This window comes from Ascidiella aspersa, chromosome 5 (genome assembly GCF_963924565.1).
Source record: "Ascidiella aspersa chromosome 5, kaAscAspe10.2, whole genome shotgun sequence".
Taxonomy (NCBI): Eukaryota; Metazoa; Chordata; class Ascidiacea; order Phlebobranchia; family Ascidiidae; genus Ascidiella; species Ascidiella aspersa.
In genome coordinates, this window is record NC_139451.1 from 578445 (window position 1) to 722623 (window position 144179).

Below are 144179 nucleotides of genomic sequence, written 5' to 3' on the forward strand. Positions count from 1 at the left end.
TGGTAAAATTAGTTGCTATTTGTAAGATCGGGCAAGGTGTAGCATTTTACCACACGCTTATATGCCAATTTAACTTTTTATTTAATTTTTTGTGCTAGGTTTTTACGAACATGGCACGACTATGTTCACTTTATTCATATGTTCACTGAGCGCGATTTTTTTTTGGTGTACCGATATTTCTTTTAAACTAAGTTCTTATTACCGAAAATAAAAAGTAAAAAAACGGAAAAAAATTATGTTTAATAATTTTGAATAGGTTTTCCGTTTGTCCGCGACGCACTTATCAGCCTTCCACAGCGCAACGGTAAAGAAGATCTGATATAGTTTAAAAGACAGCCTCAAAACGTACAAAGCGGGCGTAGAAAGATTATTCTAATTTTTCGCACTTACGTAGTTAAAATAGTCAAAGCTTTTGAAAAAGAAGTGTCTAGTTTGTCAAAAAGAAATTAGTTTTATTTGAGCTACGTACGAAAAAAAAGTTCCCAAATTATATGGGCCGAAAATTTATTTTCGGGACATATCTTGTTTTTGCCGTTATTACCTTACATCGTCGAAACAATTAGTGAATCAACGCGCAATATTTGGGTTAGGGTGTCGGTTAGTGTTTGGGTGAGGGTGGGTCAAGTATTATTATATTTATTATTTAATACATACATACATATTGGAGTGCGCGTTACATTTACATCACAACACAATTCACGCGTCACCATACATTGCACTAGCATGCATACAAGTCTGTAAAGTAATGAGAGATGTCTTCTCCTTCCACGGCCTCCAGCTCAGCTCGCAGACGCGCTGTTGCAGAGATTATTAACTTGATCGCGAACTTGCGCTCTCTGCTTGATCTTCGGGCTACGGTTTTCAGGTGTTCAGCCCACAAGCACCGCGCGTAAAGTGCTCAGCCGGGAGTTGAGCACCGGATCTAAGGATTGCTGGTCAGTGGCGCTAACCACTTCGCCAACGCGCCCACATTATTTAATAATATTCCTTAACCCACCCACACCCATACGCTAACCCGCACCCTAACCCAAATAATCTGCATTGTGGTAGGATTCTAGACCACCTGCAAGTTCGAACGCACATTCCGTGCACATTGCACCTTTAGTGCACATAAACCTAACTCATTTAAGTGTAGCGCCAACTAAAAAATCAACCCTTTCCAACCCCTAACCCTAGAGTTAAGTCCCTTTATTTGCAAACTTTAAATTTATAACGTTGTGAGTTTCGATGTTTTAAACTAAGTTCACAAGTTGATGAGCGAGTAGATCTGTTGTTGTTATTGTTGTTGTGTTGCTGTTGTTGTTGTTATTGTTGTTGTGTTGCTGTTGTTGTTGTTATTGTTGTTGTGTTGCTGTTGTTCATTTTATGAATTAGTTCAAATAAAAAAAGGAGGCTTAAGTATAAAATGGATACAAGTTGCCAATAAGGTATGTATATAAATAACTTAAAATGTTAGCTGTTAGCGCTTTAGTTCCGCATTAGCCATTTCGTACTTCGTTAAACAGTGGCCATAATGATGCATTACGTATTTCCGCATTAACGTGTTTATGGCTTATACAAAGGAAGGTGGGAGCCTTTAGTTCCTTTAGCGTCTCATTTAGTCATTATTAAACTATCCAAATAGAACAACAGTTGCGGTAAACAGGTCAGGCATTAGATACAGGTTCCGCTAAATGGTGGAATAACATTGAAAATATTTTAACACTGCGATTATATCTGCGGAAAAACTAGTAAAACAGCATTGTTTGCATATTAAATAAGGTGTCAGTGATGTAATGTTGATTTGTTTACCAACAGCGGGGTTTGGAAATTTTTTAAATGTACTGCGTACCGCTAGAGTTTAATAAACATATTTGTCTAAATTGTGTACACTGTGTAACGTTAATGTTGGACTAAGTCCCAGTATGCCGCAAACTATTTACCCTTAACAACGGTAATAATGTGGCGCCGTCTTCTCTTTTCAACATCTTTAACAGCGGTGTCTAGAGTTTTTTTAAATACTAAACATATTTGTCTACATTGTATACATTGTGTAACGTTAATGCGTGTTGTTTCGAATCAGTTCGTTGTTAAATTAAACTATGTCACAGTGAAACAGTTAGTATGGTTGCCGCAAACTATTTTCCCTTAACAAGGGTAATAATGTGGCACCGTCTTCTCTTTGCAACATCTTTAACAGCGGTGTCTAGAGTTTTTTTTAAATACTTAATATATTTGCCTTCATTGCCAACATTGTGTACATTGTGTATCGTTAATGCGCGATGTTTCGAATCAGCTCGTTGTTGAATTAGCTTAAGTCACAGTGAAACAGTTAGTATGGTTGCCGCAAACTATTTTCCATTATTATGGCGCCGTAAGCCAAACGGTTGTCCTAAAGCAGGGGTTCCCCACCTGTGGTACGCGTTTTCAGGTGGTACGCGAGTAGCTTCCGTTTTTTCAACAAAAACCTGGATCCACAACATTAAATTTTGTTTATTTGGTTTTGTTGGGAACGCACAATAAGATCTAAAAAGCAATGATACCCAAAGCAGAAAAATCTATAAAACCACAGTATTAAAACCAACGACAATATAAAGCCAAATACGCAGAAATTATTCGCTACAGAATAAGAACTTAATCGTCGGAATAAGACATAAATCATCAAGAATAAGACCTAAAAAGCAATGATACCCAAAGCAGAAAAATCTTTAAAACCACAACAAATATAAAAACGACAATATAAAGCCAAATACGCAGAAATTATTAGCTGCAAAATAAGAACTTAATCGTCGCAATAAGACATAAATCTTCAGGAATAAGACCTAAGTTCATCGGAATAAGGCCTAAAAGGACAAAATAACGCCCAACACTGTAGGAAGGGGTTATGGGACGATCGGGGGCCATGGGTCTGGCATCGGCCGTTATGGTTTCGACGTATGGGTGCCATAGTTTGAATGGCGACGTTAGGGCGCCGCTGTTTTGGCACCGGATTTTTTGGGATGGTTAGGGTTATTGGTGGGTAATGGGAGGGGTTATAAAATCGGTTGGTGGTGAAATTATTAGGGGAGTTAGTGGTGTACTTCGGACAAGAAATTGACAAAGAAGAAGCACAGTTACTTTGAAAAGCCGTACAACGCTGTGGGGCAGTGGGCGGTAATTATGTCAAACGATTGCTTTAGATAGATAGCATCTACTGTTTTATAGCTTAATCTACAAATAGCGTTAAATAATGCTAGTTGTGAGCTAAACCTACATAAACATATGATTCAGATTAGTTGTTCAGCAAAAAGTGGTACGCGTGGCAGTACAGATCGTCCAAGTGGTACGCGATCGTAAAAAGGTTGGAAACCCTTGTCCTAAAGGCATTTTGAAATGTGGGCACATTCTGAAATAAGTGCGCACATTCTTTGTTGATTTCCGCGTTCACATGTTTGCGCATATTGTGCAAAACAACGCCACGTCCCTTGTTGCAAAAAAGGGCCAAAGAAGGGTAGCTTGAATGGATATATTTTGTCTTTTGATACCAGATTAATATTACTTAACCAATGGGTTACTTTAGGGGTCGGCAACCATGGCAGGAGTGCCACTTTTGACACGCGAGATGATTTCTCGGGGCACGCCAAATGATTCAAGGTGCACGTTATATCACCTTAACAAAGTGAAACCATTGCATCAGCGAACCGGTTAACATTACTTATTACTGTCAATGGATTTTTGCATCTCATCCGATCACCGATTTGTGAGACTCACGTGTTTTTTTTTCAAAATGTGCACTTTCTCTTTTTTTACTGATCATGTGGTAAATGTACACCAGCTGGTTATAACATTTAAGTTCGTAGTAAAATTTGTTGCTATTTGTTAGATCGGGCAAGGTGTAGCATTTTACCACACGCTTATATGCCAATTTAATTTTTTATTTAACATTTTTGTGCTAGGTTTTTACTGGCACGACCATGTTTACTTTATTGCTATGTTCACTGAGCGCGATGTTTTTGGTGTACCGACATTTCTTTCAAACTAAGTTCTTATTACATTGCCGAAAATAAAAATAAAAAAACGGAAAAAAATTATGTTTAATAATTTTAAATACGTTTTCCGTTTGTCCGCGATGCACTTGGCAGCCTTCCACGGCGCAACGGTAAGAAGCGCTGATCTAGTTTAAAAGACAGCCTCAAAACGTACAAAGCGGGCGTAGAAAGATTATTCTAATTTTTCGCACTTGCGTAGTTAAAACAGTCAAAGCTTTTGAAAAAGAAGTGTTTAGTTTGTCAAAGAGGCGGTGGGCCGTATGAAATACATTGGCTGCCCGGATCCGGCCGTAAGTTGCCGACCCCTGTTATAGAACGGTGTGCAACGGGGTTAATCATTGTTAATCACCAAGCGCTACCTAATGTTGTTTAGTTGCAACATAATATTTTGTTCGGTCCTCAAGGGAATGAAATGAGGAAGTGTTGAGTTTTGGCAGACAAAAAGAAACGCGATAAGACAAGGACTGTATAAAAATTTATAACTTTCAGAGATATTGTCCAATAAAATCTCGGTGTGCCAAGTCCGCCCAGGTAGAACTTGCCACGCGTTAAATTGAGCTCCGTGCTTTCTGCTAACGAAGGACGTACATTTACGATTGGAAAACTTGGTTTGAATATACCGCATGTAGTTTGATTAATAGAATCACTGTTCTTCTTACTCTGGAAGTTTGTCTCTTAGTTTTATTTGAGCAAAGTACGAAAAAAATGAAATAAGCTATTGCTGCCAGGCATAATATATAACGGAGTGTTGCTCTTCCAGCAGAATATATAATAGATCGACGTTTCGACGTGCTATACAAAACGTCGATCTATTATGAAAAAAACGAAAACGTCGATCTATGCTGGTAGAGCAACACTCCGTTATACGAAAAAATGTTCTCAAAAATTTATTTTCGGGACATATCTTGTTTTTGCCGTTAAATCGTTCAGACCGATTTTTGTCCGAAGCTTTGTAGAAAAAGTTTATACCGTACAATTCTCGACATGACGCAGAATGGTATGTAGGCGTGCATAAGAAGTTTATGAGTCTGCAACCCCGCGGCATTTGATTAGGGAATAAAACACCTAAAATATTGTGACGTCATCGTTTTAGCTCTTTGTTGCTATCGACTCCCATCTAGCGGTAGAAAATTTTAATACTGAATCCGCGGTGCAACTTTCATTGTGCGCAGTGGTGCGTCTTAGTAATTCTTCGGAAAAAGTATAGTATACAATAGGCGTTAAACGGTTTAACCATATTAAGGGAATGATTATATTTGCTTTATAATCATGTTAGCTGTCCACAATTTAATAATATGGCCGTACGCAAGTCTATTTATCAAATATATGTTTAGATCATTCCCCAAATAACTTGCCGTATTTGAATTTATTACCGCGGTATTACATGAAGAGGTAAGGCCATGTACTAAAGTTTCACCCATCGTAAAGCAGGGAGGCATTGCTAGAAGCTTTATTAATATGACGTTCGTGAACTATGTCGCCAGATTGCACCATAAGTCAAAAAAGCTTGAAAGTTTCCTTAAAAGCAAAGCTTTTAGGCGTCAAGTGCCAGTTTGTCATTGTCTCTGGGAATGGAATTTTTGTTTTAAAGCGCAAAAATAAAAATAAATCAATGAATAAAATATTTTGATTGCAAAACGATTGTAAAATTAATTTTGCATAGTCTTTACCAAACTAACGTATAAGAAAATTAAACCCTGGCAACTACCCCTTTCCCATCAAAGGCATTAGTTAAGTGTGGAAATTTTCGGCCCATACCTGTTTTTGCTTGCAGAAACAAGTTAAGGAAACCATAGAACAGTGTTTCCCAACCTTTTTGACACTAGTCCCCCCTTGGGCTCAATAATATTTCATATCGCCCCCTCATCTTGCTTTACAGTAAAGTATTATATTAATCGTTGCCTAACACTTATTGTCTTCACTTTCGTTTCGATAAGCTGTCAGTCATATTTTAGGTTGTCTAACATACATTTACTATAGGAATTTAGAGATACATTAATTCACCAGGTTATGTCATTACCGGGAAAAATTCAACTTTCTGCACCAAGACACCAAGACTTAAATCAGGGGTCGGCAACTACTTCTTGACTCAGAATCAGACTCAGAAAGGTCTCTGTGTGCCGCTAAGAATTGTGTTATTGGAATGTTTTTGCCGTTATTATATGGGCCGAAAATTTATTTTCGGGACATATCTTGTTTTTGCCGTTATTCTTTTTTGGTTTCCTATGGTTTCCTATGGTTTCCTATGGTATGTTTCAGACCGAGTTTTGTCCGAAGCTTTATAGAAAAAGTAGACATCGTAGAAGCTTCAAATTTTCAGACATGGCGTAGAGTGGTATGTAGGTGCTTAGTAAACGTTTATGAGGCTGCACCCCCCAGGGGCCTTTGCTTGGTGGGTAAAAACCTGAAACATTGCGTTTTAGCATTTTGTAGCTAACGACTGCCATTTAGCAGCAGAAAAACTTTCATACAGAATTCGTTCATATTCGCTTGCTTTGTCCAGCTTGTGAAGTGACGAAGCGACTTACCGCCTGCTGCGCTTTATTGTCCCGCGCGTGAGACTTTCATTGTGCGAAGTGGCACGTCCTAAACTGGGCTCGTGCGACTTGCATTTTAAAACGAGGCTTCTCTTTAGTAAAATTACTTAATGCTGTTAAGAAACAACTTATAAATGCGAAATCTGGTGGCAACTCTAATCCAACATATCAACACCAGGCCTACACAACTTAAAATTGTGTGTTGATATGTTGGATTGGAGTAACATACTATACAGGTGCAAATACCAAATATTCTCCAAATACGATTTTTCCAATATTCTCCAAATCGTATTTCATCGTATTGTCGCGGTAATACACAAAGAGGTAAGGTCGTGAATAAAGTTTCACCCACCGTACAATTAACGGAGGGAAGCATTGCGAGTAGAGATGTTCAAAGCCGAATATCGGCGACTCATTTATAATGCTTGCTTTCAATGCGGCGTTTGTTTTTTTTCGGGCGACCAATTACTTCGCGATTATCTTCGCCTAATAATTAAGTGTCAATAGGGTGTATTTACCGCAGCAAATTTAAATGCGAAATCTTAAGGCAGTCTACGTCTCTCTGTTAGCACCTGTCGTGCATCTTGCTCCAACCAGCATACTACCAACATCAGGCCTAAACATCTAGCAAAACTTTCGATTTAATAGTTTGCGTATTGAGAACATAATAGTGTTTTTCATATTGTTTAAAACTACAGATTTAAAGCCTGTTTTAACAGTGATTGCTCGCCCCTAGCCATGGTAAAAAATTACCGAGTAAAAGTTTGCAAAAGTATAGCAAACCAAAGGCGTTAAACCATTTTTAGTCTTTAAGAGAATAATAATATTTGCTTTCAAACACGTAAGCTGGTCAAAATTTAATAAAATCACCATACGCATTATCTACGTAAATTCTATTTATCAAATATATGTTTCGATCATTCCCCAAATTCTACGCCATATTTGAACCCCTTCCGCATCAAAGGCATATTTTAAGTGGGGAAGTTTTCGGCCCATATCTGTTTTTGCTTGCAGAAACAAGTTAAGGAAAATAAAAAACAAAATATATAATATAAAGTACACAACACAAAATATTAAAAAAAAAAATAAAAAAAAAAAAAATAAAATAAAATAAAGTAAAAATTGAAAATAAACACTAAGCCCTGAAAATATACCCCCTGACAAAATATACAACAACCGCACCCCCGTCTAGTTCTTTTTTGGTTTCCTATGGTTTCCTATGGTTGCCTATGGTATGTTTCAGACCGATTTTTATCCGAAGCTTTATAGAAAAAGTAGACATCGTAGAACCATCAAATTTTCAGACATGGCGTAGAGTAGTATGTAGGTGCTTTGTTAAAGTTTATGAGGCTGCACCCCCAGGGGCCTTTGCTTGGGCGGTAAAAACCTGAAATATTTCGTTTTAGCACTTTGTAGCTAACAACTGCCATCTAGCAGCAGAAAAACTTTCATACAGAATTCGTTCATATTCGCTTGCTTTGTCCAGCTTGTGAAGTGACGAAGCGACTTACCGCCTGCTGGGCTTTATTGTCCCGCGCGTGAGACTTTCATTGTGCGAAGTGGCACGTCCTAAACAGGGTTCGTGCGACTTGCATTTTAAAACGAGGCTTCTCTTTAGTAAAATTACTTAATGCTGTTAAGAAACAACTTATTTTACCGCCGCAAATTTAAATGCGAAATCTGGTGGCAACTCTAATCCAACATATCAACACCAGGCCTACACAACTTAAAATTGCGTGTTGATATGTTGGATTGGAGTAACATACTATACAGGTGCAAATAGCAAATATTCTCCAAATACGATTTTTCCAATATTCTCCAAATCGTATTTCATCGTATTGTCGCGGTAATACACAAAGAGGTAAGGCCGTGAATAAAGTTTCACCCACCGTACAATTAACGGAGGGAAGCATTGTGAGTAGAGATGTTCAAAGCAGAATATCGGCGACTCATTTAAAATGCTTGCTTTCAATGCGGCGTTAGTTTTTTTTTCGGGCGTCCAATTACTTCGCGATAATCTTTGCCTAATAATTAAGTGTCAATAGGGTGTATTTACCGCAGCAAGTTTAAATGCGAAATCTTAAGGCAGTCAACCCTCTCTGTTAGCACCTGTCGTGTATCTTGCTCCAACCAGCATACTACCAACATCAGGCCTAAACATCTAGCAAAACTTTCGATTTAATAGTTTGCTTATTGAGAACATAATAGTGTTTTTCATATTGTTTATAACTACAGATTTAAAGCTTGTTTTAACAGTGATTGCTCGGACCAAGCCATGGTAAAAAATTACCGAGTAAAAGTTTGCAAAAGTATAGCAAACCATAGGCGTTAAACCATTTTAAGTCTTTAGAAGAATGATAATATTTGCTTTTCAAACACGTAAGCTGGCCAAAATGTAATAAAATGGCCATACACATTATCTACGTAAATTCGATTTATCAAATATATGTTTCGATCATTTGCCAAAATGTACGCCATATTTTTGAACCCCTTTCGCATCAAAGGCATAAGTTAAGTGCTGGGGAATTTTTCGGCCCATATCTGTTTTTGCTTGCAGAAACAAGTTAGGAAAATGAAAAACAAAATATATAATATAAAATACAAAAATAAACAACAACCGACAAAATAAACAACAACCGCACCCCCGTCTAGTTGAGTGTTTGTTAAGGTCTTTAAGTCCTGGCGCACCTTGCGAGCGAAGCGAGCGCAATTTTTGGGGGTATACCAACATTTCTTTTAAATTTCGTGCTAGTATTTTTTACATTGCCGAAAAAAATCATAAAGTGTTAAATAATATATGTCTAATAATTTTGAATACGTTTTTTTCCGTTTGTCCGCAACCGTAAAAAAGCGCTAATCTATTCCATCAACAGCATGAAAACGTAAACAAACCATTCGAAAAATTTTTGCCCGTACTAAGTTTAAATAGTCAAAAAGTATTCAAAATGGACTCGTGTCTATTGTTGTCAAAGAGGTGGCGGGCCGTAAGTTGTCGACCCCTGCTTTAAATATGCAAACATTTTGCCGCGTATAAAACTGTGAAACGCAACAACAACAAACAACTTTATATTTATTACGTAACAATGGTCCGAAAACTGCTACAAGTTCGCAGTACGAAAGTTGCCATTTAAGGTTAAAAGTTACCTACAGTCCTGTTTGTTACTATTTTTATGTAAACTTTTTATAAAATTTAGCCTATAAGTGGTTTTATGTAACGCCCCCTTAAGTGCATTCAGCACCCCCAAATTAGAAACGGACCCATAACGCCCCCTTGTAACTCGCCAACGCCCACAAGGGGGCAGGACCGCCCACGTTGGGAACCTCTGCTATAGAACATGCAACGTTTATACAAAACCACAAACCAAACTCAAATCAATAATATTTGAAAGCAACCCTGATGAGTAACGCTATTTATAATGATCCACTTAAATATACACTAAACCCTGAAATATACTTCCACAACAAAATATGCAACAACCGCACTACTGTCTATTAACTTGATTTTGCCATTAATTGTTTCAGACCGATTTTTGTCCGAAGCTTTATAGAAAAAGTATACATCGTATAATCCTTTGGTGTGCATAAGAGGTTTATGAGTCTATCCCCTAGGGACCTTCGAATGGGGGACAAAAAACCTAAACTTTTGTTACGTCATCGTTTTAGCTCTCTGTAGCTATCGACTGCCCTCTAGCGGTAGAAAAACGTTAGTACAGAATTCGGTTATAGTGGCTTGCTTTGTCCAGCTTGTGAAGTGACGAAGCGACGGGAACCCTGCTGCGCTTTAATGTCCCGAGGCGCGACTTTAATTGTGCGCAGTGGCTTTGTCGTAGTAATTCATTGGCAAAAAGATAGTATACTGGCAACGTTTGTAGTGAACCACAAACACAAGTCAAATTAATAGTATTTGAAAGCAACCCTAATGATTAAAGCTATTTATAATGGTCCACGACCCCCCCCCCCCCCTCCCCAAATTTCTTTGCTAGTTAATATTTAGAAAACGGTTAAGTCATAATGATGTTAGAACTTGTATATAACACACAATGCTTACTGTTTGTTTAGATAATGTAAATAATATATTGTTTATAACTTGTGTATTTGAAAATGGCTGAAGAAAACACAACCAACATCAATTGTAAAGTAAGTTGAGTTTGTAGCAAATCTTAGTTTAATTACCAATATAATTGGAAACTAATAAATCAAACTAACTACGCAAGATAATCATATTTTTTTAAACTAAATATATATCAAGGGGTGGCAACCGGTCAGACAAAAAAACTATTTTTTATTACTTGGTTAACCACAAATAGTCACATCTTTCACATGCGCAGAAAATAATACATTCTTTATTTTTCTCACGTACCTTTGCTCAGAAAAATATGGATAAAATGTTGAAATTAAATGTTTCATTACAAGGTGTTGTAAAATGTTTAAATTATTTAAGGATAAAACTTTACAGAAGTATGTATATTTTCTACAATTTTCTACCATATTCCTGTGTAAACATTTCTTTTAAAATTAAACTAATACCGAAATATTTTATGTAGAACTTTATTGCTGGCGATCAACAAATCGAACACCAAGATGCTAGAATCGAACATCAGACTGTTGCAGGAATGCACGAACAGAGAGCACAAATAAACCGTCAGAACGTAGAAGATCTACAACAACAACGAGCGGTTATCCAACGTCAAGATGTGAGTGGGCTGCAACATCAACATGCGATGATACAACATCAGGCAGTAGAAGGACTACAACAGCAGGCCAGTATCCAGCAACAGACGGTACATCAGACGGTCCATCAGCAACTAAGCATTCAACAGAATGTTACAGTTGTAGTACAACAATCTGCTATTCAAGGGGAAACACCTCTAAGTATTGGACCATCAACTTCTCAACAAGGTATTTCAGATAACATGAATATTAAGAAATTTGTTGGCACATCTCTACTAAATCTTGGGCGTACAGAGCCAAAAAATTGGGGTGACCGGGTGTACTCAAGTTTAAAAAGTGCACTTCGCTACTTTAGCATATATATATATATGGGAAAATTAGTGGCCAGCGCTGGTTTAGAAATCTACCACAATCCTTAAATCAACCCATAATATTTGTGTTGGGGTGCGAGTTAGCGTTTGAGTGTGGGTGGGTCAAGTATTATTATATTTATGTAACGCACACATTACGTCCGTATACGCACACATGGCCTCCGTATACTTACACAAATCACGTTAGTATACAAACAAATTACGCCGTATACCCACAAATCACGTCCGTATACGCACACATCACATCAGTCAGCTCCTAACTGAAAGCGTCAAAATTAAAATAATGTGATTTATAGGTGCATACGTGCTTGTTATGGCAAACTAACACAATCTATAGAAAGAATGACTTTTTAGTGTTTTTTATGATCAACATAAAAAAATTACTGATAAATATATCAATTCGCTGATAAAAATTACTATAAACTTACTACGTTTTGTAAATTAGCTTATTTTTAGAGAAACTACTTATCTTGATGCCAAGAATAAATAAGTACATTATAACCTGTTATTAAAACTTTGGGAGAACTTTTGACAATAATTTCTTTACAAGCATAACATGAAAACATGCAATAAATAATTACTAAGAGTTGGTTGTTACATTATTACAGAGCAGCATGCTTATTTTAGTGACTCAGAAAACGGTAACTCTGGCTATGGCGCTCTGATATCAGAATCGAGCTTTCAAACCTTTAGTGACCAGTCAGTAAAAGGATATTTTTATTGCTACCTGTGCCACAATGTCATAAAGATGACTGAAATCTACACTTATGACAAAACCACGATCCGACAAAAGTTTTTGGTAGTTTAAATAGTTCATTTGAAAGCGTTTATTCAATATGAAATGATTTGCTGGGTTATCACTTCGCACTGTGCTTTTGTCAAGGATCTTCAGTTTATAGAGAATATCTGTTCTACAGATTCAGATACAGTGATCGAGGTGTATTTTACCTTCACATGTTTCATCAGCAACTATCACACATCCTTACAGACACTACCTTTATTTTTCCTCTTTGCAATCTTCACTCCTATTTCAACAAACCATATTTATCTGCCCCTTTCCTTTTAAAACATTCGCAAAGTGCAGAGCTTAGCACAGTTAGAGCAATGGACACTTCACTTGAAATTTCACATTTTCCAAACCTGGTGATTTGAGTTAATTGAGAAATTTGGCCTCGGTAGACTTGAGTTCGTTCAAAGTAACATCTTTTAGCTTTAGCACCTGAACTTAGCAAATCTGGTTTTCAATATAGTGCAACCAACAAGTTTCTGTTGTGTTCAACGTTAAGAAATGATTTTAGAAAACAGCAAAAAATAATGGTTATAATTACAAAGACAGCCAACACTTTAAGAAGTTTTCAGCATAATATATGAAACTAAAATCTTTAAAAAATAAATAGTTTCGAGTAACAAACACACAAAATTAACCCAAATCTAAAACAACACATTCTATATGAAAACAAAATTTATGGAAATAAGGCATTTATAATCAAAAGGGAATCGTTAAACTTCAGCTTAAAACCATTAAATTGGGCTCATGAAAAAAAAAATTCACAATTTTTGCATCAATTTAAAGAAACAAACTAAATCTGAAACTTATCTTTGATTAAGGTCAGTTGGGAAATGAAACTGTGAAGGAAATATCAGATCTTCTGCAACAAAACTTCAAGCTAATTAACCCAATGGGCTTAAAATACAACGAAGAGACTTTTCCACAAGATATCCACCCTCAGTTAGCAAACGTTGATAACTTTTATGAGGGTCAATTGGCCAAGAATAAAGAATACAGCCCAACATCACGCCAGACAAATAGAGATTTTGCGAGGTCACGCAAAGTTAGTTTCAAACAATTAAAGGAAATTATCCATTCCGGAAAATATAGCATTTTAGTCGGGGGACCTGGTTCTGGTAAAACCACTCTTTCTAAGAAGCTTGCCCAATCTGATGTAAAGCTTGTGATGCACAGATGCCTGAAGATTCCCAATGACGAAAAATTAACCTTAAAAGAGTTGATAGTTGATAATGCTTATCCACGTCTCGGCAAAAAAGCAAGGGACAAAGTCTTTAAATGGATAAAAAGGAATCCTTCAAAATGTGTCTTTATATTTGATGGTTACGATCAAGCCACTTGGTCACTTGATAATGTAAAGGCCATAAATGCTGCAGTTCATACTCGCTTGTCAGTTGAACAAATAATTGCCAATCTTTGTGGCAAAAAATTTCTACCTGGTGCCTCAATAGCTCTTACGTCCAGGCCACATTCCATTGTTTTCCTCCAGGAAGAATTACGCCCTGAAAATCTGTTTTACCTGATAGATTTTGAGTTTGAAGATATGCGAAAAATATTTTTTGCTTTTGCCGGTGAAGAAGCCCAGAGAATATGGGACACATTTAACAGCCAAGCACCCATGTTACTTGATCTTTGTCTTATCCCAATTATGCTTCAATTGACCCTTTTAGCTGCTTTGGGTGCAGATGATGTCACTGAACTTCGCAACACCACTCAGGTTTTCACTGTTTTGCTGAAAAACTTAAGGCACTCGAAACATGCTAGGGCTGGCGATATTGAATCAATGTACAGCACCTTAGGTGAACTTGCTTACAATGCTACTAAGAACTCCACTGTAGTAATGACCCATCAGCAAATAAAGGAAAAGGGTTTGAGTGACAAGGATGTACAGGATTTAATAATATCTGTCCCTGGGTTAGAAAGGTTTAACCAGAAGCTGTTCGAAGGTGAACAGAAACTAATATTCCATCACCAAACACTTCAAGAATATCTCTGCTCTTTGTACATCAGCCAGAACATGAGTTTGGACGAGTTTAGTCAGATAGTTAAGAAACTGGTCTCTGATCCTCACTGGGCGATGGTGAGAAGATTCGAATGTGGACTTCTACTCGGCAGCACATTTACTGTTCCAGGACCTTCTATACAAGCAACACAGCAACCAACTGAACAACAGGTTCGTATGTTCTGTATTTATGTGATATAATATTTCTAGAAGGTTTTACAACATGCGTCTAATATTTATTTGCAAAAGCTGTCTTTCCTGAGTGCATAATGGCTGGCTACAAAATGGGTGCGTACACAATAAAAAATTCTGCGCTACAAATGTCTTTAAGCCCAAAACTTTATGAAATGTTTAACATACCTTCTAGTTGACTTTATATTTACGATTTAAATATGGCAAAGTGTAAATAACAAAAATATAATTTTCTGTAATATTTGTTCAAATATCTAAGCCAAAGAGTTTAATTTTTTAATTTTTTTGACAAAATTGGCCAAAATAAAAAAAATCATCTTAGGTTTTTTGGAAATCTGAATTTTTAGTGAAATAGGTTTATTTTATCTTGTAATTTTATCAGTTTTATTTTAGATTGCTACTGATCGGAACAAACCTGAAAAGTCTCAGCTTAATCAACAATCAAAAAGCCCAGCAGCCCAATGCACTTCAAACTATTGGTTTGTCACCAATAAAAAATAAATATTTATTTTTCCTGTACAGCTTAGTTGGTACAGCTACGTTTCCAGTATGACAAAGGTTTTGAATTAAAAATCTCACCACAGGCTTATTTTACTAGCCTTGTCTTGCTTACAGTCCTTAATAGAACAAACGATTTCAGTTATTCCTCTGACGACTCCCTGTGTAAATTGCTGCGATTAGTGGGTCAATATTGGGTCTCATTATTGCACCAGATACTTACAAAAATAAATTTACTAAAGTAACATTACTGCCTTGTTTAGTAGAAAATATAGAGCAAAATGTTTCGATACTGCTTGATGCAGAATATCAGCCAATCTTATCGGTAAAATATTTTACATGTCTCTAGTTGTGAATTTGTATCTCGCCACAAAAAATGTTTCTTATCTTGTTTGCATAGAATTCTTCAAAACATTTAACTAGTTTATGTTTTGGAAAGCTTACTTGAAAATGTGGTGTGGTGTATGATTTATATGTAACGTTATTTATGATAAGTGTGACTTCATATGGCGGAAACATACTATATGCACACAGTTGTATATGTGGTTTAGTTTAACTTGTACATATTTAGTTTATTGTTTACAAAACTGGTAATATTTTTCGATTTTAAATGTAACCAATAACTTTTTTAAAGCTCCAGTATTTGCTTGGAACATAACTATTTGTTAGATCTGTTAAATCAAAATGTGTTTGTAATAAATGTTGTGGTTGTTTTCCAGTCGTTCTGACCAGAGATCCGAAAGTTCCTATCAACTATCAGAGTTGGTACAATACGCCTTAGTTCGGTTAACTGCTATAAAAGGAATACAGCAATTAATTGACGAACAGGTTTGTATGTTCTGTATTTGTGCGATACAATATTTGTAGAAGGTTTTACAACATGCGTCTAATATTTATTTGCATAAGCTGTATTTACTGAGTGCATAGGGGCTGGGTACAAAATGGGTTTGATGCATAATAACAATTTCTCCGCTACAAAAAATATTTAAGCCCAAAACGTTTTGAAATGCTTAACATACCTTCTAATTCATCTTTGATTTTCATGAAATCTCAAACTTTAGTAAAATAGGCTTATTTTCACCTTGTAATTTAACAGTTTTTATTTTAGATTGCTACTGATCGGAACAAACCTGAAAAGTCTCTGCTTAATCAACAATCAAAAAGCACAGCAGCCCAATGCACTTCAACATATCGGTTTGTCACCAATAAAAAATAAATATTTATTTCTCCTGTACAGCTTAGTTGGTACAGCCACGGTTCCAGAATGACAAAGGTTTTGAATTAAAAATCTCACCACAAATTGATTTTACTAGCCTTGTCTTGCTTACAGTCCTTAATAGAACAAACGATTTCAATTAGGCGTCTGACAACCTATGCATGCTGCGATTAGTGGGTCAATATTGGGTCTCATTATTGCACCAGATACTTACAAAAATAAATTTACTAAAGTAACATTACTGCCTTGTTTAGTAGAAAATATCGAGCAAAATTTTTCGATACTGCTTGATGCAGAATATTAGCCAATCTTATCGGTGAATATTTTACATATCTCTAGTTGTGAGTTTGTATCTCGACACAAATTTTTTTTTATCTTGTTTGCATAGAATTCTTTAAAAAACAGTATATGAACACAGTTGTATATGTGGTTCAGCTTAATATGCTTACATTTAGTTTATTGTTTTCAAAACTGGTAGTGTGTTTCTATTTTAAATGTAACCAATAACTTTTTTAAAGGTCTACTATTTGCTTGGAACATACCTAGTTGTGAAATCTGTTGTTAACCAAAATGTGTTTGTAATCAGTGTTGTGGTTGTTTTCCAGTCGTTCTGACCAAGAAAGTTCCAATCCACGACCAGAGTTGGGACAAGACACCTCAGTTCGGCCAACTGCTATACAAGCAACACAGCAACCAACTGACCAACAGGTTTCTATGTTCTGTATATGTGTGATATAATATTTGTAGAAGGTTTTACAACATGCGTCTAATGTTTGTTTGCATAAGCTGCATTAACTGAGTGCATAGGGGCTAGGGACAAAATGGGTGTGATGCATAATAATAATTTCTCCAAAACAAAAAATATTTAAGCCCAAAACATTTTGAAATGCTTAACATACCTTCTAATTCATCTTTGATTTTCTTGAAATCTCAAACTTGGCGTTGGAACAATCGCTAAAACCGGTCTGGCTAGGCCAAAACTGGTCCGGCCTTTAAAATCTTTATTCTTTAAAATCTGATAAGAAGCCTGCAAACAGTTCAAATGGTTAAGGTAAACTATGCCTAAACTAAATATAGTAAATATCACCCTCTTTTTGAAACCCTTCAGTGCAAGTTAAAGTTTTATTATTATTAAAAACAAATTTTCAACCGCCCGGTGATATACTGAAAATGCATTAATTTAAACCGATAAAATGAGGAAATATGTGAGAATATATAATCTAACCTTATTTAATCAAAATATACAATGAATGAAAAGTCCTTTTTCAACCTCCCCCCACCCCCAAGAAAAAATCGCTATTACTTTATCCTACGCAGAGCATATATATTTTATCGATTTTACGGTAATATTCGCTATATTTAGTTTAAACGACAAGATGTGATGATATCTCTGAAATATACCTTTTTCACAAAGATAATATCAGTTGGTCTTATTGTTGCCAGTGGTGGTGGGCCTATTTTTTTTGGTTTGCCCCCGGCTTAATCCGTCCCTGATCATTAGCTTTCGATAATTTCTTTTCGATTTTACGGTAATATTTAGTATATTTACTCTAAGCATAGTTTACTTCAACCATGTGGACTTTTTCCAGGCTACTTATTATTTAAGGATAAATAAGCGATTTTGAAGGCCGGACCAGTTTTGGCCTAGCCGGACCTGTTTTAGCGGTTGTTCCAACGCCAAAATAGATCCGACCGGATCAATTTTGGCTCCGGACCGAATTTCGCGTTACAGTACAACATGCGCCTAATGTTTATTTGCATAAGCTGTATACTGATTGAATAGGGCTCTGATTAAAGCTGGCTTTACTGCTATACAGAGTATTGATTAATAATTTTGGTTGTTATGATGCAATGTGTATCTATATATATATATGCAGCTAACTTGCAAATTTATTTAATATTTACTATAATAAAGAATATATAATTAAAAATTTCGGAAACTGGAAAAAAGCAGGTGGTACGCAGCAACATTAAAAACCACTTGGTGGCCAGAAAAACTTGACAAGGTATTGGACCCACAATGCTGGCACAAACATTTAACTCAATATTTATTAACAGCTTTAGTGGTATTAGGTCAAATAGCTATGTTTGTATACAGGTTGCCAATCAACAACCATCAACATCTGCCACTCAACCAAGTCAATTTGATGTCGATCAAACCTTAACTGACAATTCGCAGAACCAACAAAATAAAAGTAAGTGGCAATTTTTAAACTTGGCTATACTTAAACTTGTTTTCAACAAGAATAACTCAAATGGCCAAACATTGTTGTACTAGAAAGTGCTTAGTGTGCTAATATGCTTTTAAATTAATTACTATGTTTTTAATTATGTTAGTGGTTTTCAGCAGAATTTCGGAAAATGTAGGTTATTTGTTTAAAGCTGATGTTAAAGGTGAAATGACAATTTAATCCAGTCAGTGGTTATTATTTAAACTGGCTTTTAAATCCTGACTTTTTTATATAAATTAAGTTGTCCAACCTGGTATTGTTAATTATAAGATTTAATCCACTTTATGTATTTATTGTTACTGTAAACATCTTGCACAACCAACATATATACAATTAAACGGCGATAAGCATTAGATTAGACAAGGCGACAACTAATATCAAAACATTCACTAGTCTGCTGCCATCTTGTGGTTAAATAGTCGTGTAAATAACAAGTAAATAGCGATAAAGTCAAACATTTATAGTATGACATACATAACTGTTAAAACAACAGTTAACAGTTGTGATTATTGATAATGATTTCCATGTTCACAGTCAAGGCTGAGATGTTCTACGAACACTTTCTTGAGGAATTCAAACGAAACCCTAGAAGTAAGAATATTTCATTTCTGTTACTTTGTGATAATTTTACTTACCTGATTTGTTTTAATTTTTACACCCGTTAATAAAACACCGTTGTTTTCATACTTGTGATGTCACAATGCCCTTTACTGGTTTCACCTCATTTGTTTGTTGTTTCTTTGTTTCTTTTTCCTAATATTTATTAAATATAAAGTTGTGTTTAGAAATTGGAATGATTGTTGATTTGCAAGAATGCAATGAAGAAGTCATCATATCCTTCGCAAAGCACTTCCCTGTGGAGGCTGATTTTAACGGCCAAACCATCGGAACAAGTTCATGCCACGCTTTGGGGCGGATGCTCCAGCATGTCGACAAAACAATCGAGTTGTTGGATCTGGAGAACTGCCAAGTGACAAGTCAAGGTTTGGAATACATTTGCAAAGGAATCGGGAAAATGACTCACAAGGTAAAGTGATTTATTGTTGGCATTTTGTTGTTGAATGATACGGCGACCAACTTTTATATTTTACTTGACTCATATGGTGACCTTCCAAAATAGGTTTTAAAGTAAAATATAAGAGTTGGTCATGGAAAAAATACCATACGTCAGGATGTTTCCTGAAATGTCAGGAAAGTTATTGTTCAAATCTGTGCCAGGGAGAAATGATCAGCTTATATGTCTGGGATTTAACCGTACTGTATAAAATACACAACGCCAATACGATAATTTTAACTATAATTAATTGAATTTTTTTCCTGTTTCGTAAATAAGTTAGTATTCAAAGGACTTTAACTTTTGCTATTTATTGTTAACATCTAAATCTAAAATTTACGTTATTGCTTTATGGAACAAAATGGCAAGAGATATTGAAAACTCACAAGTGAAATGCGAGCAAATGTTACTTGCTTTAAAAATAGTAAAAAATAAATGGAAAGGAAAGTGTTTAGTTTGCAACCCAGGCACAATTGTCTCAGTTTCATGCAAATGTATATCGCGCACTTAAATCACATCTTGGTTGTTATAAACATAGCAAAGCAGTAAAAGGTGTTTCAGGGTCAGCTAAGGTGACGAAATATTTTGCCACAACAGGAAGTAAGGCGGAAGATGACGTCACTGCTGACGAGGGTACTTATGCTTTTCACACAGTTAAGCACCACAATAACTTTCTATCAATGATTTTTACGTCATCTTTGCTAAAGAAACGTTTCCCGATTCTGTATATCCATAACTCCCCACGAACTAAAGATTTTGCCAATTTTACAATAGAAATGCAGTGTGTCTCATCGCACCCTCGAAAATAAAATTTTGTTCAACTATGCGAAGCCATTTTTCGCTCTACACTCGAGACGCGATTGTTTTCCGTCTTTTTGATATAAATACGTCACGTTTTGTAACTTTATGACGTAACTTGTGACGTCCCCTGATCTGGAGTTGGTCAATGCAACCGTAGTAAGTTTGTCCACGATTTCTCGTTTCAAAATATGGCAACCCTACAGTACCTTTCTAAATTTATTCCGCTCGTCATTTTGTTGTTTTAGATCAAGTTGCTGGTTCTGAGTGATAACCACATCGACGACGAAGGAGCTCTTGAGCTTTCTCGCGTCCTCCCAAACATCGAGGAGTTGGATCTGAGGAGCTGCAACCTGACAAGTCAAGGTTTGAAACACATTTGCAAAGGAATCGGGAAAATGACTCACAAGGTAAAATGCTTTATTGTCGACATTTTGTTGTTCAATGTTATCGCGACTAGGAATGTTCAAAGTAGAATCCTAAGGTATTCTAGAATAACATGTTTCGAACCAAAAATTACGTATTCAGAATTTTGATTCCTAGTGTATTATTTATTTACCTTCTATTTTTAGTTGAAATATCAATTATACATATATAGGCGTAAGCGACGAATCAGCAATTAATCATAAATTTTTTTCTAACATTTCGATATAGTAATCGAAAAATTAAATTCCAAATGATTTACATTCTAAACAACTGCCATTTAAAGCATTTGTTTAATTACAGTACATAACTACACGAAAAAAATATATATACAAAAAACGATGTCGCCTTAACTTAATATTTAGTAAATATAGGAAGTGAAAATGCAACACAATAAATTCTTTACTATTGAAAAAGTGTGCCCTAGTTTTATCCCTGATTAACTGACGTTGCGGTGATAATAAGATGCGTAAAGTATACACAGCTAACATATAACGGCGGAGACCTTTTTTAATTTGGTTTTCGCCCGCGACTGGAAAAAAGTTGCCCACCCCTGCCCTAAAGCTTGAAAGTGTGTTGAAAGCACGATTTGACATTGACCTTGTTGCTCACATTAATCGACCTTTCTAAATCCAATCCGCTCGTCAATTTGTTGTTTCAGATCAAGTTGCTGTATCTGAGTTATAACCGCATCGACGACGAAGGAGCTCTTGAGCTTTCTCGCGTCCTCCCAAACATCGAGCAGTTGGAGGTCGATAATTGTGACATCACTGAGGAAGGCAAAGAGGTGATCAGATCAAAACTGAGAGAACTTGGACTTGACGTGAGTAATAACAACAAACAAATAAATAAAAAACCTACATCACTGACTTGAGAAGCCACTGTGTTACGTCACAATATAACAAGGTTGATCTAACGGCAACAAACAAAAACACCAACCAATAGCTGAGCGGGAACTGTAAAGCATTGCTGGAGCGAAAATAAAAAAAAGTGAAGTGCTGTAAAAAGCGAAACCTTTTTTATTTATTTTTAAATAATTTACTGGCGTGAAAAAATGACCTAATGTTTGTTTTGTTTGTCATATTTGTATAATTCCTAGAATAGTATAACAAACTAGATGAAATAGGCCTACCCGGTCTTCTTCAGGTTAAATAGATTTTCTAACTGATAAGCACTAATATAGTTGAACAAGCTGTGTAAATTAATTACATCATTTTCAAAATCAACCTGAATTTTCGTAGTTAAACGAAATGAAACAATCCATTATGCTGTTGGTTCTTCATCACTATTGTATATTGCGTTATTTTATATTATTACTTTTAACCTTATTAATATTTATTTAGATTAACATGAATTCTGACGGAATTGTTCTGCTCAGCTAAAATTATGTCGAATGTATCTATATTATAATATAAATATTTTACGGCCAACCAAACTGGTTAGCAAATAATATTGCAGACAACATGTTTATACTGAAACTTCAAACATAATCGCATTTGCATGAAGCAACTATACTAAACATAATATACAGTGCGGTATTTTTTATGTAACGCACGGTATAGTTTTACAGGTTTTTGTAAAATTGGGCCCCGCCCATCGCGGAGTCGCTCGATATGTGGGAACATGGCTGGCGTAGATTCGAAGTTGTTGCCGGTTTTTGAGCCCGGCGCACGGCTCTGTCCGATTTCTTGAATAGCAAGCATTTTAGCACCAGAATGGAGCGCATTTTCACGTTTTCAATACATATTTATTTTACTATATAGTGTTCAAAGATGTAAAATATGCTCCACTCGGGTTTAGGTTTAAGAGGCGAGGACTTAAACGGTGTTCAACTTACATCGCCCTTAAAGGTATCTACATATCGATATACGGCCAGTATATTTAAATTTAACATAATTCCTGAGTAAGTTTTTAAGGCCGCGAATTATAAGCCCTTTGAAATGCCGCCATGAACGAACCAAACCGCAAATTTACTGATTACGTTTTAACATTTCGCACTGTTTCAAAAACAACGAGCATAAAAGTTTCAACTTTGCAAGGGCGATGACTTTAATCGTTAACTTCGGGCCAAAAACTAAACCAAGACCGTGAAATATGTGTGATTGATTTTGATAAAATCGTGTTTCAGCAGCGCATTTTCCCAAGTTTCTTGTACGGGACAACACTAGATTAGAAGCACGTCAATCGCCACCTGCAATAAACAAAGGTCGTTATCCCAGGTGTTATTTTGTCACAATTAGCGCAACATCTGCACCGAGCTGCTTGTTAAACCAGCTAAAATATAAGATTCGGTTGAGGGAAAATAAGTTTGTTAATTGCAAATCTCGTACTTAAAACTAGCCTGTGGTGAGTTTCGAACTCATGACCTCGGTTATACCGGGAACGTCGCTCAACAACTGAGGTACACAGGCTCAGAGAGGAGCAAGTCGAGAAACAACCATAGCACCGTTGCCTCCTGCATCCTGTTCGTAAAACGAGTCTGTGGTGAGGTTCGAACTCATGACCTCGGTTATACCGGGACCGTCGCTCTACAACTGAGCTATGCAGGCTCACAATGGATTAAGTCGAGAAACAACCAAAGCATCGTTGCTTAACACATTCTGTATTCCATAAATTTAGGAGCGCCTTGTTCGTCATACTTCTGCATTAGTTGGAAGTGGTGGAGCAAGATCGGAGGTTGGAGGTTGCGTGGTGGAAATCCCACCAGGTGCTTTGGATCGTCAAGTTGACATCAAACTTACTTCCTACTATGGAAAGAATGAACAAGAGTATGTAAGTGGATCAGGGTTTCGGACCTTTTAGTAAGTGATTATCGCTTTTTGTTTGTTTTAGTCAGGGTTTACCTCACCGTCTGAAGCTGCGTTTTTTTCAGTGTAATTGGGTAACGCGTCTCGCTAATTCGCAACCAAAATCAAACGCAAAACGACTTTTTCGTTTCCTGTTTGGTCGACCGTAAACGCAGGATATTTTTTCTTTTTCGCTTTTCGTTATTGGTTCAGGTTGGCTGACCAGCAAGTGTGTGTTCGACAATTAATAACATCCATCAAGCGGTCGCTGTAATTTATCGGGCCCGCCGACAAACTATACACGAGTCCATTTCAAATACTTATTGACTATTTTAACTACTAAAGTGCGAAAAAACGAAGGTCTTACTATATCCGGTTTGTTCATGTTTTGATGCTGTATTTTGAACTAGATGAGCGCTTTTTTACTGTTGCGCTGCGGAAGGCTTCCAAGTGCGTCGAGGACAAACGGAAAAGTATTAAACAATATTAAACATGTATTTTCTAACCCTTTTTTTCAGCCGTTAATTGGCTGTTTATAACGTTTTCTTGATTATATATGACGTCATTACACATTTGAAAATTTGGGACCCCCTTTTTGAATCCCTAGATACGCCCCTGGCTGAACATCGGCTTTGTGGCGGCCCCAATACTAATTGCGTAACTATACCAGCAAAGCTTTTGGCAAACTTTCTGAAAACAAATAGCATCAATAAATTAGTAGCAAAATAAGAGTAATGGTGACAATGTTTGACCGCAAAACTTGGACACTAAATTATAAACAGAAATTCAATTCATTGGATTTTAGTACTGTTTTTAAACCTCTTCCAAACCCAAAAACTAAGCATAGCTATAACAGCTCTGGTCTGTCGACCATAAGTGCAAAAGTTGAAAATTCGGCACCCCCCTGCGCTTTTTGATTTTCTGGATACGCCCTTGAATTATATGCAGTGACAATGTTTGGCTGCGCCCTTTTTTGTCACTACGAACACTAAATTACTTTTTTTTGTCACTACGAACACTAAATTACACAAACACTAAATTACATTTACGAACACTAAATTATTTACGAACACTAAATACGAACACTGCGAACACTAAATGCGAACTACGAACACTAAATACGAACCTATTACGAACACTAAATACGAACACTAAATTACATTTTAACTATGTTCTTTTCTTTTGTATATGTAGTGATAATGTTTGGCTGCGCCCTTTTTTGTCACTACGAACACTAAATTACTTTTTTTTGTCACTACGAACACTAAATTACACAAACACTAAATTACATTTACGAACACTAAATTATTTACGAACACTAAATACGAACACTGCGAACACTAAATGCGAACTACGAACACTAAATACGAACCTATTACGAACACTAAATACGAACACTAAATTACATTTTAACTATGTTCTTTTCTTTTGTATATGTAGTGATAATGTTTGGCTGCGCCCTTTTTTGTCACTACGAACACTAAATTACTTTTTTTTGTCACTACGAACACTAAATTACACAAACACTAAATTACATTTACGAACACTAAATTATTTACGAACACTAAATACGAACACTGCGAACACTAAATGCGAACTACGAACACTAAATACGAACCTATTACGAACACTAAATACGAACACTAAATTACATTTTAACTATGTTCTTTTCTTTTGTATATGTAGTGATAATGTTTGGCTGCAGACCTTTTTTGTCACTACGAACACTAAATTACTTTTTTTTGTCACTACGAACACTAAATTACAAGCAAAATCCATTGGATTTTAGTAACATTTTTAAACCTCTCACAACAGTGTTTCTCAACCTTTTTGCTGCAATTCAATAACTAAGTATAACAGCCCTAGTGACCTAATGCTCTTGTTCAATAAAAAAAATCACATGAAGACATTAGCATAAGTAGGTTTGAATTTTAACAATATGAGCCATGCTTTTGTATTTGCTTGAGACAAGCTGCGTAAATGAATTACATCATTTTCAAAATCAACCTTCATTTTTCGTAGTTAAACAAAATGAAACAATCCATTATGCTGTTGGTTCTTCATCACTGTTGTGTATTGCGTTATTTTATATTATTACTTTTAACCTTATTAATATTTATTTAGATTAACACGAATTCTGACGGAAAAATAATATTGCAGACAACATATTTATACTGAAACTTCAAACATAATCGCATTTGCACGAAGCAACTATACTAAACATAATATACAGTGCGGTATTTTTTATGTAACGCACGGTTTAGTACAATTTACAGGTTTTTGTAAAATTGGGCCACGCCCATCGCGGAGTCGCTCAATACGTGGGAACATGGCTGGCGTAGATTCGAAGTTGTTAACGGTTTTTGAGCCCGGCGCACGGCTCTGTCCGATTTCTTGAATAGCAAACATTTTAGCACCAGAATGGAGCGCATTTTCACGTTTTTAATACATATTTATTTTACTATATAGTGTTCAAAGATGTAAAATATGCTCCACTCGGGTTTAGGTTTAAGAGGCGAGGACTTAAACGGTGTTCAACTTACATCGCCCTTAAAGGTATCTACATATAGATATACGGCCAGTATATTTAAATTTAACATAATTCCTGAGTAAGTTTTTAAGGCCGCGAATTATAAGCCATTTGAAATGCTGCCATTAACGAACTAAACCGCAAATTTACTGATTACGTTTTAACATTTCGCACTGTTTCAAAAACAACGAGCATAAAAGTTTCAACTTTGCAAAGGCGATGATTTTAATTTGACTTTTACGGTTACGCAAAACTGCGTCTAACGTTAGACAAACCCGTAGCCCATTTGATATAAACTTTGCTATCTGTCAAATCACTGCAACAAATGCGACATTTTTCTAATTCTTCCTAAATTTTTCGCGTTTAACACGTTTAAGAAGTTTTCCACTTAAAAGTCTTTACTTGGAACCAGGGGCGTTCCAAGAAATCCAGAAGGGGAGGTTCCGAATTTTCAACTTAGGGAAGTCTAACGTTAATAAATAATGACGTCATAAAATAGCTACAATATGACGTCTTAAGGTAGTGATTGTAATGACGTCTAAATCGGATAGGATTCACAAACAGCCAATCAACGTCCAGCGAAAGCGAATCTTTATATGCAAAGCTAACTCGTCGAAACCGCTTAGTGTGCGATCGTTAACTTCGGGCCAAAAACTAAACCAAGACCGTAAAATATGTGTGAATGATTTTGATAGAATCGTGTTTCAGCAGCGCATTTTCCCAAGTTCCTTGTACGGGACCACACTAATTTACAAGCACGTCAATCGCCACCTGCATATAAAGATCGTTATCCCAGGTGTTATTATGTCACAATTAGTGCAATATCTGCGCCGAGCTGCGTGCCAAACCAGCTAAAATATTAGATTCGATTGAGGAAAATGAGTTCGTTAATTGCAAATCTCGTACGTAAAACAAGTCTGTCGGTAAGTTCGAACTCACAACCTCGGTCATACTGAGACCGTCGCCCTACCAACTGAGCTACACAGACTCAGAGAGAAGCGAGTCTAGAAACAACCATAGCACCGTTGCTTGCTGCATCCTGTTCGTAAAACTAGTCTGCTGTGAGGTTCGAACTCACGACCTTGGTCATACTGGGACCGTCGCTCTACCAACTGAGCTACAAAGGCTCAGAGAGGAGCGAGTCGAAACACAACCATAGCACCGTTGCTTGATACATCCTGTATTCATTAAATTTAGGAGCGCCTTGTCCGTCATACTTCTTCATCTGTTGGAAGTGGAGGAGCAAGATTGGAGGTTGGAGGATGCGTGGTGGAAATCCCACCAGGTGCTTTGGATCGTCAAGTTCACATCAAACTTACTTCCTACTATGGAAAGAATAAAGAAGGGTCTGTAAGTGGATCAACTAATATGCAGTTGATATAAGAGTCTATAAGTCTATGAACAAATATTTAATTACTACCTTGTGTGATCTTGTGAATAGGAATCCATAACTCCAATGCTGAAATGTGAACCGCACCAACTAAAGTTCCTGAAACCTGTTCGAATCACTCTACCTACTTGTTACGTTACCGAAGATAATCAAAGTGCTCAAGTCGTGGTGAATTACTTGGTCTTTTACTTTAACCAACAGATTTAAAAAGCATAACACACTAAACTTTTTTTTAGCTAATTACAAAAATTAAACCTTTTTTACTTTTTTATTTCTTTGGAAAGCTTACTTTTTGGAAACTGTTTAATGTCTTTAGTGATGGAGAAAACAGTGTTAAATTGAATGAAGTGAACTTTGTAAAAGAAAGCTGTAATGTTTGTATTGATTAACACAAAATCAACGTATTTTAAAGCTTTTAATCCTAAAATTGTCGCTATATCTTGGGTAGTTTGTGGCTCACATTACTTCGTAGTTGCTGAAACTTTGAGAGTTAATATCGACAAAGATGTTCTTGTGTTGTTTGTATCAGATTCGAACAAGCATGAACAGATGGGATTGGAACGAATTTGCCACGATCATGTATCGAAACGATCTGAGGATTTCATTTGACACAAGACACTTCTCATTGTAAGTTTCCACCAAAAAGTGGATATTAGTTTTTATTAAAATGTTTTTTCGTGGTTCAGCTTCGGCACATATTGCCCTCCGTGGCTTCGACAATTTTTCTCAAAAATCAAGTCGATAGTCTTCACAAATGAAAGGTGTTTTCTGACCAAAGGAACGCTGGCGGTCGATTCTACTCTGAGATTTTCCGATTACATTCCTGGTAAAGGATGATACCGTCCAAATAAGGTCAGCGTTTGTGCTTCTTTATTAATTGATCCAAATCTAAATTGTCGATCGATTGATCTGAGAAAATATCAAGTATATTAGAACTGATTAGAGATTGTTTTCCAACAAATGATTTTTTGATACAGGAGCAACGACGAAATTGTCATCGAATTAAAAGCTGCAATCTCTGATTCAAAAATTGACCCGGATTACAAACTTAGTCGTGACAAGTTTAATGTGAAAAAACATCTTGCAACGGAAAAATTTTGTTTTCAAGTTCATAAAGTTTCAAAATTGTATCCTGATGAATTTTGTACGGGGATTCATTTTTCGATAAAAAACGCCCAATCGGAATTGATTAAAGACAATTGGGTTCCGATCTACATAGGTAATACTTTTGTTAAAGCAACGCAATTTAAATGCAAATACGACAGATTCATCTTATTCTTTTTAAGCAAATATAAATGTGATACGTAGGCTAACAGTGTTGTTGCGTTTTGTTCAACAGACCAGCAGAAAATTCCGCCATTGCCAATTCCAACAAGTAAGTTGCTATTTTGCAGATAACCGCCTAACCTATGTTTTAAGCAAAACTTCCAGCAATTCAAACAGTTTTTGTTATTTATTTGTTTGTATGTCCAATACTTTTGACATAAATCTATGTTTAGTTTGTTCAACTTGTAATGTTTTCTTTACTTCTATGTAGCCTCCGTTCTTTACAACTATAAATCTTTTTTTTTTCTGAAGCTATTACATATTCAAAAAAAAAAGTTTGTGGCACATATACAATTATATACTATAATACAGTGGATGTGTTTTATTGTCAGCTTTATACTGGAAAGTTTTTTTTTGAATCCACAGATCCTGCTGATATTCCACTTGCACCATCGCAGCGTAAGTTGTTAAGGTTTTATATTTTTTTCTTGACAAAGGATAGTAAAGTTTAAACTCCGGTATAACTTGAGCAAATGTTTGTTTTATCATTTGACAACAAACACCTTCGTCCACAAACTTGTCTGTTTTATAAGACCTACTGTAATGATGCTTTATTATGTCTTGTTACCAAGTACTGGCAAAATTAAAAAAAGCGAGCATTGTTTCTTTTTTCTCATAAATATGCTCCTGTAACTGACTGGAAACTTTGCTGAAGTCTGAACAACTTTTTTGTTTCTGCGTTCAGTTGGTGAGATGGGCTTGAATGTTGTAACAGCGAGGTCTACACAGTTTACATTTGATGGCTATGGCCTAGTTATTGGCTCCTGACAGACTTAAAACAACTAAAAAACGGCTAATTGTAATCTAAAAGCTAAAACAAACCTACTTGTACAAATCTGGCTCCTTATACATCTACGTTTACAACATGTGTTGCTAAAAAAATCTCCTATGTTGGTGGGCAAAATACCAATCTCCCAGTCCATAATATTTAATGTTTTTCTGTACATTATTTAAAGTATTTATTAATTTGACCCGAATTCACAATAATTAAGTAAACGTGAAATTATTTGTCAGATAACGTCTGTCATGCTGGGAGGGATGTGGTCAAAAATTATTACCGCCACCACAACCCTGGTAAGATGTGGAGTGAACTTGTGGGTTTTTTATTTAGTTGTCGCCTCTTTAATATGAACAATTTTATTTTATATCCACAGATCCTTCCAACATTCCACGTTCATCTTCACCACGTAAGTTATTAGCTTACACATAAACCTTTGCTATTTTGCTATAAATGAGCATTACTATTAAAAAACTTATTGATATGCGTTTTTAAATTGTTTCTTTTACTTGCGGTGTTCAACAATGTTGTTAAACCGTTATTTTTTATACATTTTACTTCAGTTAGAGCTGTAGGTCCAATACTAGGTTGGTATTGGTACCGATCCGCCATTATTCGCGATCTGCGCAATGATTTCTAACTAAAAAGGTGAATTTATCAAAAAAACATCTGAAGGTAACTCAACTTCTTAACGCTGAACTGGAGTTTGATCTAACAAATTGAAAATAAATAGCCTTGAACGTTTTATTTCTATCATACGAATGGCCTCAAATAATTTGCCTGTCTGTCTTCACCCAAAAGCTGTAGGAAGTCAAGTGCCAAACAGTATTACCTTACATTTCACTTTGCTTGCATCAACTTTGGAGGATGAAATTTAATTTGTGTAACTTGTGTTGTTTTATTTATTTCTAGATTCCGAGAAAAGTTCTTCTGTACAAACTGATGATGTTTTATCACTGACAACACCAAAGCAAGGTAACCTAACTATCGCCACATACTTGACTGTACACTTTTTGCTAAATTTGACTAAAGTTTTATAACTTGTGATGCTTTTTTCACTTTACAGTGCACACTACTGGAAGTTCTGCGCCACCTGAAAATGTTTCAACACCAAAACAAGGTAAGGTTTTCTTATTCACAATTATGGCAACTTATTGCATTTTGCTAAATTAGTGTTACTTTTGATGTTTTTTTTACAGTGTCCACTACTGGAAGTTCTGTACAACCTGAAGATGGTGCATCATCGACAACACCGAAACAAGGTAAGGACTGTCGGAAGATTGCCTATTTATTGCTTGTTATATTCGTAGGTTCCTGTTATTTTAAATAAATTTATACTAATGTTCCCGCCGCTCTTGGTTCAGGAGCGACTCCTCCAAGTATTTAACGCAAATAGAATCCATTAATGAAGTCCTATTCCAAACTATTTGTAAATTACAAATTAAAAAACAAATGGAAAAATGGTTAAACACATTTTTTGTTTTCGATTTTTTAGAAGATTGCGATAATTATTTTTTAAACTTCAAACAAAAAAAGTGTTTTTTTTACATAATTTTTCATAGTTTAAGGCAGTGGTAGTCACCCTTTTTTGCAATGCACCAGTTTGTGGGGGCGCCACTTAAACTTTTAGATGCATTGACAGTTATTGCTATGTTTAAGGCTAGAAATAATCTCAGTTAAACGCAATTTCATCCATAATTTACTTAAATTTCTGTTGTACTTTGTCCGACAAATCGGTTATAGATATTGTTACACTTTTTTTTATTTGCTTTGTTTCAATCCTGGGCATCGTTTATGTTTTAGCTTGTTTTCACTTTTTAGCATTTGCTGCAGATGTTTACAGAGAACCTTCTGGGGCTCTGGCCACAATTAAACAAAGCAAGCTTGTCTTTAATATTAAACTTACAAATAATATGTTTGCAACAACAATATTTATTTTCTAGTCACTGATGGTGCACAACGTATGTTATCTGAAACTTTTCTTGCTACAAAATCAAGTAACCGGTGTTTAAGATAGAAAGCCAACAGTGTTTTTTTTCAACAGACTTGCTTTTGCAAAGAAATTCTGCACAACAAACGTTTAACTTCACCAGCAGTAAGTACAACTCGTTTAAAACCTACTTCAACATTTGTTTTGAGTTGTAATATTTGCTTTTTCAGTCGTAATTAATCAACTAAGCTCAAGCCGACAAGGTAAGAAGTTTTTTGCATATCAATTTAACTTAAACACGTATTTGTTGCGATAATCATAAACGAATGTTTTAAATCTAGGATCCCTAACTTGCCCATCTCAAGGTAAGATTGCTGTAATTTTATTTCTCAACGAAATGATATCGGTATAATTGTCTAACTTCAACTAACTAATATAATTTTTTACTGAAACTTCATTTGAACCAACTTGCTTGTTAAAAGATTCCACTAAAATATATGGTGGAAAAAATCACATTATTTTTTTTGCCAAAACTGCCAACATTGAAATCTATTGTTTTAATTTTGGCAGTTATAAAGTTAGACAACTTGCATTTGTGTATGAAATGCACCATTTAGTTAAATCAAACTGAATTAGTTTTTAATTGATTTAAAAATGATACTAACCGCTTTTCAAGTTATATTTGTTTTAATTTAAAGAGGAACCTCTATCTCCTGAAAGACAGAAGCTTGAAGAAGGTGAGATGAATTGAAATTATGTTGAATAATATAAATAATTATATATTATTTGTTCGTCCAGTTTTCAAAGTTATTGGAAGAAACCTGCACAAATGTGATGAACACACGCTTTTTTACCACATTCTTGGACTTTCTCGGCAGGAAATAGATAAGATAGATCCAGGTAAATTTAACATAAGTAACATAATGTTATTATTCCTAGTTAACTGAGTGCTTTCGGGAATTCTTAACTAAACCACTCGCATATCAAGGATTTCCTTATAAGCACGGTTAGCTGAAATCACAACTGCCCTGCGGGGAGGTGAGGTTCGAACTCACAACCTCGGTTAACCGGGATCGTCGCTATAACTACTTAGCTACACAGGCTCAGAGGGGAGCAAGTCGAGAAACAACCATGACGCCAATGCTTGCTGCATCATGTTCGTAAAACTAGTCTGTGGTGAACTCACGACCTCAGCCATACCGGGGCCGTCGCTCTACCAACTAAGCTACAGGCATGTGTGGAGAGTTATTATTTGACGTTGTTCGTTTGGGTTTTTAGGCACAACTGACATGAGGGCGATGCATGCACTGTACAGATGGCACCAAAAGGACCCTTCAAAAAGCGCCCAAGACCTTGTTGAGCTTCTTAAAGCAAACCAACTGATGTTGATTGCTGAAGATTGTGAAGAAGCACTTAAACGATTCGAAGGTAACTATTCACTCAAACCTCGCTTAATTGAAAATGATGAATTGCACGTTAAATTTTTCAAGTTTAAATCAGCCTACTAATTAGACGGGAACACAATGCATTCAATCTATGATTGGTTGAGCTGAGTTAAAATGATTATTACTTAACCGTTTTATGTAAATATAACTAAATATGAAACATCTTTACGAATTCTCATTATTGCATTTATAGCACTTATTAAATAAGCTTGTAGCATAGATTCGTCATCCTGTCAAAATAATTTGTTGTTTAAAGATTCAGTTGCGAGAGAAGATAGTGAAGAAGGGGGAGACGCTAACGACCCGGATTTAGTACTAATGCCGTAACATTCCACAACAATGTACTTTTGGTTTACTTTGTGTTGTTTTCTGTTTGTCGAATATATAATTGGTTTACATCAGGTTGTATTTCAAGCAGTTACTGAATTAATTGAAATCACTTAATACACAATTCCACAGATCATCAACTCGTAAATACAGTTACAAGAAATATCTGTTTCGTACGACAATAACTTCTTTGTTTGTTTAATGTTACAAGATAAAGTAATTGCCTTTAATTAGTTTTAAGTAATTCTGAATGAAGTAAAACATTTTATCTCAGTCGTCCATTTTTGTATCAGGATAAAATCGTTATTTTTTTTAGCGTTTGGCTAGTTTTTTGTTAAGTTATTTTTAATTATCATAAAACGATTTTGTTGATTATGTATATTTGTAAGTACTTGTCTTGTATATATTTTGTAACCACCTTACTCATTTTTGTCTACTTTGTTTGTAGTTCATCACCTTAGTAAAAAACTAACCTTGAAAAAACTGCAATAACCAACATTTCAAAAGTATCACTTTACGAATTCGTCTATACTCTTATATTCGAAACCAACTGAAGTCCTATATAGTTGTTAGCACATGTCTTCAGTTTTTATACATCTTTTTTAAACACGCCTTTGTCCGTATGTATTTTGTGGTCACTGAAGTAAAAATAAACTGTTATACCGTTTTAGATTTTTAAGGTCTTAAGATATTTTAGTTAATATATCCATGTTCGATCTTTAAAGGCTATATTCATGGGCAGGTTTAATGTCCCGATACTTCGTAGAACCGCAGAGGTTGTGAGTTCGAATCCCACCAAAGGTTAGTTTTGCCTTGATTTTAAACAAACCCTACTCGTTGACTGATTTCAGTTTTAAGTCAGAAAGCAGACGAGATGGCCTCCCTTAGCCCTTCGTCTGAATCTTCATCCGCTAATTTGACAGATTATTCAACAAAAAAGACTCTTAATCCGTTTGTAGATCTGGGCAGCGATTGGCCGTCAAGCTCGACATTTGGACGAGTTAAGAGGCAAACGCCTGGCCCAAGAACTCAGTCTATTAGCAGACGAATTTCCAGATCTAAATCTAATTCAAGAGGGCGTTTATCAAAAGAAAGAAGTCATCTGTCAGACGAGAGAAGACGGCAGGACCAAATTAACAGTAAACAATATCCCGAGAGCCTAGAATCTTATAGTCAATATTATCCATCAAGGTTCAGGGAAACTTCAAGAAGAAACGGGAATTTTGGTGAGGCAACTTCTAGACAAAAGCATTTTGTAACCGACAAACTGGTTCAAGAGAATTACATCCGTTCATTGATGATATGCAAGAATTCGTGCACCAAGTACTGAGCAAATTAGACTACAAAACGGATCTGTCGAAGCTAGAATAGTAAGAACAACTTTCGATTACTTCGCTACGCCATCTGCTGGTGAATTTCGTCATATCAATGAAATTGATAGCTTGTGTATTGCTAAAGTACACGCCTTGCGACTCAACAACGCCATCGGGGATATATTTGTGCGACAAAGGACTCATCTTCCATCTCTGCTCAAAGACAAGAATTACATCGAAGAATACATAGCCTTAAGAATATATTTAGGAGTTCCCTCGAGACTCATATGTGACCTTGTATCTACAAATTGGTGCAGCCGTGTTAAGGAAACGCCGAATTCTATAGACAATATTTCAAGCACGAAAGTGGACGTCTTGGTCAAATACTACGCGGCAAACCGCGGAACTTCAGCTCACCGTCGATTTGACTGCACAAGGAAGATCATCTACACTTCGTTGCTAACAGCCCCGCACACAGGGACTATACTGAACCTACGTTCGCATCGTCACGAAATTAGTAAGTGGATGTTTGTATTTATAATGTATGTCGTATGAAGTGCAGTTCTCCGTTGGTAAAAATAAACGAAAAGCTACCCTAAACCTCCCGCTAAAATTAAAGGAAAGCAAACAATGTTTACGCCTAGAATAACACGGAGTCAAACTAAGGGCACAATGGCGTCTAGTGAATCGTCCGAAACCTCTAATCTTGACACAGGTAGTCTATTAGACATGCATAACCCAATCGATACTGTAGAAAATCAGGATGAAGTAATACAATCAAATGAGGCCCCTGCTACGAATGATAATATTCCATCCACCTCGGGCACAAGCCCACTTAATAGTGATTCAAGTTTTAATACCAGTCAAAATAGCGAGTTGGGCATTAGTAGTTTAAGGAATTCGCTTTTAAAAATTCCAGCGGTTTGGTATAGTACCAAAATTAAGTCATATTTTGTGTTTTTTATTAAATTCTATGAATCAAATGGAATGGATGACGAAAATACTAGATTTGCCTTGTTAGCGGCATCTTTTACAGCTGACCAATCGAGCAAATACGCCATCCAGCTTGCAGAAGCGAGCCTTGCTAAAAATCCTTATACAACGCTACAGAAGGTAATTTTAAGTCACGTATTTGGCACGAAGCCCACCGAATGGGTCAGAAGGGTAAATGCAGAAAGTGCAGAATTTAATGAAAGGCCGTCACTATTGTTGTCACGTTTAATGGCATTATGCCCATTGGATCCTGAAAAGGACTTGACAGCATAAGCTGTATTACATAGCCGATTTATAGATTTACTACCAGAGGTAATACGACCAACTATGCAAGCTCAGAAGTGTAGATCTTTACGTGGGTTAGGAAAATACGGAGATGAATGCCATGACATAACTAAACAGGGGAATAGCTTGATAATATTGCTTCTTTAACCGCTAAAGTAAACGAACTCATGACTGCTCAGCGATCGATAACGAATAAAGCCAGTAACGCGCATCAAAATAATCAATGAGCGAACTGGAAGCCTAGTAACCAAAAAAATAGCGTAAACCAGAGCGTTCATATTACCAAACCGCAAGACGGGATTTCCCGATACCAACGATATGGTGATGCTCGCCCGACTACTAGATATTCGAGTAGGTCCTTTCAAAAAGATTACGGGGCAGGTTTTCAAAGATCTAACGATTCACGTGGACAGCAGCAAAATAAACAAATATGCTGGTACCATGAAATGTTCGGAGACAGGGCGAGTGTGAACCACCATGTAATTAAAAGGCCAAATGTAAATCATTTAGGACAAATCAGTACGTCTCATTGGAAGCGAATCAAGCATTACCATACGTTTTAGATAAGATTTGAAATGAAGTGTACCTAGTAGATAGTGGAGCAATAGAGAGCTTCAGGCCAAAAACCGACTTTGGTACCACAGAGTATCCGTCACGATCTGGCAAGCAAGCGGGGCACAAATAAAAAGTTTTGGGAAGAAAGAAATATATATTGACAAAGGGTTTGGGATTATGAAAGGAAATTTTAACATATGCGAAGTTAAAACGCCAATATTAGGATATGATTTTGTAAGGGAACATGAATTAGTGTTGCATTCATCGAGTAGCCTTTTGGAGTGCACAAAATTACAGACGCAGCTAAAAGTCGTCCATCATGTAAAGTGCACAGACGAAACTGAGCTCCCAGTTCAAATTCAATACGAAAATTCGGTAAAAGAATCGGCTTGTGGTCGATTGCTAGTGCCAACTTGTTCCAATTTTGCTACACGTATGGATACATTTCCCAAAGCGGGAACTGTTGAGTTAAGAATTGTAGGGGACTATAGAGAATTAAATAAACTACTAATTGATTACAAATACAACCTACCAAATTTAAGACGAGCTATGATCTCTTACATGGCTCATCTAAATATTCATGTCTAGACCTTAAGTCCGCTTTTCACCAGATTCCGATTGCCAAGGAACATCGCTACAAAACTGCGTTAGCTACACCGCTAGGATTCTTTCATTCGCAAGGAGCCCTTTTGGACTTGAAACATCTGCGCAAAACTTTCAGAGATTAATAGATTGCGCCATGAGAGGACTCACATTTCTATTCTGTTATGTAGATGACATTTTTGGTTTTAGCAAAAATGAACAGGAGCATATCCAACACCTGAAAGTAGTTTTTCAACGCCTAAGCGACTTTGGCTAAAAACTAATTCCTAAGAAGTGTGCCTATGGGAGAAAAAGCGTAACTTTTTTAACGCATGTCATTACTCTGGAAGGGATTCGACCAACACCCGAAAAAGTAACAGCTATAAAAGACTTTCCCAAACCTAGTGACACGAAAGGTGTTCGCAGGTTCGTCGGTATGTTAAAGTTTTACACACCGAACGTGCATTTCCTATCTAGAACTTTAGCCCCACTTTACAACCTCTTGAAAGGTAAAGATTTAAGAAGCAATGCTATTGTACAACGGACAGAAAAGGCCAATTCAGCATTTGAGAGGGCAAAGCAGTGTTTATACGCTACTTACTCATCCAAATCCTGAGGCTGAAATCTCCTTAGTTACGGACGCGTTGGATAAAAACGTAGGCGCAGTTTTGCAACAGAAAATCGGAGAAAAGATACAGCCCCTAGGCTTCTTTTCCAAATCCCTCAATGAATGCCAGTTAAATTATGCCATATACGACTGAGAATTATCAGCAATAGTAATGTGAAATGACTGAAAATGACCTAAATCCCAGTCAAGTCATTTGTAAAATAACAAATTATATTACCACCTCTCCTGTTTCAAATTTAAATTAATGATAAATTGTCATTTAAACCTCATATTAAAAAGATTGAACAAAATATTTCTAGGGGAACTGGACTTTTATCAAAAATGAAATCTTATTTAGACTCTCATGCACTTCGCCTTTTTTATTATAGCTTAATCAATACTCATCTTCGATATTGTGTTGTAACCTGGGTAGAGCTTATCCGACTAAATTAAAACATCTTTAAGTATTATAGAACAGGGCAATTCAAATTTTAAGCAGCACATTATGCTTTCAACCCAGCTTACATACTTGACATTGTGTGTTATTTTAACTTTATGATTAAAAATTTAGTTTAAAAGGTAAGATATATCAACATGGCGACATGCCCTATAGGGGAAGCCTACATGCTAAATCAGGTTATTGTCACTTAAGCAGAATGTTTTTAAGTGTGACAGCTTATACCTTTTCAAATGTATTCGCCGAAAATTGTTTTGTACGTAATGGAATAGCAAACATTGCCGTAAACCCTTCCAATGGACAACCTTTTAGTCATGGTAGATATATTTTCGCGATATCCAGTTGCGGCAGCTATTCCGGACATACGCGCTGAAACCGTGCTAAATGCTTTTATGCACGCTTGGGTTGCGAATTATGGGGTCCCAGAAATTCTAACAACTGATAAAGGAAGCCAATTTATGGGTACAGAATGGGCCTCAGCAATAAAATTCCTTGGCATACGCCATATACACACAACTGCGTATAACCCACAAGCGAATGGCGCCGCGGAGAGAAACATTCAGATAATAAAAAAGGCATTAAAAGCAGCCTTTAACACCGAGGACTGGTATTACTGCCTTCCAATGGCAATGCTAGCAATAAGGTCGTCTTGCAAAGAAGATTTGCAAGCACCGCCAGCCGAAATATTTTATGGCGCAAGCCTACGTTTACCAGGCCAATTTTTCGAAAGAAATGACGTATGCGACGAGCCAGATAGCCAATTCATGACGCGACAGCAAAGATAGTTAGGGCGTTTCAAATATCGTCAGCCAAGACAAGCTGCAAAACAAACAACGTACGTTGAGCCACGTTTGCACACCTGCAAGCAAGTTTATTTACGACACGATGCTGTCAGGCGACCTTTGCAGCCAATGTTTAATGGCCCACAATGAACCATTTGAAAGCGAGACTCAAACCGATTTCCAACATTCTGCTTCACAGAACAAACGCAAACGAACCAAAAATCGGAAACAGAGAGTTAGAAGTTCTCCTCCAGAGCCAGCACATCAAACTTAGCGACTTAGAGCAGGCGCACGAATTCCTAGAACACCCGCATATCTGGAGGATTACTCCCATTAAACACCAGAATGAGAGTCTTAACCCTGTTAGCAATATGTTTATTATGTCATAATTTATGCGCATCACTTGTGCAACCTTACCCGTATGCAACCCTCAATCAAAAAAAGGCTGAATATGATATCCAATCTTCACTTCCGTGTCATAGACACACACCTAATACTATAAAACGGTGCCGTGTTGCCGTATACTAACCAGATCACCATTTTCTAAAAATCCCAATGGACACGTGCCAACGCATAGTGACTAAAGTTCAAACAACCCACTACTTTTTCGGTGCAAAAACGCACTCTGAAACAAGTGACTATGATAACACGCCATCAACCATTGAATGCGACCTATGGAATAAAATTCTAAATGCAAATAACATTGGAAAATTACAACCAAATATAGAAGGCGTATTTTAAAACACACAGCCGCCCAAAGTATAAATATGGCCGACCACTAATCACGAAACTGTCATCAATGCCTTATTAACGCGCTCTACAATTCTATATGACCATCAGAACGATAAAATAATATCACCCTACCAAGAATTAACACATTGTAATGTTCCAAGCGGACACTGCGAGTTAAACCATATCAGCTTCATATGGCAACCCCCTCGCAACTTAAAATGCCCACAAATAAAATTTGTGCAAAATACAACATTGTCGTAACACTTCTCTGACGAAAGCATACCGTTCCGTTTAGAAATAAAAAGCCTTTCTATTTCAATACATCATTGGGCCCCATGTTCAGCAAAATCTCAATGCGTCGATCGCGACGCCATTTGTGGTTTCAGCGATTTCGTCATGATACCATACGACTGCGAACTTCACTCATTTAAGGGTGTATCCCACCTCGCAGAAAGAAGCAATGTACCAAAACTTTTCCTGGCTTATCTCCAGGAGTTACAAGACGATTTTTCTGACACAATAAAATCGCAAGCAAGCCAAATAAATATCGAGTGCAAACTTCAACGTCTCATATCCTTAAGCTTAAAAAATCAAGCTGCGATATTTCCTTCGCAGATATTATCAATCTTAACTGGGACAAAAGTTCGCTACACGTACAGGTGACGGATAGCTTGTTCGCCTGAAAAGTTACGCTTAAAGCGGTCTCTAGGTTACGGTGACTATTTGGCCACAAGACCACTTTAGGAAAAAGTAGGAAATCGTGAGTCCCACAAATTCCATAACTACAATTGTTAAACATTTCAGTGTTGCCGCTTCATTAGTGCGTTTTCATGCGGCTGTAATGTAATTTCTTCCTAGAAATGCGCGCTAACATAAGAAGTACATGAAAGCATTATATTGGTGAAAATAACACGAGCAAAAACACACAGCGGCAACACAATAAGATATTGTTTTTCAAACGAGCTTACTTTAGATCTGATTAGTGTGATTAGCAAATATATGTAATTACTCCATCCCAGAAATACTGTGTGGAGTGTTTTCTGTGTTAGACCAGAAGCATGCACACACATATGTGTGTTTACAACTGTGATCTAGTCCTTCTGAAGCTGCTTTTTTTCAAACGATTACGCATTACGGTTTACGTATAATTAGTACACCGAAAGCCGTCGCAGACTCACCGATTCTGTTGATCTATGATGCAAGCAGGGCAGAGGTTCGAACTCACAACCTCGGTCATATCGGGACCGTTGCTCTACCAACTGAGCCGTTGCTCTACCAACTGGTGAATGGCTTTTTGATAATTACTGAAAATGCTTAAATGTCTTTTCATGCATTTGTGTTTTCATGCTTATATTTTTTTAAAGACAAAAAATAAATCTAATCATTTTTGTTATCAATGTAGATATTGTGTCATTTTTGCTGTTAATTTTTCCGAATTTACGTATTAATTATTATCTACTGTCCCCTTTTTAGGCGATGAAATATGTTCGGCCTAATTCACACGAATGTACAAAACACCAAATCTAAATTGACTTGTTATCACATTTATACAACTCCCAAAACTAAAGCATTGAGCCTTTAATTCTTTCACCAAACGCATCTCGCTCAATTGATTAGCAGAGGTTGATTCCTAAACCACGATAGACCGATAGTTTTGACCTGTCGTTGTAAATTGCTATTTGACTAAAACCAGGTCGCTCTTATATTAGCATCTGATCACGTCAACAGTATTTAATTTGTTTCCAGAGCCTATTGTGTAACCTAGGAAAGGTTAGTAAGAGCTTATTATATAAACGGTCCTCACAAAAACACAGAATGCATAAAACGCTAGCGATCCAATGAAATATGCACCAAATATCTTGTGATTTCTGTTGTAAAAGAATCATAATTCAAATTCATCAGTCTAAGTTTAATTTGCAAACATTTAAAATTATGTTTTGAATGTTTTTTTTATTCCAGACATGTTTTTTTTGCTTAAATCCACTTTTTTATTTTTATTTAATAAAACTGTAGTTGTTCGGATTTTCGACGGTTTGAAATATATTGCTGTATTTTTACTCATGTCACTTTTTGCTCATCTGAAATTAAAAAAAAAAACAATTGTTATTTACTCTTAAAAATATTGTATTGCCGTTTTTTTTATTTTTTTGTATTATTATCTGTAAACAAGATCGTTTAAAAAACATAATCCTATTGTGTTGCTGTGTTTTTGCTCGTGTTATTTTCACCAATATAATGTTTTCATGTACTTTTATGTTAATTAATAGACATTTTAAGTTCTAGCTTTAGATTCTCCGCTCACTAGATGTCTGTTCTGCAAAACAAAATTAATCTTCACAGTTAACATTTTCAAAAATGAAAAAAAAAAGATTTCAAAAGTTTATTAAAAATATAAACTCGTGCTACTTCACAACGCCGCAACTGAATTACTATTCACCCTCTACTGTTGCACTTAAGTCCATAATATTTAAAAGTGAACAAAGAGAATCTCACTTGCCAGCTTCACTCCATACAGAAAATGTACAAGCAGGGCTAGCATCTGAAAAGAAAAGAAAACACGCTTTGGTGAGAGGGACTAGAGTTGGATCAATTACCTGGTTTCGGTTTGCTTTTAATTATAATATAACTGTTAAAACATGAACTTTTTTTTTTCGGGAAATTTAAAGGAAATATGACAAATAGTTTACGTTACTCGTAACTCTGTTTTTGATTATATTATGTAGAAGCCATTTTGTCATATTGTGTTTACACAGAGAATTTTTGTTTTAATCGATGTGTCGTAACGGAAAATTTTCAGTAAAAATCTATGGCCTAAATTCTTTGTAACCATATTCTAATGTTTACGTTACTCCTTGTGCAAACGATAAGCGGAAAGTTTTCGGTAAAATTCCGTTACGTAGATTTCTTGCAACCACATAATATTTGCAGCGAATTTGCAAAATTCAAATTGTTGACACCAATTTTTATGCGTCAAGGTATTTACATCCGTTTTTTGTATATGTTTCAAAACACCGCGGTCTGAACATTAGTCGGTTTCCCCGGTTGTGTGATTTTCAAACTGTTGACATTTTAACTGGAGGCAGAGGCTGTTTCGCAATCGCATTTTGACGTAAAATTTGTATGTTTCGCGTCAGAAATAAGTGTGAAAAAGGTTTAAACCACGCCTTGTTATCACGTGATATTTTGTTAAGTATTATAAGAATTAATGACGTAAATCTTTCTTTATCGCAGAAATTTTCTTAACTGATTCTCGTCTATAAATAGCGTGTTCAATCAATATAAAATGGCTTTTATAGCTACTACTCAGACAGCAAACTCGAGTGCTTTTGTGACTGAACCAGATAGAGGCTACTCACCCGAACCGCAGCAAGCGGACAGAACAGGGTTTGTACGCCGAGAACCAGAGTTCTCGCCAATCAGTTCTGCAAGCTCAGATTCAAGCAGAAATTCTCCTGCCCAGAAGGTACGTAAACCCTTCGTTAATCTTGATAGACTTCAAGCATCTACTTCAGCAGCTGCTAATCATACAGCGAAAATACAATTGAGCAAGGCATCTCGAGGTCCAAGAACTCCACCTTTGATTAGACGAATTTCAGGATCCAGATCGCCCATAAGATCTAGATCACCATCAAGCAGAAGATCACAATCAAGCAGAAGATCACCACCAATAAGAAGATATCCATCGGAAAGAAGAAACAATTACAGAAGAAATAGCCACGAACGTTCCCCGGAATCCGAAGATTCTTACGAACTGTATCTCCCGCCAGCTCCAAGACCTTCGTGGCGAATCCACGTCCCGTTTAGTGCAGGCACATCAAGAGAGCAAATTGCTTCCGATCGGCTACTTGAAAATCAGGAATCTTGCCCTTTTGTCGATTCTTATTTCAAAGCTCGTGCAGTAACTACCAACAAATCAGACTTCAAAACGGATCTTTTGAGGCCATTATCAAGAGGACGGCCTTTGACCATTTTGCTATTCCTAGCATCAGAGAATTCCGGCATATCAGCAATATAGACAATCTTGGAATTGTGGCTGTGCATTCTCTGCAAGCCAACAACGAACCAGGAGACGTGTTCGTGTGGCGATCAAGTCATACTCCAACATCTATTGAAGGCAAGGTCTTAACAGAGACGTTCTTGGCATTAAGAATATTCCTTAGTGTTCCATTACGTCTTGTAACAAGTCTTGTTTCTTCAATTAGAAGATTAAAAAAGTAAAAATTTAGCAAGTAACAGAAACATTAAAATATTAAGCTAATTTATGATTTGCCGTTGGTCCAATTATAACCTTGACTCGGCAAGTGATTGTGTCTTTTTTTAAACAAGTTTATATCAATTAATTTTGCGGGTAATTTAATGTAGAATTGTCACAAAAGAATAGTCGAAAAGTTTGTACAACTCGATAAAAGAAACAAGAACATTTGCTAATCTTCCTTTTTCGTAAATAATTTATACTGTTTTTTACAAATCTCTTTTAAACTGTTTTAATGTACAAAAAATCTTTGTTGGCCTCATGGGTTCAAAATGAACATTAGTGTAAGGATAATTGTCACGTTGTTAGTGAATTGTGTTAATCCAGTTTAATCAGAAACAACAGAAGTCTTTATCTGTTATAATTTACATAAACTTATACCACAGTTGCATGTGCAACTTAATTCGAATGAATATATAAAACAATATTGTTATATAAAGCAAGTAAATATGATAACGATGATAATAAACATATTAGCATAGTAAGCAAATGTAACGTAAAGACGAACAAGCTGTAATACAAAGACTGGAGCTCCCTACTGCTCGAAGCACGGACAAACTAAGATTAAAGTCACGTGAGCCCAACACATAAATTAAAGCGCATGAGAGAAAGGAAAACATAGAATACTTAAACAATTTAGATAACTTAACAAACTCATCATTGTTTTTTTTTAATTGTTTAATAGTTTTCCATTTTGCAAAACCATAGACAGATGAACTGCAGATGCCCCTTTCTTCGTAAGGCAATCAGCAAGTTGTTCTTTGGTATCTATCCATGATATCGAAGTGATTTGCTTTTGTGTAATCATTTCCCTTAATGAGCTGATGTCTATTTTTAAACGTTTGTCGTCAACGTTTTTTGTAGAATACACAGAAGAAAATAGGGAGTGGTTGTCCGTAACACCTTCTATTGGCAAGCTTTCATGTGAATGATCTTTGTAAAGGACCTCATTCCACAGTGACCTCAGAAAGATTGCTGCATCAAGGCCATCTGACATCGCTAAGGTTTCAGCAGCTAATGTACTTCGAACAACTCTTCTGATCCTCTTTGACTTCCAGCTCAATAAATTACAAGATCCATTTTGGCCCACCAAAAACGCAAGATAAACACATTGGCTGCCACCATGCATTAGATTAGCAAACGCTGTATCTGTAAATACAACTAGCTTCAAGTTCTTAATATCTCCAAGATCAGCATATTTCAAATTAATATGGTTGCTTTGTGTTTTGCGTATTATCTTGTTGCATTCAAGAAGATCACTCAATACATTTCTTAAAATTGGTTGCCAGCAAACAAACATCAAAACTGATGTCCGGCCTGGTTTGAGTTGCAACCCAAAGCAACATTCCAATTTTTGAACGAAGAGCTTTCTTTTCTAAAGTATTTAATTCACATGTATGCTGTTGCTTCCGTTCATTTGAAATTGGAATTTCCTGTAACACAGCCACATACTTTTGCTGGTTCACACTAATTAGATCGCTTGTCTGATCTAACTCAAGTCCAATATACTTAAAGCAATGTTCATCTTCCTTTCCAATAGAGAACGTTTGCCGAATGTTGTTTATCACCGAATTCTCAAATTCAGTAGAGCCTGCCCATAAAAAATCATCAACATAGACAGATACAAACCCAAATAACGACTTGTCATTAAACCATAAAAATATTGCACGGTCTAACAAACACAGTTTAGCTCTACATGATAACATAAACTTCTTTACTCTTTCATACCATGACCGTGAAGCATCCACAAGTCCATAAACACATTTCCTTAGTTTCCAAATAATACCTGTTGAGCAGTTTGCCTCCTTAGGCGGTTTAAGATAAACATTTCTATCTAAGCTTTCCCCTTGTAAAAAGGCAGTTTTAATATCAATAGATTTTAATTTCCAACCTTTTTGTTTTGCAACACAAAATAGAACTCTCAATCCATCTTTGGAGCACGTTGGAGAATCCTTGTCAAGTTCTTCTCGATTGTGCTCTTCGAAACCACGTGCAACCAATCTTGCCTTTGGTTTCAATCTAAACGCTGTGTCCTTTAATGTGCAAACCCACCTGACAGACAAACACTTTTGATTATTAGAAGGGACTTCATCATATACTGCATTTCTTTTCCAACTATTTAGTTCATCCACTTTCACTTCTTTGAAAGAGAAATCCGTGTAATAAACTTCATCCACATCAACGGGTTCTGAATCTGGCTTTGGAATTAACCGTGATTCAGCATTTTGCTCAGATACTAGTTCAAAGCCCGTAACATTTTCCAGATTTAACCAGGTCTTAGTACCCTTAACATTACTTGGAATGCAATACTCTATATTATATGCATTCTTGTATTTGCCCTTTGCTTTACCAGCACGACTTAGCACTTTAGCTTGGCACATATGTCCATCATGGACAAACTGAATTCTCTTACTCAAGAGTGAGGTGTCTTTGGACAACAATTCAGTACCTGTTGTAACATTATCTACTGTGCTTCTTTTTTCCACATCGGGAATAGAATCTTCATCACTTGATGAAGAATATTCTTGACTTTCGTCTTCTTCATTACATGGCTTTTTCGGTTCTGCAACCTCAACTGGAACAGCAGGACTGTGTGCATCGCTATGTTTATTTACATGTTGCACCCGACATGTATGTACCCTTACATACTGACCACCATGCCTAATTAAAACAATAGGACCATCTTGGCCTAAAACATGTGCAGGTCCATGCCAAACATGGGTATTTTCTCTCTTATAATACACTTTGTCTCCCACTTTGAAAGCACCATTACTTGACCTTGTTTGTTTTCTTAATGCTCTTCGAATTTTCTCTGAAGACTCAGCTAAAACAAAGTCTCGGCGTGCTGCATGTAATGCAGAAATGTGCATGCCAATATCAAAACTTGTCGTCTGACCCTCTAACGCAGGAAGAGAGTCCTCGAGTACAGAAGGTAAGTTAACATTCTGGCCGAATACAAGTTGACATGAGCTAAAACCATTATTAGTTATAAGTGAATTTTTAGCACTTAATGCCCAAGCGAGAGCCGTTTCCCAATCACATTTAACATCTGATTTTATTTTGCACAGTATCTCAGACAAAACTAGGTTATGTCTTTCGCACAAACCATTTGACCATGGTGAGTAAGCAGCTGTAGTTAAAATATTAATATTAAAATTCTCACACATGTCATGAAACTCTGCATTGTTAAATTCCAATCCATTGTCACTTAAAACCTTCTTAGGTGCACCAAATATACTAATCCAGTTCTTAAGAAAACACTTAACGATAGTAGATGACCTTTTGTTCATGATCACTACAGCACTACTAAATCGAGAAAACATATCAATAAAATGTAAATACCATACGTTTGGTTCCAATTGATGTAAATCCATTGCAACTGTTTCGTTGAACTTTTCAGACCAAGAAAAGCCTACAACTGGTCTCGCTGGAGGCTTTTTGTGCATCTTGCAGATATCACATGAGTTTATGACTTGTTCAAGCACATCAGAATACTCCGGAATCCATTTGTCAGCATTTTTTAACAATCTTTCTAAATTAGTTACAGATGCATGTCCAAACTGGATGTGTAGCTTCTTTATAGCTTTTATTCTAGTAGCCCTGGACAGGTCATTTGAAAGTAAAACATCTTTATGCTTGTGTGACATACTACAGCCAGGACTGATGTCAATACAGTAATGGCCACTTGAAGTAAGAAGTAGATTAACCCATTTTTTAAATATAAAGGCTTTATCTTGCTGCAGATCAATTACAGTACCAGCTCTCTTTAGTGAAGCCTTACTTAACAACAATGGAATATTATCAGAAATAATTGATGCATTCATAAAACAATGTCTACCAGCAATTTTCGCAGGAATAATTGCTCGTTTTGCTGAAGAAACCTTCCTTCCATCACCAAATTTAAAAACTGTGTTGTTGGAAAACTGCCTAATTTGTTTTTTAGAAGGTACATCAAGAGAATTCACATAATTATCAAACCATTTATTATCATATACAGTTTTGCTACATGCTGTATCAATAATAGCTGACGTCACTGTTTCTGCCACAAATATTTCATTTTTATCCAAACCAGTCATTAAAATTAAATTAACTTCTTCACTTCCTTCCTCCCATTCTTCAACAGCCCTGTCCAGTGAATCAGTCAGTTGAATTTTGTTTCTTTTTAATAAAACCAGGTTGCTTCCCTCCATGATTCTTGTATTGTTTAGTGACAAATGCTTCACTCTTCACTTTAATGCTTGAACTAGAATCAATGTTATTCGAAAAGATCCTTTTTAGAGCACTCTTCATGTTGGCATATGTAAGATAGCTGGCAAAGGTCAATGCCATTTGTCTTTCATGTTCACTTAAACATGCCCCGTCAAGTAGTATGAATGCTAAGACTGCATCGGGTAATTTCATATCGTGGGTGCTCATTATCTGAGAGCAATGTTCAAACTCAATGAGATAGTCATTCATAGATAACTCATTTTTCTGCAAAGAGATAAAAAGTGTGTATGCACTATATGCATCATCATTCTTTTCACTTTTAAAGGCTATGTCAAGTTGTTCTAACAGTCTTGCCATACCTTCATCAGAATGTAAATCTGCTGTGGTCAGGTTGGAAACAGCCTTTTCCGCCTTTTCATGACCATCCAAAGCCTCAAGCACAACCATGATTGCCTGATCTTTCTTTGCAAATGATGTGACCAGTTGCCACATTTCTAGTTTGTTTCTCCAAGAAACATATGGAATATCAACCCTAAACTTGGGTGGGTCCTTCTTTGAACTTCTTGACATTCTTTAGCACTGTAGACTTGGTATAAGAAATCCTCTGCTACCAATGTTAATCCAGTTTAATCAGAAAAAACAGAAGTCTTTATCTGTTATAATTTACATAAACTTATACCACACTTGCATGTGCAACTTAATTCGAATGAATATATAAAACAATAATGTTATATAAAGCAAGTAAATATGATAACGATAATAATAAACATATTAGCATAGTAAGCAAATGTAACGTAAAGATCAACAAGCTGTAATACAAAGACTGGAGCTCCCTACTGCTTGAAGCACGGACAAACTAAGATTAAAGTAACGTGAGCCCAACACATAAATTAAAGCGCATGAGAGAAAGGAAAACATAGAATACTTAAACAATTTAGATAACTTAACAAATTGGATTTTAATGCAATGACAAAAATGTCCTGCGTTGTTTTTTAGTGTACGGCAAGAAAATAAACCTTGATGTTTATCTTAAACCGCCTAACATTGCTTAATAACAAACATTGTATTCATCGCAGCTATATTAACAATACATTTGGAAGACGCCTTACTCAAGTATATTGAAACACCTGCATCCACTTTCAAACAATTATTGCAGGGGATAGGATTTGTAGAACATTGTCCGGCTTCTGAAATTTTGTTAAGTCTGCAAAACCGCAAATTTATAATGTGAGGGAATGTAACATTTAAACTTTTAGGCGCCTTAGGCAGTTTGATCATAAAAGTTTAAAATTAAAGTGAAATGGGCATTTACAAAATTAAAAGTGCAATTTAAAGCTGAGTGTAAAAATAAGAAGACCTTCCCATATTTTTGTCTATTATAAGGCAAATACATCAAAAAAAAAAAAAAAAAAATGTTAAAAAGTTTTAAAATTGAAATTTATTGGAAGAAAGTCATTCTTATTCGAGTTTTAGTTAAAGTTATTGTTTTCGCTAGTTTTACAAACCTAACCTAAGATAACTAAACTAACCCAAGCTAGATGACTAAAAAACTAAACAGTTGTATTTTTTACCCAATCTTATATGAAATAATAGAAAATACTTCATATATTGCTTTGATGGACCCGAAGCAACCAGACAAGCAGTTCACGTGCAAGTGCAGAAAACAGCATCTCACCAACCCCGTGTCGCAGCTGGTCATGGTTTGTGTTATGGGCAGGCAAGCCCCAACCACACCATTTGCGATAAGCTCAACGTCAGTGGTTCTTAACCTGGAGGCGCCAATTCTTGAGATCTACCCAATGTTTAAACTTTTGTAACGATTTAATTTGGTCCCATGTTGCGTTTGTTGATAATTCTGCCTGTATGTTGTTCTATGCTTTACTGCAAAATAACACATGTGTATCTAAGTAACCGAGGAAAAATGGTTCAGGATTTTGCGATTTGCAAACTTTTGGACTGCTAACGTTTAATAGTTTCTTGGTTTTTATATTTATCTGCCACTAACTATAGATTAGGGCTGTGTTTAGTCAGAACAGTGTGATATGTCAAAAGGGTTGGGCGCTATACCACCTCCACAATGTGTTTTTGCCAACTTTAACAATAAAACTGCGAAAATGTTTTGCGCTCATTTCATATATTCACAACTGTTTAGCGCCGGGGTTCTCAGACTTTTTGCGCGCATTTGTAATTTTACTTGTATTATGGTCATTGCATTGTGTGTCACCACATATTTTAAAACACGTTTTATGCAATGTTTAATGTTTGCGCTCCGGGCGACATTTTGACGTGGGTTCGGTGCAGCTTTAACTGTGAGTCAATGTCCTCACAAGATGTTTGTCAAAATCAGATGAAAATTAACATATCGAGCACGGGCAATTTTTTGTATGCCCAGTCAGGTCTCCTATATTAAAGTTTAACCATTTCAAACCAAATAAACACAAATTTTTTAAGAGTTAACTTTTGTATGTTTATCATTGATATGTTATCGAAAAATACCGCTTTTGGCATGATATAATCAAGATCTAAGGGGGGCGCAAGGCACAGGGCAATTATCAGAGGTGGGCGCGGTAGAAAATGATTAAGAACCACTGTTCTACGTCGGCAGGAACAAGTAGGCCTGATCAAACGCCTTATTTCTTAACATCACTATGACTCAGTCTATCTCCAAAGTAAACAATAGGTAGTAAGTCCCCCCGTTTATAGGATTTCGACTTATTTGGCCATATTAAGTAAACGAGTCAAAATTTAGAATGTTTAGAAAATATAAAGTGACAGTTTTAAAAAGGCCTAAACAACCCTATTCCCACTATTGTAAGAAAAAGTATGGAAAATAGTCCTTCCAAATGATTTGTTTATAGTTTTTAAAAAATACCTAAATTATGATGTTTACGTAAGTAAGAAAGGGCAATCGGTTATCGTTATTTTAAGTATTCATTGAGGCAGGTCGGTGTTTAAGGACTTTTTTGTATTTCGGTATAATCCTGGATTTTACATGCTGGAAAATATTTGATGCTATTCTACCTTTTACGTTCCAAACTTCCTACTGCGTTGGACACCAGTCAAAATAAACCGGTTCCGTATATTTCCGAGGGACAAATATGAAATGCGTTAATTATTATCGAATGTATAAAGAAATTCGTAAACAAAATGTTTTATTTTGCGGCAAAATAAAACACAGCTTTTTAACTCTACTTTAACGGTACTGCAATTCGCTATCATTAAAAAGCTATGTTTTGCAATTTTACACTGATTGTTTGCAAATACTAAAGCTAAAGCTGAGCAAAGCGCCAGGTGAGTATAATATTATTTACAAAATAATAAAATGGGAAAGTTGATAATATTTAACATTGAACTCGCCAAACTATTTCCTCATAATTGTAAAAATAAACTGCAAAAAATTGCTAAAAATTTCTATTGTGCTTGCAGTTTTCTGCGTAGTACTTTAATTTTAACAACGCAAATTTAAAAAATAACTTATAATCGACAGCAATTTTTTGCCTTGTTTAAAAAGCTGCAACGAAAACAAGTGTCGCCGTAGATTCAAAAAACTTTTCATCCATTTCTCTTTTTTTGTAAATAATGAGCACAATAGTCACCATTTTAACTGACAGAACGTTTACTTGTAGCGTTTATGACCAGCCGTCTTGTTTCTGCTCCTTTATTGGTTTTGAGTATTGCGTTATAACTCAGTCAGTTGCTGCTCGAAACGGTTTGCTAGAATATTTATTTGTGTGTAGAATATTTATTTGTGTTCGAAGCGGCAGTTCATAGCAAACGCTAAATAAAAAAGTTCAAACTTTCGCGCAAAAATCCATAACTTAATTTCCTAACAAAACAAAATCGAAACATTCAAAAAAATCACAACATGAATGTAAGAGTCGCATATAATTGGGTGAAGAGCCGCGTGTTGGCCACCCCTGTTATATGATAAGCTCTTACAACGACAAGTCAATAACTATCGGCTGATTGTGGTGTAGGAATCAACCTCTGACAGTCTATTGAGCGAGATGCTTTACAGTTACATAACTCTGATAATTTTAATTTGGTGTAACTTTCTACATTCGTGAATTAGGCTGAACATAATTGACACGTCTTTAACTACTGATTTCAGAAAATTTCCAAAACCTCTTGTTAAAGTCGCCAGTGAGTTCTTAATTCGGATATTAAATAACCTAGAAATGAAGGTTTGTATTAAAGACCACAACACTTAACCCAGTGTACAGATTTATTAGATGCAAGAGTTGAAAACTACCACACCACAAACAATTGTTATGCTAGGACGCAATTACTCACAAACAATCAAATGACAGAGCGTATAACACCTAACGTCTTACTCGCTAAATGCACCAGGCGCAGCCCAAGCGTCTACTAAAATCTACACACTGTTCAAAAACTCTTTTCTCGCCGTAACGGTGGCTGCTTACAGATGGTTGTCTCGTGGAAAGATTACATGGCGGGCCATTTCATGTGAAGTTAAACCCAGCTATCAAGGCGGTATACGGGCGATCATAATGGGTGTGAGATTTGCAGATTGTTTGAGATAGAAAATAACATGTCCGGAGTCCAATTAAACACGCGAACAGCACACGAGACAGCACGAAAACATTACGTCATTGTATATGTCCTGAAATGCGAAAACTTAATTCTTAACCCTATATTTAAGAGTAAAGGCGCATATAATGTTAAAATTTATATTGTAATGAATGCTAAAATCTACAGTCGGCGTGATTAGCAACAGTTGATAACGTTGTAGTGGTAAATAAAACACGTAATAATTGTTTATCGCCTAACAGCACACAAAAAATAAAATAACGCAAATTTATGTACATTGATAAAAAAATTTATTAGTTCTCATCCCTGTCATTTAAAAGTCATTTGGTTTGACCTTGATTTCATACCAAAAAGCATATAAAAATACAAGAAAACACAAATGCATGAAATACATTTGAGCATTTTTCAATGTTATCAAATGGCCTTTATATTTATTTTACAAATCATTTAATATACTTCATATGGCAGCCCTAGGTTAATAGATTACATAAAACAAAACGACTATGTTGATGTAAACAGCTTATGAAGAAAGATGTATTTATAATTTCACATATACAATACAATTGATAACGCCAATGTATAAATCTACACTCTATACGCGCTACACAGGCTAAGAAAGAAGCGAGTCGAGAAACCTCTCCGAGCCTGTGTAGCGCTCAGTTGGTAGAGTGACGGCCCCGGTATGACCGGAGGTCGTGAGTTCGAACCTCACTGCAGGCTAGTTGATTTTCAAGCCTGTCCTGCTGACATAATACATCAACAGATTCGGTGAGTCTGCGATGGCTTTCGGTGTACTAATTATACGTAAGCCGTAATGCGTAATCGTTTGAAAAAAAGCTGCTTCAGCAGGGCTAGGTCAGTTGTAAACACACATATCTGTGGAATGTTTTTCATTCAGTTAAGTTTAAGTTAGATTTTAAAACGAGAATTGCGATGATAAGTACTTTAGTTAAATTTCAATACAACCACAGCACTGTTGAGCATTGGAAGGTTGTTGGCGACCAAATGAACAGGAAGGCTGAAGCGTGTTGCGTAAAATGAACATCACAGAGTCAAATGTTTTCTTCCCTTTTTGAATCTAAAAATCACGCGGTTGCTCTGTAAAATACAAGATGGAAGCAATTCAAATGCTGTAAATGGTTTCAATGAAAACTTCTGTTTCCTTTTCATCCTATTTAACGCAAGACATCACGGAGTCAAATTAATAGGAATAAGCATAGCTGCTCGGATTATTGAATGAGTAGCGAATACCTCTCGCTCCTTAAGATATGATGCAAAAGAAGATAAGGAATTTATTTCCAATTTCTTTTTAGCCTTTTCAAAGTGGGACGACCATTAATTTGTGAGTATTTTCATGAGAGTCATATAATTGATCATCTAGTTTAGGTTGGCAAAAATAGTGATCGTTTGAAAAGATAGCATATTAGGCGAATAAAAAATACATTTGCTAAGTTAACAAAACTTTGATTACGGTGTGCCGTGGTACGAACAAGGCCATGGATGCAAAGAGACTCAATAAACTAACAGCCGCGAAAAAACAAACAGGAGACAATTTTGGGGTAATATTTTTTTTAGGTGTAATAGTTACTGTTTCAAAATGATCACGGTTGCGCGCAGCTTTTTCGAGTCATGATGACAAGTTATAGCTTAGATTTATCTGCGATAGGGATTACATTATTAAACGAACCTTAGGTTTCCGAGCCTTGAACTTAGATTTAATCGATGGATGGGAAACTTGAGTTCTTATTTAGAATGTGATTTATTAGCGGAAATTTGGTTTGAACTTATGTGGAAAATAAAGATTAAAATAAATTTACAAATAAAATGTGTGTTTTTTACAGATAATTTAGTGACTTTTCCTAATGCACATTTAATATGCTGTTCACGTATATTTATTTTGTAACATGGGAATTTTATCAATTTTTATCAGGGATTTATAATTTGCTGCTATTTTGCTGAGTCATGCAAACTTTTGGGATAAAACTACCATTTTTCCAAAGTGCTGTTAATATTATTCCAGAAACTGTGACTCTATGCCAAGATAAACAAAACTGCATTGGCTCAAAGCAACAAGTGTTTTTCTTGCGCTAGTAAATTAGCCGTAAAATATAAATATAAAAAGTTATGTTTCGCTTTTTAACACACTTTATATTTTAATTTTTTTTTCAGAGAAGTTTAACAGTTACAACTACAGATATATTTATATTTTAGACGAAAAACCTAATTATTCCTTTTATCATAATAACAATATATTGTTCTCGCCCTTTTTTTATTTATTTCTTTTTTAGGCGCATCTAGTGGTTGGTGTTAGACCAACTTTTTACATTGTGACGTAACATAATGCCTTCTCGTGCCAGTGATTTAGGTTTTTTATTTATTATTGTTGTTACTCACGTCACGCCCAAGTTCTCTCAGTTTCGATCTGATCACCTCCTTGCCTTCCTCAGTGAAGCCACAACCATTGACCCACAACTTCTCGATGTTTGGGAGGACGCGAGAAAGCTCAAGAGCTCCTTCGTCGCCGATGACGTTACTTCTCAGATCCAGAATATCGATCTGGAACAACAAATTGACGAGCGGATTAGATTTTGAAAGGTCGATTAATGTGAGCCACAAGGTCAAGGTCAAATCGTGTTTTCAACATGTTTTTAAGTAGAATATTGGATCCTTAGTTTCGAATCCAATTTAGCCGTTTGTTTCAAAAGATAAGCGCAATACAGAAACATGATATATGTAGCATTGCTCTACACGTTGTTCCCATAATTATTATTTCGTACCAACGCGGTTAAACACGATACATAAACAGAAAAAATAAATAAATGAAAACATAAATAAAATATTGTTAAAGTTAGGTGAGTTTATGGTTTGTTATTTCATGCATTTTTATTGGTGGGTAGGGATGTTCAAAGTAGAATATGGGATCCTTAGAATATCGGGCTCCTCATCCTTATATTGGGATCCAATTTTGCCCTATATGTCGGGTAATTGGAACCAATATAAATTACTCGTTTCACTGCAAGTTTGTAGCGGTGGCGAAAGAAATACTGCGCTTGCTTTAAATGTATTCATGTAGTGCGTTGTACGGGTTTTTGTGAGACCAATTACTTGCCAATAACCTTCGTGTATTGATTATTTGCAAGGCAAGTGTTATTGGGCGAGCGACTAACGTGTAATGCCAATGCAGGGATTTCGCAATTTCCTTAAATGCGACAAGTTGCAAAAGTAACATTCAATCGTAAAATGTGCTGGTTTTGGAAAAAACGAGTTGCGAGGTTACTTAAGGTCAACTTTAGGCCAATATTCAGCGAAGTTGCTCATAGCGTAATTGTTAAGTGACAACGCATTACTAGCATTAATGACTTTATTCTTTACATCACAATGTTTGACCGTCTTATTGACAGATCACATTTGTAGTAAACTAAAACTAAATCACAACAATAACTTATAAATAACGAACAGAATTTGTGAAGAATTTATTAAGTTGTATTTCATTACTATATTGGCAAGTTTTATGATTAATTGCTGAGTCGTTTAAGATTATATATATTATGAATATTTCACCAGAAAAAATAAAGGTAAATAATTTATTACAAATGCACAAGGATTCGAAACCTTTTATTCTAGAATACTTTTTTTTTTCTTTTTATTTATACTTTGGGATTCTACTTTGAACATTCCTAGTCGCGGTAACATTGAACAACAAAATGCCAACAATAAAGCACTTTACCTTGTGAGGAATTTTCCCGATTCCTTTGAAAATGTGTTTCAAACCTTGACTTGTCAGGTTGCAGTCCATCAGATACAACTCCACGATGTTTGGGAGGACGTGAGAAAGCTCAAGAGCTCCTTCGTCGTCGATGCGGTTATAACTCAGATTCAGCAACTTGATCTGAAACAACAAAATGACGAGCGGATTTGATTTTAAAAGGTAGGGTTTCCATGTTTTAAAACTCAAATTTCCTGTCTAAATTTACTACGGTTGCATTTGACCAACTCCAGGTCAGGGGACGTCACAAGTTACGTCATAAAGTTACAATACGCGACGTATTTATATTGAAAAGACGGAAAACAATCGCGCCCGCGTGTAAAACAAAAAATGGCTTCGTATATTTGAAAAAAAAATTGATTTTCGAGGGTGCGATGAGACACGCCGCAATCCTATTGTAAAATTGGCAAAATTTAGTTCGTGGGGGGTCATGGATATACAGAATCGGGAAACGTTTCTTCAGCAAAGATGACGTACAACTCATTGATAAAAAGTTATTGTGGTGCTTATTTGTGTTAAAAGCACAAGTACCCTCATAAGCAGTGACGTCATCTTTCGCCTTACTTCCTGTTGTGGCAAATAATTTCGCCACCTTGGCTGACCCTGAAACACCTTTAACTGCTTTGCTATGTTTATAACAACCTAGATGTGATTTTAAATCCCCGCTAGCTTTGCATGAAACTGAGACAAATGTGGCTGGCTTGCAAACTAAACACTCTCATTTCCATTAATTTTTATCATTTTTGAAGCATGAATATTTTGCAATTTCCTTAAATGCGGCAAGTTGCAAAAGTATCATTCCATCGTAAAACGTGCTGGCCTTAGACAAAACGCGTTACGGGGTTACTTAAGGTCAACTTTAGGGCAATATTTAGCGAGGTTACTCACAGCGTAATTGTTAAGTAATAGTAATGCATTACTGGCACTATAGTAACTTTGTATTCTTTACATCATAATGTTTGACCGGCTTATTGACGGAAGACGTTTGTAGTAAACTAAATCTAAATCACAATAATACTTTATAAAAACGAACAGAATTTGTGTAGAATTTATTGTGGTGCATTTCACTTACTATATTTACTAAAAATTAAGTTGGGGCAACAACCCGGTTTGTATAATTATTATTTTTTTTTGTTTTTTTCCTACAATAATGTATCGCAATTTAAACAACTGCTTTAAATGACAGTTGTTTAGAATGTAAATCATCTGTAATTTAATTTTTCGATTGCTACATCGATATGTTAAAAAAAGTTTTTTGATTAATTACTGAGTCGGTAAAGGCTATATATATATTATAAATATTTCACCAAAAAAATAGAACGTAAATAATTTACGACAAATGCACTGGGATTCAAGACTCTTGATTCATTATTCTGGATTCGAAAGCTATTATTCTAGAATACTTTGGGATTCTACTTTGAACATTCTTAGTCGCGGTAACATTGAACAACAAAATGTCGACAATAAAGCACTTTACCTTGTGAGTTATTTTCCCGATTCCTTTGCAAATGTGTTTTAAACCTTGACTTGTCAGGTTGCAGTTCCCCAGATCCAACTTCTCGATGTTTGGGAGGACGCGAGAAAGCTCAAGAGCTACTTCGTCGTCGATGCGGTTATAACTCAGATCCAGCAACATGATCTGAAACAACAAATTAACAAGCGGATTAAATTAACAAAGTGAACCACAAGGTCGAATCGTGATTAATCATTTTAAAGTAATCAGAATTTTCTACTGATGGCAACCAACTTGAGTTTTTAGATGTTCTTCATGTTACCAAAACGTCTTCACAGTGTGGTTTTATCACAAAGACTACACCACACCAACAGCCTTTGATGGATGTTTTATTATCTGTGGTTGTTACGTCATTTTGCTGACTACATTTTATTTAGTTGCGGCTTGCCCAGTTGCCTAGAACAGGTGCTTTAGTTTTTTATTAGGGTTAATCTTAATTTATATTTTGTCATTTTTTACATACTGACGCTTAATCTTTATCATTGTTTAAAAGTAAAATATAAAAGTTGGTGGCGGTAATATTCAACAACAAAATGTCGACAATAAAGCACTTTACCTTGTGAGGCATTTTCCCGATTGCTTCGCAAATGTGTTTTAAACCTTGACTTGTCAGTTTGCAGCGGGACACATCCAACTCCTCGATTGGTTTGTCGACATGCTGGAGCATCTGTCCCAAGGCGAAAGCTGCACTTGTCCCGATGGGTTGGCCGATAAAATCAGCCTTCACAGGGAAGTGCTTTGCGAAAGATTGGAGCACTGCTTCATTGCATTCTTGCAAATCAACAATCATTTCAACAATACCTAAACACAACTTTATATTTATTAAATATTAAAAAAAAGAAACAAAGAAACAACAAACAAATGAGGTGTTAACCAGTAATGGGGATTGTGACATAACAAGTGCAAAAACAATGGTGTTTTGTTAACGGGTGAAAAAATTAAAATAAACCAGCCGAGTAAAAATATCACAAAGTAACCGAATGGTTATATTCTTACTTTTGGGGTTTCGTTTGAATTCCTCGAGAAAGTGTTCGTAGAACATCTCAGCCTTGACTGTAAACATGGAAATCATTATTAATAATCAGAACGGTTTACTGTTGTTTTAGCAGTTATGTGTGTCTTACTATAAATGTTTGACTTTGTCGCTATTTACTTGTTATTTACACGACTATTTAACCACAAGATGGCAGCAGACTAGTGAATGTTTTGATGTTAGTTGTCGCGTTGTCTAATCTCATGCTTATTGCTGTGTTTTATTAAATATGTTTGTTGTGTAAAATGTTTACAGTAACAATAAATACATAAAGTGGATTAAATCTTATAATTAACAATGCCAGGTTGGACAACTTAATTTATATAAAAAAGTCAGGATTTAAAAGCCAGTTCTGCTGAAAACCACTAACATAATTAAAAACATGGTAATTAATTTGAAAGCATATTAGCACACTAAGTATATTCTAGTACTGCAATGTTTGGCCATTTCAGTTATTCTTGTTGAAAACAAGTTTAAGTATAGCCAAGTTTAAAAATTGCCACTTACTTTTATTTTGTTGGTTCTGCGAATTGTCGGTTAAGGTTTGATCGACACCAGATTGACTTGGTTGAGTGGCAGATGTTGATGGTTGTTGATTGGCAACCTGCATACAAACATAGCTACTTGATCTAATACCACTAAAGCTGTTAATAAATATTGAGTTAAACGTTTGTGCCAGCATTGTGGATCCAATACCTTGAAACAGTAGCCAAATTTTTCAGGCCACCAAGTGGATTTTAATGTTGCTGCGTACCACCTGCTTTTTTTTCAGTTTCCGAAATTTTTAATTATATATTCTTTATTATAGTAAATATTAAATAAATTTCCAAGTTAGGTGCATATATATAGATAGATACACATTGCATCATAACAAGCAAAATTATATTCCAATAGTCTGTATAGCAGTAAAGCCAGCTTTAATCAGAGCCCTATTCAATCAGTATACAGCCTATGCAAATAAACATTAGGCGCATGTTGTACTGTAACGCGAAATTTGGTCCGGAGCCAAAACTGATCCGGTCGGATCTATTTTGGCGTTGAAACAGCCGCTAAAACAGGTCCGGCTAGGCCAAAACTGGTCCGGCCTTCAAAATCGCATATTTATCCTTAAACAATAAGAAGCCTGGAAAAAGTCCACATGGTTGAAGTAAACTATGCTTAGAGTAAATATACTAAATATTACCGTAAAATCGAAAAGAAATTATCGAAAGCTAATGATCAGGGACGGATTAAGCCGGGGGCAAACCAAAAAAAATAGGCCCACCACCACTGGCAACTTAATAAGACCAACTGATATTATCTTTGTGAAAAAGGTATATTTCAGAGATATCATCACATCTTGTCCTTTAATCTAAATATAGCAAATATTACCGTAAAATCGATAAAATATATATGCTCTGCGTAGGATAAAGTAATAGCGATTTTTTCTTGGGGGTGGGGGGAGGTTAAAAAAGGACTTTTCATTCATTGTATATTTTGATTAAATAAGGTTAGATTATATATTCTCACATATTTCCTCATTTTATCGGTTTAAATTAATGCATTTTCAGCATATCACCGGGCGGTTGAAAATTTGATTTTAATAATAATAAAACTTTAACTTGCACTGAAGGGTTTAAAAAAGAGGGTGATATTTACTATATTTAGTTTAAGTATAGTTTACTTTAATCATTTGAACTGTTTGCAGGCTTCTTGTCAGATTTTAAAGAATAAATAAGGGATTTTAAAGGCCGGACCAGTTTTGGCCTAGCCAGACCGGTTTTAGCGGCTGTTCCAACGCCAAGTTTGAGATTTCAAGAAAATCAAAGATGATTTAGAAGGTATGTTAAGCATTTCAAAACGTTTTGGGCTTAAATATTTTTTGTATCGGAGAAATTGTTATTATGCATCACACCCATTTTGTCCCTAGCCCCTGTGCACTCAGTAAATACAGCTTATGCAAACAAATATTAGACGCATGTTTTAAAACCTTCTACAAATATTATATCACACATATACAGAACATAGAAACCTGTTGGTCAGTTGGTTGCTGTGTTGCTTGTCTAGCAGTTGGCTGAACTGAGGTGTCTTGTCCCAACTCTGATCGTGGATAGGAACTTTCCTGGTCAGAACGACTGGAAAACAACCGCAACACTGATTACAAACACATTTTGGTTAACTACAGATTTCACAACTAGGTATGTTCCAAGAAAATATTGAAAATTCTGAAAAGTTATTGGTCATATCTAAAATGGAAATAAACAACAAGTTTTAATTCAAAACTTTTGTCATAATGGAAAGCGTGGCAGTACCAACTAAGCTGTACAGGAGAAATAAATATTTATTTTTTATTGGTGACAAACCGATAGTTTGAAGTGCATGGGGCTGCTGTGCTTTTTGATTGTTGATTAAGCTGAGACTTTTCAGGTTTGTTCCGATCAGTAGCAATCTAAAATAAAAACTGTTAAATTACAAGGTGAAAATAAGCCTATTTCAGTAAAGATTGGGATTTCAAAAATGAATTAGAAGGTATGTTAAGCATTTCAAAACGTTTTGGGCTTAAATATTTTTTGTATCGGAGAAATTGTTATTATGCATCACACCCATTTTGTCCCTAGCCCCTGTGCACTCAATAAATACAGCTTATGCAAACAAATATTAGACGCATGTTTTAAAACCTTCTACAAATATTATATCACACATATACAGAACAAAGAAACCTGTTGGTCAGTTGGTTGCTGTGTTGCTTGTCTAGCAGTTGGCTGAACTGAGGTGTCTTGTCCCAACTCTGATCGTGGATAGGAACTTTCCTGGTCAGAACGACTGGAAAACAACCGCAACACTGATTACAAACACATTTTGGTTAACTACAGATTTCACAACTAGGTATGTTCCAAGAAAATATTGAAAATTCTGAAAAGTTATTGGTCATATCTAAAATGGAAATAAACAACAAGTTTTAATTCAAAACTTTTGTCATAATGGAAAGCGTGGCAGTACCAACTAAGCTGTACAGGAGAAATAAATATTTATTTTTTATTGGTGACAAACCGATAGTTTGAAGTGCATGGGGCTGCTGTGCATTTTGATTGTTGATTAAGCTGAGACTTTTCAGGTTTGTTCCGATCAGTAGCAATCTAAAATAAAAACTGTTAAATTACAAGGTGAAAATAAGCCTATTTCAGTAAAGATTGGGATTTCAAAAATGAATTAGAAGGTATGTTAAGCATTTCAAAACGTTTTGGGCTTAAATATTTTTTGTATCGGAGAAATTGTTACTATGCATCACACCCATTTTGTCCCTAGCCCCTATGCACTCAGTAAATACAGCTTATGGAAATAAACATTAGAAGCATGTTGTAAAACCTTCCACAAATATTAAATCACACTAATACAGAACATACAAACCTGTTGGTCAATTAATTGCTGTGTTTCTTGTCTAGCAGTTGGCCGAACTGAGGTGTCTTGTCCCAACTCTGATCGTGGATAGGAACTTTCGGATCTCTGGTCAGAACGACTGGAAAACAACCACAACACTGATTACAAACACATTTTGGTTAACAACAGGTTTCACAAATAGTTATGTTCCAAGCAAATACTGTACCTTTAAAAAAGTTATTGGTTACATTTAAAATAGAAACACATTACCAGTTTTGAAAACAATAAACTGAATATAAACATATTAAGCTGAACCACATATACAACTGTGTGCATATACTGTTTTTTTTAAATAATTCTATGCAAACAAGATAAGAAACATTTTTTGTGGCGAGATACAAACTCACAACTAGAGATATGTAAAATATTTTACCGATAAGATTGGCTGATATTCTGCATCAAGCAGTATCGAAAAATTTTGCTCGATATTTTCTACTAAACAAGGCAGTAATGTTACTTTAGTAAATTTATTATTGTAAGTATGTGGTGCAATAATGAGACCCAACACTGACCTACTCATCGCAGCATCCATAGGTTGTCAGAGGCCTAATGGAAATCGTTTGTTCTATTAAGGATTGTAAGCAAGACAAGGCTAGTAAAATCAGGCTGTGATGAAAGTTTTAATTTAATACCTTTGTCAAACTGGAACCGTGGCTCTACCAACTGAGCTGTACAGGAGAAATATATATTTAATTTTTATTGGCGACAAACCGATAGTTTGAAGTGCATGGGGCTGCTGTGCTTTTTGATTGTTGATTAAGCAGAGACTTTTCAGGTTTGTTCCGATCAGTAGCAATCTAAAATAAAACTGATAAAGTTTCAAGTCATATTGTCCAGAAAATTTACCTAGTGCTACACACAAACTGGTCTTTAGTTGTTGCAAAAATTTGAAAAACTTTTTAGATATTTGACAAAATGTCAACTAGAAATTTTTCAATTTTTGTTCACTTTGCCATAATTAAACTGTTAATATAATGTCAATTAGAGGGTATGTTAACCATTTCAAAACGTTTTGGCATTATAGACTGTTTTTAGCATAACACCTGTTATTGTGCAGCACAACCATTGTATCAAAGCCCTCAATAATTAGCTTTGTCATGCAAGTAAACATTAGGCACATGTTGTACAACCTTCTACAAATATTAAATCAAACAAGAACATACAAACCTGTTGGTCAGTTGGTTGCTGTGTTGATTGTATAGAAGGTTCTGGAACAATAAAATCGCTGCCGAGTAGAAGTCCACATCCGAATTTTTTCACCATCGCCCAGTGAGGATTAGAGACCAATTTCTTAACTATCTGACTAAACTCGTCCAGACTCATGTTCTGGCTGATGTACAAAGAGCAGAGATATTCTTGAAGTGTTTGGTGATGGAATATTAGTTTCTGTTCACCTTCGAACAGCTTCTGGTTAAACCTTTCTAGCCCAGGGACAGATATTATTAAATCCTGCACATCTTTGTCACTCAAACCCTTTTCCTTTATTTGCTTATGTGTTATTACTACAGTGGAGTTCTTAGTAGCATTGTAAGCAAGTTCACCTAAGGTGCTGTACATTGATTCGATATCGCCAACCCTAGCATGTTTCGAGTGCCTTAAGTTTTTCAGCAAAACAGTGAAAACCTGAGTAGTGTTGCGAAGTTCAGTAACATCATCTGCACCCAAAGCAGCTAAAAGGGTCAATTGAAGCATAATTGGGATAAGACAAAGATCAAGTAACATGGGTGCTTGGCTGTTAAATGTGTCCCATATTCTCTGGGCTTCTTCACCGGCAAAAGCAAAAAATATTTTTCGCATATCTTCAAACTCAAAATCTATCAGGTAAAACAGATTTTCAGGACGTAATTCTTCCTGGAGGAAAATAATGGAATGTGGCCTGGACGTAAGAGCTATTGAGGCACCACGAAGGAATTTTTTGCCACAAAGATTGGCAATTAGTTGTTCAACTGACAAGCGAGTATGAACTGCAGCATTTATGGGCTTTACATTATCAAGTGACCAAGTGGCTTGATCGTAACCATCAAATATAAAGACACATTTTGAAGGATTCCTTTTTATCCATTTAAAGACTTTGTCCCTTGCTTTTTTGCCGAGATGTGGATAAGCATTATCAACTATCATCTGTTTTAAAGTTATTTTTTCGTCACAGTACATCTCCAGGCATCTCTGGTGCATCACAAGCTTTGTATCAGATTGGGCAAGCTTCTTAGAAAGAGTGGTTTTACCAGATCCAGGTCCCCCTACTAAAATGCTATATTTTCCGGAATAGATAATTTCCCTTAATTGTTCGAAAGTAACTTTTTGTGACCATGCAAAATCTCTATTTGTCTGGCGTGATGTTGAGCTGTATTCTTTATTCTTGGCCAATTGACCTTCATAAAAGTTTTCAATGTTCGCTAACTGAGGGTTGATATCTTGTGGAAAAGTCTCCTCGTTGTATTTTAAGCCCATTGAGTTAATTACCGCAAAGTTTTGTTGCAGAAGATCTGATATTTCCTTCAAAGTTAAATTTTCCAACCGACCTTAATCAAAGATAAGTTTTAGATTTAGTGTGTTTCTTTAAATTGATGCAAAATTGTGAATTTATTTTTTCATGAACCCAAATTAATTGTATTTTATGCTAAAGTTTAACGATTCCATTTTTTTATATATGCTTATTTTCCATAAATTATGTTTACATATATAGTGTGTTGTTTGACATTTGGGTAAAATTTGTGTGTTTGTTATTCGAAACTAATTAATTTTTACAGGTTTTAGGTTCATATTTGATGCTGAAAACTTCTTTAAGTGTTGGCTATCTTTGTAATTATAACCATTATATTTTGCTGTTTCTAAAATAATTTATCAACGTTTAACACAACAGAAACTTGTTGGTTACAATATATTTAAGACCACATTTGCTAAATTCAAGTGCTAAAGCTAGAAGATGAACAAACTCAAGTCTAAAAAGTCCAAACATCTCAATTGACTCAAATCACCAGGTTTCGCAAATGTGATATTTCAAGTGAAGTGTCCATTGCTCTAACTGTGCTAAGCTCTGTACTTTGCGAATGTTTTAAAAGAAAAGGGGCAGATAAATATGGTTTGTTTAAATAAGAGTGGAGATTGCAAAGAGGAAAAATAAAGGGAAAGTTTGTAAGGCTGTGTGATATTTGCTGATGAAACATGTGACCCTGATCCCTGTATCTGAATCCGTAGAACAGATCTATTTACTGAAGACCCTTGACAAAAGCACAGTGCGAAGTGATAGCCCAGCAAATCATTTCATATTGAATAAAAGTGTTCAAATGAACTATTTAAACTTCCAAAAACGTTTGTCGGGTCGTGGTTTTGTCATAATTGTAGATTTTATTTAGCTTTTGACATTGTCAGACTGTTAACAATAAAAATGAATTTTGAAGGCTTGATTCAGCACTCAGAGCACTATAGACTTGCCTACTTTTTACATTAAAAAAACAGGGAATATGATATTGGAGAATGAAAAGACTAGCAGTTCCAAGTGATTCCTATCACGCAACAAGATTTAGTAGAGATGTGCCAACAATTTTCCTAATATTTATTTTATCTAAAATACCTCGTTGGGAAGATAATGGTCCAATACTGGGCGGTGTTTCCCCTTGTTGAGAAGTCGATGGCTCAACACTGGGGGGTGTTTCCCCTTGTTGAAAAGTTGATGGCCCGAGAAGTTGATGACATAGAGGTGCTTCACCTTGGATAGCAGATTGTGGCACTACCACTGTAATATTTATATAGTTTATATGATGCTTGAGAATGAAAACACTATCAGTTCCAAGTCATTCCTATCACAATAGTGACTATATGTATTAAAACAATATAAACTTTGCTGCTTTAAAAGTGCATTTATAAGTAAACAACAACAATTATTCAGGTTTCTGGTTAGGAGCAAAATCCTAACAGTGTGCTGGAAAATAGATCACTTAATTTAAGGTAGAAAAACTTTAATTATAAAACGCAGTTTTGTAAACAAATTGACACTGGTCTAGAACAGTGCGCAACCGTTTCCACTTGCGGCACACAAACAGAGATAAAACAATTTGTGAACGTCGCGGCACACCTGACATGTTCCCGCGGCACACCGGTTGCTGAGCACTGGTCTATAGAATCCTACCACAACGGAACATAATTTGGGTTAGGGTGCGGGTTAGCGATTTGATTCTAGACCAGCGCTGGCTTAAATACACCCGGTCACCCAGATTTTGTTTGTGTACGCACAAGATTTAGTAGAGATGTGTAAACAATTTTCCTAATTAATATTTATTTTATCTGAAATACCTTGTTGAGAAGATAATGGACCAACACTTAGAGGGGTTTCCCCTTGTTGAGGAGTTGATAGCCCGAGAAGTTGATGACATAGAGGTGCTTCACCTTGAATAGAAGATGGCACTACCACTGTAATATTTATATAGTTTATATGATGCTTGAGAATGAAAAGACTATCAGTTCCAAGTCATTCCTATCACAATAGTGACTATATGGATTAAAATAATATAAACTTTGGTGTTTTATAAGTGCATTTATCAGTAAACAACAACAATTATTCAGGTTTCTGGTTAGGAGCAACATCCTAAAAGTGTGCTGGAAAATAGACCACTCAATTTAAGGTAGAAAAACTTTAATCTTTAAATCGCACTTTTGGAAACAAATTTCCTAATGTTTATTTTATCTGAAATACCTTGTTGAGAAGTTGATGGTCCAATACTTAGAGGGGTTTCCCCTTGAATAGCAGATTGTTGTACTACAACTGTAACATTCTGTTGAATGCTTAGTTGCTGATGTACCGTCTGATTTACTGCCTGATGTTGTATCATTGCATGTTGTTGTCGCAGTCCACTCACATCTTGACGTTGGATAACCGCTCGTTGTTGTTGTAGATCTTCTACGTTCTGACGGTTTATTTGTGCTCTCTGTTCGTGCATTCCTGCAACAGTCTGATGTTCGATTCTAGCATCTTGGTGTTCGATTTGTTGATCACCAGCAATAAAGTTCTACATGAAATATTTCAAAGAATTTGTAATTAGAAACAAAATATATTTTTAATGTAAATGTTTAGCCTAATATAATTTAAACATTTTATACCACGTAGTAAAGAAAATTTAATTCCAATATTTTATTCATATTTTTTTGAGCAAAGGTATGTAAGAAAAATAAAGGATATAATTATGTTCTGCACGCGTGAAAGATGTGACTATTTGAGGCTAAAAAAGCGATATCTTGCTTAGTTAGGTTGATTTATAAGTTTCCAATTATATTGATAAAGAAACTAAGATTTAAAACAAATTCAACTTACTTGACAAGTGATGTTGGTTGTGTTTTCTTCAGCCATTTTCAAATACACAAGTTGAAACAATATATTATTTACATTATCTAAACAAACAGTAAGCATTGTGCGTTATATACAAGTTCTAACATCATTATGGTTTAACCGTTTTCTAAATATTAACTAGCAAAAATGATAAATTTGCAAAAAACAATGATAACAATTAACAACTGAAAGCCGGTGGTAGTATCGGTACTCGTCCGATAATATTGGAGTCGAACACGATACCAAGTGGTAGTATCGGTACTCGTCCGATAATATCGGAGTCGATACACGATACCAAGTGGTAGTATCGGTACTCGTCCGATAATATCGGAGCCGATACACGATACCAAGTGGTAGTATCGGTACTCGTCCGATAATATCGGAGTCGATACACGATGTCAAGTGGTAGTATCGGTACTCGTCCGATAATATCGGAGTCGATACACGATACCAAGTGGTAGTATCGGTACTCGTCCGATAATATCGGAGCCGATACACGATACCAAGTGGTAGTATCGGTACTCGTCCGATAATATCGGAGTCGATACACGATGTCAAGTGGTAGTATCGGTACTCGTCCGATAATATCGGAGTCGATACACGATACCAAGTGGTAGTATCGGTACTCGTCCGATAATATCGGAGCCGATACACGATACCAAGTGGTAGTATCGGTACTCGTCCGATAATATCGGAGCCGATACACGATGTCAAGTGGTAGTATCGGTACTCGTCCGATAATATCGGAGTCGATACACGATACCAAGTGGTAGTATCGGTACTCGTCCGATAATATCGGAGTCGATACACGATACCAAGTGGTAGTATCGGTACTCGTCCGATAATATCGGAGCCGATACACGATACCAAGTGGTAGTATCGGTACTCGTCCGATAACAAACACTAAGCTAGATTAACTTTAAATGTTATCGCGTTTCCTCAAAGTGGCTTTATTGCACTTTTCATTAGTAGTATGGATGACGTTTTAAACCAAACAAATGCTTTTTTCGCGCTTTGCGCCAACACTTTACTACCTCCTTAAATGTAATTAAACACGTTTTTAAGTTCAACGAAAGATCCAAAGCCTGCCTGATTCACAGTTGTTCTAACATCTTAATAACACAACTTTTAGTTTATTTTCTACTAAAATTTTCGTGCGAAATAAATTTACGAACAGAACTCGCTTCTGTTAAGACAAACCTCCAATATAAATAATAACAAGAAACAAATTGTATTCTAAAGCAAACTACATTTAGTAAAATTAAACCAACATACAGGCGAGTTATGGCTGACAAATATGAAGTTTCTCTGCCACAAAACAGTTCCGCATTCCGTTCACTACAGAAGCGAACGAAATATCCTAACGTCGGTTAGTGTTTCGGTGTAGGTTGGTCAAGTATTATTATATTTATTATTTAATAATACTGCTTAACCTACCCTAACCCAAAAGCAAACCCTCATCCTAACCCAAATAATGTTCATTATTGTAGGTCAGCTAAATAACGTCTGGCTGATTTAAGGCAACACTTAAGGCTCAACCCATTTAAGTATAGGCGTTAACTGAACAAGTCGGGTTGTGTTCCACTGCCGCACAATAACCCAGGGTTAATATTAAATTTCAATTAGCACTCGCCCAGACGAAACAACACTCGCAAAAAACATCGGCACATCGTCTACAAATTTCCCTTTAACCAAATTGTTTTGGACCCGGCCAGCCAACGTAATTCATCCGGCCCGCCGCCTGTTTGACAAACTAGACACGAGTCCATTTCAAACACTTTTTGACTATTTCAACTACGTAGGCTAAGTGCGAAAAAATTTCGCGCTTCACGTGAATGATCTTTCAACGTCCGGTTTGTTTACATTTTGATGCTGTCTTTTGAACTAGATCAGCGCTTCTCTACCGTTGCGCCGTGGAAGGCTGCCAAGTGCATCGCGGACAAACGGAAAACGTATTCAAAAATGTTGAACATATAATTTTATCCACTTTATTTTTGGCAATGTAACAAAAACTTGCAATTTAAAAGAAATGCCTATATACCAAAACAAATCGCGCACACTTCGCTCGCCAGGTGTGCCCTGACTTTAAAAAGGTTAACAAACCCTAAGCTAGATAAACTTTAAATGTCATCGCGTTCCCTCAAAGTAGTTGTTTAAAGGCATTTTTAAATGTGCGCACATTGTGCAAAAGACATTCGCATCCGTGTCTCTTACATTCGCTATGTTGAAACATTTAAGGTAAAACCTCAACCCAGCCAACCATCAATAACGTCTGGCTGGTTTAAAGCAGTGCTCCGCAACCTCTTTTCACTTTCGGCAAATCAACAGAGCTAAAAGTCCGGCGAAACATCTAGGATATATATGTTGAACGACAATAAACAAAAAAGCAAATATCCCAGGCTTCCCTGGGAAATAGTAGCTAATTATGATTAAACGCGCAGAAGACGCCGAAAATTTGACGTTTTACATTATTTCTTAGTCTGATGTTTTACGGTCTTCCTAAAATATCTTAAAACGACTAAAGGGACTTCAGCCATAAGACCGAAATAATAACAACATTAACGTTGAAATAAACGAAGTTCGGGTTAAGACCAAAATAGAACTTATGCCTAATAGTCGTAATAACTTATTCGGACTGGTCCTATACCAAGGATGGCGACCCACCGCAGATTTTTAATGACCCGCTTGTCTCTCTAGAATTACCAAAATGTTATCAATCATTTTCAGGAAAGAATAAAATGTAAAAAAACAATTCTTCGTTATATATATAGCACTATACTGTTTAAATCACGGCTGCCTAATCTGTGTGTTTTAGGGTTGACGAGAATAGGCCTACATCAGTGGTTTTCAAAGTTTTTTTCATATTCCTCCCTTAAAGACTCAAACACTTTTAATTCCTCCCAAAAAAATCACAAAAAGGAATGTTGCTTAAATTTCACAGTATATGGATATGATGTGCAAGATGTTTTTATGATTTCTCAGAGATAACAGTGAACATTACAAAAGTAGGGCACACTTAAAAACAATACAAAAATACGAAGAACAATTTTACCGAACGAAATTTACACACCATTTTTATAAAGTGGTTCATATTGTTAATGTGAACTATGAGCTTCATGTTAAAAAACTATGAAAATTGAGGAGAAAATCATGTCAGTTTTGCCCGAAGATCACCGCGTTTGCAAATATCAAGTGTTCCTCTATTTTCGTCAAAATATCTGTAATGTCACTAAAACCTCATTCAAATCATTATATCTAGGCGGAAATGGAAGAAGTGTTTGCTCTGCAACCATTAATTTGGCATAGTTAGCACCAACTTGTGGTTCCAACCACTGTTTATTTAAATGATTGATTTGGTAAAAGTCGCTCTCGAGCATTAGCTTTGGCATTTTGCAGAATTTAAAATATATACTGGACGTCTGGACCAACACTAAACTATTCCTTTAGCACTACTAAAGTCTAACAAATATTCAATTCAAACTTATCTTTAATAAGTATTAGGTAATTAGAAGGATTAGCCTACCAATATAAAACATATTATCCAGGTAACCAGGATATGATTATTGACAGAAATGTGAATCGGTACTGCGAACTTAGTATTTTTTCTCAGATTAAAAAAGTAGCTGCAGCTACAAGAAGTTGCACATAATTTTAACCACGCTAAAAATTAACAAACGAACAGTATAAAACAGGCACCTGGTTCTAGTAAACTTCACTTACTGTGGCTAAACAATATATATTGTACACCAAACATAGTATATTATGACGTTGGTTAACACTGTTAAAACAGCATGCTGTCTTCACATATAGGCTACTTTAAGTCTTATAACAAGTAGACGTGTCTACTTAAACTTTGAGCAGTTAGTTATATGTGTTAACTATCAAGTAATAAAAAGTGAGATATTTTCATCCACTTTTCCTCCCCAATTCCTTCAAGGAATAAATTTCCTCCCAAAAATTTAAAATTCCCCCCAAAGGGAGCCAAAGAAACACTGGACTACACTAACTGCACTTCAACAAATGCGTGCAAAAAAGCAGACAACTAAAATAATTTTGTTTATCGCTGACAAACGTAAAGGGTTGCGATCCTTTAAGGGAAGTTTGGAGGTCGCAGACTGAAAGTTTTGCACACCCTGGTTAATCCATGCTTAAAAGCTTTCTGCTGAACTCCTGTAACACCATAAAAAATTCTACAGCATTTGTTAACTATTTAGGTTCTTAATATTCGTCGGAATTCAAGTTCGGAAATCTTCAAAAACCTTGAATTAATTACCAACCCAGACGCATCAGCAGCAAAGTTTATCATAAAGTCACATAACTAAATAAATATGTGATCCACTTTTGCATTTTAGGGATAAGGATTAAATTCGTGATTGTGACTCGCGTGGTGAAAAGGTTCGCTATCCCTGTTCTGTACCCTCAATAAGACAACTTTTACCTAACTCCAACCTACCCCTAAATTTATCACTAACTCTAAAGAAAAATAAAACGTATTTTACAACAAACTACATTCGCTATATTTGAACCGAGTTTTCAGCAATTGTAAGTATTTATCCTGCCATAGCTGAAAGTAGGAAACTCAATCAACGTAAATTAAACCAACATACAGGCGAGTTAGGGCTGACAAATATAAAGTTTCTCTGCCACAAAACAGTTCCTCATTTCGTTCTCTGCATATTATATTATAACAAGCCTAAATGAAAAATCGGGTTCCTCTTTTCACAGTAAAGTTTTCGTCTGTTCTTGGCTGCTACACAAAAACCTCATTCAACCATAGCTCAACTATAACGTCTGGCCGGTTTGAGGTAGGCCTAAGCCATAAACCTCAAACCATTCAAGCATAGCGTTAACTGAACAAGTCAGGTTGCGTTTGACTACCGTAAATCCCCTAATTTCCCAGCATTTCACCATTGTTTTTTTATTTAAGTCGCCAAACTTTTTTATAAGCGATGAGACGCAAGAAGCCTTTGGGCAGAAACCATTGAATGAAAAGTAGGTTAGGACAAACAAGAAATGTAATTCAATTTTGTTTGCGTTACGTTGTTACAATTGGCAACCAATGAGTTTTGATGAGGTGGTGGCCTCGTGGCCCGCCCCTGGCTTTCAGACGTTTGCTGCGCTCCAATGCGTAATGCAGATCTCTGTAACAAAACACCTTAGTCGCGCTAAGTGTAGCAGACATAGGATCACACCGGTTCGCAACGCAGTAAGCTTGATTTACATGAAGCGGTGTGTAAACTGAATCGTATACTCGTAGAAGCAACATTGACTAGAGACGACCTTTTGTGAATAAAGCGCGCTTTTGTATTTGCTAAACAACCTCTGAATTCGTCAAGCTAAACGTCCTTCATCCAATGGCATCATAAAATAGTACAGGGGCAACATTTTTCAAGTCGCAGTCCAAAGCCAAACTTAAAAATGTCACGGCGGTAATGGACCACACAGAATATTGTGTTGTAAAAACATATATTTTTAGGCATTTAAATATAATAACAATTTATCAGGGGCGGATTTAGAATTGTTTTGCGATTAAAAATGGGTCTAATTATATTTAAAAAATCGTTCGCGCAAAGTTGCGTGTGTTTGGTGTAAAGTTTAAGTCCACATAGCGTCGTCAAAAACACAATGAAAAGGTGTCAAAAAAAATACTTTCGGGAAACGCAATAAATGAAATCGTTCATCTAGTTTGTGGTGTAATTTGAAAAAATAGCTCCGTTAAACTTTTAATGTTATGTCCAGATTTGACCGCCGACCATAGTTTAAAGTATGTGTACGAAAATCATGTAATTTTTTACAATAAAGCATAACATTTTATCGGTGTAATGTTTGAAAAACGGCAATCTTCTCGCAAAACATCATCGGCTTTAAGTGTCAAATATGAACAGCTTTATCTCACACAGCAATATTTTAACATGAACTCAAAATGTTATCTGTTGCGTTTTAGTTACGTATTCAGCACATGAACTTTGTCAAAACAACAGTTGCAGTAAACAGGTTAAACTTTGTATATTGTTGTAATAATTTTTAGCTATTACTAGATGTACTTGCTACAGGAAGTAAGGCGCTGGCTCTTAGGCGAGAGCTGACGGCTTCCTAAGTCTCTTATATATACTTAGTCAAGCCTGACCCCAAAGTGCAGGCCGCTAAAATACCTGTCCTTCACTTGGTGTGCCCTGACTTTAAAAGGTTAGCAAACACTAAGCTAGATTAACTTTAAATGTTTTCGCGTTCCTCACAGTAGCTCTATTACACTTTTCATTAGTAGTATGGATGACGACGTGTGAACTTAAATTTTAAACCAAACAAACACTTTTTTTAGCGCTTTGCGTCAACACTTTACTACCTTCTTAAATGTAATTAAACACGTTTTTAAGTGCAATGAAAGATCCAAAGCTCGCCTGATTCACAGTAGTTCTAACATCTTAACAACACAACTTTTAGTTGATTTGCTGTTAAAGAGAAATAGAAAATTTTCGTGCGAAATAAATTTACGAACAGAACTCACTTCTGTTAAGACAAACCTCCAATATAAATAATAATAAGAAACAAATTGTGTTCTAAAGCAAACTACATTGAGTAGAATTAAACCAACATACAGGCGAGTTAGGGCTGACAAATATAAAGTTTCTCTGCCACAAAACAGTTCCTCATTCCATTCACTACAGGGGCGATTGATATATCCTAACGTCGCGAGAGACAAACATAACTTAAGACAAAGACAAGCCCAGATGAAATAACCTGTACACTTTGTTACAGTAAAGGGCGCTGGTGAAGAATCCTACCACAACGTTCACACATAAATCAACGCACATTGTTTAGGTGATGGTGGGTCATGTATTTTTATACTTATAGTTTAATAATAATGCTTAACCCCACCAAACACAAACGCTAACTCCCAAATAATATGCAGTGTGGTGGGATTTTAGACCAGCGCCCACTAAAGTTCGTTCGGCTGTGCTTGACTGCTATACAACATACAACGCAACATCTACAATGTGCACTCTCCATATGTGCACCTAACAGTTCACATTCGAAGGTGCACTATTGTGAAATATGTACCTTAGTCCCTTAAACCAGTGCTTCTTAAACTGTTTTAATTTTGTTCATCCCTAGCGTTTATCTCCAGATTTATTCACCCTTGTCTCATGGTATGATAAAACTATCTTGTCCATATATAACAGCACACCCGGAATATCCGCCCTGCTCGCAAGCTATCATCCATTTCTGACGGTTCACCCTTATTCACCCCTGCAAAAATTTTATACACCCTGTGGTGAACCATTCACCTGATTAAGAAACATTGCCTTAAACCACAGTATTATATTTTTGAAAAGGATATTTGCCCGGCAACCGGTTACCGAAATTCAAAGCAATGTAACCGACCCATTTGTCATATATGTAACAATGAGCCGGTCCCGGGAGTTCAATAAACGGCTGTAGAACTAGCAACTAGGAAGTACCTTTCTGTACTAGGCTTTAGCTTACAGCGTTGAAACAATTTATTACAGCCACTTTCTATATTTGGGTTAGGTTGTCGGTTAGTGTTTGGGTGAGGGTTAGTCCCGCACCCTAACCCAAATAATGTGCGTTGTGGTAGGATTGTAGACCACCTGCAAGTTCAAATGCACATTTCGTGCACATTGCACCCTCAGTGAACATAAATGCACATTCGCGCGACGTGCACAGATTTTTTACCGTAACCCTAAGAACCCCACACAGTTGGTTTATTTCATAGTTTTAGGTTGGAGAGATGTTACTTTGAATACAAAAATTGTCAATATGTTAGGGATTCGCGCAAAGCTAGAAACGCCTTTGTATTATTTAAGTCGCCAAACTTTTATTTTCGAAGGTGCGATCAGACGCGGGACTTATTTTAAACATTCGGCCAAACTTTGTATTTCTTTAAAATAAAGTTTCAACACATCAATGTTACAGGTTCTTGTAAATTATTACCCAGGACACCTTAATTAGTTTAACATAAAACTTATTGACCAAAAAATGAAAACTTGTTAAAAAAGTTTCAAAGCAAACTTGTAAAGGTCACAGTCAAGGTTGCGTACAAACGTTTTAGAGAAGGTGTGAAAAGATTTTCTAGATGTTCAAGCAAAAACCTTAAAATTTGATTACATTGTGGTCTGCTTTTCTAGATGATCTTGCCCTCTGATAGTATCATACCGCAAGAAATTAGACATTTTTTCAGGATGCAAAACAAGAAGATAAAAAACAAGCGATAAATCTTAATAGCGCAACCACACAAAACCTTAATTTAATAGGTTTACATCATTTTAAAAATATTCGGCCAAAGTGCATTTCGTGTCCAAAAGCTTGACTGTTTTCTGCGTTAAGAAACTGTTGAAAATAATTTCACTTAAAAAAATGGGTGATTGATTGTCGCTTATTTTTCAACCATGCAAAATATTTGCCGAAAAGGTTTTGCTTTTTTGGGCAAAAACCATTTAATGAAAATAGGTTAGGACAGACTAGGAAAGTAATTCATTTTGTTTGCGTAAGTTGTTATAATTGGCAACCAATTACTTTTGAAGAGGGGAAAATGCCTCGTGGCCCTCCCCTGGCTTCCACACGTTTACCGCGCTCCAACGCGTCACACAAAGCTCTGAAACAAAACACCTGAGTCGCGCTAAATGTGGCAAACATAACAACGGAGATTCACACCGGTTCGCAACGCAGCAAGCTTAATTTACATGAAGCGGTGTGTAGACTGAAGCATACACTCGTAGAAGCTACATTGACTAGAGACGACCTTTTGTGAATAAAGCGCGCTTCTGTATTCGCTTAACAACCTATGAATTCGTGAAGCTAAACGTTCTTTATCCAATGGCATCATAAAATAGTACAGGGGCAACATTTTTCAAGTCACAGGCCAAAACCAAACTTAAAAATGTGTCGGCGGGCCGCAATGCATTAAACGGAATATTTTGTTGCAAAAACATAAATTTTTTAGGCTTTTAAATATAATAACAGTTAATCAGGGGCGGATTTAGAATTGATTTGCGATCAAAAATGAGTCTAATTATATTTAAAAAAAAGCGTTCGCGCAAAGTTGCGTTTGTTTGGTGTAAAGTTTAAGTCCACACAGCGTCGTCAAAAACACAATAAAAAGGTGTTTAAAAATATAATACTTTTGGGAAACGCAATAAATGAAATCCTTAATCTAGTTTACGGTGTGATTTGAATAGCACCGTTAAACTTTTAATGTTATGTCCAGAGTTTGACCGCCGACCATAGTTTAAAGTATGTGTACGAAAACCATGTAATTATTTACAATAAAGCATAACATTTTATCGGTGCAATGTTTGAAAAACGGCAATCTTCTCACAAAACATAATAATCGGCTTTAAGTGTGAAATATGAACAGTTTATCTCACGCAGCAATACTTTAACATGAACTCAAAACGTTATCTGTGAGAACTCAAAACGTTATTCCGCAATTAGCAATCCGTACTTTCATAAACAGTTGCCATAATGTGGCATTGCGTATTTCGCATTACCTTGTTTGGCTCATATAAAGGACGTTGGGAGCCTTTAGTTCCTTTGGCATCTTGTTTAGTCATTATAAAACTGACAAAATCGAGCAACAGTTGCAGTAAAACATCAAATACAGGTTCCGTCAACCAAATATATTGGTATAAGAATTTTAGCGATTATTAGATGTACTGGCTATGGGTAAGTAGGCACTGGCTCTTTAGGCGAGAGCCGACGGCTGCCTAAATCGCTTACACTTTCTTTGTAAAGCCTGACTGCAAAGAAAAAGCCGCTAAAATACCTGTCCTTAACTTTTTGAACTCTGGAAAGAGTTACTTCCCTCAGTTGATATTGCTCGTTGAGTATATATTACAAATCTCAGTACCAACGATAACAAACGCAATGATTTCTTCTAAAATGCGAGCATTGACTCAAATTCAAATCAAATGCCGTATTATTATAATCAACTACTATAGCTTTTATAACATTGGTAATTACTAGGGGTAAGAAGGCGCTGGCTCTTAAGACGAGAGTCGAAGGCTGCCTAGTCGCTTACACGTCCTTGTCAAAATTGACTATTCACAAAGTCATTAGAACAAAGCATATTCCACAGACATATTCACAAAATTCAGTACACACGATAACACAACACAGGAAAGAAAGCCGCTATTATATAAGACCTATATAGTAGAATAGCATAAAGTGGAATGAGTCGCAAAACGACATTGGTCACGTGCACTGTGACGTCAAATAAACAATGCAGAGTAATATTGCTTGATAGAAGCTGCATTAATATTCCCTTCAATAAACAAGCCAGACGTAGAAATGGATGGTTATTAAAGTAAAAAGAGATCTGTAAGATCGACATCAGGATATGGCTTTGTTGCGCGAAAAAAAAGTGTGGGACACAAACAAATGTGTGGTCGTTTTTTTAATTCAAAGTGAAAAGAAGGACTGTGACTCTAAAGACTAAGTGTGAAATAGGAACAGCTTTATCTCACGCAGCAATATTTTAACAACATGAACTCAAAATGTTATATGTTGGAATAGTAAAACAATAAGGACACTCCTAACGCAAATACCGCTTATCTTATATCAGGTGTGCACCTGCCACAGAATGCAGACTGACCTACAACCATGGTTTAACGTGCAACTACAGGGCGAATAAATACCAGTCTGCAAGCCTCCTATCTTTAAAATACTGTGAGGGTTTAGAAATTAAAATGGCTATTCATCCGGATCGCTCAGGTACACATACACCCATTATTGATTAAGTATTGAATTTTGAGTTATGGTTTGCAGTTGGGTTTAAGTGCGAGTTTTGCAATATTTCCATGATTTGTTGCCGTAGCATCTGCATTGGAAAATCCAGCTATTATATCAATATTTATTAAAACGTTCAAAATGCTACCTACTTCTTTAGTGGCTTTACTATTCGTTATACATCTAACTAAAACCTATATTCATTATGCTACAAAGTTGTATCATCTAATTATCTGTAACCTTCTTCAGCACTTTCTTTACCAGGAAAGTTTCAGGGCCGACTCACTCGTCTCATCTGCCGGGATTCGAGCCCCGAAACCCCGCCAAGCGTCGCCCCTTAGCTCTGTTGATGCAAGTTTATCAGCCCTGTCGGGTTTTCCTTGGCTCGCCACTATTAACCGTGCAGGGATGGCGCTAGAGAAAAGTAGCACTTGGCTGGGTTAAGCAGACTCGAACGAACTGACAAACATTTACCCACTAAATTACACAAAGCAAGCATATGCCAACGCTATCACCTAGTGGAGAAGTGATTCCTGAACTTTTTGACATGCGCAGATTTTGTGATTTTATAGCATGGACGACTTTTAGATTTGTTATTTCAACTCAAATTTGAGGTTTCGACTCAGATTCGAGCGAAAGATTTTCGCTTATAGACCAAACCCAGGGTTAATATTAAATTTCAATCAGCACTCGCCCAGACGAAACAACACTCGCAAAAAATATCTGCACATCGTCTACAAATTTTCATTCTACAATATGTTTCAGACCAGGCCAGCTAATGTAATTCATCCGGCCCGCCGTCTGTTTGACAAACTAGACACGAGTCCATTTCAAATACTTTTTCAAATACAACCGGTTTGTTTACGTTTTGATCCTGTCTTTTGAACTAGATCAGCGCTTCTCTACCGTTGAGCCGTGGAAGGCTGCCAAGTGCGTCGCAAACAAACGGAAAACGTATTGAAAAATGTTGAACATATAATTTTATCCATTTTGTAAAACAAAAACTTGTAACAAAAAACTTGCAATTGAAAAAAAATAAAATTTAAAAGAAATGCCAAAATACCAAAAAAAAAATCATTTTTTTGTAAATTAGCATAATAGAAGATTTTCGTGCGAAATAAATTTACGAACAGAACTCACTTCTGTTAAGACAAACCTCCAATATAAATAATAATAAGAAACAAATTGTATTCTAAAGCAAACTGCATTGAGTAAAATTTAACCAACATAGAGGCGAGTTAGGGCTGACAAATATAAAGTTTCTCTGCCACAAAACAGTTGCTCATTCCTTTCACTACAGGGGCGAACGAAATATCCTAACGTCGCGAGAGGCAAACATTTCTTAAGACAAAGACAAGCCCAGATGAAATAACCTGTACTCTTTGTTACAATAAAGAGCGCTGGTGTAGAATCCTTCCACAGCGTTCGAACAATTATAAAGTCACGCGCATTATTAGGGTTAGGGTGTCGGTTAGTGTTTGGGTGCATTGGTCGAGTATTATTATATTTATAATTTAATAATAATTATTATATTTATAATTTAATAATAATGCTTGACCCCACCAAACCCAAACACTAACTCTCACCCTAACCCAAATAAAAAACGAATTAAACTCTAGCGTATTTTTCAACATCTTTTAACCCTACATAGTAAAGTAAATATGTATTAAATATGTTAAAATACAGTCAATCCTCGCGCTAAATGTTTGCTATTTTAGACATTGTCTAATATCTTTAACTTCGTCTAATTTCCGCCAACCACGTTCCTATATGTCAGGGGTTCCTAACCTTTTTACCTTCTCGTACCACTTGCACGATCTGTACTGCCACGCGTACCACAGGTTGGGAACCCCTCCTATATGTTTCCGACCCCAGCGCATGGCGATTTATGACGTTTCAAAATGGTGCGCGAAAACGACGTTAAGTGATTTTCATTTTGCAATGTAGGGTTAAAAGATACTAAGTTACGTTGTTGTAATAGGCAACAAATGCAGTTTTGGGGGGAAATGGCTTCGTGGCCCGTCCCTGGCTTCCAAACTTTTACCGCGTTCCAACGCGTCACACAAAGCTCTGTAACAAAACACCTGAGTCGCGCTAAATGTTGCAGACACAGATTCACACCGGTTCGCATCGCAGCGAGCTTGGATTACATGAAGCGGTGTGTAGACTGAAGCATACACTCGTAGACTGAAAGCATACAAGCTACATAGGCTAGAATAGACTTTTTGTGAATAAAGCGCGCTTCTGTATTTGCTGAACAACCTCTGAATTCGTCAAGCTAAACGTCCTTCATGCAATGTCATCATAAAATAGTACAGGGGCAACATTTTCCAAGTCACGGGCGAACGAAATATCCTAACGTCGCATGAGGCAAACATTTCTTTAGACAAAGACAAGCCCAGACGAAATAACCTGTACTCTTTGTTACAGTAAAGGGCGCTGGTGTACAATCCTACCACAGCGTTCAAACATAAATCAACGCACATTGTTTAGGTGATGGTGGGTCAATTATTATTATACTGATAATTTATTTATAATGCTTAACCCCACCAAACACAAACGCTAACTCCCAAATAATATGCAGTGTGGTAGGATTGTGGCCAGCGCCCACTAAAGTCTGTTCGGCTGTGCTTGGCTGCATTGGAAGGTGCACTACGGTGAAATATGCACCTCAGTACCTTAGAGCAGTGTTTCTTAAACTTTTTTAGTTTTGTTCACCCCTAGCGTTTATCTCCAGATTTATTTACCCTTGTCTCATGATATGATAAAACTATCTGGTATATATCACACCTGGATTATCCGCCCTGCTCACAAGTTATCATCCATTTCTGACGGTTTACCCTTATTCACCCCTGCAAAAATTTTATACACCCTGTGGTGAACCATTCACCTGATTAAGAAACATTGCCTTAGAGCACAGTATTATATTTTTGAAAAGGATATTTGCCCGGCAACCGGTTACCGAACTTCAAAGTAATGTAACCGACTTATTTGTCATATATGTAACAATGAGCCGGTCCCGGAGGTTCAATAAACGGCTGTAGAACTAGCAACTAGGAAGTACCTTTTTGTAGTAGGCTTGGGCTTACAGCGTTGAAACAATTTATTAAAGCCACTTTCAATATTTGGGTTAGGGTGTCGGTTAGTGTTTGGGTGAGGGCCAGGTTGGTCGTTTAGTGTTTTGGGTGAGGGCAAAGTTTGTCCTGCGCGGGGGATAAATCACCCGCGCAGTAGCACCTTCAGCCGCGGTCATAGCCGCGCATTTTATAGAAAATGTGTTCAGCCGCGCAAATCTCAAGCAAACGCGCAAAACTCAAGCAAACGCGCAAAACTTCAGCCGCGCAAACTTCTGTTATGGAACTAAATTACCTAAAAATGAGTAATACTGCTAAAAATTTAATGAATGCGGGTTTTAACAAACTTTACTATTTACGAGAAGTATACTAACATAATAGAAACGTTAGTATGGCTCCTGCAAAACTGACGTCACATTTATTCACTCATCACTCGTGTATGACCGAAAATGTGTCACCTTAAATCAGGCCTGCACAACTAAAATGGTACAAGGGCCACAACAAGCACAATAAAAATTGGCGGGCCGCATACTGAAGTTGCATAACATTTTTAAACGCTAGTTTATAAGACGTATATAATACAATGCATCATATAGAAATCCCTGCAAAACACTAAACACGCACAGTTCGGCGTTTTGGTCACGCATCAGTGGACAACGGTCACGTGTATAGTGACGTCAAATTAGGCAATATCGAGTAATATTGCATATTAAATGCTACACTGTCAAGCTTTTTAAATATTTAGCTGCGCCCGCATACCAAACAAAAATTGCTCAGTGCTTCAAGTATTCTATGAACGCTGTAAACCTGTAAGGTTATTATAATGTCGCAACTTACAACGTTCGGTAGCCTGGTGGTTTATTTTCAGCCGCGCAAGTTTAAGTCGAAATTTAATTTTCAGCCGCGCATTTTTTCAGCTGCAAAACATCTACCCCGCGCAATATCCAAAGTTTCCAATCTGGGGTTTGGGTTAGTCCCGCACCCTAACCCAAATAATGTGCGTTGTGGTAGGATTGTAGACCACCTGCAAGTTCAAATGCACATTTCGTGCACATTGCACCCTCAGTGAACATAAATGCACATTCGCGCGACGTGCACAGATTTTTTACCGTAACCCTAAGAACCCCACACAGTTGGTTTATTTCATAGTTTTAGGTTGGAGAGATGTTACTTTGAATACAAAAATTGTCAATATGTTAGGGATTCGCGCAAAGCTAGAAACGCCTTTGTATTATTTAAGTCGCCAAACTTTTATTTTCGAAGGTGCGATCAGACGCGCGACTTATTTTAAACATTCGGCCAAACTTTGTATTTCTTTAAAATAAAGTTTCAACACATCAATGTTACAGGTTCTTGTTAATTATTACCCAGGACACCCTTAATTAGTTTAAAATAAAACTTATTGACCAAAAAGTGAAAACTTGTTAAAAAAGTTTCAAAGCAAACTTGTAAAGGTCACAGTCAAGGTTGCGTACAAACGTTTTAGAGAAGGTCTGAAAAGATTTTCTAGATGTTCAAGCAAAAACCTTAAAATTATTATTACATTGTGGTCTGCTTTTCTAGATGATCTTGCCCTCAGATAGTATCATACCGCAAGCAATTAGACATTTTTCAGGATGCAAAACAAGAAGATAAAAAACAAGCGATAAATCTTAATAGCGCAACCACACAAAACCTTAATTTAAGAGGTTTACATCATTTTAAAAATACTCGGCCAAAATGCATTTCGGGTCAACAAAGTGCCAACAGCTTGACTGTTTTCTGCGTTAAGAAACTGTTGAAAATAATTTCACTTAAAAAATGGGTGATTGATTGTCGCTTATTTTCAACCATACAAAATATTGGCCGAAAAGGTTTTGTTTTTTTGGGCAGAAGCCATTTAATGAAAATAGGTTAGGACAGACTAGGAAAGTAATTCATTTTGTTTGCGTAAGTTGTTATAATTGGCAACCAATGACTTTTGAAGAGGGGAAAAATGCCTCGTGGCCGCCCCTGGCTTCCACACGTTGACCGCGCTCCGAAGCTTAACACAAAGTTCTGTAACAAAACACCTGACTCGCGCTAAATGTAGCAAACATAACGACGCAGATTCACTCCGGTTCGCAACGCAGCAAGCTTAATTTACATGAAGCGGTGTGTAGACTGAAACATACACTCGTAGAAGCTACATTGACTAGAGACGACCCTTTGTGAATAAAGCGCGCTTTTGTATTTGCTAAACAACCTCTGAATTCGTCAAGCTAAACGTCCTTCATCCAATGGCATCATAAAATAGTACAGGGGCAACATTTTTCAAGTCACGGGCCAAAGCCAAACTTAAAAATGTCTCGGCGGGTCGTCATGCTGAAACGAAATATTTTGTTGTTGTAGATACAGTTTTACGTTTTTAAAATAACAACCGGACCTAGAATTGTTTTGCGATTAAAAATGTGTAAATACATGCAAAAAAACGTTCGCGCAAAGTTGTGTTAATCTAGTTTGCCGTGTGATATGAATAGCAGCGTTAAACTTTCAATGTTATGTCCAGAGTTTGACCGCCGGCCATAGTTTGAAGATGTGTGCGTAAATCTTGTAATTTTTTACAATAAAGCATAACGTTTTATTGGTGCAATAATTCAAAAACGGCAATCTTCTCACAAAACATAGTCGCCCTTAAGTGTCAAATATGAACAGCTTTATGTCACACAGCAATATTTTATAAATTTTTGTAATAAGTTTTAGCTATTACTAGTTGCAGTTGCTACAGGTAAGTAAGGCGCTGGCTCTTAAGGCGAGAGCTGACGGCTGCCTAAGTCTCTTACATATTCTTAGTCAAGCCTGACCCCAAAGAACAAGCCGCTAAAATAATTGTCCTTAACTTGCGGAACTTTATAAAGAGTCACTTCATTCGGTTGATATTGCTTGTTGGAATATATTTACAAACCTGGGTACACACGTTATAATAACACAATAATTTCGCCTTAAATGTGAGCATTGACTCATATTTAAAACAAAAGCCGTATTAATATAATCAACTGCTATAGCTTTTATGAAATGGGTAGTTGCTACGGGTAAGAAGGCGATGGCTCGTAAGACGAGAGCCGACGGCTGCCTGAGTCGCTTACACGTCCTTGTCAAAACTGACTATTCACAAAGTCATTAGAACAAAGCATATTCAACAGACATATTCACAAACCTCAGTACACACGATAACACAACACAGTAAAGAATGCCGCTAGTCTACTCTATAAGACTTATATAGTAGAATAGCATAAAGTGTAATGAGTCGCGAAACGCCAAACACACTCGGTCACGCGTCAGTGGACATTGGTCACGTGCATAGTGACGTCAATTTAGGCAATACAGACTACAGTGTAACATGGGGCAAGTTTTTAGGAAGATTCTTCATTAATAGCTAATAGTTGGGGTGGTGTCTGCTGAAATAAGCAAACAGAATCGGAAAGTATTGGTTGTGCTTGGTTGAAGCTTGCACCACCAGATACCACACACATAAAATCCAGCAATTACAAGGATAAGTCCGGGGAAAGTGCTTCTAAGGCAGACTTGGACAACTAGATTAAGTTTAGCTTTATAAAATTAGATTAGAATTAAAATTAGAGCATTTTAAGTTTTCTCGAATTAGATTAGAATTAGAATTACCGAATTCTTAAAAAATTCGAATTTAAACTAGAATTTGAACTAGAATTACATTTGATTATTTACAGTCAATTTCATTTAAATCGAGAAGTATTCTACTAAGAATGTGAATGGTCAATATATGTGCTAATTTTGATTTTTTTAGCATAACATTTGCTTTTCAGACTGTGAAAATTACGTTCCAACCAAAGAGTTTAAATTCAAATTCTTTGTTTTGACTAAGAGACTAAAAATTTGCCGTTGGAAAAAGTAGCTTTTTTGGTGAAATCCGAAAGATTAGAACTAGAATTAAAGCAAACAAGCAATTCACAAATTAGATTAAAATTAGAATTAGCCCCATTTTGCTCTAATTCAATGAATTAGAAAACTAGAATTATTTAGTTGTCCAAGTCTGATCTGAGGTGTGTTTTCAAAGGAAGTTACGGTAGATACTTAAACGTCCATAGTAGGATTCCAAATCCAAGCGTTTTCAGAACTATTGGCTGAAAATTTTATGACGTAAATAGATTCTTATTAAGCGCAAATGTACTGTAGTACTTGACGAAAAATAAAAAGTCGTTAAACACGCAAAAACATAAGACGTTACTTAAAACATCGTTTATTGTTGTGTCGGTAAATAGGAGAAAATTAATTGGCTTATGGGTAAATACTTTGACACCGTTTTAAATCTTACGCCGTAAAAGAAGCGCAAAATAACCACACCACTGTTTGTTAAAAAACAAGCGTTAGCAGTATATGTCTCAAAAATTAGTTCAAGTGTGTTTAAACTTGACCAATAATATCCCTAGCCAAAACGAGTTGTGTGTGAAAGCAGGTGTGCAAAGCCAAAACAGGCCATTACAAAAAAATTGCGTACAGTCTGCTTAAATGACCGTACGCAACTATGCTGGGTATACGTACTAAACTTAATAACTTCGTTTTGTTTATTATTTATTAAAATATAAATATTTTTTGTCATGTGCGTTTGAACTACCAACTTAATTGGAATTTTTTTTGGCTGCCTTTTACTCTTTTCTAGCTGCCATTTTGGTAACAATAGCCTGCAGTTTCCTGATTGCAAATATCATACAACTTGAATAAATAGGATTGATAACTGCAGCCTTTACTGCAAAAGTAATGACGAGATGATATAATCTACAATTGTGTGACAAACTTCGTATTATTTACCAGGCGGCGTGCCACTTTCCTTTAGGTTAGAATCAGTTAATTATGAACTCTACTCTATTGTGGTGGTCTAAGTAGGCTAAATGAAGCACACAACTTTAAATGAGTTGGAACTATATTAGTGTAAAAAGTCAATTTTACCCACCATTAGTGATTGTTAAACACACCTTATGATTAGCTATATAAGACTGATTGACTTGATTGTATTTTAAGTTGGCACTTTGGTGCCATATCTACAACACTTACAATTTGTGTTTCATTTTCTGATTTTCATTAAGATCTTAATTAGCAATTTTTGAGTATGATTAAAGTGCAACAAATTGAGAAGGATTTTCTGCTTGTGTACAGTTGGTGTGTGCTGTTTCAATCATAGTTGCCATTTTTTCTAACGATAATCAATTAAATCAAAAACATCTAGATTTATTATAAAGAAATCTAAAAACTATTTTTGAAAATATTTATTACGCTTGGACATAACGGGTTTTGCCTTAATCTTTAGATTTGCTGTTTTAAAAAACATTTTACTGAATATGGACCAGTTATTGAAATCTTAATTTATTAACTCACTAATTAATTGTTTTTCAATTAGCAAAAATTTTAAACTTAAGAAATTACTAAAATAATTATCCTTAATATTAAATCTGCCACAATTTTAGATTACACAACATTTTTTTTATAATAATCTAAAGAAACATATAAAATCTAAATTATTTATTTAAGATCCTAAGTCATAAACAGTAAATCTCATTTAAAAAAAATACCTGATTGATAGGAATGGGATGTTCAAAGTAGAATACCAGAGGTATTATTAAATAGTAGTTTCAAATCCAGAATGTTATAAGTTTTTTAATGGTAAATATTGATTTGTTGGTCCATAACATGATTGACATTAAAGCAATTAGGATTCAAATTGTAAGAATGCACTTTACCGTTTGGTTACGAACTAAAAGGGTGAAAACTAAACTATGATGTTCTTGTATATATAATATTTATTTTGTGTTCTAATGCATTTTATTTCAACTTTCTTAATTTGATAGGCATTTCTATTTATAACTAACTAGGTTTAACATGCTATGAATAGTCTTTTAGATCATCTTCAATGGAGTTGTAAATGTAACAGAAGGGAGCAGGCAATGTGGTATGGTTGTTCCTTAACCCGTTCCCATAGAGCCCTATGTAGCTCAGGTGAAAAAGTGACTGTCCCTGTTGAGCCAAGATCTTGGATGCAAGCCTCATGTCATGGCTAGATGTTGCTTGCATCACAGCCTGAATTACTGACACTGATTTTAAATAAATTATTTCAAATATTACAGTTTAATTTTAATCATATTAATTGCAAATTCACATAAGCCGGAGAATGTGTATGCAAAGTTTAAAGTCATTTTTATTTAATCTGTGAAGTGTTTTTTGTGATTTTTTCTGTTTTTTTAATACGTAAGTCTCCTTATCTAGTGTTGTCAATTTTTGGTTTAATAAAGAAAGCATGGTCAATGAATATGCTAGGTATGTGCACATTTAAAGCAACAAACATATTTTTTGTGAAAATAGTTGTTTCTAGATTCTAGAATATATATATAATTATATATCCAAGGGTACTGTACGAATGTTGTCTAAAATGAGATATCATGATTCATACTTATAACATTTGTAAAAATAAATTATGTTAACAGTAAATTAGATTCATACGTATAATATTGGCAAAATATAATTATGTTAACAGTACATTAGATTTATTTATTGTCTAATATCTTCCAAAGACTTATTTAAATAGTATCAAAAAATGTGCTTCAACATGTAGGCATAAATTAAAAGAGCCTCATTAAAAATCCCACCACAATGCATATTATTTGGGTTAGGGATTAGGTTTTGGGTTGGGTTGGGTAAACATTATTATTAAATATAATAATACTTGACCCACGTAAGCCCAAACGCTAACACGAATAATGTTAGCAATATAAGCTCCCGGACGAAAATGTGGTACGACAGCATTGCAGCGGCTCGACGTGTCCTATTAACAGAGTTAAAAATATGTTCAAAATACCCGTTTGGTATTTTTCTTCTATAAGAAAACTAAATTATCTAGTACGGCCGTTCAGCTGATCGTCTGTTACGTCTTAAAATTTCATCTGTGACGTCATAAAATTTCAGCCAATAGGAAGCGTTCTGAAAACGCTTGGATTTGGAATCCTACTATGGACGTTTAAGTATCTACCGGAAGTTATCCGCAACACGAAAAGTTTGCCAATCATCTGGACGGGAATTCCCCTGTGCGATAAACCAGTCCATAGAATACTAAAACACAATGTAAAACTGAAATTTGACGTTGGCCTCTAAACCAGTGCTTGTCAACCTCTTTTGGAACAGTACACACTTTTACGTTTACTGAAGAACCTGTACACTCCAGTCCATGCAATGCACAAACTTATAGAAGCAAACTCCATGTTGTTCTGCAAAAAGAACTAGTAACCAGGGAGTCGAACCGTGTGACTTTTCAAGTTCGGTTCGCTTCGGATAGAATATAATTTGCGTTAAATCTCAAAATGTGGGTCAATAAATGTAGAGAATGAACTTTGAATCGTAAGTCATTTAATCCAAGTTCCGTTACGTTTTAAAGCAAAGCCACCGGTAGCGTAGCCAGCCGAAAAAATTAAGGGGCCAAAAAAGAACCTTTTTAGTTTAGCTTTTGCCATTGTATGAGCTGTATGGGCTAATATAGCAAAAACAAAAAGACTAAAAACTAGTAAAACTACATTAATAAGTATAGCAAACATTATATAAACTACATCGTTTATGACGTAACAGTGCATGACAATTAAAGGTGTGGCATGCCTGTGATCGACTGTTGTGGTAGGCTACTGCTCATAAATGCTAAAAAACAAATTATTATTATGAGTATAGTTATCAATTTTTGGGACCATGACCCCTGTGCCCCCTGACTATGCCTATGGCAGCCACACATCCACCCATTTTTTACCAATCTCTTTGAAAGTTGCGTATATTTTTTTTGTTTGTCCAGTCGTCTGATACAAACCTTTGAAATCTGGAACAGGTCTGACTTCACTTATGACTTCAACTTTAGATAGAAAGTTTATTTTAAAAAAATCTCTCAGCTTAGATACTGAATTTTCCTCCATTTTAGTTGGGACGTCACAATGGAGGCATGCCTTAAATTTTCTAATCATAATAAAATGGAAAGTTTGTGAGTATATCGCGTTTATTGAAGCGGTTTTCACACTAAGCAAATTAACTTTTCAAACAAGATTTTTTTTTGTTGGATGCAGAATGCTACCTACCGGGATTACGTATTTGCTTAAATTTCGCGCAATTTGAACAATTGCTGCTACGACTTTTTTACGCTTGTTAGTAATTTTTGATCGACATATGTCACGGGTTTTCGTTACGTAAATTATGCGAGACGTGTTAAGCCAAGGTTGTGTGTTTAGAAGCTCCAATTGAAAAACACACAACGTTGCAATTTTGTTTGATGTTCAAGATATTATTTTTAAATATCGACTGTAACATGAGCCTTCAGGAAGAAGGTTACACAATGCTGGTAACAAGTTATTAGTAATTAAATGGTCGGAGCGCGTTCGCGCCTTTCCTTTAGTTGCCTATTTTAGACACAAAACTGATTTTTTTGCGTTAATTTTTGTTTTGAGACTGTTTTAACTAAATGAAAAAAAAGGGAATTAACGGAGACCAAGAATTGGATCTTTGGAGCCGCGCAGATAAGTCACATAATTAAACACGCCATTGCATTAATGCCGCTTTCACACAGGCTGTGGGTTACTCAAGCGCTTGTGGGGAAGCATTAGGTTAAACCTTTTTTGTTAGACACAAGATATGACATGATTTGAAACACATCACAATCATCACATGATTTGAAATTTTTATTTAGTGACACGTAGTGCAAACGTTTCGGCATAAGCGAATTTGTTATGACATTACAAAAATATGTTTGCATTATCTAAGCCTCTTACAAAGTTCTTACGCTATCCGTAACATTACTTTTTGGGTATATTCTGATTACCACATTTATCTTCCATAATCATTGGGTATAACATGAGGCCAGCAGTAGCAACGTAATATGCAATAGTGATAAAGAGCAACAGCATGATGGATTGTTTCATTTTGTTTAACCAGATAAATTCAGGTAGACTTCGTACATTATGGTGATTAGTATAGGTGTAATTCATTTTGAACCAGGTAAAATAATTGGTAAATATTCTATTTAACCTGGAAACGCCGGGTATTTTGTACTCTACAGCAGCTAAATAGTTCATCATGTTTTCCGAGAGAATTAGCGAAAGAAAAAGGCACGCATAATGCAGTGTGTGGAAGTTCTGTGGTCTGAAGAGAGGCACGGCTTGGCGCTGCCTCATTTCCCGTATTTCAACAATTTTGAACGCTTGATATGAATAACGCAACAGAAATAGAAAAAATAGACCACGCTTTGTGTATATAAACGTGAAATTTGCGAAAGAGGAAGTACGACTACAGCAATTCATACGAATTAAAGCACCTAAAAACGTGCAGTGTTTACTATACTTGCAAGTGTTATTCTGTGATAACCATCTCTTTTGATATAACTTTTGCTTTGCCAGATGTTGCCAGGGTGCCTCACCTGCGTCCCCTGACTGCACGTCCCTGATGGCTTAACTCACCGTCTATAAAGCAGCGATGTTTTTAGTGCAATTGGGTCACGCGTCTTGAGCTATTGCGAAACCAAAATCAAACGTAAAACGCCGTTTTTCTTTTCGACCGTAAACACAAGATTGTTTTTCTCTTTCGCCTTTCGTTAGTCGTTCAGGTTGGCTGATTAGCAAGTGTGTGTTCGACAAACGACAACGCTAAGTCAAGCCTTCTTCTTTTTTTAACTTTCTAAAAACGCCGAGTTAGTCTATTTGATGTTTCTCGCTCTTCGTAGTCTCCGTTATAATATCCGATGTTGGTGTAACAACGACATATTTTAACTTTGACTGTTTAAAGTCGCATTTTTTATGTAATAATAAGTTATCGCAAAAATATTCTCTTTGAACATAATAGACCACGTATTTAGTGTGCAATTGACACAACTCATTTTGCCCTAGCCGCAGCTTGTATTTTAACTGACTTGACATACAGCTCGGCGCAGATGTTGCGCTAATCGTGGGGAAAACGATCTTCGTTTAGTATTGCAGGTGGCGAAAGACGTGATAGTAATTTACCGTAGTCCCGTACATCGAATGTACGAAACTGCGCAGCTAATAGTCGAAACACGATTTACCAAAATCAATCACACACACTTCATCGTCTTGGTTTAGTTTTTCGCCTAAAGTTAACGGTTGCACACTGAGCGGTTTCGACGCACGTGTTTGCTTTGCGTCGGACGTAGTTTGTGTGTGGTCGATTATTTTTTATGACGTCAATTCAATCCCGGTTTATGACGTCATACCAGTCACTATTTTGTTGACGTCATTGTGCATTAACGTCCAAATAAAAAAGGGAAATTCACTAAGTTATAAATTCGGGAACCCTTTTTTTAATTTTCTAGATACGCCCTTGATTAAACCAGAATGGGCAAGTTTGTTACAAAGGGCCGCATGAGATACAAAGTTGAATTTTGTAAATCTTATGGAATTGCGCAACGATTCCTTGAAACGAGCTAAATCATACTAGGGCTACAAGGTTATACAATGTTAGCTTTTAGTGTAGAATCCATAAAATACCGTAAAGTAGACACTACATACCCCAGTACGTGTTTTGTCACGTGATACATTTCAAATATTTAATTATATTGTGGTTTGCCTAATGCATTAATGATAAAAATAAAAATACACAAATCTAAAGGCTTATAAAAACATAATGAACAGTTTATATAATTGCATATATCAGCCTAAGGCAGGGAAGATGTTTAGGTTTGGGCTGTAAGTATTGACATACTTGTGTCTGATGTTCCAAAGCAGAATGTACTCCTTTGGCGGAATCTGTTTCGTTGCTTCAACAGTGCCCCTTAGTCGCTTATTAACGCGAGACAGTCTGTATAACCGATGTCGTTTTAACCAGATCCTTTTCAGGAAATATTGCTACCTCTAGGTATTTTAGCTTCATATTTGCGCAAGAGTTTGTTCGAGAACAACTGCTTTATAACGTAACTTACGTCAGTCTAATGCCTCCAACTTAAAACAAATATTCTGCTGCCGCCACTGTGTTCATAATGGTTTTACGTAGTGGGGTCTGAAAAGAGTGCTTTGGGCCGCGACGAAAAAAGTTGTCCGACCACTGCATTACACGAATGCACGTAATATATCGCGCATATTGCAAAATGCAGCAAATGGTTGTTACAAGATACCGTATTTAACCTGGGCAACGCCAGGTATTTCGTCTAGTTTATTTTCTGAAAACAAACAAACAAACAAAAAAGATGAGATGTTTTGGCGGTGATCGGAAAACAGGTGGACTGTACATTTCAAAAACATCAAATGATCTGGCGTCCAAACCATAGCGTCATCTAAATAAGGTTTAGTAACACATAGACCTCAACCTATTTAAGTATAGCGCCAAATAAACAAGTTGGGATGTGTTTGACTGCCGCACAATAACCCTGGGTTAAGATAAAATTTTAATCAGCACTCGCCCAGACGAAATAACACTCGCAAAAAATATCTGCACATCGTCTTCAAATTTCCTTTTCACCAAATTGTTTTCAACAAATAATTAAACTGGCCTTTCTATTTCTTAGAGTTTTCACAGTTATTGTACGAAACTCACAACGTTCGAACTTAAAGTTTGTAAATAACGGTATTTGCTGTTTAAAGATCGAAAACCGTTCGCTGGAATTAAATTCAACAACAGAACTTGATTCTGTTTGGACAAACTTCTAATATAAATAATAAGAAAAAACAAAAAAGGTATTTTACAACAAACTACATTCTCTATATTGGCACCGAGTTTACAGCAAATTGTAAATGTATTCTTGCCTCAGCTGAAAGTAGGAAACTCAGTCAACGTAAATTAAAGCAACATACAGGCGAGTTAGGGCTGACAAATATAAAGTTTCTCTGCCACAAAACAGTTCCTGACAACAGAGGAAATAACCTGTACTCTTTGTTACAATAAAGGGCGCTGGTGTAAAGTCCTACCACAGCGTCCGAACAATTATTAAATCAACGCACATTATTTGTGTTAGAGTTTCGGTTAGTGGTTGGGTGAGGGTTGGTCAAGTAACATTATATCCATTATTTAATAATACTGCTTAACTTACAGTAACCAAAACGCTAATTCCCAAATAATATGCAGTGTAGTAGGATTCTAGACCAGCGCCCACTAAAGTTCGTTCGGCTGTGCTTGGCTGCTATACAACACAACAGTCCACAATGTGCACTCTCCATATGTTCACCTACAGTTGACACTCGAAGGTGCACTACGGTGAAATGTGTACCTTAGTAACTTAGAGAAGTGCTTCTTAAACTCTTTTAGTTTTGTTCACCCCTAGCGTTTATCTCCACATTAATTCACCCTTGTCTCATGGTATGATAAAACTATCTCGTCAATATATAACAGCACACCCGAAATATCCGCCCTGCTCGCAACTATCGCAATTTCTGACGGTTCACCCTTATTCACCCCTTTTGGTTGGTTCACCCCTGCAAAAATTTTATTCACCCAGGGGTGAACCATTCACCTATTCACCTGATTAAGAAAAATTGCCTTAGATCAGAGTAGTATATTTTGGAAAAGGCTATTTGCCCGGCAACCGGTTACCGAACTTTGGAGTAAGGTAACCGACCCATTTGTCATATGTGTAACAATGAGCCGTCCCGGAAGTTCAATAAACAGCTATAGCGTTAGTTTGAGGAAGTACCTCCTTGTAATAAGCCTTACCTTACAGCGTTGAAACAATTAGTAAATCAACGCGCAATATATGGGTTAGGGCGTCGGTTAGTGTTTGGGTGAGGGTGGCCAAGTATTATTATTTTTATTGTTTAATAATACTGCTTATCCTAACCTAACCCAAAAGCTAACCCACATCCTAACCCAAATAATGTTCGTTATTGTAGGTCAACTACAAAATCGTCTGGTTGATTTAAGGCAACACTTAAGGCTCAACCCATGCAACCATAGCGTTAACGGTTAACTGAACAAGTCTGGTTGTGTTCCACTGCCGCACAATAACCCAGGGTTAATATTAAATTTCAATCAGCACTCGCCCAGACGAAATAACACTCGCAAAAAATATCGGCACTATACGTCTACAAATTTTCATTCTACAATATGTTTTAGACCCGGCCAGCCAATGTAATTCACCCAGCCCGCCGCCTGTTTGACAAACTAGACACGAATCCATTTCAACTACTTTTTGATTATTTCAACTACTTTTTGACTAACTAGGCTAAGTGCGAAAAATTTGTTTTGCTGTCGTTTGAACTAGATCAGCGCTTCTCTACCGTTCCGCCGTGGAAGGCTGCCAAGTGCATCGCGGACAAACGGAAAACGTATTCAAAAATGTTGAACATATAATTTTATCCACTTTATTTTTGGCAATGTAACAAAAAAGCAATTTAAAAGAAATGCCTATATACCAAAAAAAATCGCGCTCACTTCGCTTGCCAGGTGTGCCCTGACTTTAAAAGGTTAACAAACACTAAGCTGGATTAACTTTAAAAGTTATCTCGTTTCTTCAAAGTGGCTTTATTACACTTTTCATCAGTAGTATGGATGACGTTTTAAACCAAACAAACGCCTTTTTTCTCGCTTTGCGCCAACATTTTACTACCTCCTTAAATGTAATTAAACACGTTTTTAAGTGCAATGAAAGATCCAAAGCCCGCCTGATTCACAGTTGTTCTAACATCTTAATAATATAACTTTTTGTTTATTTGCTACTTAAAGAGAAATAGAAGATTTTCGTGCGAAATAAATTACGAACAGAACTCGCTTCTGTTAAGACAAACCTCCAATATCAATAACAATAAGAAACAAATTGTATTCTAAAGCAAACTACATTTAGTAAAATTAAACCAACATACAGGCGAGTTAGGGCTGACAAATATAAAGTTTCTCTTCCACAAAACAGTTCCTCATTCTATTCACTACATGGGCGAACGAAATATCCTAACGTCGCGAGAGACAAACATTTCTTAAGACAAAGACAAGCCCGGATGAAATAACCTGTACTCTTTGTTACAATAAAGGGCGCTGGTGTAGAATCCTACCACAGCGTTCGAACAATTATAAAGTCACGCGCATTATTAGGGTAAGGGTGTCGGTTAGTGTTTGGGTGCATTGGTCGAGTATTATTATATTTATAATTTAATAATAATGCTTGACCCCACCAAACCCAAACACTAACTCTCACCCTAACCCAAATAAAAAAATGAATTAAACTCTAACGTATTTTTCAACATCTTTTAAACCTACATAGTAAAGTAAATATGTATTAAATATGTTAAAATATAGTCCATTCTCGCGTACGCTATTTTAGACATTGTCGAATATCTTTAACTTCGTCTAATTTCCGCCAACCACGTTCCTATATGTCAGGGGTTCCCAACCTTTTTACGTTCTCGTACCACTTGGACGATCTGTACTGCCACGCGTACCACAGGTTGGGAACCCCTCCTATAGGTTTCCGACCCCAGCGCAAGGCGATTTATGACGTTTCAAAATGGCGCGCGAAAACGACGTTAAGTGATTTTCATTATGCAATGTAAGGTTAAAAGATGCTAAAATATACGTTACGTTGTTGTAATAGGCAACAAATGCAGTTTTGGGTGGAAATGGCCTCGTGTCCCGCCCCTGGCTTCCAGACGTTTACCGCGCTCCAACACGTCACACAAAGCTCTGTAACAAATAATGCTTAACCCCACCAAAATTTATAATGCTTAACCCCACCAAACACAAAAGCTAACTCCCAAATAATATGCAGTGTGGTGGGATTGTGGCCAGCGCCCACTAAAGTCAGTTTGGCTGTGCTTGGCTGCATTGGAAGGTGCACTACGGTGAAATATGCACCTTAGTACCTTAGAGCAGTGTTTGTTAAACTTTTTTTAGTTTTGTTCACCCCTAGCGTTTATCTCCACATTTATTTACCCTTGTCTCATGATGTGATAAAACTATCTGGTATATATCACACCTGGATTATCCGCCCTGCTCGCAAGTTATCATCCATTTCTGACGGTTTACCCTTATTCACCCCGTTTGGTTGGTTCACCCCTGCAAAAATTTGTTTCACCCTGTGGTGAACCATTCACCTGATTCAGAAGCATTGCCTTAGAGCACAGTAATATATTTTTGAAAAGGCTATTTGCCCGGCAACCGGTTACCGAACTTCAAAGTAATGTAACCGACTTATTTGTCATATATGTAACAATGAGCCGGTCCCGGAGGTTCAACAAACGGCTGTAGAACTAGCAACTAGGAAGTACCTTTTGTAGTAGGCTTGGGCTTACAGCGTTGAAACAATTTATTAAAGCCACTTTCAATATTTGGGTTAGGGTGTCGGTTAGTGTTTGGGTGAGGGCCAGGTTGGTCGTTTAGTGTTTTGGGTGAGGGCAAAGTTTGGCCTGCGTGGGTGATTTATCCCCCGCGCAGCAGCACCATCAGCCGCGGTCACAGCCGCGCATTTTATAGAAAATGTGTTCAGCCGCGCAAATCTCAAGCAAACGCGCAAAACTCAAGCAAACGGGCAAAACTTCAGCCGCGCAAACTTCTGTTATGGAACTAAATTACCTAAAAATGAGTAATACTGCTAAAAATTAAATAAATGCGGGTTTTAACAAACTTTACTATTTACGAGAAGTATACTAACATAGTAGAAACGTTAGTATGGCTCCTGCAAAACTGACGTCACATTTATTCACTCATCACTCGTGTATGCCTGAAAATGTGTCGCCTTAAATCAGGCCTGCACAACTAAAATGGTACAAGGGCCACAACAATAAAAATTGGCGGGCCGCATACTGAAGTTGCATAACATTTTTAAACGCTAGTTTATAAGACGTATATAATACAATGCATCATATAGAAATCCCTGCAAAACACTAAACACGCACAGTTCGTCGTTTTGGTCACGCATCAGTGGACAACGGTCACGTGTATAGTGTCGTCAAATTAGGCAATATCGAGTAATATTGCATATTAAATGCTACACTGTCCAGCTTTTTAAATATTTAGCTGCGCCCGCATACCAAACAAAAATTGCTCAGTGCTTCAAGTATTATATGAACGCTCTAAACCTGTAAGGTTATTATAATGTCGCAACTTACAACGTTCGGTAGCCTGGTGGTTTATTTTCAGCCGCGCAAGTTTAAGTCGAAATTTGATTTTCAGCCGCGCATTTTTTCAGCTGCAAAACATCTACCCCGCGCAATATCCAAAGTTGCCAATCTGGGGTTTGGGTTAGTCCCGCACCCTAACCCAAGTAATCTGCGTTGTGGTAGGATTGTAGACCACCTGCAAGTTCAAATGCACACTTCGTGCACATGGCACCCTCAGTGAACATAAATGCACATTCGCGCGACGTGCACAGATTTTTTACCGTAACCCTAAGAACCCCACGTAGTTGGTTTATTTCATAGTTTTAGGTTGGAAGGATGTTACTTTGAATCAAAAGTTGTCAATATGTTAGGGATTCGCGCAAAGCTAGAAACGCCTTTGTATTATTTAATTCGCCAAACTTTTATTTTCGAAGGTGCGATCAGACGCGCGACTTATTTTAAACATTCGGCCAAAGTTTGTATTTCTTTAAAATAAAGTTTCAACACATCAATGGTACAGGTTCTTGTCAATTATTTCCCAGGACACCCTTAATTAGTTTAAAATAAAACTTATTGACCAAAAAGTGAAAACTTGTTAAAAAAGTTTTAAAGCAAACTTGTAAAGGTCATAGTCAAGGTTGCGTACAAACGTTTTAGAGAAGGTCTGAAAAGCTTTTCTAGATGTTCAAGCAAAAACCTTAAAATTATTATTACATTGTGGTCTGCTTTTCTAGATGATCTTGCCCTCAGATAGTATCATACCGCAAGTAATTAGACATTTATCAGGATGCAAAACAAGAAGATAAAAAACAAGCGATAAATCTTAATAGCGCAACCACACAAAACCTTAATTTAATAGGTTTACATCATTTTAAAAATATTCGGCCAAAGTGCATTTCGTGTCCGAAAGCTTGACTGTTTTCTGCGTTAAGAAACTGTTGAAAATAATTTCACTTAAAAAAAAATGGGTGATTTATTGTTGCTTATTTTTCAACCATACAAAATATTGGCCGAAAAGGTTTTGCTTTTTTTGGGCAGAAACCATTTAATGAAAATAGGTTAGGACAGACTAGGAAAGTAATTCATTTTGTTTGCGTAAGTTGTTATAATTGGCAATCAATGACTTTTGAAGAGGGGAAAAATGCCTCGTGGCCCTCCCCTGGCTTCCACACGTTTACCGCGCTTCAACGCGTCATACAAAGCTCTGTAACAAAACACCTGAGTCGCGCTAACTGTAGCAAACATAACAACGGAGATTCACACCGGTTCGCAACGCAGCAAGCTTAATTTACATGAAGCGGTGTGTAGACTGAAGCATACACTCGTAGAAGCTACATTGACTAGAGACGACCTTTTGTGAATAAAGCGCGCTTTTGTATTTGCTGAACAACCTCTGAATTCGTCAAGCTAAACGTCCTTCATCCAATGGCATCATAAAAAAAAACTTAAAAAGCCAAACTTAAAAATGTCTCGGCGGCCCGCAATGGACCACACGGAATATTTTGTTGTAAAAACCTATATTTTTAGGCTTTTAAATATAATAACAATTTATCAGGGGCGGATTTAGAATTGTTTTGCGATTAAAAATGGGTCTAATTATATTCAAAAAAAGCGTTCGCGCAAAGTTGCGTTTGTTTGGTGTAAAGTTTAAGTCCACATAGCGTCGCCAAAAACACAATGAAAAGGTGTCAAAAAAACAATAGTTTCGGGAAACGCAATAAATGAAATCGTTGATCTAGTTTGTGGTGTAATTTGAAAAAATAGGACCGTTAAACTTTTAATGTTATGTCCAGATTTGACCGCCGACCATAGTTTAAAGTATGTGTACGAAAATCATGTAAGTTTTTACAATAAAGCATAACTTATATCGGTGTAAAGTTTGAAAAACGGCAATCTTCTCACAAAACATAATAATCGGCTTTAAGTGCCAAATATGAACAGCTTTATCTCACACAGCAATATTTTAACATGAACTCAAAATGTTAGCTGTTAGCGTTTTAGTTCCGTATTCAGCCCTGATGAGGTCAGCTGGTATCTGCTGCCGAAACGTCGGTTTATACTTCGTTTACACCAGAAGAGCGATTTATATTTATTGATATGTTGCCTGGTGGAGCTAACTCTATTTAGAACTCACTTCTGTTAAGACAAACCTCCAATATAAATAATAATAAGAAACAAATTGTATTCTAAAGCAAACTACTTTGAGTAAAATTTAACCAACATACAGGCGAGTTAGGGCTGACAAATATGAAGTTTCTCTGCCACAAAACAGTTGCTCATTCCATTCACTAAAGAAGCGAACGAAATATCCTAACGTCGCGAGAGGCAAACATTTCTTAAGACAAAGACAAGCCCAGATGAAATAACCTGTACTCTTTGTTACAATAAAGGGCGCTCGTGTAGAATCCTACCACAGCGTTCAAACATAAATCAACGCATATTGTTTAGGTGATGGTGGGTCATGTATTTTTAAACTTATAGTTTAATAATAATGCTCAACCCTACCAAATACAAACGCTAACTCCCAAATAATATGCAGTGTGGTGGGATTTTAGACCAGCGCCCACTAAAGTTCGTTCGGCTGTGCTTGACTGCTATACAACATACAACACAACAGGACTCTGTGCACTCTCCATATGTGCACCTAACAGTTCACATTCGAAGGTGCACTACGGTGAAATATGCACCTTAATACCTTAGAGCAGTGCTTCTTAAACTGTTTTAGTTTTGTTCACCCCTAGCGTTTATCTCCAGATTTATTCACCCATGTCTCATGATATGATAAAACTATCTGGTATATATCACACCTGGATTATCCGCCCTGCTCGCAAGTTATCATCCATTTCTGACGGTTTACCCTTATTCACCCCTGCAAAAATTTTATACACCCTGTGGTGAACCATTCACCTGATTAATTAACAGCCTTAAAGCACAGTATTATATTTTTGAAAAGGCTATTTGCCCGGCAACCGGTAACCGAACTTTGGAGTAAGGTAACCGACCCATTTGTCATATATGTAACAATGAGCCGGTCTCGGAAATTCAATAAACGGCTATAGCGTTAGTTTGAGGAAGTACTTACTTGTAAGACGCCTTAATGAAATGCCGATATTCCAAAAAAAGTTCACGCTCGATTATATTGCCAGGTGCGCCCTGACTTTAAAAGTTTAACAAACACAGAACTACATTAACTATGAAGGTTATCTCGTTTCTTCAAAGTAATTTTATTACACTTTTCATTAGTTGGATGGATGAAAACGTGTGGTCGAATTTTAAACAAAACAAATGCTTGTGTGTTTTCACTTTACTTCCACCTTAAATGTAATTAAACACGTTTTAAAGTGCAATGAAAGATTCGAAGCCCGCCTGATTCACAGTTGTTCTAACATCTTAATAACACAAATTTTAGGTAATTGCTGCTCAAAAAGAAGTAGAAAATTTTCGAGCAAAATGAATTTACGAACAGAACGGAAACTATCATAGCAAAGGTATGGTGCCAACAACGCTCACCGTTGCAACCAAGAGTGGAACCATTCAGCTAAAACAGGTGCTTTATTGCACCAACCATGGAATTTACATGGCTTCGTGTAAACTCTGTGGGGCAAGGTACGTGGGACAAACCAAGAACTCGTTTTTAACCAGATGGTGGGATCATCGAGCCGTATGGAAAACGTTTAACTACAAGGAAAAGAACGACAAAGCTGCTATTTTACGGCACTATGCTGTTGAACACATATCTAAACTTAAATGTAAACCCGCTATTTCGGAATGTTTTGAAATTGTATTTTTGGAAGAGCCACCTATTAGTCAACTGGATTTTAGCGAAGCCAAATGGTTAAAAATAACTAATGCCATTATAAACATATAAAAAATGATTTAACCTCGCATAAGATAACGTTTGTACGCAATATGTGCCGTAAGCACTTCCCCTATTTTTCCTTTTTTCTTTCCATCGCGACTTGTCCACGTCATGTTTTGTCTGTGCGGTGCTGCTTTGCATTAGGCAATTTTCTTCTGACAGTCTGATGTTTTGTTTTTAAACTTTTTTACTTAAACCTATACTGATTTCTCAATTTTGTGACCTTTTTATTAATTTTATTATTATTTTGTTTTGCATATTATGTATTTTACTTTACTTATAGGAAGTGACGATGCCAGTATGGGCGAAATATATATTCCTTTTTAAAAAACTGTCTGATCCTGATTTTACTCTGGTTTTTAAACTTTATAGTTAATATACGCGTCAGCGTAACAGTGATCAACAACAGAAACCTGCTGCCAATGCTTTTGGATTCCATAAAGATACGCCCTTCTCCAGATTTATTCACCCTTGTCTCATGGTATGATAAAACTATCTCGTCCATATATAACAGCACAACCGGAATATCCGCCCTGCTCGCAAGCTATCATCCATTTCTGACGGTTCATCCTTATTCACCCCTTTTGATTGGTTCACCCCTGCAAAAATATTATACACCCTGGAGTGAACCATTCACCTGATTAAGAAACATTGCCTTAGAGCACAGTATTATATTTTTGAAAAGGCAATTTGCCCGGCAACCGGTTACCGAACTTCGAAGTAAGGTAACCGACCCATTTGTCATATATGTAACAATGAGCCGGTCCCGGAAGTTCGGTAAACGGCTATATTAGTTTGCAACTAAGAAGTACCTTCTTGTAGCACGCCTTTACTTACAGCCTTACAGCGTTGAAACAATTAGTAAATCAACGCACAATATTTGGGTTAGGGTGTCGGTTAGTGTTTGGGTGAGGGTGGGTCATATATTATTATATTTATTATTTAATAATACTGCTTAACCTACCCTAACCCAAAAGCAAACCTTCATCCTAACCCAAATAATGTTCGTTATTGTAGGTCAACTACAAAATCGTCTGGTTGATTTAAGACAATACTTAAGGCTCAACACATTTAAGTATAGCGTTAACTGAACAATTCGGGGTGTGTTCCACTGCCGCACAATAACCCAGGGTTAATATTAAATTTTAATCAGCACTCGCCCAGACGAAATAACACTCGCAAAAAATATCTGCTCTACGTCTACAAATTTTCATTCTACAATATGCTTTAGACCCGGCAAGCCAATGTAATTCAACCGGCCCGCCGCCTGTTTGACAAACTAGACACGAGTCCATTTCAAATACTTTTTGACTATTTCAACTACGTAGGCTAAGTGCAAAAAATTTCGCGCTTCGCTTGAATGATCTTTCAACGTCTGGTTTGTTTACATTTTGATCCTGTCTTTTGAATTAGATCAGCGCTTCTCTACCGTCGCGCCGTGGAAGGCTGCCAAGTGCGTCGCGGACAAACGGAAAACGTATTCAAAAATGTTGAACATATAATTTTATCCACTATATTTTTGGCAATGTAACAAAAACTTGCAATTGAAAAGAAATGAAATTTAAAGAAATACCGTTATACTAAAAAAATCGGACTTGCTTGGCTTGCCAGATGTGCCCAGACTTTAAATGGTTAACAAACACTAAGCTAGATTAACTTTAAATGTTATCGCGTTCCCTCAAAGTAGTTTTATTACACTTTTCATTAGTAGCATGGATGAAAACGTGCGGAATCGAATTTTAAAAGAAACAAATGCTTTTTTCGCGCTTTGCGCCAACACTTTACTGCCTCCTTAAATGCAATAAAAGATTCCAAGCCCGCCTGATTCACAGTTGTTTTAACATCTTAATATCACAAATTTTAGGTAATTGCTGCTTAACGAGAAATATAAATTTTCGTGCGAAATAAATTTACGAACAGAACTCGCTTCTGTTAAGACAAACCTTCAATATAAATAATAATAAGAAACAAATTGTATTCTAAAGCAAACTACATTGAGTAAAATTAAACCAACATACAGGCGAGTTAGGGCTGACAAATATGAAGTTTCTGCCACAAAACAGTTCCTCATTCCATTCACTACAGGGCCTAACTAAATATCCTAACGTCGCGAGAGACAAACATTTCTTTAGACAAATGAAATAACCTGTACTCTTTGTTACAATAAAGAGCGCTGGTGTAGAATCCTACCACAGCGTTCAAACATAAATCAACGCACATTGTTAAGGTGTCGGTTAGTCTTTAGTTGTTGGTGGGTCAATCATTATTATACTTATAATTTATTTATAATGCTTAACCCCACCAAACACAAAAGCTAACTCCCAAATAATATGCAGTGCAGTAGGATTCTAGACCAGCGCCACTAAAGTTCGTTCGGCTGTGCTTGACAACACAACAGGACTCAATGTGCACTCTCCATATGTGCACCTAGCAGTTCACATTCCAAGGTGCACTACGACGAAATATGCACCTTAGTACCTTAGAGCAGTGCTTCTTAAACTTTTTTAGTTTTGTTCACCTCTAGCGTTTATCTCCAGATTTATTCATCCTTGTCTCATGACATGATAAAACTATCTGGTATATATCACACCTGGATTATCCGCCATGCTCGCAAGTTATCATCCATTTCTGACGGTTTACCCTTATTCACCCCTGCAAAAATTTTATACACCCTGTGGTGAACCATTCACCTGATTAAGAAACATTGCCTTAAAGCACAGTAACGGTAACCGACTTATTTGTCATATATGTAACAATCGGTCCCGGCGGTTCAATAAACGGCTGTAGAACTAGCAACTAGGAAGTACCTTTTTGTACTAGGCTTTAGCTTACAGCGTTGAAACAATTTATTAAAGCCACTTTCAATATTTGGGTTAGGGTGTCGGTTAGTGTTTGGGTGAGGCCTTGGGTTAGTCCCGCACCCTAACCCAAGTAATCTGCGTTGTGGTAGGATTGTAGACCACCTGCAAGTTCAAATGCACATTTCGTGCACATGGCACCCTCAGTGAACATAAATGCACATTCACGCGACGTGCACAGATTTTTTACCGTAACCCTAAGAACCCACATAGTTGGTTTATTTCATAGTTTTAGGTTGGAAAGATGTTACTTAGAATCAAAAGTTGTCAATATGTTAGGGATTCGCGCAAAGCTAGAAACGTCTTAATATTATTTAAGTCGCCAAACTTTTATTTTCGAAGGTGCGATCAGACGCGCGACTTATTTTAAACATTCGGCCAAAGTTTGTATTTCTTTAAAATAAAGTTTCAACACATCAATGTTACAGGTTCTTGTTAATTATTACCCAGGACACCCTTAATTAGTTTAACATAAAACTTATTGACCAAAAAATGAAAACTTGTTGAAAAAGTTTCAAAGCAAACTTGTAAAGGTCACAGTCAAGGTTGCGTACAAACGTTTTAGAGAAGGTGTGAAAAGATTTTCTAGATGTTCAAGCAAAAACCTTAAAATTGTTATTACATTGTGGTCTGCTTTTCTAGATGTTCTTGCCCTCAGATAGTATCATACCGCAAGCAATTAGACATTTATCAGGATGCAAAACAAGAAGATAAAAAACAAGCGATAAATCTTAATAGCGCAACCACACAAAACCTTAATTTAATAGGTTTACATCATTTTAAAAATATTTCGGCCAAAGTGCATTTCAGGTCAACAAAGAGCCAACAGCTTGACTGTTTTCTGCGTTAAGAAACTGTTGAAAATAATTTCACTTAAAAATAAATGGGTGATTGATTGTTGCTTATTTTTCAACCATACAAAATATTTGCCGAAAAGGTTTTGCTTTTTTGGGCAGAAACCATTTAATGAAAATAGGTTAGGACAGACTAGGAAAGTAATTCATTTTGTTTGCGTAAGTTGTTATAATTGGCAACCAATGACTTTTGAAGAGGGGGAAAAATGCCTCGTGGCCCGCCCCTGGCTTCCACACGTTTACCGCGCTCCAACGCGTCACACAAAGCTCTGTAACAAAACACCGGAGTCGCGCCAAATGTAGCAAACATAACAACGGAGATTCACACCGGTTCGCAACGCAGCAAGCTTAATTTACATGAAGCGGTGTGTAGACTGAGGCATAGACTCGTAGAAGCTACATTGAATAGAGACGACCTTTTGTGAATACAGCGCGCTTTTGTATTCGCTTAACAACCTCAGAATTCGTGAAGCTAAACGTCCTTCATCCAATGTCATCATAAAATAGTACATGGGCAACATTTTTCACGGGCCAAATCCAAACTTAAAATGTCTCGGCGGGTCGTATTGCTTAAACGGAATATTTTGTTGTAAAACATATATTTTAGGCTTTTAAATATAATAACAATCAATCAGGGGCGGATTTAGAATTGTTTTGCGATTAAAAATGGGTCTAATTATATTTAAAAAAGCGTTCGCGCAAAGTTGCGTTTGTTTGGTGAAAGTTTAAGTCCACATAGCGTCGTCAAAAACACAATGAAAAGGTGTTTAAAAAAATAATACTTTTGAGAAACGCAATAAACAAAATCCTTAATCGAGTTTGTGGTGTAATTTGAAAAAATAACACCGTTAAACTTTTAATGTTATGTCCAGATTTGACCGCCGACCATAGTTTAATGTATGTGTACGAAAACCATGTAAATATTTACAAAAAAGCATAACTTTTTATCGGTGTAATGTTTGAAAAACGGCAATCTTCTCACAAAACATAATAATCGGCTTTAAGTGCCAAATATGAACAGCTTTATCTTACACAGCAATATTTTAACAAAATGAAATCAAAATGTTAGCTGTTAGCGTTTCAATTCAGCATTCAGCAATCCGAACTTTCATGAACACCGTAATGTGGCATTGCGCATTTCGCATTTCGCATTAACGTTTTGGGCTCATATAAAGGAAGTTGGAGCCTTTTAGTCCTTTTGGCATCTTGTTTAATGAAATTATTAAATAGAACAACGTACATAAAATACCTGTCCTTAACTTCTTGAACTCTAGAAAGAGTTACTTCATTCAGTATATATTCACAAATCTCAGTACACACGTTATAATCACACAATAATTTCGCATTAAATGCGAGCATTGACTCCAATTCAAAAGAAAAGCTGCATTAATATAATTAACTGTTATTATTATAATCAACTACTATAGCTTTTATAACATTGGTAATTACTAGGGGTAAGAAGGCGCTGGCTCTTAAGACGAGAGTCGAAGGCTGCCTAGTCGCTTACACGTCCTTGTCAAAACTGACTATTCACAAAGTCATTAGAACACTGCATATTCCACAGACATATTCACAAACCTCAGTACACACGATAACACAACACAGTAAAGAAAGCCGCTATTATATAAGACCTATATAGTAGAATAGCATAACAAAAAAAAGTGGAATGAGTCGCGAAACGCCAAACACACTCGGTCACGCGTCAGTGGACATTGGTCACGTGCACTGTGACGTCAAATAAACAATGCAGGGTAATATTGCTTGATAGAGACGGCACTAATATTCCCTTCAATAAACAAGCCAGACATAGAAACGGGCGGTTATTAAAGTAAAAAGAGATCTGTAAGATCGACATCAGGATATGGCTTTGGTGCGTGAAAAAAAAGTGTGGCACACAAAAAATATGAGGTCGTTTTTCTAATTCAAAGTAAATATAATAGAAGGACTGTGACTCTACAGATTGTATTTCACCAATTTACAATGATAAAACAATAAGGACACTCCTACCGCAAATACCGCTCATCTTATATCAGGTGTGCACCTGCCACAGAATGCAGACTGACCTACAACCATGGTTTAACGTGCAACTACAGGGCGAATAAATACCAGTCTGCAGGCCTCCTATCTTTATTAAAATACTGTGAGGGTGTACAAATTGAAATGGCTATTTATCCGGATCGCCCAGGTACACATACACCCAATAATGATTAAGCATTGATTTTGAGTTGGGGTTTGCAGTTGGGTTTAAGTGCGAGTTTTGCAATATTTCCATGATTTGTTGCCGTAGCATATCTGCATTGGAAAATCAAGCTATTATATCAATATTTATTAAACCGTTCAAAATGCTACCTACTTCTTTAGTGGCTTTACTATCAGTTATACATTCAATTAAAACCTCCAGCCATTATGTTACAAAGTTGTATCATCTAATTATCTGTAACCGTCTTCAACACTTTCTTTCCCAGGAAAGTTCCAGGGCCGACACTCGTCTCATCTGCGGGGATTCGAGCCCCGAAACCCCACCAAGCGTCGCCCCTTAACTCTGTTAACGCAAGTTTATCAGCCCTGTCGGATTTTACTTGGCTCGCCACTATTAATCGTGCAGGGATGGCGCTAGAGAGAAGCAGCACTTGGCTCGGTTAAGCAGACTGGAACATATGCCAACGCTATAACCTAGTGGAGAAATGATTAATGAACTTTTTGACATGCGCAGATTTTGTTATTTTACTGCATGGACGACTTTTAGAATTGTTATCTCAACTCAAATATGAGGTTTCAACTCAGATTCGAGCTAAAGATTTTTGCTTATATACCAAAGACTACCAAAATACTCTTTTGGGGGGTGCATGGCTACGCCCCCTTGGATTTTCCTTAGAGCACAGTAGTATATTATGGAAAAGGCTGTTTGCCATGCAATAGGTTACTGAACTTCAAAGTGAGGTAACCGACCCATTTGTCATATATGTAACAATGAGCCGGTCCCAGAAGTTCGGTAAACGGCTATAGCGTTAGTTTGAGGAAGTACTTCCTTTTAATAAACCGTACCTTACAGCGTCGAAACAATTAGCAAATCAACGCGCAATATTTGAGTTAGGGTGTCGGTTAGTGTTTGGGTGAGGGTGAGTCATATATTATTAGATTTATAATTTAATAATACTGCTTAACCTAACCTAACCCAAAAGCTAACCCACATCCTAACCCAAATAATGTTCGTTATGGTAGGTCAACTAAATAACGTCTGGCTGATTTACGGCAACACTTATGGCTCAACCAATTTAAGTATAGCGTCAACTGAACAAGTCGGGTTGTGTTCCACTGCCGCACAATAACCCAGGGTTAATATTAAATTTTAATCAGCACTCGCCCAGACGAAACAACACTCGCAAAAAATATCTGCACATCGTCTACAAATTTTCATTCTACAATTTGCTTTAGAAACGGCCAGCCAATGTAATTCACCAAGCCCGCCGCCTGTTTGACAAACTAGACACGAGTCCATTTCAAATACTTTTTGACTATTTCAACTACGTAGGCTAAGTGCGAAAAATTTTCGCGCTTCACGTGAATGATCTTTCAACGTCCGGTTTGTTTACATTTTGATCCTGTTTTTTGAACTAGATCAGCGCTTCTCTACCGTTGAGCCGTGGAAGGCTGCCAAGTGTGTCGCAAACAAACGGAAAACGTATTGAAAAATGTTGAACATATAATTTTATCCACTTTATTTTTGGCAATGTAACAAAAACTTGCAATTGAAAAAAAATAAAATTTAAAAGAAATGCCAAAATACCAAAAAAAAATTATTTTTTTGTAAATTAGCAAAATAGAAGATTTTCGTGTTAAATAAATTTACGAACAGAACTCGCTTCTTAGACAAACCTCCAATGTAAATAATAATAAGAAACAAATTGTATTCTAAAGCAAACTACATTTAGTAAAATTAAACCAACATACAGGCGAGTTGAGGCTGACAAATATAAAGTTTCTCTGCCACAAAACAGTTCCTCATTCCATTCACTACCGGGCCGAACGAAATATCCTAACGTCGCGAGAGACAAACATTTCTTAAGACAAAGACAAGCCCAGATGAAATGACCTGTACTCTTTGTTACAATAAAGGGCGCTGGTGTAGAATCCTACCACAGCGTTCAAACAATTATAAAGTCACGCGCATTATTAGGGTTAGGGTGTCGGTTAGTGTTTGGGTGCATTGGTCGAGTATTATTATATTTATAATTTAATAATAATGCTTGACCCCACCAAACCCAAACACTAACTCTCACCCTAACCCAAATAAAAAAAAGAATTAAACTCTAACGTATTTTTCAACATCTTTTAACCCTACATAGTAAAATAAATATGTATTAAATATGTTAAAATACAGTCAATCCTCGCGCTAAATGTTTGCTATTTTAGACATTGTCGAATATGTTTAACTTCGTCTAATTTCCGCCAGCCACGTTCCTATATGTCAGGGGTTCCCAACCTTTTTACGTTCTCGTACCACTTGGACGATCTGTACTGCCACGCGTACCACAGGTTGGGAACCCCTCCTATATGTTTCCGACCCCAGCGCATGGCGATTTATGACGTTTCAAAATGGCGCGCGAAAACGACGTTAAGTGATTTTCAGTTTGCAATGTAGGGTTAAAAGATGCTAAAATATACGTTACGTTGTTGTAATAGGCAATAAATGCAGTTTTGGGGGGAAATGGCCTCGTGGCCCGCCCCTGGCTTCCAGACGTTTACCGCGCTCCAACACGTCACACAAAGTTCTGTAACAAAACACCTGGGTCGCGCTAAATGTTGCAGACACAGATTCACACCGGTTCGCATCGCAGCGAGCTTGGATTACATGAAGCGGTGTGTAGACTGAAGCATACACTCGTAGAAGCTACATAGGCTAGAATAGACTTTTTGTGAATAAAGCGCGCTTCTGTATTTGCTTAACAACCTCTGAATTCGTCAAGCTAAACGTCCTTCATGCAATGTAATTATAAAATAGTACAGGGGCAACATTTTCCAAGTCACGGGCGAACGAAATATCCTAACGTCGCATGAGGCAAACATTTCTTTAGACAAAGACAAGCCCAGATGAAATAACCTGTACTCTTTGTTACAGTAAATGGCGCTGGTGTACAATCCAACCACAGCGTTCAAACATAAATCAACGCACATTGTTTAGGTGATGGTGGGTCATTTATTATTATACTTATAATTTATTTATAATGCTTAACCCCACCAAACACAAACGCTAACTCCCAAATAATATACAGTGTGGTAGGATTGTGGCCAGCGCCCACTAAAGTCTGTTTGGCTGTGCTTGGCTGCATTGGAAGGTGCACTACGGTGAAATATGCACCTTAGTACCTTAGAGCAGTGCTTCTTAAACTTTTTTAGTTTTGTTCACCCCTAGCGTTTATCTCCAGATTTATTTACCCTTGTCTCATGATATGATAAAACTATCTGGTATATATCACACCTGGATTATCCGCCCTGCTCGCAAGTTATCATCCATTTCTGACGGTTTACCCTTATTCACCCCTGCAAAAATTTTATACACCCTGTGGTGAACCATTCACCTGATTAAGAAACATTGCCTTAGAGCACAGTATTAAATTTTTGAAAAGGCTATTTGCCCGGCAACCGGTTACCGAACTTCAAAGTAACGTAACCGACTTATTTGTTATATAAGTAACAATCAGCCGGTCCCGGAGGTTCTATAAACGGCTGTAGAACTAGCAACTAGGAAGTACCTTTTGTAGTAGGCTTGGGCTTACAGCGTTGAAACAATTTATTAAAGCCACTTTCAATATTTGGGTTAGGGTGTCGGTTAGTGTTTGGGTGAGGGCCAGGTTGGTCGTTTAGTGTTTTGGGTGAGGGCAAAGTTTGTCCTGCGCGGGGGATTTATCCCCCGCGCAGTAGCACCTTCAGCCGCGGTCACAGCCGCGCATTTTATAGAAAATGTGTTCAGCCGCGCAAATCTCAAGCAAACGCGCAAAACTCAAGCAAACGCGCAAAACTTCAGCCGCGCAAACTTCTGTTATGGAAATAAATTACCTAAAAATGAGTAATACTGCTAAAAATTAAATAAATGCGGGCTTTAACAAACTTTACTATTTACGAGAAGTATACTAACATAATAGAAACGTTAGTATGGCTCCTGCAAAACTGACGTCACATTTATTCACTCATCACTCGTGTATGACCGAAAATGTGTCACCTTAAATCAGGCCTGCACAACTAAAATGGGACAAGGGCCACAACAAGCACAATAAAAATTGGCGGGCCGCATACTGAAGTTGCATAACATTTTTAAACGCTAGTTTATAAGACGTATATAATACAATGCATCATATAGAAATCCCTGCAAAACACTAAACACGCACAGTTCGGCGTTTTGGTCACGCATCAGTGGACAACGGTCACGTGTATAGTGACGTCAAATTAGGCAATATCGAGTAATATTGCATACTAAATGCTACACTATCAAACTTTTTAAATATTTAGCTGCGCCCGCACACCAACCAAAAATTGCTCAGTGCTTCAAGTATTCTATGAACGCTGTAAACCTGTAAGGTTATTATAATGTCGCAACTTACAACGTTCGGTAGCCTGGTGGTTTATTTTCAGCCGCGCAAGTTTAAGTCGAAATTTTATTTTCAGCCGCGCAATTTTTCAGCTGCAAAACATTTACCCCGCGCAATATCCAAAGTTGCCAATCTGGGGTTTGGGTTAGTCCCGCACCCTAACCCAAGTAATCTGCGTTGTGGTAGGATTGTAGACCACCTGCAAGTTCAAATGCACATTTCGTGCACATGGCATCCTCAGTGAACATAAATGCACATTCGCGCGACGTGCACAGATTTTTTACCGTAACCCTAAGAACCCCACATAGTTGGTTTATTTCATAGTTTTAGGTTGGAAAGATGTTACTTTGAATACAAAAGTTGTCAATATGTTAGGGATTCGCGCAAAGCTAGAAACGCCTTTGTATTATTTAAGTCGCCAAACTTTCATTTTCGAAGGTGCTATCAGACGCGCGACTTATTTTAAACATTCGGCCAAAGTTTGTATTTCTTTAAAATAAAGTTTCAACACATCAATGTTACAGGTTCTTGTTAATTATTACCCAGGACACCCTTAATTAGTTTAAAATAAAACTTATTGACCAAAAAGTGAAAACTTGTTAAAAAAGTTTCAAAGCAAACTTGTAAAGGTCACAGTCAAGGTTGCGTACAAACGTTTTAGAGATGGTGTGAAAAGATTTTCTAGATGTTCAAGCAAAAACCTTAAAATTATTATTACATTGTGGTCTGCTTTTCTAGATGATCTTGCCCTCAGATAGTATCATACCGCAAGCAATTAGACATTTTTTCACGATGCAAAACAAGAAGATAAAAAACAAGCGATAAATCCTAATAGCGCAACCACACAAAACCTTAATTTAATAGGTTTACATCATTTTAAAAATATTCGGCCAAAGTGCATTTCGTTTCCGAAAGCTTGACTATTTTCTGCGTTAAGAAACTGTTGAAAATAATTTTACAAAAAAAATGGGTGATTGATTGTCGCTTATTTTTCAACCATACAAAATATTTGCCGAAAAGTTTTTGCTTTTTTGGGCAGAAACCATTTAATTAAAATAGGTTAGGACAGACTAGGAAAGTAATTCAATTTGTTTGCGTAAGTTGTTATAATTGGCAACCAATGACTTTTGAAGAGGGGAAAAATGCATCGTTGCCTCCCCTGGCTTCCACACGTTTACCGCGCTCCAACGCGTAACACAAAGTTCTGTAACAAAACACCGGCTCGCGCTAAATGCAGCAGACATAACAAAACAGATTCACACCGGTTCGCAACGCAGCAAGCTTAATTTACATGAAGCGGTGTGTAGACTGAAGCATACACTCGTAGAAGCTACATTGACTAGAGACGACCTTTTATGAATAAAGCGCGCTTCTGTATTCGCTTAACAACCTATGAATTCGTGAAGCTAAACGTTCTTTATCCAATGGCATCATAAAATAGTACAGGGGCAACATTTTCCAAGTCACCAGCCAAAACCAAACTTAAAAATGTGTCGGCGGGCCGCAATGCATAAAACGGAATATTTTGTTGTAAAAATATAGTTTTTAGGCTTTTAAATATAACAACAATCAATCAGGGGCGGATTTAGAATTGTTTTGCGATTAAAAATGAGTCTAATTATATTGAAATAAGCGTTCGCGCAAAGTTACGTTTGTTTGGTGTAAAGTTTAAGTCCACACAGCGTCGTCAAAAACACAATGAAAAGGTGTTTAAAAATATAATACTTTTGGGAAACGCAATAAATGAAATCCTTAATCTAGTTTACGGTGTGATTTGAATAACACCGTTAAACTTTTATTGTTATGTCCAGATTTGACCGCCGACCATAGTTTAAAGTATGTGTACGAAAATCATGTAATTATTTACAATAAAGCATAACTTTTTATCGGTGCAATGTTTGAAAAACGGCAATCTTCTCACAAAACATAATCGGCTTTAAGTGTGAAATATGAACAGTTTATCTCACGCAGCAATACTTTAACATGAACTCAAAGCGTTATCTGTGAGAACTCAAAACGTTATTCCGCAATTAGCAATCCGTACTTTCATAAACAGTTGCCATAATGTGGCATTGCGTATTTCGCATTACCTTGTTTGGCTCATATAAAGGACGTTGGGAGCCTTTAGTTCCTTTGGCATCTTGTTTAGTCATTATAAAACTGACAAAATAGAGCAACAGTTGCAGTAAAACATCAAATACAGGTTCCGTCAACCAAATATATTGGTATAAGAATTTTAGCGATTATTAGATGTACTGGCTATGGGTAAGTAGGCACTGGCTCTTTAGGCGAGAGCCGACGGCTGCCTAAATCGCTTACACTTTCTTTGTAAAGCCTGACTGCAAAGAAAAAGCCGCTAAAATACCTGTCCTTAACTTTTTGAACTCTGGAAAGAGTTGCTTCCCTCAGTTGATATTGCTCGTTGAGTATATATTTACAAATCTCAGTACCAACGGTAACAAACGCAATGATTTCTTCTTAAATGCGAGCATTGACTCAAATTCAAATCAAATGCCGTATTATTATAATCAACTACTATAGCTTTTATAACATTGGCAATTACTAGGGGTAAGAAGGCGCTGGCTCTTAAGACAAGAGCCGACGGCTGCCTAGTCGCTTACACGTCCTTGTCAAAACTGACTATTCACAAATTTAATAGAACACTGCAGATTCCACAGACATATTCACAAAATTCAGTACACACGATAACACAACACAGTAAAGAAAGCCGCTATTATATAAGACCTATATAGTAGAATAGCATAAAGTGGAATGAGTCGCAAAACGACATTGGTCACGTGCACTGTGACGTCAAATAAACAATGCAGAGTAATATTGCTTGATAGAAGCTGCATTAATCTCCCCTTCAATAAACAAGCCAGACGTAGAAACGGGTGGTTATTAAAGTAAAAAGAGATCTGTAAGATCGACATCAGGATATGGCTTTGATGCGTGAAAAAAAAGTGTGGGACACAAAAAATGTGAGGTCGTTTTTTTAATTCAAAGTGAAAAGAAGGACTGTGACTCTAAAGACTAAGTGTGAAATAGGAACAGCTTTATCTCACGCAGCAATATTTTAACAACATGAACTCAAAATGTTATATGTTGGAATAGTAAAACATTAAGGACACTCCTAACGCAAATACCGCTCATCTTATATCAGGTGTGCACCTGCCACAGAATGCAGACTGACCTACAACCATGGTTTAACATGCAACTACAGGGCGAATAAATACCAGTCTGCAAGCCTCCTATCTTTATTAAAATACTGTGGGGGTGTAGAAATTAAAATGGCTATTCATCCGGATCGCTCAGGTACACATACACCCATTATTGATTAAGTATTGAATTTTGAGTTATGGTTTGCAGTTGGGTTTAAGTGCGAGTTTTGCAATATTTCCATGATTTGTTGCCGTAGCATCTGCATTGGAAAATCCAGCTATTATATCAATATTTATTAAAACGTTCAAAATGCTACCTACTTCTTTAGTGGCTTTACTATTAGTTATACATCTAACTAAAATCTCCAGCCATTATGCTACAAAGTTGTATCATCTAATTATCTGTAACCTTCTTCAGCACTTTCTTTACCAGGAAAGTTTCAGGGCCGACTCACTCGTCTCATCTGCCGGGATTCAAGCCCCGAAACCCCGCCAAGCGTCGCCCCTTAGCTCTGTTGATGCAAGTTTATCAGCCCTGTCGGATTTTCCTTGGCTCGCCACTATTAATCGTGCAGGGATGGCGCTAGAGAAAAGTAGCACTTGGCTGGGTTAAGCAGACTCGAACGAACTGACAAACATTTACCCACTAAATTACACGAAGCAAGCATATGCCAACGCTATCACCTAGTGGAGAAGTGATTCCTGAACTTTTTGACATGCGCAGATTTTGTGATTTTACTGCATGGACGACTTTTAGATTTGTTATTTCAACTCAAATTTGAGGTTTCGACTCAGATTCGAGCGAAAGATTTTCGCTTATAGACCAAACCCAGGGTTAATATTAAATTTCAATCAGCACTCGCCCAGACGAAACAACACTCGCAAAATATATCTGCACATCGTCTACAAATTTTCATTCTACAATATGTTTCAGACCAGGCCAGCCAATGTAATTCAACCGGCCCGCCGTCTGTTTGACAAACTAGACAAGAGTCCATTTCAAATACTTTTTCAAATACAACCGGTTTGTTTACGTTTTGATCCTGTCTATTGAATTAGATCAGCGCTTCTCTACCGTTGAGCCGTGGAAGGCTGCCAAGTGCGTCGCGGACAAACGGAAAACGTATTCAAAAATGTTGAACATATAATTTTATCCATTTTATTTTTGGCTATGTAACAAAAACTTGCAATTGAAAAAAAATAAAATTTAAAAGAAATGCCAAAATACCAAAAAAAAATCATTTTTTTGTAAATTAGCATAATAGAAGATTTTCGTGCGAAATAAATTACGAACAGAACTCGCTTCTGTTAAGACAAACCTCCAATATAAATAATAATAAGAAACAAATTGTATTCTAAAGCAAACTACATTGAGTAAAATTAAACCAACATAGAGGCGAGTTAGGGCTGACAAATATAAAGTTTCTCTGCCACAAAACAGTTCCTCATTCCATTCACTACATGGGCGAACGAAATATCCTAACGTCGCGAGAGACAAACATTTCTTAAGACAAAGACAAGCCCAGATGAAATAACCTGTACTCTTTGTTACAATAAAGGGCGCTGGTGTAGAATCCTTTCACAGCGTTCAAACAATTATAAAGTCACGCGCATTATTAGGGTTAGGGTGTCGGTTAGTGTTTGGGTGCATTGGTCGAGTATTATTATATTTATAATTTAATAATAATGCTTGACCCCACCAAACCCAAACACTAACTCTCACCCTAACCCAAATAAAAAAAAGAATTAAACTCTAACGTATTTTTCAACATCTTTTAACCCTACATAGTAAAGTAAATATGTATTAAATATGTTAAAATACAGTCAATCCTCGCGCTAAATGTTTGCTATTTTAGACATTGTCGAATATCTTTAACTTCGTCTAATTTCCGCCAACCACGTTCCTATATGTCAGGGGTTCCCAACCTTTTACGTTCTCGTACCACTTGGACGATCTGTACTGCCACGCGTACCACAGGTTGGGAACCCCTCCTATATGTTTCCGACCCCAGCGCAAGGCGATTTATGACGTTTCAAAATGGCGCGCGAAAACGACGTTAAGTGATTTTCATTTTACAATGTAGGGTTAAAAGATGCTAAAATATACGTTACGTTGTTGTAATAGGCAACAAATGCAGTTTTGGGGGGAAATGGCCTCACACGATAACACAACACAGTAAAGAAAGCCGCCAGTCTACTCTATAAGACCTATATAGTAGAATAGCATTAAGTGGAATGAGTCGCGAAACGCCAAACACGCTCGGTCACGCGTCAGTTGACGTTGGTCACGTGCACTGTGACGTCAAACAAACAATGCAGGGCAATATTGCTTGATAAAGGCTGCATTAATCTTCCCTTCAATAAACAAGCCAGAAATAGAAACGGGTGGTTATTAAAGTAAAAAGAGATCTGTAAGATCGATGTCAGGATATGGCTTTGGTGCGAAGTGTAGGACAAAAAAATGTGAGGTCGTTTTTTTTAATTCAAAGTAAATTTGAGAACTGTGACTCTGAAGACTGTACACCAATTTACAGTGGTAAAACAATAAGGACACTCCTAACGGAAATACCGCTCATCTTATATCAGGTGTGCACCTGCCACAGAATGCAGACTGACCTACAACCATGGTTTAACGCGCAACTACAGGGCGAATAAATACCAGTCTGCAAGCCTCCTATCTTTAAAATACTGTGAGGGTTTAGAAATTGAAATGGCTATTTATCCGGATCGCTCAGAAACACATACACCCATTAATAATTAAGCATTGCTTTTGAGTTGGGGTTTGCAGTTGGGTAGTGCGAGTTTTGCAATATTTCTATGATTTGTTGCCGTAGCATATCTGCATTGGAAATTCCAGCTATTATATCAATATTTATTAAAACGTTCAAAATGCTACCTACTTCTTTAGTGGCTTTACTACTAGTTATACATCTAACTAAAACCTCCAGTCATTATGCTACAAAGTTGTATCATCTAATTATCTGTAACCGTCTTCAACACTTTCCCAGGAAAGTTCCAGGGCCGACTCACTCGTCTCATCTGCGGGGATTCGAGCCCCGAAATCTCGCCAAGCGTCGCCCCTTAACTCTGTTGACGCAAGTTTATCAGCCCTGTCGGATTTTCCTTGGCTCGCCACTATTAATCGTGCAGGGATGGCGCTAGAGAGCAGTACTTGGCTGGGTGAAGCAGACTCGAACGAACTGACAAACATTTACCCACTAAATTACACAAAGCAAGCATAAGCCAACGCTATCACGAAGTGGAGAAGTGATTCCTGAACTTTTTGACATGCGCAGATTTTGTGATTTTACTGCATGGACGACTTTTAGATTTGTTATTTCAACTCAAATTTGAGGTTTCGACTCAGATTCGAGCGAAAGATTTTCGCTTATAGACCAAACCCAGGGTTAATATTAAATTTCAATCAGCACTCGCCCAGACGAAACAACACTCGCAAAATATATCTGCACATCGTCTACAAATTTTCATTCTACAATATGTTTCAGACCAGGCCAGCCAATGTAATTCAACCGGCCCGCCGTCTGTTTGACAAACTAGACAAGAGTCCATTTCAAATACTTTTTCAAATACAACCGGTTTGTTTACGTTTTGATCCTGTCTATTGAATTAGATCAGCGCTTCTCTACCGTTGAGCCGTGGAAGGCTGCCAAGTGCGTCGCGGACAAACGGAAAACGTATTCAAAAATGTTGAACATATAATTTTATCCATTTTATTTTTGGCTATGTAACAAAAACTTGCAATTGAAAAAAAATAAAATTTAAAAGAAATGCCAAAATACCAAAAAAAAATCATTTTTTTGTAAATTAGCATAATAGAAGATTTTCGTGCGAAATAAATTACGAACAGAACTCGCTTCTGTTAAGACAAACCTCCAATATAAATAATAATAAGAAACAAATTGTATTCTAAAGCAAACTACATTGAGTAAAATTAAACCAACATAGAGGCGAGTTAGGGCTGACAAATATAAAGTTTCTCTGCCACAAAACAGTTCCTCATTCCATTCACTACATGGGCGAACGAAATATCCTAACGTCGCGAGAGACAAACATTTCTTAAGACAAAGACAAGCCCAGATGAAATAACCTGTACTCTTTGTTACAATAAAGGGCGCTGGTGTAGAATCCTTTCACAGCGTTCAAACAATTATAAAGTCACGCGCATTATTAGGGTTAGGGTGTCGGTTAGTGTTTGGGTGCATTGGTCGAGTATTATTATATTTATAATTTAATAATAATGCTTGACCCCACCAAACCCAAACACTAACTCTCACCCTAACCCAAATAAAAAAAAGAATTAAACTCTAACGTATTTTTCAACATCTTTTAACCCTACATAGTAAAGTAAATATGTATTAAATATGTTAAAATACAGTCAATCCTCGCGCTAAATGTTTGCTATTTTAGACATTGTCGAATATCTTTAACTTCGTCTAATTTCCGCCAACCACGTTCCTATATGTCAGGGGTTCCCAACCTTTTACGTTCTCGTACCACTTGGACGATCTGTACTGCCACGCGTACCACAGGTTGGGAACCCCTCCTATATGTTTCCGACCCCAGCGCAAGGCGATTTATGACGTTTCAAAATGGCGCGCGAAAACGACGTTAAGTGATTTTCATTTTACAATGTAGGGTTAAAAGATGCTAAAATATACGTTACGTTGTTGTAATAGGCAACAAATGCAGTTTTGGGGGGAAATGGCCTCACACGATAACACAACACAGTAAAGAAAGCCGCCAGTCTACTCTATAAGACCTATATAGTAGAATAGCATTAAGTGGAATGAGTCGCGAAACGCCAAACACGCTCGGTCACGCGTCAGTTGACGTTGGTCACGTGCACTGTGACGTCAAACAAACAATGCAGGGCAATATTGCTTGATAAAGGCTGCATTAATCTTCCCTTCAATAAACAAGCCAGAAATAGAAACGGGTGGTTATTAAAGTAAAAAGAGATCTGTAAGATCGATGTCAGGATATGGCTTTGGTGCGAAGTGTAGGACAAAAAAATGTGAGGTCGTTTTTTTTAATTCAAAGTAAATTTGAGAACTGTGACTCTGAAGACTGTACACCAATTTACAGTGGTAAAACAATAAGGACACTCCTAACGGAAATACCGCTCATCTTATATCAGGTGTGCACCTGCCACAGAATGCAGACTGACCTACAACCATGGTTTAACGCGCAACTACAGGGCGAATAAATACCAGTCTGCAAGCCTCCTATCTTTAAAATACTGTGAGGGTTTAGAAATTGAAATGGCTATTTATCCGGATCGCTCAGAAACACATACACCCATTAATAATTAAGCATTGCTTTTGAGTTGGGGTTTGCAGTTGGGTAGTGCGAGTTTTGCAATATTTCTATGATTTGTTGCCGTAGCATATCTGCATTGGAAATTCCAGCTATTATATCAATATTTATTAAAACGTTCAAAATGCTACCTACTTCTTTAGTGGCTTTACTACTAGTTATACATCTAACTAAAACCTCCAGTCATTATGCTACAAAGTTGTATCATCTAATTATCTGTAACCGTCTTCAACACTTTCTTTCCCAGGAAAGTTCCAGGGCCGACTCACTCGTCTCATCTGCGTGGATTCGAGCCCCGAAACCCCGCCAAGCGTCGCCCCTTAACTCTGTTAACGCAAGTTTATCAGCCCTGTCGGATTTTCCTTGGCTCGCCACTATTAATCGTGCAGGGATGGCGCTAGAGAGCAGCACTTGGCTGGGTTAAGCAGACTCGAACGAGCTGACAAAGATTTACCCACTAAATCGCACAAAGCAAGCATATGCCAACGCTATCACCTAGTGGAGAAGTGATTCCTGAACTTTTTGATTTGTTATTTTACTGCATGGACGACTTTTAGAATTGTTACTTCAACTCAAATTTGAGGTTTCGACTCAGATTCGAGCGAAAGATTTTCGCTTATAGACCAAACCCAGGGTTAATATTAAATTTCAATCAGCACTCGCCCAGACGAAACAACACTCGCAAAAAATATCTGCACATCGTCTACAAATTTTCATTCTACAATATGTTTCAGACCAGGCCAGCCAATGTAATTCATCCGGCCCGCCGCCTGTTTGACAAACTAGACAAGAGTCCATTTCAAATACTTTTTCAAATACAACCGGTTTGTTTACGTTTTGATCCTGTCTTTTGAACTAGATCAGCGCTTCTCTACCGTTGCGCCGTGGAAGGCTGCCAAGTGCGTCGCGGACAAACGGAAAACGTATTTAAAAATGTTGAACATGTAATTTTATCCATTTTATTTTTGGCAATGTAACAAAAACTTGCAATTGAAAATAAATAAAAATTAAAAGAAATGCCGATATACCAAAAAAAAATCATTTTTTTGTAAATTAGCAAAATAGAAGATTTTCGTGCGAAATAAATTACGAACAGAACTCGCTTCTGTTAAGACAAACCTCCAATATAAATAATAATAAGAAACAAATTGTATTCTAAAGCAAACTACATTGAGTAAAATTAAACCAACATACAGGCGAGTTAGGGCTGACAAATATGAAGTTTCTCTGCCACAAAACAGTTCCTCATTCCATTCACTACAGGGGCGAACGAAATATCCTAACGTCGCGAGAGACAAACATTTGTTAAGACAAAGACAAGCCCAGATGAACTAATCTCTACTCTTTGTTACAGTAAAGGGCGCTGGTGTAGAATCCTTTCACAGCGTTCAAACAATTATAAAGTCACGCGCATTATTTGGGTTAGAGTGTCGGTTAGTGTTTGGGTGCATTGGTCGAGTATTATTATATTTATAATTTAATAATAATGCTTGACCCCACCAAACCCAAACACTAACTCCCACCCTAACCCAAATAAAAAAAAGAATTAAACTCTAACGTATTTTTCAACATCTTTTAACCCTACATAGTAAAGTAAATATGTATTAAATATGTTAAAATACAGTCAATCCTCGCGCTAAATGTTTGCTATTTTAGACATTGTCGAATATCTTTAACTTCGTCTAATTTCCGCCAACCACGTTCCTATATGTCAGGGGTTCCCAACCTTTTTACGTTCTCGTACCACTTGCACGATCTGTACTGCCACGCGTACCACAGGTTGGGAACCCCTCCTATATGTTTCCGACACCAGCGCATGGCGATTTATGACGTTTCAAAATGGCGCGCGAAACGACGTTAAGTGATTTTCATTTTACAATGTAGGGTTAAAAGATGCTAAAATATACGTTACGTTGTTATAATAGGCAACAAATGCAGTTTTGAGGGGAAATGGCCTCGTGGCCCGTCCCTGGCTTCCACACGTTTACCGCGTTCCAACGCGTCACACAAAGCTCTGTAACAAAACACCTGAGTCGCGCTAAATGTTGCAGACACAGATTCACACCGGTTCGCATCGCAGCGAGCTTGGATTACATGAAGCGGTGTGTAGACTGAAGCATACACTCGTAGAAGCTACATTGGCTAGAATAGACTTTTTGTGAATAAAGCGCGCTTCTGTATTTGCTGAACAACCTCTGAATTCGTCAAGCTAAACGCCCTTCATGCAATGTTATCATAAAATAGTACAGGGGCAAGTCCACATAGCGTCGTCAAAAACACATGAAAAGGTGTCAAAAAAAACAATACTTTCGTGAAACGCAATAAATTAAATCCTTACTCTAGTTTGTGGTGTAATTATAATAGGATTGTTAAACTTTTAATTTTATGTCCAGATTTGACCGCCGACAATAGTTTAAAGTATGTGAACGAAAACTATGTAATTATTTACAATAAAGTATAACTTTTTATCGGTGTAATATTTGGAAAACGGCAATCTTCTCACAAAACATAATCAGCTTTAAGTGTCAAATATGAAAAACTTTATCTAACACATCAAAAAAAATTGATAGTAAGTCAATAAGTTGTTTAGTTAACAAGAAATCAAAATGTTAGCTGTTAGCGTTTTAGTTCCGCATTCAGCAATCCGAACAATGGCCTTAATGATGAAAAATGGCCTTAATGATGCGTTGCGTATTTCGCATTAACAAGCTTGGCTCATATAAAGGAAGATGGGAGCCTTTAGCGTCTCGTTTAGTCATTATCAAACTGACCAAATAGAGCAACAGTCGCAGTAAACAAGTTAAACATTATGCATTGTTGTAATCAATTTTAGCGATTACTAGATGTAGTTGCTACAGGTAAGTAAGGCGCTGGCTCTTAAGGCGAGAGCTGACGGCTGCCTAAGTCTCTTACATATACTTAGCCAAGCCTGACCACAAAAGTGCAGGCCGCTAAAATCGCAAATCTCAGTACACACGTTATAATGAAACAATAATTTCGCCTTAAATGCGAACATTGACTTAAATTCAAAACAAATGCCGTATTATTATATTCAACTGCTATAGAGTTTAAGAATGGGTAGTTGCTGCAGGTAAAAGGGGCTGGCTCATAAGGCGAGAGCAGACGGCTGCCCATGGTCGCTTACACTTTCTTTTTAAAAGCTAACTCCAAAAATTAGGCCGCTAAAATACCTGTCCTTAACTTCTTGAACTATATACAGAGTCACTTTACTCAGTTGACATTACTCGTTGAGTATATATTCACAAACCTCAGTACACGATATAATAACACAATAATTTCGCCTTAAATTCGAGCATTGACTTAAATTCAAAACAAATGTCGTATTATTATAATCAACTGCTATAGCGTCTATAAAATGGGTAGTTGCTACGGGTAAGAAGGCGCTGGCTCTTAAGACGAGAGCTGACGGCTGCCGGAGTCGCTTACATGTTTATTTAATCTGACTCTAAAGAGCAGCCGCTAAAGTACCTGTCCTTAACTTCTTGAACTCTATGCAGAGTCACTTCACTCAGTTGATATGGCTCGTTGAATATATATTCACAAGCCTCAGTACACACGATATAATAACACAGTAAAGAAAGTCGCTAGTCTACTCTATAAGACCTATATAGTAGAATAGCATAAAAAAAAAGTGGAATGAGTCGTAAAATGCCAAACACACTCGGTCACGCGTCAGTGGACATTGGTCACGTGCACTGTGACGTCAAATTAACGATGTAGGGTAATATTGCTTGACAGAGGCTGCATTAATATTCCCTTCAATAAACAAGGCAGACATAGAAATGGATGGTTATTAAAGCAAAAAGTGATCAGTAAGATCGACATCAGGATATGGCTTTGGTGCGTGAAAAAAAAGTGTGGGTTCGCCACTATTAATCGTGCAGGGATGGCGCTTTTAGAATTGTTATTTTAACTCAAATTTGAGGTTTCGACTCAGATTAGAGCGAAAGAATTTTGCTTATAGACCAAAGACTACCAAAATACAGTTTTGGGGGGTGCATGGCCACGCCCCGTTGGATTTTCCTTAGAGCACAGTATTATATTTTGGAAAGGGCTATTTCCTGCAACCGGTTACCGAACTTTAAAGTACGGTAACCGACCCATTTGTCATATATCTAACAATAAGCCGGTCCCGGAAGTTCGGTAAACGGCTATAGCGTTATTTTGAGGAATTACCTCCTTGTAATAAGCCTTTCCTTACAGCGTTCGAACAATTAGTAAATCAACGCACAATGTTTGGGTTAGGGTGTCGGTTAGTGTTTGGGTGAGGGTGGGTCATATATTATTATATTTATTATTTAATAATATTGCTTAACCTACCCTAACCCAAAAGCTAACCCTCATCCTAATCCAAATAATGTTCGTTACTTAAGGTCAATTAAATAACATCTGGTTGATTTAAGGCAAATTTAAGTATAGCGTTAACTGAACAAGTCGGGTTGTGTTCCACTGCCGCACAATAACCCAGGGTTAACATTAAATTTCAATCAACGCTCGCAAAAAATATCTGCACTACGTCTACAAATTTTCATTCTACAATATGTTTTAGACGCGGCCAGCCAATGTAATTCAACCTGCCCGCCGCCTGTTTGACAAACTAGACACGAGTCCGTTTCAAATACTTTTTGACTATGTTAACTACGTAGGCTAAGTGCGAACATTTTCGCGCTTCACGTGAATGATCTTTCAACGTCCGGTTTGTTTACATTTTGATTCTGTCTTTTGAACTAGATCAGCGCTTCTCTCTAGCGTTGCGCAATGGAAGACTGCCAAGTGCGTAGCGGAAAAACGGAAAACGTATTCAAAAATGTTGAACATATAATTTTATCCACTTTAAAAAAACTTGCAAATTAAAAGAAATGAAATTTGAAGAAATACCGTTATACCAAAAAAATCGGACTTGCTTCGCTTGCCAGGTGTGCCCAGACTTTAAAGGGTTAACAGACACTAAGCTAGATTACCTTTAAATGTTATCGCGTCCCTCAAAGTAGTTTTATTATACTTTTCATTAGTAGCATGGATGAAAACGTGTGGACTCGAATTTTAAAACAAACAAATGCTTGTTTTCGCGCTTTGCGCCAACACTTTACTGCCTCATTAAATGTAATCAAACACGTTTTTGAGTGCAATGAAAGATCCAAAGCCCGCCTGATTCACAGTTGTTTTAACATCTTAATATCACAAATTTTAGGTAATTGCTGCTTAAAGAGAAATATAAATTTTCGTGCGAAATAAATTTACGAACAGAACTCGCTTCTGTTAAGACAAACCTCCAATATAAATAATAAGAAGAAACAAATTGCATTCTAAAGCAAACTACATTTAGTAAAATTAAACCAACATACAGACGAGTTAGGGCTGACAAATAGAAAGTTTCTCTGCCACAAAACAGTTCCTCATTCCATTCTCTGCAGGGGAGAACAAAATATCCTAACGTCGCGAGAGACAAACATTTCTTTAGACAAAGACAAGCCCAGATGAAATAACCTGTACTCTTTGTTACAATAAAAAGCGCTGGTGGAGAATCCTACCACAGCGTTCAAACATAAATCAACGCACATTGTTAAGGTGTCGGTTAGTCTTTAGGTGTTGGTGGGTCAATTATTATTATACTTATAATTTATTTATAATGCTTAACCCCACCAAACACAAAAGCTAACTCCCAAATAATATGCAGTGTAGCAGGATTCTAGATCAGCGTCCACTAAAGTACGTTCGGCTGTGCTTTACTGCTATACAACACAACAGTCCACAATGTGCACTCTCCATATGTGCACCTAACAGTTCACATTCGAAGGTGCACTACGGTGAAATATGCACCTTAGTCCCTTAAACCAATGCTTTTTAAACTTTTTTAGTTTTGTTTACCCCTAGCGTTTATCTCCAGATTTATTTACCCTTGTCTCATGATATGATAAAAATATCTGGTATATATCACACCTGGATTATCCGCCCTGCTCGCAAGTTATCATCCATTTCTGACGGTTTACCCTTACTCACCCCTGCAAAAATGTTATACACCCTGTGGTGAACCATTCACCTGATTAAGAAACATTGCCTTACAGCACAGTATTATATTTTTAAAAAGGCTATTTGCCCGGCAACCGGTTACCGAACTTTAAAGTAAGGTAACCGACTTATTTGTCATATATGTAACAATGAGCCGGTCCCGGAGGTTCAATAAACGGCTGTAGAACTAATTTGCAACTAGGAAGTACCTTTTTGTACTAGGCTTTAGCTTACAGCGTTGAAACAATTAATTAAAGACACTTTCAATATTTGGGTTAGGGTGTCGGTGAGTGTTTGGGTGAGGGTTAGTCCCGCACCCTAACCCAAGTAATCTGCGTTGTGGTAGGATTGCAGACCACCTGCAAGTTCAAATGCACATTTCGTGCACATTGCACCCTCAGTGAACATAAATGCACATTCGCGCGACGTGCACAGATTTTTTACCGTAACCCTAAGAACCCCACATAGTTGGTTTATTTCATAGTTTTAGGTTGGAAAGATGTTACTTTGAATACAAAAGTTGTCAATATGTTATGGATTCGCGCAAAGCTAGAAACGCCTTTGTATTATTTAATTCGCCAAACTTTTATTTTCGAAGGTGCGATCAGACGCGCGACTTATTTTAAACATTCGGCCAAAGTTTGTATTTCTTTAAAATAAAGTTTCAACACATCAATGTTACAGTTTCTTGTTAATTATTACCCAGGACACCTTAATTAGTTTAACATAAAACTTATTGACCAAAAAATGAAAACTTGTTAAAAAAGTCTCAAAGCAAACTTGTAAAGGTCACAGTCAAGGTTGCGTACAAACGTTTTAGAGAAGGTGTGAAAAGATTTTCTAGATGTTCAAGCAAAAACCTTAAAATTTGATTACATTGTGGTCTGCTTTTCTAGATGATCTTGCCCTCAGATAGTATCATACCGCAAGAAATTAGACATTTTTTCAGGATGCAAAACAAGAAGATAAAAAACAAGCGATAAATCTTAATAGCGCAACCACACAAAACCTTAATTTAAGAGGTTTACATCATTTTAAAAATACTCGGCCAAAATGCATTTCGGGTCAACAAAGAGCCAACAGCTTGACTGTTTTCTGCGTTAAGAAACTGTTGAAAATAATTTCACTTAAAAAAATGGGTGATTGATTTTTTCTTATTTTTCAAGCATACAAAATATTTGCCGAAAAGGTTTTGTTTTTTTGGGCAGAAGCCATTTAATGAAAATAGGTTAGGACAGACTAGGAAAGTAATTCAATTTGTTTGCGTAAGTTGTTATAATTGGCAACCAATGACTTTTGAAGAGGGGAAAAATGCCTCGTTGCCGCCCCTGGCTTCCACACGTTTACCGCGCTCCAACGCGTCATACAAAGCTCTGTAACAAAACACCTGAGTCGCGCTAAATGTAGCAAACATAACAACGCAGATTCACACCGGTTCGCACCGCAGCAACTTTAGATTACATGAAGCGGTGTGTAGACTGAAACATACACTCGTAGAAGCTACATTGACTAGAGACGACCTTTTGTGAATAAAGCGCGCTTTTGTATTTGCTAAACAACCTCTGAATTCGTCAAGCTAAACGTCCTTCATCCAATGGCATCATAAAATAGTACAGGGGCAACATTTTTCAAGTCGCAGTCCAAAGCCAAACTTAAAAATGTCACGGCGGTAATGGACCACACAGAATATTGTGTTGTAAAAACATATATTTGTAGGCATTTAAATATAATAACAATTTATCAGGGGCGGATTTAGAATTGTTTTGCGATTAAAAATGGGTCTAATTATATTTAAAAAAGCGTTCGCGCAAAGTTGCGTTTGTTTGGTGTAAAGTTTAAGTCCACATAGCGTCGTCAAAAACACAATGAAAAGGTGTCAAAAAAAATACTTTCGGGAAACGCAATAAATGAAATCTTTAATCTAGTTTGTGGTGTAATTTGAAAAAATAGCTCCGTTAAACTTTTAATGTTATGTCCAGATTTGACCGCCGACCATAGTTTAAAGTATGTGTACGAAAATCATGTAATTTTTTACAATAAAGCATAACATTTTATCGGTGTAATGTTTGAAAAACGGCAATCTTCTCGCAAAACATAATCGGCTTTAAGTGTCAAATATGAACAACTTTATCTCACACAGCAATATTTTAACATGAACTCAAAATGTTATTTGTTAGCGTTTTAGTTACGTATTCAGCACATGAACTTTGTCAAAACAACAGTTGCAGTAAACAGGTTAAACTTTGTATATTGTTGTAATAATTTTTAGCTATTACTAGATGTACTTGCTACAGGAAGTAAGGCGCTGGCTCTTAAGCGAGAGCTGACGGCATCCTAAGTCTCTTATATATACTTAGTCAAGCCTGACCCCAAAGTGCAGGCCGCTAAAATACCTGTCCTTCACTTGGTGTGCCCTGACTTTAAAAGGTTAACAAACACTAAGCTAGATTAACTTTAAATGTTTTCGCGTTCCTCACAGTAGCTTTATTACACTTTTCATTAGTAGTATGGATGACGACGTGTGAACTTAAATTTTAAACCAAACAAACACTTTTTTTAGCGCTTTGCGTCAACACTTTACTACCTTCTTAAATGTAATTAAACACGTTTTTAAGTGCAATGAAAGATCCAAAGCTCGCCTGATTCACAGTAGTTCTAACATCTTAACAACACAACTTTTAGTTGATTTGCTGTTAAAGAGAAATAGAAAATTTTCGTGCGAAATAAATTTACGAACAGAACTCACTTCTGTTAAGACAAACCTCCAATATAAATAATAATAAGAAACAAATTGTGTTCTAAAGCAAACTACATTGAGTAAAATTAAACCAACATACAGGCGAGTTAGGGCTGACAAATATAAAGTTTCTCTGCCACAAAACAGTTCCTCATTCCATTCACTACAGGGGCGATTGATATATCCTAACGTCGCGAGAGACAAACTTAAGACAAAGACAAGCCCAGATGAAATAACTTGTACTCTTTGTTACAGTAAAGGGCGCTGGTGAAGAATCCTACCACAACGTTCACACATAAATCAACGCACATTGTTTAGGTGATGGTGGGTCATGTATTTTTATACTTATAGTTTAATAATAATGCTTAACACCACCAAACACAAACGCTAACTCCCAAATAATATGCAGTGTGGTGGGATTTTAGACCAGCGCCCACTAAAGTTCGTTCGGCTGTGCTTGACTGCTATACAACATACAACGCAACATCCACAATGTGCACTCTCCATATGTGCACCTAACAGTTCACATTCGAAGGTGCACTATTGTGAAATATGTACCTTAGCACCTTAGAGCAGTGCTTCTTAAACTGTTTTAATTTTGTTCATCCCTAGCGTTTATCTCCAGATTTATTCACCCTTGTCTCATGGTATGATAAAACTATCTTGTCCATATATAACAGCACACCCGGAATATCCGCCCTGCTCGCAAGCTATCATCCATTTCTGACGGTTCACCCTTATTCACCCCTGCAAAAATTTTATACACCCTGTGGTGAACCATTCACCTGATTAAGAAACATTGCCTTAAACCACAGTATTATATTTTTGAAAAGGATATTTGCCCGGCAACCGGTTACCGAAATTCAAAGTAATGTAACCGACCCATTTGTCATATATGTAACAATGAGCCGGTCCCGGAGGTTCAATAAACGGCTGTAGAACTAGAAACTAGGAAGTACCTTTTGTAGTAGGCTTGGGCTTACAGCGTTGAAACAATTTATTACAGCCACTTTCTATATTTGGGTTAGGTTGTCGGTTAGTGTTTGGGTGAGGGTTAGTCCCGCACCCTAAACCAAGTGATCTGCGTTGTGGTAGGATCCTAAACCACCTACAAGTTCAAATGCACATTTCGTGCACATTGCACCCTCAGTGAACATAAATGCACATTCGCGCGACGTGCACAGATTTTTTACCGTAACCCTAAAAACCCCACATAGTTGGTTTATTTCATAGTTTTAGGTTGGAGAGATGTTACTTTGAATACAAAAGTTGTCAATATGTTAGGGATTCGCGCAAAGCTAGAAACGCCTTTGTATTATTTAAGTCGCCAAACTTTTATTTTCGAAGGTGCGATCAGACGCGCGACTTATTTTAAACATTCGGCCAGAGTTTGAATTTCTTTAAAATAAAGTTTCAACACATCAATGTTACAGGTTCTTGTTAATTATTACCCAGGACACCTTAATTAGTTTAACATAAAACTTATTGACCAAAAAATGAAAACTTGTTAAAAAAGTTTCAAAGCAAACTTGTAAAGGTCACAGTCAAGGTTGCGTACAAACGTTTTAGAGAAGGTGTGAAAAGATTTTCTAGATGTTCAAGCAAAAACCTTAAAATTTAATTACATTGTGGTCTGCTTTTCTAGATGATCTTGCCCTCAGATAGTATCATACCGCAAGAAATTAGACATTTTTTCAGGATGCAAAACAAGAAGATAAAAAACAAGCGATAAATCTTAATAGCGCAACCACACAAAACCTTAATTTAAGAGGTTTACATCATTTTAAAAATACTCGGCCAAAATGCATTTCGGGTCAACAAAGAGCCAACAGCTTGACTGTTTTCTGCGTTAAGAAACTGTTGAAAATAATTTCACTTAAAAAAATGGGTGATTGATTTTTTCTTATTTTTCAACCATACAAAATATTTGCCGAAAAGGTTTTGTTTTTTTGGGCAGAAGCCATTTAATGAAAATAGGTTAGGACAGACTAGGAAAGTAATTCATTTTGTTTGCGTAAGTTGTTATAATTGGCAACCAATGACTTTTGAAGAGGGGAAAAATGCCTCGTGGCCCGCCCCTGGCTTCCACACGTTTACCGCGCTCCAAAGCTTAACACAAAGCTCTGTAACAAAACACCTGAGTCGCGCTAAATGTTGCAGACACTGATTCACACCGGTTCACACCGCAGTAAGCTTGATTTACATGAAGCGGTGTGTAGACTGAGGCATAGACTCGTAGAAGCTACATTGGTTAGAGACGACCTTTTGTGAATACAGCGCGCTTTTGTATTCGCTTAACAACCTCAGAATTCGTGAAGCTAAACGTCTTTCATCCAATGTCATCATAAAATAGTACATGGGCAACATTTTTCACGCCCAAATCCAAACTTAAAATGTCTCGGCGGGTCGTATTGCTTAAACTGAATATTTTGTTGTAAAAAATATTTTTTTTAGGCTTTTATATATAATAACAGTTAATCAGGGGCGGATTTAGAATTGTTTTGCGATTAAAAATGGGTCTAATTATATTTAAAAAAAAGCGTTCGCGCAAAGTTGCGTTTGTTTGGTGTAAAGTTTAAGTCCACATAGCGTCGTCAAAAACACAATGAAAAGGTGTCAAAAAAACAATACTTTCGGGAAACGCAATAAACGAAATCCTTAATCTAGTTTGTGGTGTAATTTGAAAAAATAGCTCCGTTAAACTTTTAATGTTATTTCCAGATTTGACCGACGACCATAGTTTGAAGTATGTGTACGAAAATCATGTAATTTTTTACAATAAAGCATAACATTTTATCGGGTGTCGGTTAGTGTTTGGGTGAGGGTGGGTCATATAATATTATATTTGTTATTTAATAATACTGCTTAACCTATCCTAACCCAAAAGCTTACCCGCACCCTAACCCAAATAATGTCGTTATTGTAGGTCAACTGAATAACGTCTGGCTGATTTACGGCAACACTTAAGGCTCAACCCATTTAAGTATAGCGTTAACTGAACAAGTGTGGTTGTGTTCCACTGCCGCACAATTACCCAGGGTTAATATTAAATTTCAATCAGGACTCTCCCAGACGAAACAACACTCGCAAAAAATATCGGCACTATACGTCTACAAATTTCCATTCTACAATATGTTTTAGACGCGGCCAGACAATGTAATTCAACCGGCCCGCCGCCTGTTTGACAAACTAGACACGAGTCCATTTCAAATACCTTTTGACTATTTTAACTACGTATAGGCTAAGTGCGAATTTTTCGCGCTTCACGTGAATGATCTTTCAACGTCCGGTTTGTTTACATTTTGATGCTGTCTTTTGAACTAGATTAGCGCTTCTCTACCGTTGCGCCGTGGAAGGCTGCCAAGTGCGTCGCGGACAAACGGAAAACGTATTCAAAAATGTTAAACATATAATTTTATCCATTTTATTTTTGGCAATGTAACAAAAACTTGCAATTTAAAAGAAATGCCTATATACCAAAAAAAATCGCGCTCGCTTCGCTTGCCAGGTGTGCCCAGACTTTAAAGGGTTAACAAACACTAAGCTAGATTAACTTTAAATGTTATCGCGTTTCCTCAAAGTGGCTTTATTACACTTTTCATTAGTAGTATGGATGACGTTTTAAACCAAACAAACGCTTTTTTCGCGCTTTGCGCCTACACTTTACTACCTTCTTAAATGTAATTAAACACGTTTTTAAGTTCAATGAAAGATCCAAATCCTCGCCTCATTCACAGTTGTTCTAACATCTTAATAATAACACAACTTTTAGTTGATTTGCTGCTTAAAGAGAAATAGAACATTTTCGTGTGAAATAAATTTACGAACAGAACTCGCTTCTGTTAAGACAAACCTTCAATATAAATAATAATAAGAAACAAATTGTATTCTAAAGCAAACTACATTGAGTAAAATTAAACCAACATACAGGCGAGTTAGGGCTGACAAATATAAAGTTTCTCTGCCACAAAACAGTTCCGCATTCCATTTACTACAGGGGCGAACGAAATATCCTAACGTCGCTTGAGGCAAACATTTCTTTAGACAAAGACAAAACCAGATGAAATAACCTGTACTCTTTGTTGCAGTAAAGGGCGCTGGTGAAGAATCCTACCACAACGTTCAAACATAAATCAACGCACATTGTTTAGGTGATGGTGGGTCATGTATTTTTATACTTATAGTTTAATAATAATGCTTAACCCTACCAAACACAAACGCTAACTCCCAAATAATATGCAGTGTGGTGGACTTTTTAGACCAGCGCCCACTAAAGTTCGTTCGGTTGTGCTTGACTGCTAAAAAACATACAACAGTCCACAATGTGCACTCTCCATATGTGCACCTAACAGTTCATATTCGAAGGTGCACTACGGTGAAATATGTACCTTAGTCCCTTAAACCAGTGCTTCTTAAACTGTTTTAGTTTTGTTCACCCCTAGCGTTTATCTCCAGATTTATTCACCCTTGTCTCATGGTATGATAAAACTATCTGGTATAAATATATAACAGCACCCGGAATATACGCCCTGCCCGCAAGCTATCATCCATTTCTGACGGTTCACCCTTATTCACCCCTTTTGGTTGGTTCACCCCTGCAAAAATGTAATACACCCTGGGGTGAACTATTCACCTGATTAAAAAACATTGCCTTAGAGCACAGTAGTATATTTTGGAAAAGGCTATTTGCCCGGCAACCGGTAACCGAACTTCGAAGTAAGGTAACCGACCCATTTGTCATATATGTAACAATGAGCCGGTCCCAGAAGTTCGGTAAACGGCTATATTAGTTTGCAACTAAGAAGAACCTTCTTGTAGCACGCCTTTCCTTACAGCGTTCAAACAATTAATAAATCAACGCGCAATATTTGGGTTAGGGTGTCGGTTAGTATTTGGGTGAGGGTGAGTCATATATTATTATATTTATTATTTAATAATACTGCTTAACCTATCCTAACCCAAAAGCTAACCCTCATCCTAACCCAAATAATGTTCGTTATTGTAGGTCAACTAAATAACGTCTGGCTGATTTGAGGCAACACTTAAGGCTCAACCCATTTAAGTACAGCGTTAACTGAACAAGTCGGGCTGTGTTCCACTGCCGCACAATAACCCAGGGTTAATAATAAATTTAAATCAGCACTCGCCCAGACGAAACAACACTCGCAAAAAATATTTGCACTACGTCTACAAATTTTCATTCTACAATATGTTTTAGACGCGGCCAGCCAATGTAATTCACCCGGCCCGCCGCCTGTTTGACAAACTAGACACGAGTCCATTTCAAATACTTTTTGACTATTTAACTACGCAAGTGCGAAAAATTTTCGCGCTTCGCTTGAATGATCTTTCAACGTCCGGTTTGTTTACATTTTGATGCTGTCTTTTGAATTAGATCAGCGCTTCTCTACCGTTGCGCCGTGGAAGGCTGCCAAGTGCGTCGCGGACAAACGGAAAACGTATTCAAAAATGTTGAACATATAATTTTATCCACTTTATTTTTGGCAATGTAATAAAAACTTGCAATTGAAAACAAATGAAATTTAAAGAAATACCGTTATACCAAAAAAATCGGACTCTCTTCGCTTGCCAGGTATGCCCAGACTTTAAAGGGTTAACAAACACTAAGCTAGATTAACTTTAAATGTTATCGCGTTCCCTCAAAGTAGTTTTATTACACTTTCATTAATAGTATGGATGAAAACGTGTGGACTCGAATTTTAAAACAAACAAATGCTTGTTTTCGCGCTTTGTATTCTAAAGCAAACTACATTGAGTAAAATTAAACCAACATACAGGCGAGTTAGGGCTGACAAATATAAAGTTTCTCTGCCACGAAACAGTTCCTCATTCCATTCACTACAGAATCAAACATATATCTTAACGTCGCGAGAGGCAAACATTTCTTAAGACAAAGACAAGACCAGATGAAATAACCTTTACCCTTTGTTACAGTAAAGAGCGCTGGTGTAGAATCCTACCACAGCGTTCAAACATAAATCAACGCACATTGTTAAGGTGTCGGTTAGTCTTTTGGTGAGGTTGGGTCAAGTACTATTATATTTATAATTTAACAATAATGCTTAACCCCACCAAACCCAAACGCTAACCCCCAAATAATATGTAGTGTGGTAGGATTCTAGACCAGCGTCCACTAAAGTTCCGTTCGGCTGTGCTTGGCTGCTATACAACACAACAGGACTCAAAATTAAAACGTCCACATTGTGCACCTAATAGTTCACATTCCAAGGTGCACCAAGGCGAAAAATGCACCTTGGAGCACCGTATGATTGGAAAGGGCTATTTGCCCGGCAACCGGTTAAGTACCTCCTTGTAATAAACCTTACCTTACAGCGTTGAAACAATTATTAAATCGAAGCGCATTATTTGGGTTAGGGTGTCGGTTAGCGTTTGGAGGACAAGTATTATTATATTTATTATTTATTAATATTGCATTACCTACCCAAACCCAAACGCGCACCATAACCCAACTAAAAAAAGCATTGTGGTAGGATTCTAGACTACCTGCAAGTTCAAATGCACCTTCAGTGAATTGCACATTTTTGCCGATGCAAATTTTTTTGAGCCCGCCTTCCGTCAAAGTCTTAAAGTTAAAAGAAAGACTCAAATTATCTTCTATAGTGGCTTGTAATAATGATCCTTTTGCAACTATTAAATCTAACAGGTATACATCGAAGTGAAACAACATTAACTGTTAAATAAATGCAATTCGCAAAACTGGCGACTGCTGACGTTTCTCTGTGAATTTAAATAATTGGGAATAAATAAATTGTAAAAAAAATACTTCATATTATTATCTATTGTTTAGGGGAACGTTTATATATAGATGACGTAACAAAGTTACATATAAACGTGACGTCATAAAAAGTAACTTAGATCACCACACAGTTCGTTTATTTGGTTAATTTTAAAGTTTGAGAGGGGTAAGCCTACTTTCAATCAAAAAGCTATAACAATGTTATCGATTTGCGCAAATCGAAAAAACAGCATTACAACGTTTAAGTTGCCAAAACTTTTATATTCGAAGTTGCGATGAGACGCAGACGCCTTTGGGCTGAAACCGTTTAATAGAAATAGATTAATACATACCCAGAAATGTAATTCAATTTTGGTTGCAGTTAAGTTCTCATAATTGGCAAAATGCAGGTTTGGTATATACACTTGATTAATGTAAGTCATTTGATTAAACAACTTTACGTCAAGTTATTTGAAAAAATGAAGTGCGAAAACTCCTCACAAACTATGATTAAATATAAAAAGTGGAAATTTGATTAAATAATATTTACACCAGCAATTGCATGAAAGGTACATTTATTTGACGAAACTATGTTAATATCTTGTGCATTTTGCTTTTGCAACTGGCAATGTTATGAAACCCAACGAAAAATATGGCAATGTTCAAATAAATTACAATAAAAAATAAATGAACAATATAATTGTACATGAAAACATAAAAAAATGTATTGATTGATCAGTATTCTTGCGAAACCGCCGTAGAACATTTTGTGTTCAATATGGTATCGATAATAGGCAACCAATGAGTTTGGGTGAGGGAAATGGCCTCGTGGCCCGCCCCTGGCTTCCACACGTTTGCTATGCTCCAACGCGTCACACAAAGCTCTGTAACAAAACACTTCGCGCTAAATTTAGCAGACATAACAACGCAGATTCACACCGGTTCGCACCATAGCAAGCTTAATTTACATGAAGCGCTGTGTAGACTGAAGCATACACTCGTAGAAGCTACATCGACTAGAGACGACCCTTTGTAAATAAAGCGCGCTTTTGTATTTGCTTTTAATATAATAACAGTAAATCAGGGGCGGATTTAGAATTGATTTGCGATTAAAAATGGGTCTAATTGTATTTAGAAAAAGCGTTCGCGCAAAGTTGCGTTTGTTTGGTGTAAAGTTTAAGTCCACATAGCGTCGTCAAAAACACATGAAAAGGTGTCAAAAATAGCACTGTTAAACTTTTAACGTTATGTCCAGATTTAACCGCCGACCATAGTTGAAAGGAGCGTTTCTCAACCGGTGCGCCGCTGAAGGTTGCCAGGTGCGCCGCGAGAAAATGGGAAAAAATGTTACACAAATTCTGTATTAATTTTAGAATTTGCGACTAAAAGTGGATTCCAGCAATAAGACCAAAATAACATCAACGTCGGAATATAACACAGTTCGGAATAAGATCGAAAAAGGACCAATAGATAACATACCCAAACCCCTATCGGACCAACAGTTCAGTGTCAAAACAGCGTCTACAAACACCGCCGTTTCAAAAACATGGCCCTTATAAGGCGGTGGCGGCGCCTAATCGTTTTATATCCATTTCCTGCGATTGAGGATGTTATTTAGGCCACTTGGATCTTATACCGAAAATGTATTGGGTTTTATTATGGCGTTGGTCAATTCTGGAATTCAAAGTTAAACATTTAAATGACATATTCCAACATTTGAATAGTTTGAAATTGTCAATGCAGAATCAAACTGAAAACACTCATCCACAGATAAAATTAAAGCTTTTCTTAAAAAGAACTATTGCAACATTTCTAGCAGGGCTTCCGCCATTAAACCGCAATTAAAACAACATCAACTTCGGCATAAAAAAACAGTTCGCAGTAAGACCAAAATAGGACTAATACCTAATACTCGTAATAACGTTTAAATCAAAATAAGAACTAAATTCGTCCATATAAGGCATTAATTGCAATAATAAGTCCTTTACAACCTTTTACTTAACCCCAAACCACACCCATTACTTCAACACTAACTCCCCTAATCATTTGAACCATAAACCAAATTTTAATTCTACCCATTACTCACGCCTAACCCCAAACAGAGGCAAACAATCCAGTGCCAAAATAGCGGTGCCCTAGCGGCGCCATTTAAACTAGGGCACCAAACGTTGACACCAAACCGGCCGATGCCAATAAGATGTCCCTTAACCTTCCCATACCTGGGATTCAACCTACCGTAGTCGATTTGTTTTGCTGAAGTCGGACTGCCTAAGTCCCGACTCCCGAGTCCGACGTGCGCAGTTTTAATTTTAAAACTGTTAATGCCGCCAACTGCAAATTGAAGAGGCGGAATAGCATACAGTGGATATTTTCCAGCAATGGTTTGTGGGTGGATGAGATATATGACACCCCTATGAGGGGATTGCTGAAAATCCACCTTAATTTAGTTGGGTAAAATAAAGGCTGTAGAGGGGCAGCCGGACTAAGAATTTGAGGAAATCGCACATTTGGTCCGAGTCGAACTCGAGAGTTGGAGTCGGGTTATTTTTAACCGACTCCGCAGGCTTCTTTATAGATAATGAAAGTAGGAGCCTGATGTAATAAAAACTGCCAGCAAAAAACAACATATCCAAACAAAGTTAACAGTCGACTCGCTCGTCAGGTGCGCCGTTACGTTTTGAAAGGTTTACAAGTGTGCCCTGGAGCAAGAACTCAAAATGTTAGCTGTATCGTTTTAGTTCCGCAAATGCGTACTTGCTGGCAATCAGCCAAGCTCATCAGACGCCTTTTCCTTGATCAAAATTCTCACCTTTTATTCTCTTTGTATGTGTATTAACAACAGAATATTTTATTCTCTGGATGTAAACGAAGCTCTTGGTCATCAAATAATTAAAACAACAGCTCTAAATGATGATAAATGCTGACAAAAAACACACCAGCCTATTAAAATAACACTTGCAAAAAACATCGTTCTGTCTTTCTATTTCTAACGTTTGCACACTTATTGTATGAAACTCACAACGTTCAAATTGAAAGTTTGCTGTAGCATTTAGCCTACTTTTACGTCAATATACACGTGACCATTGTCCACTGATATGTGACCGCCGCGCCTAGCGAATTGCCTTTCCGCATTTGACATTTCATTCTACTTTATACGTCTTACTGATTAGCGGCTTGAATCACCGCTCTGTTTATCGCTGTATTTCTGAGATTTGTGAATATACTCTAAGAGCAACTATCTACTGAGTGGATTGTCTTTGCTTAGAGTACAAGAAGTTAAGGACAGGTATTCTAGCGGCCTGCTCCTTTGGAGTCGGATTAAGAACTTGTAAGAGACTTAGGCAGCCGTCGGCCCTCGTCTATAGGGTCAGCAGCCTTCCTATAGCTCCCTACAACCCCTCCACGCTTCACTGGTGACCCCCTTGTTCTTCGGAAGATATCTGAAGACAGAACATTGCAATCAAAAGCAGGCAAGTCTCAGAAAAAACGGACTAAAAATCTCGACAATTAGAGAGACGACAGTCAATCGTCTCTCCCCGAAGAAGATACATCGCCCTTTCAACGGCCCCCGGGAAGATCCTCTCGTACGAACAGCCCAGGATTCCTTCACATTCCCCGCACCGGCAGCGTGCGACCTTAAAGACGACCTAGCGTCAAAGGATTATTTTGGAGGAACGGAACCGGCTTCGTGTATGACCTTGTCCCCAGGGAACTTCAGAAGGACGTGCGATTTTCTTCACGTCACAACTATAAAATTAGTAAGATAGACAAGGGATTTTCGTTCGAAAATAACTGATAGTTCGCTTGTCGAATTTTCAAATAAAATCGTCGAATTTTCCTGCAAAATAATTGTGTAAATTTATCGCATAATTTGCATTAATAAGTTTACGCCTATTGAATGTTGTGTATTGTGCTGAATGACTGTTGGATTGGCATTTTTATATTTCGAGTAACTGCTTAATATAAAGCGCTTAACCGTTACGGCAGGCACAGCGAACGTTGGCTAACACCAAAATAGCTTCCGGTTCTCACGCTCTAAACCGCGCTTAACCGTTTACGCTATAGCTAACTGCAAAGACCTCTGTTTTCTGTCAGAAATCGAACTCGAACCAATAAGCCTTCCTATAGCTCCCTACAACCCCTCTACGCTTCACTGGTCCACCGCTCCGCGTTATATCGCGTGTGTAGTGAGATTTGCGATGTAACAATCTCTAGGATGACAGAAGAAAGTTCCATTGGCAAGTTGCCCCACTATAAACTAGAGAATCGACTGCCAATCGTTTCTCTCCGAAGACGACAGATAGCTCTCCTATCAGCCACAGGATTGAATATCTTGCTAGCACAGCCCCGAAGATGCTCAGCCCCCTTCAGCGTTCCTCAGCAATCTCGCACCTCAAAAGTGTTCGACGCACTCAAATTATTTGGATGGATTATTTCGCACCAAAGATGTCCTCGCATTCCAGAGGTCTCGACGAGGGACCCAGGAGCGAACGCTTAAATGGAATAAAGCGCAAGTTAACTTCGTTTGGAACGAACCGACTAGGATTTTTTCACGACAACCCAACACCCCAGTAAGACATTTAAGTCGTTTGACGCTATAAAGACAATGTTTAAACCGTGTTAATTTCACGGCAAATGCTATAAAGCAATGCAACAAATCGGTATATACTTTTCTGATACCAGTATGGGACAATTTTGTGCTCTCATTATGTAATATTTAATAAATTATGTGTAAAATACTACGAAGCGCATAAATTGTGTTGTAAAAAGTTTTTATATCGTGTCCCGATTTTGCGTTGTTTCACACAGTGCATTTTTAAACGTCGTCCGCAGCGCCATTAAGCCATTTCCTGTTTTCACGCTTTTGTAACATTGTGCGCTGTGGGACCGGGACCACATTGGAGCTGTAATTATACAGTTGACTTATTGTTCGCGAACCGAGTTCGAATCTCGGCCGCACCGTACAAACGTTACCCTTCACCTTTTCACCCTACCCTTTGTGAACCCTCATCTACCATTGTCATACAAACATGCTGTTTGGTGGCAAGACATACGGAGGTCCTTCTGCAATATCGAAGGCTTCTTTACATCAACATGCTCCTCAACTTCAAAAGATTCCAGGCGTCCTCACTGCTCAACTACGCATCGGAACCAGCTCGTCACGAGAACAGCTTTCCGACCGCTCATTGGGATCGAATGTGATCTCAGTCTTAAGTGCAACTCTGAACGCACTTCATCAAACACTTCGTTGAACTTCACAGCACAAGAATACGTGATGCCACGACTCTGCTTCCGTTCAACCAGTTTCAGTAAAGTGAATTCTATTGAAGAATCACGTCGATTTACTGAAGAAATCTCCAGCTACGTGAGACAGCCCTGCAAACTATGAAGATCCTTCGGGAATGGACTATATCCCGGGGAGCATTCCACTACGCAAATTTGCTAGACGACGCTTTTCTATACCTCCTTGCCTCTAACGAACCCAAATCCCCCTTACTAGCAAACTAACAACTGCAGCGTTACAGCTGACAGAGTTGGTGTCTGACAGCGCTAATATAGCGACACAGAGGCCTAAATTAACGTTTGCTAAAAATAACTTTAAAGCCAAACGCTAAGCTTACCGAATTGTGCATGAAATTTATCGCCATGTATCTACTATTCGATGTATCACATTTCATCAATGTACGCCTGAAATTTATTTGTGTCACAAAGGGTCCGAGCGACCAAGAAAAATAATCGTTCAAACTTTGTTTACAAAACAGACAGCCTTCAGCTGTTCATTTGAGTTGTTGCCGCAGCTTGAAAGAGCCCGGCCAAACATTAATTGTTTCCTGTATTGCATTTTCAATCGTTTGTGTACAAATATATCACGGAGAAAAATCTTTTAAAAATTCGCCCCTCAAAAAAATTATAAAAACACCCATAGAACGTTGCTCTCTTGAGTTGTAAATATATTGTTTTCTTATAACGCCACGCTTGTTTTTCGCTCGCCAGTTTTGCATGCTATTTCTCTTCATGTCCCACAGCTTTTGGACATGCACCCAAACCAAATCCTAATATCAATCTTCCAGATCTCTTTTCCAATTAATGAACAACCCTTCGTACGTCTGGCTTGTTCATTGGAAGGGGACTTCTGTAGCATTTAGCCTACTTTTACGTCACTATACACGTGACCATTGTCCACTGACGTGTGACCGCCGCGCCTAGCGAATTGCCTTTCCGCATTTGACATTTCATTCTACTTTATACGTCTTACTGATTAGCGGCTTGAATCACCGCTCTGTTTATCGCTGTATTTCTGAGATTTGTGAATATACTCTAAGAGCAACTATCTACTAAGTGGATTGTCTTTGCTTAGAGTACAAGAAGTTAAGGACAGGTATTCTAGCGGCCTGCTCCTTTGGAGTTGGATTAAGAACTTGTAAGAGACTTAGGCAGCCGTCGGCCCTCGTCTATAGGGTCAGCAGCCTTCCTATAGCTCCCTACAACCCCTCCACGCTTCATTGCAAATAACGATATTTCCTGTTTAAAGATAGAAAACCTTTCGTACGAATAAAATTTGAGAACAAAACTTGCTTCTGCTTAGACAAACTTTAAATATAAATAATAAGAAAAAATAAAACGTATTTTACAACAAACTACATTCGCTACATTTGAACCGAGTTTACAGCAATTCGTAAATGTATTCCTTTCTAAGCTGAAAGTAGGAAACTCAATCAACGTAAATTAAACCAACATACAGGCGAGTTAGGGCTAACAAATATAAAGTTTCTTTGCCACAGAACAGTTCCTTTCATTCTCATATTATCTTATGACAAGCCTAAATGAAAAATCGGGTTCCTCTTCTTCACAATAAAGTTCCGTTCTATGCTTGGCTGGTAGTGCATCCAGAAACGACGGTGTTGGCGTCGTCTTTTGATTAAGGAAACGGTAGAAATAACACGGCACAACCCGGAAATTAACGCAGACCAAGCTTCTATACCACTCTATCTTTTCAACATCTGATCACGTGGATGGCCTTATCTGCTATCGGCGACCTACCTTCTAATCGCCGCACACCCGGTTTAGATTATGTATCTATCCACGTTTCCTTCTTTCTGATGTCTGTCTTAGCACTATATATACACTTACCATCAGTGACTTCTCTCTATGTTGAAAATGAATAAAGAGTTATTCGAAACGTCCAAAATGATACCTACTTCTGTATGGGCTTTGATATTCTTATTACGTCTTACTACAACCTCCAACCATTATGCTCCAAACTGCTATAGCTTTTACAACATTGGTAATTACTAGGGGTAAGAAGGCCCTGGCTCTTAAGACAAGAGCCGACGGCTGCCTAAGTCGCTTACACGTCCTTGTCAAAACTGACTATTCAGAAATTTAATAGAACACTGCATATTCCACAGACATATCCACAAACCTCAGTACACACGATAACATAGCACAGTAAAGAAAGCCGCTAGTCTACTCTATAAGACCTATACAGTAGAATAGCATAAGGTGGAATGAGTCGCGAAACGCCAAACACAGTCAGTCACGCGTCAGTGGACATTGGTCACGTGCATAGTGACGTCAATTTAGACAATACAGACTACAGAGTAACACGGGGCAAGTTTTTAGGAAGGGTCTTCATTAATAGCTAATAGTTGGGGTGGTGTCTGCTGAAATAAGCAAGCAGAATCGGAAAGTCTTGGTTGTGCTTGGTTAAAGCTTGCACCACCAGATACCACACACATAAAATCCAGCAATTACAAGGATAAGTCCGGGGAAAGTTATTCTAAGGTGTGTTTTTAAAGGAAGTTATCTGCAACACGATAAATTTGCCAAACATCTGGACGGGAATTCCCCTTTGTGATACACCAGTCCATAGAATACTAAAACACAATGTAAAACTGAAATTTGACACTGACCTCTAAACTAGTGCTTGTCAACCTCTTTTGGAAGAGTACACACTTTTACGTTTACTGAAGAACTTGTACACTCCAGTGCACGCAATGCACTAAACTTACAGAAGCACACGCCATGTTGTTCTGCAAAAAGAACTTTTAACCAGGGAGTCGAACCGTGTGACTTTTCCAGTTCAGGTTCGCTTCGAACAGAATATACGTTGCTTTTAGAATATAATTTGCGTTAAATCTCAAAATGTGGGTCAATAAATGTAGAGAATGAACTTTGAATCGTAAGTCATTTAATCCAAGTTCCGTTACGTTTTAAAGCAAAGAGTAGCCAACCGAAAACATTAAGGGGGCAAAAAAAGAACTTTTTTAGTTTAGCTTTTGCCATTGTATGAGCTGCGCATCGAACACAAATAAATATGCTAGCAAACCGTTTCGTGCAGAAACTGACTGATTTTTAGCGCAATACTAAAAAAACATTCAGAGAGCAAAAACAAAATGACTAAAAACTAGTAAAACTACCTTAATAAGTATAGCAAACATAATAAAAACTACATCGCTTATGACGTAACAGT

General features: G+C 36.9%; 3 protein-coding genes and 1 non-coding gene across 6 annotated transcripts; 3 read left to right on the forward strand and 1 right to left on the reverse strand.

Annotated features, from left to right (window-relative positions):
- Positions 1-13080: 13080 nt before the first annotated feature.
- Positions 13081-23589, forward strand: LOC146141391 (uncharacterized). The gene is made up of 11 exons (XM_083390097.1): positions 13081-14546; positions 14961-15046; positions 15785-15893; positions 16174-16259; positions 16887-16989; positions 18380-18476; positions 19047-19103; positions 19298-19539; positions 20613-20774; positions 21449-21610; positions 23407-23589. The coding sequence occupies exons 1-11, from the start codon at positions 13266-13268 to the stop codon at positions 23587-23589; spliced, it is 2568 nt and encodes an 855-aa protein (XP_083246223.1). The 5' UTR covers positions 13081-13265.
- Positions 23590-26981: 3392 nt separating this feature from the next.
- LOC146141392 (uncharacterized) lies at positions 26982-33968 on the forward strand. The gene is made up of 18 exons (XM_083390099.1): positions 26982-27026; positions 27301-27453; positions 28023-28120; positions 28471-28712; positions 28833-28868; positions 29186-29218; positions 29834-29893; positions 29974-30006; positions 30510-30572; positions 30664-30717; positions 30797-30859; positions 31642-31692; positions 31758-31790; positions 31869-31892; positions 32226-32264; positions 32326-32427; positions 32806-32955; positions 33229-33968. The coding sequence occupies exons 1-18, from the start codon at positions 26982-26984 to the stop codon at positions 33297-33299; spliced, it is 1350 nt and encodes a 449-aa protein (XP_083246225.1). The 3' UTR covers positions 33300-33968.
- An 18212-nt stretch (positions 33969-52180) lies between these two features.
- Positions 52181-67784, reverse strand: LOC146141393 (uncharacterized). 3 transcript variants are annotated; one of them, XM_083390427.1, is made up of 18 exons: positions 67655-67784; positions 67040-67352; positions 66640-66732; positions 65921-66082; positions 63514-64868; positions 63058-63143; positions 62317-62425; positions 61960-62045; positions 61629-61731; positions 61272-61357; positions 60941-61043; positions 59437-59533; positions 58893-58949; positions 58453-58697; positions 57861-58022; positions 56345-56506; positions 55012-55173; positions 52181-53715 (listed from the first exon to the last, which is right to left on the reverse strand). In XM_083390427.1, exons 1-18 carry the CDS (start codon positions 67748-67750, stop codon positions 53662-53664), a joined length of 3531 nt encoding a protein of 1176 aa, XP_083246553.1. In that variant the 5' UTR covers positions 67751-67784; the 3' UTR covers positions 52181-53661. The 3 variants fall into 3 exon arrangements, with proteins under 3 accessions (XP_083246553.1, XP_083246552.1, XP_083246554.1); XM_083390426.1 differs by having other exon boundaries at positions 66640-66756; XM_083390428.1 differs by lacking the exons at positions 61960-62045; positions 62317-62425 and having other exon boundaries at positions 52183-53715; positions 66640-66756.
- On the forward strand, positions 53261-53337 carry Trnat-ggu (transfer RNA threonine (anticodon GGU)). The gene has a single exon. It is a non-coding gene; the product is annotated as a tRNA-Thr (tRNA).
- Positions 67785-144179: the final 76395 nt, after the last annotated feature.

Coding starts and splice junctions, on each gene's coding strand:
- LOC146141391 (XM_083390097.1), top strand. CDS start 13,266: ATGGGCTTAAAATACAACGAAGAGACTTTTCCACAAGATATCCACCCT. Junction 14,547..14,960: donor AGCAACCAACTGAACAACAG/GTTCGTATGTTC, acceptor GTTTTATTTTAG/ATTGCTACTGATCGGAACAA. Junction 19,540..20,612: donor TCGGGAAAATGACTCACAAG/GTAAAGTGATTT, acceptor TTGTTGTTTTAG/ATCAAGTTGCTGGTTCTGAG.
- LOC146141392 (XM_083390099.1), top strand. CDS start 26,982: ATGAGTTCGTTAATTGCAAATCTCGTACGTAAAACAAGTCTGTCG. Junction 27,454..28,022: donor GAAAGAATAAAGAAGGGTCT/GTAAGTGGATCA, acceptor TGTTTGTATCAG/ATTCGAACAAGCATGAACAG. Junction 31,893..32,225: donor CCTAACTTGCCCATCTCAAG/GTAAGATTGCTG, acceptor TTTAATTTAAAG/AGGAACCTCTATCTCCTGAA.
- LOC146141393 (XM_083390426.1), bottom strand. CDS start 67,750: ATGCTTACTGTTTGTTTAGATAATGTAAATAATATATTGTTTCAACTT. Junction 62,426..63,057: donor CCATGCACTTCAAACTATCG/GTTTGTCGCCAA, acceptor GTTGTTTTCCAG/TCGTTCTGACCAGAGATCCG. Junction 55,174..56,344: donor TCGGGAAAATTCCTCACAAG/GTAAAGTGCTTT, acceptor TTGTTGTTCCAG/ATCGATATTCTGGATCTGAG.